The 124,213-nt window shown below is 27.1% G+C and overlaps 1 protein-coding gene across 8 annotated transcripts; it reads right to left on the bottom strand.

Annotated features, from left to right (window-relative positions):
- Positions 1 to 3,448: 3,448 nt before the first annotated feature.
- Positions 3,449 to 107,903, bottom strand: LOC107441522 (calcium-activated potassium channel slowpoke). Of its 8 annotated transcripts, XM_016054814.3 has the most exons (30): positions 106,094 to 107,724; positions 82,569 to 82,630; positions 75,045 to 75,065; positions 71,529 to 71,625; positions 67,647 to 67,758; positions 66,041 to 66,192; positions 63,834 to 64,001; positions 58,843 to 58,934; positions 50,163 to 50,273; positions 49,054 to 49,159; positions 48,268 to 48,420; positions 46,924 to 47,079; positions 45,458 to 45,570; positions 43,958 to 44,116; positions 43,068 to 43,144; positions 41,576 to 41,596; positions 39,919 to 39,969; positions 34,406 to 34,471; positions 32,238 to 32,309; positions 30,506 to 30,529; positions 24,213 to 24,444; positions 20,975 to 21,058; positions 16,134 to 16,308; positions 14,782 to 15,006; positions 13,028 to 13,211; positions 10,942 to 11,043; positions 9,768 to 9,898; positions 8,905 to 9,099; positions 6,535 to 6,702; positions 3,449 to 4,191 (listed from the first exon to the last, which is right to left on the bottom strand). In XM_016054814.3, the coding sequence occupies exons 1-30, from the start codon at positions 106,457 to 106,459 to the stop codon at positions 4,111 to 4,113; spliced, it is 3,756 nt and encodes a 1,251-aa protein (XP_015910300.1). In that variant the 5' UTR covers positions 106,460 to 107,724; the 3' UTR covers positions 3,449 to 4,110. The 8 variants fall into 8 exon arrangements, with proteins under 8 accessions (XP_015910300.1, XP_071033717.1, XP_071033718.1 ...); XM_071177616.1 differs by lacking the exons at positions 41,576 to 41,596; positions 58,843 to 58,934 and adding an exon at positions 62,906 to 62,997 and having other exon boundaries at positions 106,094 to 107,903; XM_071177617.1 differs by lacking the exon at positions 20,975 to 21,058.
- Positions 107,904 to 124,213: the final 16,310 nt, after the last annotated feature.

The following is a 124,213-nucleotide window of genomic DNA, read 5'->3' as shown; positions in this document are numbered from 1 at the left end:
TATATATATATATATGTTGGTTGTGGAACATCGTGAATACAAAAAATAAAATTATTTAGATGACTAAATATATTTAATGCAGTCAAACTATAATGATTCAATTTAAAAATCAGAAGTTAAATAATAAGCAACAGTAAAGCTTGACAAAATTTATTTATTGACTTGTAATCATTTCCAGTATTACTTTTTGAAAAACGATGCTATTCTTGTATAATCAAATCACAGTCATAAATATGAAATCATAAGTTACATTTGTTATACAATGCCTCTCGATTGTCTAGAGTTTGCTTATGCACAGAAATTAATGTTACGATAGACGTAAAACATCACAAAGTAGTCTTGGATTAAATATGTTTAGCTAGTTAGGAGAAGTAATTAGAAATGTCAAAACTATAAACCTACTTTCATACACATACTTCTCAAAGAATGTAGTTAATAAATTTAGTTTTTTAAAATTAAATTGTATTTTACCGCCTGAATTCAGGTTTACATGCTCAAATACTCGTTCTAAAATATTTAGTTTAGAATATCATGTTAAAACTAATTAAGTTATGGATAGTCGCCTAAGTAACCTTCATGTATATTAATTTTATTTAAACAACTAGAATTTGATTAGTTACAAACTTTAGAATTTATAGATTGTTCTTGACTATTAAAAATTTATCAATATTTTTCATACGGTTAAATATGGTTAATTATATAATTATTTTACATTTTTCATCTAAAAGTATTTTATCAATAAATTCCTTATGAAAATAAAAAAAAATTAATGAGCATTTATGTTATTAAAAATTATAATTGTCTTGGTATATTTCTGCAACAAATTTTAAAAAAAAGTTAATTTGGGGTAAGTTAATATTTATTGTACAAACTATGTGAGTATTAAATCTTTATCAGCACTTGTGATTGAAGAGTTCTGATGCAGCATTGCATTCTTTTTATTAATGCATTAAAATCAAAAAATGAAATATAAGACCGGAAAATATTAATTATACCAACTATATTCTTTTTGAATTGTTAATAATTGTACCGTAAAAATCAATAAAAATAACTACAGTTTTTTTACATTAAGCGACAGAAATGAAAGTTGATAAATTTGCACCAAGAGAGCTTATTATGCATAAATTATAACACGCATTTAGATGCATGGATGAAATTGTTTAAATTTTATTCTTTTTTTTACTTTGTGATGTTACACGAATCAATAAAGTTTTATAGTTGTAATATAATTGTAAATTTATTGTTCCGCAATTACTTTTTCTAGTAAAACGTAAAAAACAAGTGCTCAGTGCTGAATTGTCATTCTCAAACGCCACCGAAGAATACCATTTCAATCTAACAAGGGTTTCTAGCAATTATGTACCATAGACGATATTTAACCCGCGGTTTCGGATGGAAATAATTCCTTTTCTTATTTCGAACTTGTACCTGCAACAGCTGATGTAATTATGAACCTTTAATGGGTGTTGCTATAAAAATATTTGAGAAGTAAGTATCCATTAAAAGAAGTTTTCTCTTTTAAGTGCTCTGTTAATCACTTTCTTCCTATTTTTAAATCTTTAGAGTACTTTTCTTTAAAAATTTTATTATATTTTATTATATTTACGACTACATTTTCTTGTAGAATAAGTTAAATACATTACCTATAGGCACTTATGTTTTTTACTTATACCAAATTATTTCATTTCATATCACTACAGGAATTTTAAAATTAAATATAACTGTTTTCTTTGTATGATTTTTTTTGTGTTATCCTTTTTTCAATATGGTTAATTTTTTTATTGTTTTATTTTATTTTCACCGTTCGAATTAAAAAGTTTCTTTATGTTTATATAACCTTTTAGAAACCAAGATGTTTTTAAAAAAAACTAATCTATTTTGAAACTATAAAAGACAGTTTCATCACATTCTTCATGCTCTAATTCCTCTCAAGTAAATAAAAGTTTTATTGTAGATAGTTTTATTATTTTTATGGTTTTATTTTATTAATTGGTGATTCCCCCAAATATTTTTAATGCCATAGAACTTTCTGGATAACTGCTTTAAAGGGTATAATTTTTGGAAGCGTTTCCTTCCGAAACCGGGGTTCGTTGTCGTCCACGTTAGTTTTTGCTTTCCTTGCTTACTCATCGATTCAAGTTCTTTTCTTCAGTGGCTATAATAGTTGTATAACATTTATACTAAAAAGGTTTCTAAAGCAGTTATCCAAAAACTTGCATAGCCGATTAAAGGTTCATATCCCGTTTTATCTCTAATATGTAACTCATTTTGGCATCTAGTTTCTGACATAATGGTCATAAATAATAGAAGAAATTCTGGTTTAGTTTCAACTTTTGAGTTATTAGAAGAAAACTTGTTAAATAAATTATATATTTAGGAGAATTTTGTTACAAGTACGAAAAAAATATTTAAATAAATTGGAAGAATATTGTAACTAAAAACATTTACATTTCCTACAAACTCATAGATATTAGCTAGAATGCAACAAGCGGAATATATAATATCAGTCTGTATTTTACATCAACTGCTGCTGTTATACAATCTTAATTGAGCTAAATCTAATTAATGAAACACTAATTGATTAAATTTGTAATTCGAATGCAGTGAAAAGGAATTCTAAATACTTCTAGAAAATGCAAACGCGCACTGAGCACTTTTCTCATTCCATAACATTCAAGCATTTTTTTTAAAACATTTAATTTCAAGTATATAATTAATTTAAAAAATTTATATAGCTGAATAGATTAACAGTTAATAGTTACTCTGATTAGATTAGTTACAGTCGTATATTTACATTATTTAAGATTTTAATGATCTACTCTACGAGCATTTAGATATTATAATATGAATATTGTTTTAAGAAGAAGAGTTAACCTTGACTCTAATATTGATTGCATTTGAAACATATACTTAGATTAAACATATAACAATGGTTGCCAACTGCTTGCCAACCATAAATAAGGACTAAGGAATAATTTATACAAACGCACATAGACATTTATCCATACCACTCCAATGGCATAGTTTAATTCATTTCAAATCTTCAAGAAAACTTTTTTTAAAACAAAGAATATTTATAACTCTATTCAGACTATTGTTCCAAAATAATTTGGAGTTTTAATTATTGCTGATACTTAAAATCGCTGTCCTTTTTTTGAAAAAATTTCTATAATTATCACAAAATAAGAATACAAAACTAAATTCGTTGGAGCCATGCCATTGGATGGTTGTAATAAGAAAAGCTGAGTTACATTTATTGGCCAATATTACTAATGTCCATTGGCACAGTCTTTAGTAGTAAATATATCCCACTACTTTCATGGCACTAAGATTCAAAAATTTGAATTGTTGTTGGTGTCTTGTATATCCAACTTGCACCAGCATTGAAAAGAAGGAATCACCACTCTTCATCATGCAAAAGTACGCAAGTATTTTAAATATTTATATATTTTGTACATATATGTAAATATATTTCTTGAATCATCGCCGCTCATCTTGGACAGCTGCAACGGAATACACCAGACAGCGTCACACGAGTAACTGCGACTTTAACCTCTGTACGTTAGACGAATCCATCTACTCGAATTTCATTCTAAAACAAAGGTTTCTTTTTTAGTTCCTAGATACAGTTCACGTCAGTTTCGATTCTTCATACTGATATCACTGTAGCGTCCTTGACGATAAGCCTTGGCTCTAGTTTTAGGCAGTAACTTTTTAGATGTAATTATTTCAGAATAATTTTTTTACAAAAATGAACGATTTGAAACTAATTTCAAAAGTTAACTAAATTAAAAGATATGAGATATTACTTTTCTAATAAGAATCAGGTTTTTGAAAACAAGTATTCTAATTAGTGAGAATTAAAATTTAAGTTGGAATAAACATTTGTTTTGGCCATAGCTCAGACACATCTCACGTCCACCACACCTTGCAGTGATTCAATGAATCTCATATTAATTTGTGAGCCATTTGGCAGACGTTTTAATGGAACTGCAAGTGCTTCTCTCTGGGTGGATCACAGCTGAGGAGAGTCAATCCTAAAACTGAGATGATCGTTTAATTTCATATGAAGGAGTAAGGCCCGTCAGTCAAGGCGCTACAGTGCAGGAGTCAGGAGTTGTCCTCCTTCGGTTCTTCCCCTCGGTTCGGTTTGTATTCAAGGCCAGGATCGAATTGCATCAGCACAAAGACCTACACAATGCAAATTTGAAATTAGTACATTTTCTTTGTTGATAAAAAAATTAACATTAACAATTACATGCATAGTCGTAAAATCAGTCTATCGCAAATAATGTGCAAAATATGTCACTGATTTTTAATTTCCGTATTTGATTTTAGCAAAATTTGAGAAACAAATCTCACGTTAGTGAAATAACTGCTAAACAAGGAAGAAAATGAGTTAAGCACTTCTTTAAAAGATAATTAATGGATTTGTTAAGCCGTTTGATTATTAGATTAGTTAAGCAATAATTATTATTCAGCAGTTCTTTAAAAGATAATTATAAGATTATAAATAGGAAAAGTACATAGACTTTTGAAGGTAAGCACATTTGAACTAGTTAATTTTAATATTTGTATCTTTTAATATTCACCAGATTTGATTGTATTACAGAAAAATTTTCGCGGTAAAAGAAGGAGTATTAATATATTGAAAGATAATACATAATTTAAAATATACCAGTCTATCGCAAATAATGTGCAAAATATGTCACTGATTTTTAATTTCCGTATTTGGTTTTAACAAAATTTGAGAAACAAATCTCACGTTAGTGAAATAACTGCTAAACAAGGAAGAAAATGAGTTAAGCACTTCTTTAAAAGATAATTAATAGATTAGTTAAGCCGTTTGATTATTAGATTAGTTAAGCAATAATTATTAGTGAAGCAGTTCTTTAAAAGATAATTATAAGATTATAAATAGGAAAAGTACATAGACTTTTGAAGGTACATACATTTGAACTAGTTAATTTTAATATTTGTATTTAATAATGTTCACCAGATTTAATTGTATTACAGAAAAGAAATTTTCAACCGTAAATGAATGAGTATTAATATATTGAAAGATAATACATAATTTAAAATATACATTGAATATAATTTGGGTTTTGAGGGTAAATGAGAAGAAATCAGTTGATTTGAGGTATGCATATTTAGCTTTACTTTTTCTTTTTCTTAACATTTGGTGAGTATGAAAACTCCGTATATTACGTCGTTAGAATTCCATGGGGAACTTTTAAACCATTATTAAGATTCCGAGTGTGTAACTCTTTGGAAAAGATACTTACTAAGAGATTAAAATGAATTTTTAAATGTAGATGGAACAGTGAAAAAACTGTTTCTGATTTGAAACATGCAGGCCATAAAAAGCTTTGTGACAAAATAAAATTTAAATTATCAAATAAATGTATACTTTAGGAAACAGCCAATATAAATGAATAACTCATGAAATGTGGGCAAATGTAATAATCGATTAGTTTAGGAGTAAAGGGACTTGTTTAATTCAATATCACCGAGAGCTCACTATGCTGCTCATTCATTCTTGAAGATGGATTCGTGTATTGTTGCAATTAAATGTTTAATTTTGTTACTCTCCTCAACTTGACTGATTGACTTCAAGTACGCTCTAGACTGTATCACGAAAAATGCTTTTTCGAATTCAGAATCACGAGTTTATTGCTTAGTGTCATTATAACAACATATTTACCATAGTACTTTTAATCAATTTCAAAAATAGTTTAATTTTCTGGAATGGGCCTAAAGTTCCATTTTTAGGGTGAAAAAACGTAAATTTTATTTTTTAAAGCAAATACTCGTATATTGAAAAAATTTTAGATTTCAAGTTTAATTTATAAATTAACAGTAAAAATAACTATGTATGAAAATATAGCATTTAGTTTACTGAAATCTACATAAAATTTTTAATGTAATCCGAATTAATATAAATAACTGAAAGATTGGGTTAAAAATTGAAAATATGCGTATATGTTAAGAAAAGTTAAGATTTTCCTGTAGATTCTGGTCTTAAATGCTATATTTCATAATAATTTTGATGTTACTTTATCTTCGAAAGTTTACATTTTTGAACTTGAAAGATAAAACTACTTTTGTATTTATGCTTTAAAGAAAATTTGAAATTTACATTTTTGATACCAAATGAAAACTTTCCCGAAAACCTAATTATTTTATAATTTGGCTAGAAAAGAATTTGATAAATATGTGATTACAGTGACCGATTTCTATCTGTTTGAAATCCTAAACTTTCAAAAACAAATTTTTTTTTCCACTCACGTTGTTGATAGAAAAAATTAGGCTGTATTTATTCCAGTTAAAACAAGAAACTACTTTTACCTTTTTTTATTTTCAGTTTCTTGCAATGCAGAATTTCCACATATTCAAAATTGAGAAAAAAAATTTATCGATAAATAAAATTGCTCGGTAAAGCTTATTTTTTCTATCCAATATTTTCCCTCAACGCTCTCGTAGGTATAAACACGTACTTTTATATTTTGGAAGACAATTGATAAAAAGACTTACCATATCTGTGGGAAGGAGTAGAAAATCTGCAGGAGGGTTCGTGATAACAAAGCGTTTTGAAGACGCTTCACAGGATGAGCTGGTATCCCTGAACCGGTAGAGCCCTATACAAAGCATGCCGTAGCTGCGGAGGGCCGATACGAACAAATCGCAGTATTTACCTCCCTCCTAAAACGAAGAATATTTTTACCCATAAATCTTCAAGTGTATAAAGCAAGAAATCATGCTGTTAATTTATAGGTCCTTTTAAATGTTAAGGAGCAATAAGTTTTCTGTATATAATTTGAAAACGAATAAATATAGAAACAATAAACGTGGAAAACACGTGCACTAAACAGTTCTTTCATTAGTGCTCCAAGAAAATTGACATAAATTCAACGCAATCTCGACAGAAAAATTTCTTCTTAAATAAAATATTACGCCGCATTTTTACGTTAAACGTTGTCTACGTAACAGAAAAAAAGGGTTCTAGTAAGGGATGTGTTATGCATTAGCGGTATTGACTTTTTATGTTACCAAATAAGTTGGAGGCTGAATAGGTGGTGCTTCAGCTATTGTATTAACCGTGAAAGAAGATTTAAAGCAGGAGCTTATCTGGCAAGAAAATACCAAACATTCTATATCAGATTTGGGTCAGGGGATTTGGATGACAAATTCCTCCGGTGAATATCTTCGCATTCCAAAGAATCACTTGGCATGATAAGACCTGTCATCCATTAAAATAGAGTCAGAACAAATCAATTTATAAGCACATTTTTGTATTCAAACTGTGCCTCTTTCAAAGACACAAAGAATTAAGTGGCCATCGAGCATAATGTCTCCTTAGACAGACAAATTTTGCTTCCATAGTTGCCGTTTTTTTCAGACAGTAGGAGGTAGGTAAAGTATCCATAGCTCTCTCTCCATGCCAAAGTATCAACCAGGAACTGCTGCCTGCCCTCCGATGTTCGAGAAATCGACTATTATGGAAGCTAGCGTTTGATGGTCTGAAAAATATGTTAAATCATAGCATGACCCTCCATTTTTTTAAAAAGAGGCACTATTACTGCTTTAGCCAGCAATATCTATAAACCTAAATCTGATCTGGAATGTTGGGGATTACCTTGGAAGACCAGTTGCTGGTTTGAACCCTTATGGCCATTACATGAGCTGTAACAAGAATTATGTCATGTTATGTTTTTGTTCTCCATTTTGCTCCCGATTAATCCCGATAGATTTACTTCGATTAATTAGAAATTGGGAAGTCATAACTACAATGAATTTCAGTTACATTCCTGACTAGAACACATTTTTGTAACATTTCAAAAACCATATTCCACATAACACTGTGGTGCACTGCTTGCTCTTATTAGACAGAACTATCTGTTAAGCTTGCTTTTTTGCTGTTTATTATGGCTGTTTGAATTTATGTAAAGTTTTGTGTGACAATTGAAGAACTATTAAGTGCAATTTTTCCTCCAGAGATCTTGCTTTTGTGTTCAATTGTTTCCGAATTCGGCACAAAAAACATGTTATACCTTAACTTTCATAACTTATCAATGTATTTATTGGACAATTTGCGAGTTTTTAATTCCGATTTTAGAAATAAATGCAAAACTGAAATTACAGGAGATGTAAGATAATCTTCAGTTAAAAACTCCTTTCTTATTGTAAAGGTTTCTTATTGTAAAGATAAATGATAATAAATTATGCATTAACTAAATTTTAAAATTACATGAATACGCGGAAGACGAAACCGAAGTTTAATCATAACTAAATTCATTCAAATAAAGCAACAAATAAGCAAAGATACGGCAACAATAATTTACTTAAAAAATTAATAGGAAAATGCATACATATGCATAGATTAGTCACAACTTTAAGATATTTACCTTGTATGTCCTCTTTATCTGATCATGTACGACACATGTTTACCTAATTTATCAAAATGAGCAATCAGAGTTTTCCACTGAACTGAAGATGTCAGCTGTTGACTAATTACAACTCACTCTCTCTTGATGATAACACATGAAGATGTGAGTTCGATAAAATGTCAGCCATAAGGTGCGCAATAAATCTGTTGTGTGCAATAATGGGTCATTCATAATACTTTCCGATGCGTATACTTAGTTAGTCTTCGTTTTTTACGAAGATTCTAAATTAGACATTAAAGGCGGAAAATATAAGACATTTTGTATATGTAGCAACAAGAAAAGTTTTTCTCAATTTTAAAAGAAAATTTGCTGATGATAGCCAGGACTTGACAATAGATTGTATTATCTGTGGTAAGTTATAATATGTTTTAAGAAATATATTTCTGGAAGAAATCTTTTTTTTTTGAATGCGTGAACTTGAGTTAAAATTGAGGGATTTAGATTAAGGTATGCTTACCCCAAACTGAGCGAGGGGTCCATCATATAAGGAAATCTGGCCCACGCGACAACGGTCTCTGTTAGCCAGTGACTCTGGAGTGCTATAGCCACCACGGAGTCCTGCGCCCTCTGCCAGGATCAGTTCCAGCTCCGGTGTTGCTCCCCCGGTAACCAATGATCGGATCAGGGTGAGGGCGTTCGCATTAAAATACGTCTATAAAAAAGAAAAACAAATTGGCGGGTAAAAATATGTTTTATCAATATCACATAAATTCATGCATATTGTCACAAAAGTTTTAATTTTTTTCCTAAGAAATTACTTGTTAATTATTGACACAAAATAATTTTTGAATTTTAGTAATTTTCCCATGTTTATATTTATTTCAATGGATCTTTTCTACAAATTCAGTTACCGAAAAATAGCAAAAAATTAAATAAAATAAAAAAGAAATCCAAAATCTGTTAATCTATTTCAGCTTTGTTTATTATGAATGAGATTCGATATATTTCTATAACAGGCGCGTTATTCCATTTTGAGATTAGAAGATATTTTTTGCAGTATTGGGATCTATTTTTTTTGCTAACATAGTGGATAAATATTGTTGAGTTGGACAAAAAAGTGTATATTTCTTTTAAAAAAAACCTTATGGGATAAATGCAACATACTAAGACTACGAAATACTAAACATATTTTTAATCTAATGAAACATGAAAATGAATATTAAAATAGTCGAATGATTTTAAATTTTAGAGACACGAAAAACCAAGTAACTCATAACGTAAAAATCTTGATTTAATACATTTAACTGGTAAACTTACAATTACCTAAAAATACACTTTATTTGAAATTGTGGAGTGAGAAATATTTTTTTTTATACGTACTGTGCTCATCAAAGAATCCAGGACACTGACAGCAAAGGCAGTGCCACAGGCAAAAGGCTGGGTCAAATAGAGCTCAGTATCAGGATCATCATCATCGTCTTGATCTAAGAACTGTACGTTTGTATCATTCACTGAAAGCAATAAAATCATTTCCCTTAGTTACTTATGTGAATAAACTTGCTCAATTTTTATATTACATGATTAAAAAATATCCATTACGAAATACGATGGTTCTTTTACATATGTAAAATGCTAATGAGAAACACTATTTTCATTTCACACCCGGTGAAGTACGATTAAAATTACAAATCTGTTTCCAAGAAAGTATAAAACTGTCCTCTTTGTAACATTTAAGGCTCTTAATTATTCATTGAAGATTTTGCCTTTTTTTTTTAAAAAAAAATTTAGATTCATCGGAAAAAATCCTTAGTTTCTTCCGAAAAAATATAAGAAATATTAAACGAGAGTAGTTAACAGAAAAAGTCGAAGAAAAAAATAAGAAAAAGAACGTTTCGTTAAGTTTATCGCAGTACGAAATTATACGTAATTAAGCTAAACATATAATTTTAGGAAAGCTTCCTTATCCGGAAACATTTTCTTTTTAAAAAAAGAGCTTTACGAGATATTAAGTCCAATTTTTTAAATACCTGCATCTAAAGACATGGGCATCTATGTTAATTGAAACTCTATAATTTTATGATTAATTTTTTTCCAACGACAAAGAAATTTGTCAAGTGACACCGCTTTTCAACACAGTTTAAAAATATTTTTTGATGAAATTGGCAATAAATTAACACCGTCATAATATTAAAAAAAATTCTTCACTTTAAGTATATAGATCTAAGTGTATTAAAGATGTTCTGTAATGATTGTCTTTAATATCCTATATGTCTATAAAGAATTTTTATAAAGAATTAAATCAAAAAGACAATCCTTTAAAAAGTTAAAAATTGCTTTCATCGACATCCAATGTAATAGATAATTATCAATCAAATTACAAATAATTAACAATAATTATCAATCCAAAGTAAGCATAGTTTTTTTTAATATAATTTTGATAAGGATTTTTAAAATATAAGATGTTTATTGCCAGACACTCACTATTCTTAGCATCTAGAACTAAAAATACAGTAAATTGTTTTCCCCAAAGTTTAAAATTTGTAAATAAAATTACCTAATTCTGTTATTAAAGGAACATTAGTCCCATAAACGGATCCTCGTCTTTGCATAACTATGGGACTACCGAGGGGAGATAAGGCATCTGGGCCTCCTGGATCTATATTTATAAAATAAAGACATTTTAGCATTTTTATTTAATGGTAAGTAATAATAATAGTTCAATAACAAAGTGTAACAAAAGCAAGATAAATTTGTTCTCATTATAAATAGTTGAATCAATGTACAGTGCGTACAGTTTATAAGATTTCATTAGATTGTACAGTTTATGAGATTTCATAATAAGGAGATTTGTTCATTAGCAGCTCTAATCAATCAAAAATTAATTTAATCACACATTCTTACGAATTATCTTTGGTTACCTTTGTCCGGTTATCACAAACAAAATCAACATTAACGATATAGATAAAATAACATAATGTTACAACGTATTGTGATTTTTCTTTTGTGACACATATTGTCTTTAGTGTAATTGTGTTCCTGCTCACAGCCTGCTAGTCCTGATCACCTTTTTTGCCTTGGCACTTCTTATAAGCAGCTGCTGGTTGATCGGGACTTTCTGCAGATATATGGGAAACTGACGCGACGGGGTCTTCTGGACCTGGTGTAGGCTTTCCTTCTCCAGGGGGATGTGTAACAACAACAACAGTGTAATTGTTTTGAAAATATAAATGTTTAAAATTCTATCATTCGTTTGAGCTTTTTGATTTATATTTTCAAAACAATTACGCATTAGTGTAATTGTTTTGAAAATAAATATTTAAAATCCAATCATTCATTTGAGCTAATCCTGTGTAATATACAAATAAATAATCTTATCAATAATACAAAATGTAATATTTCTATTTATGAAATTTAGGTGTCTAAAAAAGTAGATAGATTTTTGAACTTTAAGATACAGGTGTAACGAGATAAAGAAAAACATATCTAAAATTTTCGAAACTGGTTTTTCTTCAAAAATACTGTTCCGGTAGGTAAAGCAGACTTGACCAAAAATGTGAACGATTAAATTTTTTTGATTACAGTAATCAATTACTTGTAACCATGATTACAAGATAACATAATTTTAATTACAGCTGTAATTGTGATTACAACAATCAATTACAGTAATCAATTACTTGTAATCGTGATTACAACTTTCAATGTTTTTGATTACAACTGTAATCATGATTCTAAGTCATTGCGATTGAAAGTGACAACGAAAACAATTGCGAGTAATTATGATTATAAGTGATCAAATTATACGACTACATGCAATCATGATTACAAGTAATCGTTATTACAAGTAATTGTGATTACTTGTAATCAAACTATACGATTTCAAGTAATTACGATTGCATACTATATGTAAATACATTAGCTAAGTATGTAGGGGGATACCTAGTTTTATGTACAAAGAATGTAAACACATATACATACAATTCGTGATTCCTATTTATACATATACAATGTATTTACAAACCATGTTTGTACGTACAATACACATAATTATATTGTAATACACATAAGGCAATGCGTATATGCTTAGTACACATAATTATGTATATATACGATACATGTGCGCATGTATATTAGTTTGTATACAAATGCATTGTGTTGCATGTTCGTATACGTAGAAAATATATGTATAAATGAATGTGAAAATGATGTAGATACGTATGCATGCATTTATGTATGTAAGTGCATAATTGTATCAATGTAAGATAATAGCATGTATGTGCAGTGTACGAGTGTACTATTTGTGAATTTATAATGTACGATTTGCGAAATACATTTATCCATATTTTACTATAAATATTATACTTTACATTTTCTATTAAAATCGAAAAAAGAAAGTATGAAATATTACAGTTATGTTTATTAGTTTTTGAAATTTTTGTATCATTTCATCAGCATTTCCTTTTTAAAACCATGCTAAGTTTTTAAGGCAAAATCAGCCTTTTATGGAGACTTCTAAAACGATTTTTGTCAGATCAGATTAGTATTCTGTAGCATTTCTGTTTTCTACAATGATGCATTTTATTTAAAAATGAGGAAAGAGAAAATATTTAAGAATAAAAATTGAAAGGAATGAGAATTATTACTGTGTGTTAGCACTCCTATGGTATCATCAAAGGTCATAGCCTTTATGTTCAATGAAGCTAAAATGGCTTCCTTATCTGCAAGCGTAGGATCATCACTACTCGGTATCTTGGCTGACAATATAACACACATATCACATAGATTGATGTTCACTGCTCTCAAATCAGCTCGGCTCAGAGGTGAGCCCTGAAATGATTCAAACAAACAAATCATTGAAAGTCTGTTACAGTAATCTTTCAGAAAGTCTGTAAAATTTAATAAACGCTGCTTTTAGATACATAATGATTGCGAATAGGTTTTTCTTGTACAACTTAATAATTAGTCAGCCATCGAAGTGGTAGACATTAAAATTACGAACAAAACGAATTAATTTTTCTTTAACTCCATCTTCATCTTATATTCAGAGATACAATTTAATAAGTTATATTTAGTGACTAAAACCAATAGTTATACATTTTACAAAACGTTATAGTAATCATATGTACCGAGTTATAAACAAACAATATCAATAAGTAACTGATTTAAATTCACGGTCTTCACGTTTTTATCTATTTTTTTAGTAATCAATCTTAAAATTCAAATCTTAATCAAATTAAATCTTTATTTAAATAAAATTGTAGTCATTATTAACTTATAATGTAATTTTCAAGCATTCGCACTGTTTTTAAAATTCGATTAGACAGTGAAATATCATTTTTCAATCTTTCACCCAAGTAAACGAACTACTGACAAATGAGCCTTAATAGCTTTTAAATGTGTCAGAAACTTGAACTTTTGCTTAAAAACAAAATGAATGGCAAAAGAGTTGTAAGGGAAAAACCACAACCAAATCCTCAAATTTACGGTAGTAAAAATGATTTCATTTAATCTTATAGGAATTATTTGAGCAAATGTTTAAAAAGTTATTATACTCTGTTGCTAGTTAAGAAAAATCCATTTTCCCTATAGAGAGAGCCTGTTTGCATTTGCCAACTGGATGCCGAGGTCCCAGCGCGAACGTATATCAACATCGCCAACTTTTAAAACGACGTTGCACAGCCTTCTTCTTGCTTGCTTTCTTAAGTCATGTTAAATGAGGAAAACAAAACTTATTGAATAATCAATTAACAAGCAATATGAGTTGATAAAAATGATATCTAACAATCGTAACAAATATGCGTTTAACAAAAAAAATTGCATTTAACAAAAAAAAAAAAAAAAATATATGAAAGAATGATAAATATTGTTTTTCGCATATGATTTTATTCTACAGTGAATCAAATTTAAGAATCTCTTCTCTCGCGTTTGATTTGTTAAAAGCATATCAGCATAAGACTCGCCATTTTTTGTGGTCCAATCAAATCCCAAATGCTCCTACAAAGTCATATAGTTGTTTCTTTTTCAAGAACGAATGTTCTTATTTATTGAAATATGTCATCAAGTTTAGGAATCCAATAAGATTTCGAAACTAGAATCTTTTTTTCTTATTATTAATTCTGTGGTAGTTATCGTAAAAGATAGCACGAATTAAATTTCTGTTTGACGTGTTTAAGTTCTTAAAGCTTTTAATTTGTTTTAAAAGCATTTTTGCATAATTTGATGATGAAATAAAACAGAATTATAAGCAGTCAGGGATAATTACTTAAATCCAATATACCGCAATGGTCTTTTCTTAACTTGCAACGGAGTATAGAGTTATTTATCGGTGAAGTTGATATTAAAGAATATTTAAGGAGAAGGTAATTTTTTTTAAAGTATCGTATAAAAATCAACTTACGTTAAGTACAGAGATTTTCGGTAGATTCTGTAGCATCTTCCATTCACGGCGAAGATAGTCAACGTTACCAACAATTACAACATGTTTGAGTTCGTGGTAATGAAAGTTGCTCGCACGCAGTGGCATTACAAGGTTTCGAAGACCAATCAGTGGTGAGTCTGGATCAGCAAACAGGCAGACTACGACATGGCCATTAAGAACTGTCATAGCAGCTTGGTTTCGGTCCTAATAAAACAAAACATATAACTTCTACAATACTTCAAAAATACCAGGATAATAAAGACAAGAAAAAGATTCATTTTATAGAAATAGTTTGCTTGATTATTGATGGCCATAAGCTCAAAAAAAAATGTTGCTAAGGGGCAAAATTTGTAGTTTTTCGGATCTTAATTGCACGCAACGAAACAACATTAAGTTGCTCTATACTCTTAAAACAATAGTGAATTAACTCATAATAAATCTAACCAGCTTTGCCTTATTTATAGCACAGGTGGTAAAAATTAAAAATTAAAAATAAATAAATGTAAGAATAAGTTTTAATGAAATTCACGCACTAAGGAGCAATCTTTTTGTATAAAGGGCTTCTATTAAAATGCTAATTAATTCCTGCAGACGATAATTTAATTACGAATTCAAGCACAAAAACGTGTTTTCTGTAGCAAACATTCCCTTTTTTTACGGAATTATATTTTTGATTTTTAAAATATGAAAGAAGCTGCAATTTGACTGTGAAGGATCCAATATTTTAGACTAGTGTTTACCAAACTTACTCAGCTTCTAAGCTTCCGCATCACTCTTAAATCTCACTGTGATCTACCAACTAGTTACCAACTTTTTTATTTAATAAAAATCTTACATTTAGTTTACCTAGCCAGTGGCGGAATCGAGATTAGTGAATGCAACTTTTTAATATAATTCAACCGAACTTGAGATTATGTCCTTTATTAAGAGTATATAAAAAATTTTATACCCTACAATTCAAAAATTGATTCTCCATTATTAAATAAGGAAAAATTTCAACGACTTACTTTTCTAAAAAGAAAAATGAATTATTTTGATAAGAGAATATGCTATACATTTTTATCAATAGTTCATCAAGCTTTATACTATTCTTTTTTTATCTCGGTAAATATGCCATTAATTAATGAAACGCTTTTAAATGTCGTCTGAAAACGAAATCAAAGGGATACTTCGTTTCCCTATCGAATAACATGTCAGATAGTAATTCGAAATTCAATTTCTTCTCGATTACTACTATAATAGAGTAAATGTAACATAATTTTACAGGAAAGAGAAGAAAAAAAACTATCGTCAGTATACTATGAACGACATAAGCATCACGAGCAACTAACCAATATGCAATCTTCTAGAGATTTTGCCGGACACCAGTGGAACATTCCAGTTGAATCGTATTTCATTTCTGTTTTTTCAAAGTCAAAATCCTTTGCTTGATCATCAGCAAGACCAACTGCCAAAGGCCCTTCTTGTTTGTTTGATCCGTTCGTGCCACCCGCCCTACTAGTGGGCCTGCAGTGGAAATTAATAAAGGAAATTGCATTATAAGAGAATATATCATACAATTATTAATAAAAATGGAAGCACACACAAAAAAGGAATTTATTATTGAAATGCATAAATGGCGTATTTTTCTAAAAGGAATAATTAACTTGCATGGAGTTGAAGCAAGTCAAACATAAACAAGTTAACTTAAACATTGCTAATTTTTAAGAAATACGTGCCAAATACTTTAGTTTCGAGCTGCAATATATTTCGAAAATAACTATCGAGCTTCAAATATTTTTATTAAAAAACTGAGATCTAACTTTTGACGTTGCATGGGAAATGATAGAAATTAATTATAAACTTTTCTCAACAAAACCTATGTTTTCAGCACTTAATTGCTAGCATGAGGGTCATTCTTTGAAATAGTGCCTTATATAATAGATTTTAAAGTATAACAGTTTAGGAAAAACGGTCAAAAACGAAGTTTTGTCTTTTTAACAGTATTTAAAGTTTTTACATTAAAATGGACATTTTAGGAATTAATTTCAAGCTTTTCTCCACTAAATCTTTATTTTTAGAAATAACTAATATGTAAGTCATTCACTGAACTCGTGCTTTGAATTTGAAGCTGTACCTGTATAATTTTATAATATTTTTTTATACTTGCATTTATACTTGCATTTTAAATTGCTTTACAAGTGTTATTCTAGAAATCATTTTACAGATTTGCTCCACGAAATCCATGATTTTGGGACATAGTTCCTACCTGTATCGTTCTTTTGGTGCTATGCACTTTGAAGTTGTTATTTTGCAGAAAAATCAGACATGGAGTTATTTTTAAACGCATCTTGTAATTTATAAGTCATTGTCAATCTTTAATCAGTCTTTGCTTAATTTACGATATTAACTTTTAAAAAATGAATTTAGAGTTCTGTTGTACTACTGTCTTTACTTTAAAACTTAATTCAATAAGTATTATAGAAAAATTGTACTACTTTCTTTAAAAAATTAGTTGGAAAAAAAGAACATTAACAACTTTTTAAGTGGGAAAATGGATTTCTTCAAGTACCCAGCAATAAAACCCTTACTTATTTTACAGCGTATAAAATATATCTTTCTAAAACTTTATGTGCTTCCCGATCTTAAATGTTCAATTTTGTGGAAATTTAACTCACAAATGTTTGAGCTTGTCAATTTGCCTGAATTCTCATTCAGGCAAATGAAACTACTGTAGTTAACTGGGAAAGGGCAAAAGGAATGTCATTTAGCTTGAGCAAATAAAGATAGGTAACGCAGTGTCATGGTGTCATAGCAGCAGTGCTAGGATCACTTCATTTGTCTCGAAATTGGGGAGTCATAGATCCATGACCATTAAAAACCCAGCTTATAGCCAGTGAGAAATCCTCATATTTTGCTACTTCATTTCTAAAGCATGATTAATGCTGTATGAATAACATACCGTTTGTTCCTTGTTATGTAGTTTAAGTGTATCACGTACTTTTTTTTTAGTTTCTTTTGTTAAATGCTTGAGTCCTGCTTTGTCTTATGATCAACAATAGTAAAAACCACAGTCTCTTTCCAGTTACTCATGTGCTTTCAATTTGTGTTGTCATCAATAACAAATATTTTGATGAATTGTTCATGAGGAGACTGTTTTTGTGATTTCAAATGAAAGATGACTTGTCTTTATATACGATTATACAGGCAACTGCTACGCACGATAACGAATACTATGAAGTTCTTACAAAAATATTTTTTTTATTATTCAACAATGTCCTATAATCATTGCGTTTTTATTCTTCGATTAATATTTTCCATTTCAGTTTGTTTTGAAAATAAATTTAATAAAACTTTGCAAAAAAATACTATATTTCATGAAAAGAAAAATTTTATTCAGTTTTAAGTGACGACAAATAATTATTTAGTATCATGCTTATTCATTTCGCCTTCGCCAGAGAATTGTTGAAATTTAACAGACTTGTTTTCATGATTTTTTAACGTAAAGAACAAAATCGTTTAGCCTACGTAAATCACGCAAATGATGAGGTGAAGATCTGTAAATCATGAGTTCAATCCACCAGATGACTTAACCGACGAAAAATAACGAGGTGCACGTTAAATATGTCTAGGCTAAAAGTCCTTTTCTTGGTGTGATGTGGAATTTTGGAGATAAAAGTACCAGCTCAGAGACTATTGCGTGGTATTCTTACCATGGTCATCATTAGAAAGGGATGGTATGTATTTCGTATGTAGGCGAATAAGTAGTATTTTAAAACTTCATATTTGAGCTTCATAATGTGAATGCGCTTAGTATTAAAATTTGAAATAATTCAATTAAAGGTATTTAAATGGGGCATTATAATTATTTATATATATTTTTAAGCTATCAGAGATACTTGCTTTTAACTAGTAAAAAGTCTATTCCATCGTCAAGTACATGTTCAATGTATATGCACTTAATGTGCTATTTGAACCTGTTATTGTAAACAATATCGTCATTTTTTTTTACTTTCAAAAATTTGATTTCTGTCATGGCGATATTACTCGACTTCGCTTTTGTTATTTCGAAAAGCTTTGCTAGCTCTCTATTTCTTTTATAATTGCAGTCGAAATCTAAACATAGTTTAATCAAAAAGATAGTCAAACATTTAAAGTTTTATTTCCTTAAAAACTAAACAATATTAAAAAGTAAAAGAGATAAATAAACGTCAATAGTTGAGAAAATGGTTAAAAAGTTTAAATAATTACGTTTTATTTTGTAGAGATAAAATTTTAATAAAAAATAATAGTAGAAAGGAAAATAATGCAAGTGCTTTGATTTGTGAAGAGTTAAACTAGTTAAAAATATTTTGTTTAGTTTAAAAGTGGAAGGAGATTCATTCAACTAGAAATAAAATTGTTAAAATTTTTAAAGGGATAAAAAAACAAGCACAGGCATAAGGTTGATAAAAAAAACTAACCTGCAAATAATATTTGTATTTTTATAAAAAGAGTATGAAATAAATCAGAGAGTAAAAATGGAATTCCAAAATTATTAATAAAAATTTTGTACTAATTTTAAAACATTCTATAAATATGCCGCTACAAGCTGATTTTACATGAAAGGTGTTTATTTTTCTTCAACATCTACAAATGAAAATTGGTCTGATTTGGGTAATCGAGGAAAGAAATGAGGAACATTTTAAAAAATATATATATACTGGAATACATTTAATAGGTTAACTTGTGATACATTTTTATTTTTATGAAATTAAATAAGTATACACATCGATATAAAGTATTTGTATTAGATAGTATGAAATGTGAGGGTTTGTTGAATTATTTGAAAAGATATTTTTAAAAATTCTGAACATTTTTAAATGTCGTCTGAATTATTGAAATTTTTTTTAAAATTCTGTATTTTTTTCAATGGATTTCATTAGTAGCTTTATAAAAGCTTTGAAAAGTTCAAGATTATTTTAAAACTATTTAAAAAGTATGTGTACATTTACCAAAAAGTAATCAATAACTTTCACATTTATTCCATTTACAGCATCTATAATGTAAGAATTTTGAATGTTTCTTACAAAAAATATTAAGATAATATTCCAGATATGAACTGAGCTATGGAATGAGCAATAAACATTTAGCATAACTGTGTTTCTGTGATGCAGCTGTTTCACTTGCAGTTCTGTTTGATCTATTGTGTATAAAAGTAATGAAAACACAATGCTTGCAGTTCTTTTTCAATATATTTGTGCAATTTCGAATCAAATAAACTTAGATTAAATAATGTATGATTTTTCGTTTAAAATTTATGAGCTAAAGACATAGGGTAAGCAAACCATTTTTTGCGTTTAAAACAGAAAACTTAAATTTGGTTTTATTTAACCTACTAAGGAATAATTTTTCCATAATTTATTTAATTAATTATCATGTATTATTCGAGTACTACATACAAAAAAGATAATTAAAATAGAAAGAAATCATTTCTTTCCTTCATGGGAATTGTATGTGATAGTGCATAATAAATATAGCATGAACATCAATGCATACGCAGGGATATAGCAATGCATACTTCATGCATAGCAAGTGCAATTTAAAAAACATGCAATGCAAAAAGTTCTAGATGCATAATTCAAGACAAAATAAACATGTGTATAGTGACAAAACATGCATTTTTTTCAATACATGCACAATATATAGTGGTCTTGGATAAAGTCCTCTTAAACTTTACGTTACCTTCATCTTCTTGTACACAAAAATAAATGTCTACATTCGAAAAACTCGTTAAATTTTTTGTACAGATATCAAATTAACTAAGCTTTGCAAGAGCTTCACATTTTTTATTTTTGCTTTTCTAAGTTCTTGCTGTAATTTTTTTTAATGAAAATAAACTTCATAGTAAAAGGATTTGGGAGGAAGTAGTGATATTAAAAGTAAGGAGTGTAAAAGCTAAATTAAGGAATTTAAAAAAAAAAAAAAACTATTGATGAAGGGTAAAAATACTAAGTCTATTGAAGTTTTAAAGAGGATGTCACACTAAGTGCAAGCCTCAATATATATTCTACACTATGTGGTTACCTCTGATTCTTACGAGAGAGGATGGTATAAGAGGGCTACTATCCAAACATACCAAATAAGGAATAAAAGGCAGACAATAGCCAGAGCATGAAAAATGAAGAAGTAGAAGTAGAAAGTAGAGGCATACATGAGTTTTTTCACTTCATAGGCTAGGTGTAAGCCAGCAAATGTGTCGTCGGTCCGGGCGCCGTGCGTTGTGTTAGCCAGCGGGCTGGAAAAGAAACAGGAGAAAGGGGCCAGAAGTGATAACAGGATGTGCAAAACAACCACACGCGAAACACACTAGAACGCGCAGTTCAACGTGGAAGATAGTGAGGTGCCAGCACGAAACACAAGAACAAGCAAAGCGAACAATATTTCACAATACGTAGAGAAAAAAGTGAATTTTCACAGGGAAACAGTTGTTTCTTTTTAAGAGTGCCTCATTACACTTAAATTAGATAAAAATATAAAAATTAGATAAAAATATAAAAATAAAGTGTGATGACACGACTTTTTGTTATGATTTGCCTTAATTAAAAGATTAAACGCTACTTATTATTCTAACAAGCAACAGGTACTGTTGCAATAATAGATATTTAGCTACTAAAATTAGCGTAGATATTCAGATTTTATGCGCTCTTTAAAAAAATGGACAAATTAATCATTTAAAGAACTTTCAGTGTTAGCTGCACTGTTTTAAGTAATATGGCTGTTACTTTAATAAATTATTATAGTAATTTTAGTAATTATTACTATTATTATATAAAATATTCAGTTTCTATATAAAATATTTAGTTCTTATATAAAATATTTTGTTTCTAAATATTAGAGTTAGGCAGAAAAATTTATTTCAGCCAAAAACGCAATCATTCAAAAAATTACTTTTTTCTTGTCATCTTTAATTTTTTCATTCGTTAATGATGATAATTTCGAAACATATAATTTTTTTTTTTGTAAAATGATAGCGTGTACAATAGTTTTTGTGAAATTCTCGATCCAAACAGATCTTTACGAATTAAAAATCTTATATCATTGAATCTATGCCGAAACGACCATAAATTATTTTTCAAACAGTCGAATTTTATGTGAGTATACAATACTTTTGAATTGCTGCAGTATTTGTTAAATAAATTTGAAGCCAGTGAATTCGCAGTGTCAAAAGAAATAGACGATGTTTTTTTTTTAATATAAAGTATGTGAAATTATTTTTTTTACAAAAATTGTCTTATGGGTGAGAGCATTTAATATATAATAATTCATTTGATTGGCGAGGAGCACATGCGGTGCTTTTCTTGTAAAACATATTTAAGTCTCGGAATTGCGTAACTAAAAATATTTTGATTAAATAATGAGCTAAAAACTATTTAAAGATTACTTTTTATTTACTTTTTGCTTACAAGTTCACAGACCTATTGAGATTACAGGGCTGAATGCATCAGAATTTATCAATACAGATTATGCATTATTGAATTATTTTAAAAAAATAGTTCTCAACCGTATTCCCTGTGAATATTCACATTTATCTTATTTTTTTAAACAATACTGTTATATTAGTGCCATTTTCTGTCATTAAATAACTTAAAGATTTATTTTGCCTAAAAATAAACACATAAAAAAGCTTTTTCTTAATCTTAAGATTTATGATAGATGATCTTTACTGTTTTAAGTGGAATAATTATTATATTTACAAAATATTAAGAATAAAACCAAAACTATTATTTGCTGGCACGCTAAATAAAACTATTTTTAAATTTAAGAAACTTAAAAATACACTAATTTTCCAACTTATTTAAAAAATAAAATAAAAAACGATGATGGATAAATAATAATAATAATAGAATCTATTACATATAAAGTCTTTTGTAATAAAATATAAAGTAAAAATTTGAAGTATTTTTTACAGTATTTTAAACCCTGTTACTAAAATACATGAACTTGCATTGTTAAGAGAAATATGGTAATTAGAAGTTTCAACATTTTTTAAGCTATTCCAACCAGATCTTTTCATTATCATTAGACCTACACTGTTAGAATTTTCATTCTAAAATCATGGTGAAATAACTGGCAACAGTCTGTCCATCCAATTAAGCGTAAAGTTTACGGTTAGGAACGTTTCTCACTTTTACAGTTTTGCAATCGTTAAAGCTGGCGTGTTAAAAAAAGAAAAAAAACTAATTTAGGCAGACATAGGAGTTAGATTACGCTAGAATTTTCATTAGATAATGGACATTGGAGTTAAGTTGCGGTTAAGTAGTGTTTTTCTAAGTGAACCGCACAATGTGGCTCAATTAGTTTTTCTGATGGTGCTATCTATCGTGAGAATTAGAAAATACTAGACTTTTTGTGTAAAGCAACTCAGTTGTGCTACTATCTATGCGTCAGCTTTTATGAAAAGCCTAGGGTCACCAATTAAGGAGAGCTGGAAACTGTTCATTTGTTGAAGGAACAAAAGTTGCGTCAGCTCTGGGATTCGAACCCTCGTTTAGTCTGTTAGTCTGTCATGAGATAGACAGATTAGCTCTCTCGGCTACAGTAAGTAGCTTGCCGCAAAGAACTAAACGGCTTTATATTGTGGGCCTCTTGGCGCGAATAAAATTCTGATTGTGTAACCGTATTAGGTGAAAACAGTAAGAAAAAAAACTATTTTTCTCTCAGTTAATTGTTTGAATGACATTTTTTTTATAGTTATTTGACTTTTTTAGTTGAATATGATAAAATAACATATAAATTGGCATTTAACCATTTTTTCCAAGAAAGTTCTAACAGTGTAGTACTCTTTCATGTTCATACATTGTTTGAAAGTCTAGATCATTTTGAGTAATTAAATTGTTACGTTCTATTTTAATGTAGGATTCTTTTAATGAATAAGACTGGTGGAGAAATACTAGAATACAAAGATGATTAATTTATTTATGAGGAAAAACACAAATGAAAAAGATACAATGTAATATGCACTTTTTCAAGCACAGTTACTCTCACCAACATCTTTAGAATTTTTTTTGCTAAGTTCTATTCTCATTTAAAATTTTGAAACTAAAGAATTTTATAGGCTACTTGTTCTTCGAGAAAAATATCATTTAATAATGATATTTATTTTGATCTGACGTAATATTTCTGATTGTTTTGTTAAATCATTTATTAACAATGCAAGCTATTCCTGTGTAATGAAGTAATTTAAAATTTTCTTATTTTATTTTTTGATAATTTGAAAGTCAATAGAATATTTTTTCACAAAATATTTTTAATTTTCATTATTATCAAACACAATAAATACGAATACCACAAACACAAATGAATGAGATTATACAGAATTCATAACAGTTGTTACTTCACAATTCATGCAAAAACAGCAAAAAAATTTTTTTTGATAGACTTTTACTAACCTTGGAAATAATCCAGGATTTGTCCCTGCTGGTCCTGTTACTCCAGTACCATTATTAACGGCAGGAGACGTCAGTAGCGGTGTTGCAGGATTTGCGCCTGGTACTCTTGGGGGCTTGAGTCCAGATGAGGAATTTCTTTGTCGGAGATTTGTACCATGAGATGTTGCGGTACTAGGTGTTCCGTGGTGCGTGGCGTTGTGCCGCCCGCCCACTTGTCCTGCGATGTTACTGACTAAAAACAAATATTTGCAAATAAAGTAATGTGCCTTTATTTTCCTGATTCTATCTATATAAGGACTAGTCACACCAATCTTAGAATGATGCCATCCTATATTTAAGGTTTCAACCAAAAAGAAGGCTAGTTTGTAATTCTACGAACGTTAAGTTTGTTTATAGAATAAAAAATTTGTGCATGTACACCAAGTACACTTTCAAGTTAAAGGGAATGGAGGCTATAGTGATGATTCATCTTTAGATTGCATTTTAACATTAAACTGTTCTATAATATTGTTTACAGATATGCGCTTTACAATTTTTTTGCAATTTCTCTTTGTTAACAGCAGTTCTTCCATAAAAACGCTCTAAAAATATGGCTTATCATAGTGAAATGTGAGTTATCATAGTTGGAAATTTTACTTATCATAAAATTGCCCTAAATTTTTAAATTCCAAAGCCTTAAGATTTAAGCGCTTTTTTTTTAAATTATAAAGTTTATTAATCAATTGAAAATAACATAACAATTACTTAACAATAAATAGCAATTATTCATGTAATTTTAAGGAAGTCGTATTTTTGGCTATTACAGGGTTTTATTTCTAATTTCTAGTGAAAGTTTTTGAAAATTGCTATGTACTTCTTTTATTTTTAGTTTTGTTGAAGAGTGTTTCATGCTAGCTCACACAAAACGCCTAGTTCTTAAAATTTCTTATTGAGTAAGGTTTCCAATGTGGTCATCCATTTATATGGAAGAAAAAGGTTCCAAATTTCCAAGAACATTTCTAAAAGTTTGAAAAATAAATAATAACAAATAAATTTTCTCTTGTATGAAATAGCTCAAAATTTTTCTAAAAGTTTTTCAAGAATTAAATAAATTTCTAAAATCTTAATACTCAGTAATAAATAAAATATACATTGTTTTTCGAGGTAGTGTTTAAATGCTAGAAGATCAAGTGTTTAAATTTTTTTTCTTTTCGAATTAGAATAGTTTTATTCCATTAAACTTACATGAATGATCCACGCTTTGAAAACAAGCCTCATTTAAAAAACACGCGCTTTCTATTTCCTTACGTGCAAAAATATGAATTACCGTGAATAAATTTTGATCTAATGATTGGATCATCACGCTCTAGGACTCAATCTTAATGGTTCGACAGAGTTATCTCAAATAAGCTAATTAATTAGTGCAGACAGTACTTTAAGTAACGAAATCAGACAGAAAAACGTACCGTCTCTGAATAAATACACCTTTTTTTTCGACGAATTCGGATTTCTGACCCCCGAAATATAGGGGGTAGCCGCAATCTGGAAAATATGAACCCAATAATCGTTCGATGATCCAAAGTTTGGCCCCCTTAATGTTAATTTTACTTTCTGCGTATTTCGCCATATCTCGAGAAATTTTTAAGCGAATTGAAAAATTTTTGAGCCCAATTATATAATTCGTTTATCCAAAGATGATTTTACGCAAAAAATAACTTTTGGTAAATATTTATTACTTTTTTTATAATTTTATTTAATAAAGGTAAAAAAAAATGATTTGTGAGGTATACAGTTTTTGCATCATTTTAAAGAACATAATTTAATACGATAAAATACAAAATTTGAACAAAATCGGTTGAATAGTTCCTGAGAAATTTAATTTCAAAAAAGTCAAATATTTAAAATTCGACTTCTCAGGAACTATTCTACCGACTTTGCTCAAATTTTGCATTTTGCCTTAAAAAATTACGTTTTTTAAAATGTTGCAAAAAATTCTATACCTGACAATTCAATTTTTTTCCATTATTAATTACAATAATAAAAAATAAATATTTACTATAGGTTATTTATCTTTGGATAAGCGAAGTTTACAATTTTGTGCAAAAATTTTTCAATTAGCGTAAAAAAAAAGTATCAAGATATGGTTAAACACGTAAAAAGTAAAATTAATATTAATAGGTTTAAACTTTAGAGCATTTTTCTGACCTAACTATTGAGATCATATTTCACTGATAGCTGCTACCCCCTATATTTTGGGTAGCAGAAGTCTGAATCAGTCAGAAAAACGGTATGTTTATTCAGAGAAAGTTCGTCTTTGTGTCTGATTTTGTAACTTAAATTACTCGTCTGAACTCATTATATAGCATATTTGAAGTAACTCGCTCGAGCCATTAAGATTGAGTCCTAGATAAAGATCCAATCATTAGATCAAATTTTATTTAAAGTGGTCTGTTTTTTTTTGCGCATTGCACATGAAAAGAAAATTTTATCTGCTTATTAATAACTCGATAATATTTGCATCGAAGTGTGTTGGCTGCTTTTCTCCACAGTTTTGGAATATTCTGGGCATAATTTCATAAATATCACCATTTTATGATGCTCAATTTGATTTTCATACGAAAAACACTATAAAAATTGTTGTAATTGTAATGCTTCCGAACAAACGGCTAATAATAACTTTTGAATGGCTGCATCAACTGGGGAGAAATGTTTCTTCTACAATTTGGATTCATTATTGCATTTTAATTTTATTTATTTATTTTTATATAACTCAACTGAATTTCTCACCTTTGCACGTTACAAACTTTTTTCGCAATATTCGAAGAACATTTTTCTTTATAGAGCCTATCTACCAAAACAGCACTAAGCATTTATTATATATTTTTTAATTTTTAAGGAATAAAAATCGGCCGAGTCCCGTGTGTATAAGTGAAGAATTTAAAAAAAAACATTTAAATAATTAATGCCTCGCTTTCCAGCGTAAATCAGCTTTTTTAAGAGCTTTGTCATTATTTTAATTTAATGAAAACTAACTACGAAAGAGAAAAAGAAAGAAGTACATACAAGTATGAACTATCATTGAAAATACGTAGAATGAATGCCTTTTATTAATATTTGCTTTCCCTTCTGTTTTACGAGTTATTTTCTACATAAGCAATTTAACATGTAAATCGCAAAACGTTCTTCCCCTAATAGGTCATACACTCTTAGTAAATTGGTGAGATGAGAAGTTGTAAGTTAGAATCCATTTTTGCCTTTGGCTATGGATATTTTTACACTATGGACATCTCGTAAAATCCAAACATAAATAATGACATAATATTTACATAAATATAGAGTTACTGCTATTTAACTTCGTGAGAAAGTTACGACATACAAGTAACATTATCTGATTGGTCGAGAGTCAAAATTTAACGAAATAAAATGCAACATGCCTTTTCTCGTAGAGTTAACATGGGATTATTTAACGTAGTGTAGTTCGTAGAGTTAGCATGGATAATTTTTTTTATTTTGCCGAGTCTCATAATTTCAGGTACACTTCTTTTTCCTTTGATTTCAAAATAAATCTTAACTGTTCAAGATATCTATCATGCACAAATATGCTGTTTAAAAATCATTTATTTTGCGAAATAATTAGGTTTTAAATATTGTGACAGCTCTACTCTTCACTTTTATCAAGTTATTCATGTTATTGCATGCCAAATAAATTGAAAATTTTTGATTAAAAGTTAGCTTTCTTGCGGAAAATTTTGTAAACAAACTAAAAATAAGTTATAGTTTTATTCTTAAAGAGCTTAATTTGTACATGAACAATTTGCTGTTCTTTAGCGTAGTTTCTTGTCTCTAGTCCGGAAAAGAAAACGAATCGTAACGTAACTAAATATTGATACCTTAGCAACAAGTACAATTCTGAAATGTCTGCTGTTTATTCATTTTCCTATTATAATTAATCATGGTGATTTGTCATTGTGTTTGTTTATAGTTTTTATTTATCAATCTCTGGTTACTTTCTGGAAATTTAGATTTTTTTATTGTTGAAATATTAACTTTCACTGGTTATTGTGTATTTTTATAGAAATGTAAGTTGGTGTTTTAATGATTATATACAATACCTAATTTTAATATTCATTCATTTTTATATTTCAAAACAACTATGTCGCTGTTTTATATTTTACTCCTGCACAACTGATAAGAAAATTGCTTTAGGTTAATTCGAGTTTATATTAAAGACAGATAACTAGATTTATTAAGTATATCCTTATAAAGATAGAGATCTTTTAAAACACTTTGAATTTTTCTGAGTGTTCTTTTTGGAATTTCTTGCATAGTGTATTCATAGTATATGAAAAATCATATCACTCTGTATTTTAATGAGTGCTATTTTTAGATTTTCTTCCAAAGTGTATAATTTTTTTATTTTTCATTATTTTTATGCGAAGAAAAATGTTATTAGCATTCAAATATTCTTTATTAAATTTTATTTTCTGGATTTAATGACACAATTATTTAATTAAAAGATTTAATAAGTACAAAAAAATTTTCAATTTCTATCAAAGTTGGTCACAATTTAAAATAAAAATCGTGATATAATGACTAGTTATAACAAAATAAAATGAAAGTTCCAAGTGGATAAAAAAAAGCGAAAATAATTTGAGTTTTGGCAAACCAGAAAGGAAAGAGGTAGGGATCATCACTTTCAAAACAGGAAAAGGAGAATTTTGGTTGGGATAGAAGTTTATTACTAAAACTATTCTCTTTGCGTTTTTGGTATGGCAAAAATTGAATTACTTTGTAATTTTATCATGCACTTGAAAAACGTAGTTTTCAAAGTATTTACTTTATTTTATTCTTTTCTACCTTTTAGTTTTGTGCATATTAGATAAAGTCGAAATTTATAAAAAAATTCTTCATTTGTTAATAAATTTATCTTGAACTATTTAAAAAATGACTGCTTACTGCTATTAGATACATAGCTCCTGTTTAAATTTAAGCACTTTAGCTAGTCGGAAAGAGGTCAAAATTGAAATTGCTGATATGTTTTACTTGACGTTCTAAATTATGCTTATATTGGTCAAGAAATAATTGAAACTACCATTTCCATCTGACAGTGTTTAGTTCATTTAAGAGCACTTTAAATAGTTGGAAAGTAGTCGAAACTCAGATTGAAGGGAAATTCCTTTGGACGGCATGATTCTAAAATCTGCATGTAGTAATCAGGAAATGATAAAAACTTGAGACGTCATCCAGTACGTATTTCCATTTAAAATGTAGGCCCTCTAGCAAATCGGACAGTAGTTGAAATCTCGATTGACTATAAATTTACTTGTAGAAATAATATGGCTATAAATTTTGCTTGTGACAAAGTTACCAGGAAATAATAATTATTGAATTTGACACCAAGCTCGGATCTCTAGATGATGTTCAAACAATCTAGTTTTCGGAAAGTAGACAAACTTTTTAACAGCAATCAGTCAACTTTGCAGTAATACGCTAATTCTGATTATTTTGGAAAGGACAGAAGAGCGGAGGGGCTCTCGTAACTTGAACACTCCAGTTAATCAGAAAATTGCCGGAAATTTGACTGACAATAAGTTTCTTTTCGAACAATTTCGTGATAAATTTTTCTGGCAATGGTTGGGAAATGATTTAAAATAGTATTATAATTCAGCATAGAGCTTAAATTTGAGTGCTCTAGCCATTCTTAAAGTGATCGGAAAATTTTGATTGATGTAAAATTCTCTTTGACAGTATTAACGTAATAAGTTATACTGGTAGCTTCCAAAATTTGATTGAATATTGTATTGACATCGGCTACGGAACTTTAGTACTGTTTCAAGTGCTCTTGGTAGACGAAAAGTGATTTTAATTTTGACCAAGATTCCATCGATCATCTTTTGCAAAGATATCAAGATTCTATTAAGCTAACAATTAAGCTGTAAGAAATAAAATAAAAAGGTTTTTTATATCAAGTTGAAAATATTTATTTATGTTATAAAAGAATTGTCAATAAAAGTAATAAATGGAAGATTTAGCAATCTAAATTTTTTGTAAAGTTATCAATAATGGGATATCTGCAAGCGACGTAGTGTGGGTATCTCAATCCTGATTGGTTGTTGAAACGAAGCAATTAATTTCTTTCATTTGAAGTCACTGTAGTAACTCTCTAATTTAAAGTTAGATACCAGGAACTGTACATAAATCAAATGCTTTATGTAAAACACACCGATAATTATTTAATTGAAATGTAACTTTTAAGGATAAAATTTCAGAGCACGAATAAGCTTAAAACTTTATGTAACGCAAAATTTACTTACAGTCGTTAGGATTTTTTGGTGCGTCTGAAAAAAAAAAGAAAATTAATGGTAATTAATACAGGCAATAATTAGCACATATTTAAATAAAATATTTTTCTGATGTAAAAATTTTATACTATTGTTTAATAATTAGATTCTTACCTATGTGAAAATGGGTTTAGAGAAAGTTGGAACTTTGATCCTCTTAAACGTTATTTTTTATTTGTTTCTTTATTATTTTTATTGTATGAAAAGAATTTTTTTATAATTTCCTTCATTTCAATTTGTTATGCTTTTTATGCAGTGTTTTTCATTGATAATTGTTATTTTTAAACAACGTAATAGCTATGTAGTTAGTATTTTCAAGAATTATTTTCAATACAATCAAAACTATTTTCAATTTTTCAAAATTCGCATTTGTATTTTCAAAACTTGATTGCAATGCAACATTTATTTTCAGTATTTCAAAAACTAATTCAATGATAGCTTTTTTCGAGAGAACGTGCCAAATGTTGACCTATAAATTCAGTCCTTAGCATTACAACAAATTTCTTCCGATTTGATTCTTAATAAAGAAAAAAAATTGCATTTTCAATATTTTCTACGTTTTTTGATTTTTACCTTTAGCAAACTGAATTCATAACAAGGAAGTTTTTTTTAAAAAAAATAACGGTATAGTGTATCATAATATAATATTGTCACGATATTGTACATCTAAAATAAAAATGTTTAATATGCATGTAACTAATGGATATTAAATATACGTACACGCACATACGTAAATATACGTATGCTGTCATTTATACAAGTTGCACTATAATCGTATATTAATATTAGATATAGCTTTTTAAATTCCTTGCCAAAAAATAGGGTCCTAAAAACATAAACAAATTAGCAAATGAATATTAGTCTCTAATAAATATTTAAGTGAGAGAGGGAACACAAAATGTATAAAACTTTCAAACTTAATTAATCATTTTTGGAATTAATCAGAACTAAAGAGGAATTAAAATATCAAATAACTAGTTTTTTGTCAGTTGGAACTATAAAGATATTTTTTCCCCTTCAGAAACTTTTGTGACAATATGAATTGATTTTTGATTACTATAATTCATACTTCATTGAGATTCTCAGCTATCAAGACTTTAAATAATAAAAGAAGAATGAAGCAATTTTGATGACAGAGAAAATGGTTCAAGTGATCTTGAAGAATTTTCATAGAAAATCATATCTCATTTTCTCTATCATCATAATTGCTTCATTCTTCTTTTATTATTTAACAATATAATTAAATAAATTAACCATATAATTAAAAGCATGCCATTCAAAAATAACAAATCTAAAATAAAAAGATTATTAATTAAAAAATCGTTTATTGAAAAATGTTTAAAGTGACCTTAAAAAATGAGCGGTTAGTTTTGTAAAGAGGGAGTCAGCTAAAAAAAGGTTGGGAACCTAAGTCCTATAGTAAATCAGTTAGTCCTACCTAATAGTTTGTCAGATTCGACGAATTTCCCTCATTCAAAGTTTTAAATCATGGTCAGTATTGTGTACTTTTGGGACTTTTTTTTTAAATTTTTAACAAAAAATTCAAAACTAAAAATTTAAAAATAGGAGTGCGGAGAGAAATATCTCATGCACATATGTAGCAAATGAAATATTACTCTTGTTAATTGTTAAATTGCTTAGCTGATTAACTTTCAATTTTAAAATAAATTTTCATATAGAGTTTAAAAAATGCACTTGTATTTACCTCTTAGTTTCACCCTCTTGGGTATTTCTGGAGGTGTGAATGTTGGGAACGTAGAGTTGTGAACACTCTCATCTGAAAGAAATAGTTAGAAGTAGAACACTTAAAAAATTAATAAACTTATTTTTCCTTAAGACACCAATTAAATCAAACACCCAGATATTTCATGTGGAAAAACATTGAACACAGGATACAACAAAGAACATTCCTTATGGAAGAAAATAAAATCATAGCACACCAAAAGCAGGATAATTGCCAGCCGTGCAAGCACATTTAGCGAACAGTTTTTCTAGGTAGAAGCAAGAGTAAGGTTATAGTATAAATTAAAGAAAATATCATAAATAATATAAATTTTTTATAATGGAAAATCAATAGCTATAATTCAAAAGAAAACATCTTGAATAAATTCATAAATTTGTAAGAGGAAAATAATAAAATTCCATAAAAAACTATATTATTTGATATTGCAATATATGTAAGGCATACCATTTGACAGAAATTAAAAAAAATACCTTAGCAATGAAAGATCGACTCTCATTTCAGTCAAAAATCAAGTATGTCAATACAAAATTAAAATACAAATTTTTAGTTACCATATTGTTTTTACCCGCCTATCCACATAAGCTAAAAAAATACTAGCAACATGCATTCGATATCTTGAACAGTGACATCTTTTTTCCAACTAGCAACCCTAGAGCAAAATTGTTCTTTGCACACAATAATTTTTCATAATTTTTTAAGTAAAAAAATTTAGTTTAGGTAATATTAAGGGGACAATATTATTTAAAATATTCTAAAAACTTTTAGGTAAAAATGGCAATAAGAGTTAAAATTTAGCTTTTAATTTTCAGACAAAATGAATGAGATGCATTAACTAGTCTTATTTAAAATAAAAATCACACGTAGTTTCCTTATTTAGTTCATTCTTTTGGCATTCTCTTTCTATCAAATATTCTTTTGAATTTAAAATTTTCTTTTCAAAGAAAAGTTGTTTTATTAAGTTATTACTTGTGAAATGAACTTTGAAATACATTTTGACTACTTTTCATCAAAATATACTCTGTCTAAATAAATGCTTGCCTGCTCTTGAATACAAATTATTCTTCTGATAGTTATCAGAACTGATCCTTTTCGTTTAAAATCAATGAATTAAGAAGAATAAAACGCTAAATTTACATTTGTACTTGAAAATATTTGCATTTTAACGTTATTCTCCAAAATTTAAAAAATAAAAATTGTAAACGTAAGTCCGAAAAATATGACGTATGAATCTGAGAATCTCGGACTTCTTGAGATTTTAATGTGATTTTAGAAAACCGAGGTTTTTTTTTCTTATCATGGCGAAAATAACATATTCTGAAGATATGGTAATAATGATCTGGATGCACAGTCTACGTTCGGATGCAATGTTTAAGATAAAATATTTCACCTTTTCCTGCGTATATTAAGTGAAAAGTTCATTTCACATGGTGCAACGCGTATCTATTTAATTAAAGGTATATTCTACACTTTTATTGACTTTAACTTTTTTATCTTTATTGCATGCTATCTTATAGGAGACATCATTGCTTATTTTGATTTTCAGTAAGGATGTGATAAATTTATTTTAAACATTTTAGCAATTCCTAAGAAAATGCTAATATTTATATCGAATTCAATCGAAAATGGTGTTACAAATTGAGGTATGAAAATTGTCACGATTGTGACAAACTATTATTTAACTGTTTTTTAATGGCTAATATGTTTCAACAATTAATTTTTATTAATATTGGGGTTCATTCAATCATCATGTATTTTTACATTTGACATTTTGTTTAAAGAAAGTCTATGTATACAAGCCTGATAATAATTTAAAACACATTTACTCGTATGTTTAATTCAACACTTTCCATTATTATCCATAAACTATAAACACTTAAAAGTAGAAAGGAAGAAAAAAACTGAATTTATTAGCAAACACTTTTTTTAAATAAAGCATAGCATTTTAATTCAGGCTCTGAAGGAAACTTTTTAATAAAAATAGTAGGTTTAATATTTAGAGAATAGTAAGTAGTACGTAATGCGATACCGCATATAACATTAGAAATGGCTGCTTACGGAAATGTGCAAAGATAACACATAGACTGGCGTGCACACGGAAAGCAAATTTAAGCGATTTCGAAATAACCTACTATTATCTGATTCAGATATATCAGCATCAATATCAACTGCACTTCCAGTTCTTGAGATAATATATTCTGTGGAGATTTACAAATAAATCGATTTACGCTTTGTTTAGTATTACTTACACAATATACAAATTCCAACAAATATCTAAGCAGCTTTTAAGATGAGTATTAGGGAAAAAAATATTTGTGAGCTAAATAATAAAAGACACATACTTGAAACATTTGTTATTTATTCGTAGAAAATCAGGCAAAATGATACTAATAACAGCTAAATAATATTAATATATTAAACAGATGAGGATGGATAAAAAAAGGGGATGAATGTATCCAATAATAAAAATCGTTTCACTTTTATAAAAAAAAAACTGATTAAATTAAAAAGCAACCTGCCTCATCTTGAAATCAAAAATATGATTTATTTTTAAAATATTTATTGTACTCTTCTAACATGTTTTTATATATATATTTTATGTATTGCAGTTATTATATATTCTTGCTTTGAACTGTATTTTTGCATCCTTATATTTACGTTCTTTCTGTAAGAGAAAGAAGAATAGTCTGATTTTTTAAATATATTTTTATTAGAGCATGTTTTTATACGTCATAATATAAATACTTTTTAAATATCCTTAGATTTATTAACCGTATTTTATCTATTTATTTATTTAAACCCGTAACAAATTTTCTTAAGTAAAAAGAATCCACGCTCATGTAATTTACAAAAACAGAAAACATAAGTGTATCACAAACTAATTGAATTGAAATACAAAAAGCGTTTGAAATGTAAAATATTGGATTTTTTTTGTGCAAGAAAACATGTTTTTACTTGATTCAATGTAGGATAATTAACACTTCTCAAGTCTTTAACACTCTCAAAATGCAAAAAAGCAGTTCTGCATTTTTATTATTCCTTAATTGTTAGTAATATTAAAAGATTGACTGCCCTCACTCCTCATTCAGAGCAGATAATTTTGTCAAATGAGACTTGAAAACGAAATGACGAAAGCCATCGTGATTGATTTGGCTTCAATGAAGTGTTTGATCGTCGCAACCTGATCAATGATCAAAGATTGAGAGGAAATACCAATCTTTAACACTGGAAAGACTGAAATTTAGTATGTACTTTTATTGCCCAAAAGCAGTCAAAATGACTGAATTGTAAAAGTATAAATAATGTATAACGAAATTTGTATAAGATTAATTTTTAATATTTTTTATATTATTTGCAGTTATATAAAAGTTATTAGTAAATATTAACAATAAAAAAATTATATGTTGTACAAAATTCTAAAAAATTGTGTTATTATATACACCATTGTTTTTCTAATTGAAATTAAAAGAAGTCAAAATGACTTCCTTAGGCAATCTAGTGTTAAGCTGACGATATCTATATGCATCAGAAGTTTACATTTTGCATGCAATTTTTCTGCACATAGCCGTGCCAGAATTTAAACTCTAGCAAATAAATTAACAAAGAAATTTAATTAATTATAACTCAATCACTTTAATAACTCAATTAATTAACAAAGAAAGTTTTCAGTATTTTTTTTCTGGCTGTCTTAGAACGCTATCTGGTACATAATCAATTTGAACATTTAATTATATGCATGTTTTGTTTTGTGATCAGGCAATTATGTTTGAATATAGCATTTAAAACTTTGTAGTTACAGTAAATTTAATTTAATTTGCATGTATTATTATGTTGCAATCTCTAGGAACAAAAATCTAGCATTAACGTGTGATAATATAAAAATGTTAGCAACATAATATAACTTCATGGCATTTTTTTAATATAAATGTTTTTTTATGGCAACTAACTACAAATTATAAAAATAGAATCACACATAAACAACAATATTATAAATAATAACTTATTTAATTTATGACTTCGAATTAGCGTATTATTATAGTAATTGTAATTATTAGTTTTTGAAGCACCCCTTTTTAAAACCATTATAAATGTGAACTACAGATAAAAGTATACTCATTAACATTACTTATCTAAGACATTCAACTAGCAATGAGACGTTAAATATTTTTGTCAAATATTATGTGTGGCTTTCATAAATTTGAGCCATAACATAAAATTTAATTAAATAAATAGAAGCCAAATATTATAGGTTTTAGATCGAAATTATTTTCAAAAAATAAATATAAGAGAAAATATTTTTATTTTCTTTAAACTGATATCCGGAACCATTTTCTTATAAAAAAAAATTAAAAAAAACAATTTTAAATTACTGCTGTTTATTTCAGTTAGTATAATTGATAAATTCTACATACACGAAATGTTTGGTGCGTTTTGACTACTGATGTGCTGTTGAGTATTAAATTTATGGTTTAAAAGTGATCATTTGAGTTTTAAAAAAGTAATAATAGATGATTAATAAATTATATCATGTATGCTATTATATATTCGGCATACATGAATATTATATATTCATGTATGCCATCCGCATTTGTGTTTAAAAGTATTATTAAAAAATAAGTAACCAAATATTTTATACATATGAAATAAATTGAATTGCACTTGTAAATGTAGTGCTTTTGAAATTACATTTGTTAGTTGCAAATAACCATTTATATTATAATGTAAATAACTTTATAATTTTTATTACAAATTTATCAAAAATTAGGAAGTTATGACTAATTAAACGATAAATTCTCTCCATTTCGAATGTATTTTTCTCATGTACAGATCGTAAAGTGAAAAAAATGGAAAAACCTGAATACTTTTGATCTAATGATCGGATCTTCACGTTCTAGGTCTCAATCTTAAAAGTTTGAAGAGGAGACTTTTAAATATGCTAATTAAGTGCTGACGATATTTCAAGTTACAAAATTGAACACAAAAACGTGCTTTTTCTAACTAAACATATCTTTTATTAAACGGATTCAGATGAATACCTTAGGATAAAACGATGAGTTTATTTCTATAAACATAAAAATTTGCATGTTTAAGAAACGTTATGAACTTTTCGTTTTACCAAATTTAATAAGATTATTAAAATTTTTCAAATAATCTAATGCCAATAACAACTGCATTTACTGGATCTTACGCCCTATAATAAACTGTTTATAAAAAACGTCTCTCTGTTTGTTATTTAGTTTCGTCTCTGAATTCTGAAAATAAATTTATAATTTCATTTAAAAGAGTATTTAAGCTTCTTAAAAATTTCTTCAACTCTCAAATCGTGGATAGTTTCTTGTTCTTAATTGCATTTTTATTCAAATGTTACTTTTTTGAAAAAAACTGTACATAAATTTTTACTTAATATTTGGCAAGCATATTTGTTTTCCGCTACATTACTAGTGAATGATAATTATTTAATACAGCATGCATAATGGTGTGATTATGAAAATGAGTTATGTGCTGGGACTAAATAGCAAAAGGGGGCTTTAGAACTCTTACACTTCGGCACAACATTCACACTGAATAACATTTAATCCATCATGCATTAAACTAATGATGAATGATAATTTTTAGTGAAAAGGTTTGTTTATAAAAGTGTTTTAAATTTATATAGACTTAATATAATTGTTAAAACATCGATACGATTACCAAAGCCAAGCACATCAACTAACTACCTAAAACATTTCATATTGGTTAGAAGCATGCGACATCAACGGGGGTGTCGCAGTGGTGGCCTTTCTTGTTTAGTTTGTATTAGATAAAAATAAACTTTAAATAACTCACGAAAGAAAAAATAATATAAGCAAAAAATATTTATCAAATTTAATATAAGGTAGGTTGTTTTCATATTTAAAATATAAAATTTCTTAAGAAAACGTTTTATAAATGTGTTGGTTATTAATACTTTAGTTACTTTAGTATAAATACGTGTGTTCAGCTTAAATTGTAAAAATAATATGTTAGGTTAGCAAAATTTAATAAATAAATAATAATCTACTATTTAATTAAATTTTGAAATGGGTAGAACTTGTTTTATACTTAGTTAGATTTAGTGTTCTATTTTTGCGTTTATTGTACTAAATTTTAACAAATAAGCATAATGAATTCAAGATTTCAATAAATAGCAAAAGCCATGGGAAAATATTTTTGCTATACAAATATGAAATAGTATTTAGTTTTTTAAATAAAAATATAAAACGTGCACTCACTTCCGCTTGAAAAACTTCAAAATAGGGCCAAAATCCCAAATTATAATACTTCTCTGTAAGTGCATTATAAGTTGTTACATTTATTTTTAGAATTAAATCGCCGTGTATTATTTTCTGTTAAATATTAAACATTAAGAGTAATATTGTGTACCGCCATGATGCAGACGTAGCCAGGGTCAAAGACCCCTATAATAATTTAGTTTCTTACATTTGTTTCCAAAAGAATACCAAAAAATCGCTAGTTTTTGAAATACTTTTTTGTTGAATTAAATATTAAGTTTATAAGAATTCCATAAATAATCTTAAAACGTTACAAATAAACATCAAAAGAAATTTTTTTAAACAGATTTGAATCCCAAGGCAGAGACAGAGAATAGTTAAGCTGTTTGCTGGAAAATAGTGTTGGTATTAATGACTCAGACTGCTTATTTTTATTTTATGTATTTAACTATTACTAGAATATTAAGGATTCTCCATCATAATTTAGAATTTAGTAAATGTCCAACAATTTCTTAAATGGTTTATGATCATGTATCAGTTTAAATATATCCAGAAAGGTTTAAGAAAATTATTTCCAACTTCTTATGTGTCTTATTCTTTTAATTTAATTCGACTCTTCAAGAACAACAATCTAACTCTGTGACATTTAAGTCTTTTGTTTATTAATGCTGAGGAATTCTTCAATTTTGTACTGATAGTATATAGAAAAAATTCCGGTGAAATTACCGTTCTATACATATGACATTTCTGATAAAAGAAACTGTAATTCTGATCAACAAAGCCAAATTAACAGAATTTAAACCATTCATTTGGTAGTGTTTGGTAGTTATATGGTAACGGTTAACCAGAAAATTTTGCTTTTCAAAAATTTTAATTCTTATTATCTCATGTTTAGTAAAATATACAAAACTGCAAGGTAAATTTTACCGAATAAATGGTTTTTATGGCATGCTCTAAAGTATCTAAATAAAATTACCAAGTTTTATCGCATATTATAAAACTATATTCAATTCTTAATTTTACCGAAATCTACCAAACCGCTTTGGTAAAAATTATCGAGCTTTTTGGTATTTCCTTAGAGGTAAATTTCACCATATTCTGGGAATTTTGAATATACTTTTTTTTAGTGTATTTTTTGTAGTTTTAAGTTTAGAATAATTTCAGCAATAACTGAGAAAATAGTGTTTAGTTGTTAACAAACAATAAATGAGTTTTTTTGTGAGAAAAATACAACATTTTATTATAATTTGAATAATTGTAGATAAGGCGCATCTAAAAAAAATTAATTAAAATCAGCCACCACTGTGTATTTAATATTCCATGTTTAAATAGGGACAAACAAACAACACCAAAAAACAGCTGAAACTGCCACCAAAGAATATATAGGAACGTACTTGCCCGTCCAACAACTTGGACAGCTCTGACACCTTTCTTAAACAGCGCCACTGCAGCGAAAATAACATAGTAACAGTAACTATTAGAATAAGTACAATGTTTCAAAAGTGTTACCATTGTTATTCTGTTTTAAATACAAATTATGGAAGGATCTCAAAAGTTTCATCGATAAAAATTTCACTGCTTTGCTGATTGACTTAAAAGAATCTATTTTGTGTTCAAAAAAGTGTCGACTACTTTCAGCGTTATAATTTCCAACAGGTTATTGACTCACATAGAAAAATTACATTTGGTTTGCAAATGAAAAGTGTTTCGACAATATATTAAATTTATAGAAATGTAGCTTTTTTTTAATTAAAAAAAAAGATTTGAATATTGCTTTTTTAACTTCCTAATCGTGAAGTATGGTTTGATATACAGAGCGTTTCATAATTGAGCTTGTATATATAATTATATAACTATAATACATATAGACAATATGTATCATAGATAACGTAATTTCATATCTATAATTTAGATTCCTTTCTAAATTAAAACAAGTTAAAAAAATTATTCAGCTTAGTGGCCATCAATAAATTCTTATTAATAGCAATTAATAATAATAAATTATTTATAATAATTTGAAAAACTTTTTTGCCTTTTCCTCGCTTTAATTTACGATCTTTTATATACATACCTTTTTTGATTTAAATAATATATATATTGGGTTTTCCTAACAAAACACTCTGTTCACTTGATTGAAAATTTAAATTATTTCTCATAAATAAGTAGATTTGTAATACGGAAAATTTAATGCAAGCATATATAAGTAATACTTTTCACTGCATATTTAAAAACGTCTGTCACCTTATCCCGGTATTGTTGACATTCAGTATTTATAATTGGTCAACATTAAAATAATTTTAAATGCAATGCATTACTCTAATTCCCTCACACGTGTCAAAAAAATGCAGATTCAAAGCCAAATAATTCCTCTTCATATAACTCAGTGGGTAACTGCTGAAATGCTTCCATGATTTGTTATTTAAAAATTAAATAAACTTTCAAATGCTCCCTTATGATAATATGAAATGAAAAATAATTTAAAATGGAGCTAAAAGTTCATCATACACTCTCACTGGCAACTCACACAAACACAAGAGGGAAATGTAATAAATAAACAATTTATATATTGAGTTTTCAACATTTGAATAGTAAGGGAATTTATGCATTTAAGAATAAGGGCATTCTACTGATAGATTGAAACTAATGGATCACATCAGAAATGATAACTAATACAAAACGTACAGTTCAAGTCAACAGAAAAATGATATTACTTTCTAGAGGAAATTAAATAATATATTTCTAGCCCAGACTCAAGATTTTCATTATGCACTGCATCTACGTTGGTAAATCTAACTAAAATTCGATTTTCCATTATGGTATCGAAAACATTACCAAATCAGCTTTAGTGAAGACCTTTTAGGACGAGAAAAAGAATAGGAAAAATATGAAGAAGCACTACTTCTAATCTAGGGATAATGTACTTCATCACCTGAGGGTAATAGGCATTATTTTATAAGAGCACCTAAATTAATCAGCCAAAGCATAGATTTAAAAAAAAGCGTCCAGCATAATGGTACCATAACATTAAAGGCTGAAAAGAAACTATGTTACCTTTCTGTTTCGTATCTTTGGCTGCATGTGAATATGACAGAATATTATTTAGTTAAGGAAACAGTTAAATACATACAAGGAACCACCACGTGAACTGCACAAAACAAAAAATATCTGAAAGAAATCTGCACCATAATTAAACGCTATTTCAATGGTAACACATTTGCTTACAAGAAAATTATCGATAATTGGTTCACATCATGAGAGAAAAAGAGCATTTATTGACATATATACTATACATTTTGTTAAATATATTTTTAGAACATCAACGAGGTAACAAAACATAGATTATAAAATCAACAAGATCTTTTTATGTTACCCTTGATCATTCAAACATCAAATTATATGTAAATTAGATAAAATATAAAATTTCGATATGAATTTTATGAAAAAAATAATACATTTTCAAACCGAAATTTAAAACATTAATGTTAAACATCTAGAATATTTTTAAAAGCTAAATACAAACCTTTTATTACTGCTGCTTTGAAAAATATTCCCGATAAATTTAAAAAAAAGCTAATTATAAAAATAGTTTGACTCTGAGAAAGTTATTATTACATTTAAAAGTATATACTTTTTCTGCTTTTTCAAATTTACTCTAATTTTAAGAAGCTCTTATATACAAAACAAAGAAATAAAAAACAACATTATTTATCAAATTTAAGTGGGATCTAACAAATGGGACCTTTTAGTTAAGCAAGAAAAATACAAATTTGAAATTAAAACAAAAGTCTCAAAATATTGTGTTAAACAAAAATTCATAATATGTATGCTTTGGAACGAGAAATAGAAAAATAAATTCTGAAAATTAAACAAAAGAGAAGTTTTATCAGCCAATATTAGTAAGAATTCTTTATTATACAATAAGTGTTCAAATGATATGAAAAAAATTATTCGATATATTAAAAGAAAAATATTCTCCTGTTGTTAAATACGTAAAAATTTAAAAAAGATGAAGAAAATTCAAATTTATCCATTCGAGTAACTTACATGAAATTACTCGATTAAAAGAAAGTCTTTAATGCAGAATTATTTCATAGTATATTGTAACAGCATAATAACTTACCTTTTAGAGTCCCATACGTTTTCTGCTCAGTATAATAATTATTTCTTGTTTTTACAAATAAACATTAATATTGATATAATTTTTTGAACCTAAAAACATCATGGATCAATTTCTATAAGCTTTTTATAACAGATCTTGATTACATATTTTTAAAAGGTTTATGATTTTCCTTGCATTTTTGCAATACTTGTTTCTCCATTTATTTTACTTAGCTTACAGAACAATGATCGAATAAATTATGAATAATTTGCTTACAAATAATCTAGTCAATGAACAGAATTACTATAAAATTATTTTTATTATCGAATATTGTACATTTAATTGAATTCAATCGAAGACAAAAAAATTTTTTTAACTTTTTGCACTCTATTATATGTTTTACTAAATATAAAGTCACTATCAAAATAAATGCAGAATACTCACGGTTTTTACACTTGCACTTTTTTATTAACTTCTCATCTTTAACATCATCATGGCAGTTTTTACAATAATACCATGCCCTAAAAATATATTCGCTATTATTAAATATTTACTTAAAAAAAATTAATAAATTTGATTGCTGAATTGAGGAATAAAGAATAGCAAGAGCAATATTTCAAAAAAAAATTTAAACTGAAATTATGAAATTTAAGATCAATAATTATTCTAGCTCTCTCAAGTAATATTTTTACAATAGTATTTTAAATCCATATTGAATGTCGGGAAACAAACTAAAAAATTACATTCTGCGTAAAACTGGGTTTATTTATTAGAAAAAATTGTGAAGTCCCTTTAAGAGCGCAATACAAAATGTCAAAAAATATCTCAATTTAAAATTACACCTCATTTTTTAAGATTTATTTATTTAGGAAATAAAATTCTTCCAAAGTAACCTTAATGTTAACATTTTAAAACAATTTGTAATCTAAAGTAAGATAATTTGCATTCTAAATTGCATATTCTAAAGTAAAAAATAATTGAACAAATGGATATCTTTTTCAAAATTGTTTAAAATTGTTTGGACCCTAGCTTAATAGGGGGAAAACACTATACTATCATTTGGATGCTTGATACCTACAGCTCATTTAAATGAAATGAATATTCAAAAATGATTTACATATATGTATGGTAAAACATTATTTCCCGGAATTTACAATACGATTTTAAAACTGATTCTAAAAAGGAATGCTAAGCATTAATCAGTAAAAAACTGAAAGTTTTTTAAAGCGATATGTAAAAATTTACCTCACAACATAAATATTTGAAATAATTACTGAGAGTATTTACATGATATGATTGAATAATTTAGGATACAATTTATGGAGAATGAATACCTTTTTACTTCATCCGCAGATTGAGCCATGAAGAAACCTTGAGCGTTAGAACCAATTTTAACCTTCTTCTTTGGATTGATGGTAATTTTGGTGTCAGAGCTGTCTTCGTTAGGGATCTCAATGGCCAACAAGAGAAGTTTAAGTTTCACGAAGCAGAGCCTTAAAATAAATTCAAATAACATTTAATAGAAATATGACAAGAAGTTTGAGTACATTTTAAGTTTTTAAAAAAATAAACTTTAGAGTGATAAAATAAAAGCCACAATAGTGAAAACTCAGGAAGCAATTTTACCGAATTTAGTATTGTGTGTTTGATGCTTATTATATTTAACCATAATACTTAAGTCCTTAGACCAACAAGATATAAGATAAAATATTTTTTAATTAGTTTCAAAATACTACGTAACCAATATATCATATTCATTTACCACATACTAATAAATTAATTGTTAAATATAGTGTTCATATAATCTATTTAATGCAATATAATTTGTTTAATATAAGTATTCTACCACTAGAATTTATGGGTAAATATTTTGTATAAAAAGTTCACTATTTTATATTCTAAAAATATTTTAATTTAAAATTCAGTTGAGTTCAAAGTAAGTCATTAAGCAAAAGCTTGATTCTTCAAAGTTTATATTTATTCTTGTAGTTAATTTATAGTCTTGAGTTAAGTATCGATATAAATTTGACTACGTTTGGAACTTTTTTGAGGAAAAGTAAATTGCATGTGGTAACAAATGATCTTGTTTGTAAATATAGAAAATGTGTTTTGAGAAAACACTGCTAAAATTTTACAAAATCTGATTTCATCCATACACGCTTCAAAGCAGAAAATGTACATATTTGTCATTTTTCTAAGCTTTAACTTAATTTTATGACTTGCATTTAGGAAAATATCTCAAATTATGTAAAATTAAGATTTTAAAAAAATTCTTTCATTTTCAGGGGAGGAGAGTTTACAAATTTAGTATCTCCTTTTAAACATTATCTAACACGACGAAGTATTTTTTTTTTTAAAATTTGAAATGGGACGACTGTCACAGACTCTTATTAATGAAAAAAAAGGCTTTTTCTTAGAAAAAAGATGTGAATCAATAGATTGTTTTTCTGATTTCTTTCCCTTAGAGAAATCTCAAAAATGGAATTTTGATGCCTAATGCGTGTGCATCAAACTTTCACATGAACTAAGTATCATGCGAAATTTATTATTAGAATATTATAAGTTACTTTATAAATCTATTATTAAAATTTAGCATTAAAATTATCATTAAGAAATTAGATCGTGTAAGTAAATTAATGTGTAAAGTCTGATATTTTTAAATCTCTTATAGATTTTGCAATATCTAAAATAGGTTTTAAAAAAATACACCTTTCTAATTAGAGTTAAAAAATGTTACGCTAGTAAGCTGTACTATAATACTAACATCAAAGCAAATATTTATTTATTCTAACATGAAAATCACCATGCAGTTTATATATTTTCCAAAAACTTACTCCGCTGCCTGAGGGAAGGTCATCCCACCAAATGAAGGCGACAAATTCTCCGTGTACATTTCCATCCCTGTTCCGCACAAATAATCGTTCTGCCATTCTGGCATATCAGGTGACTGAAAGAAAATATTAATTATTTTTCAAATCAAGTGAAATATGAATGATTTAGGCAATAGTTGATTTTTTTTTTGTTCTGTTAAATGTGTTTTTTTATGTTTAAAATATGAACCATTTGTTATAACATTAGATGTTGATGTGCTTTAAAATTTATTTTAATTCCAGCAATTTTAAACTTTTTTGTTGAGCATTTTTGTTCTAATTCGGTGTCAAATATTAGTAAATAAAATGTCTTCAAGGAAATTCTTTTATAAAAAAAGAACTGAATTTATTGTAGTTTTTGGTGCTTAGGGTTCTTGTTTTCCAGTGACGCCATCTCTACCCTAGAATTCGACTACTGCTACACCCATACGTCATATCCGTTTATAGGGTGGACCCATTCATACATCCATTCATTCATCCACAGATCGTAATTTTGATCTGCACCAGAGAACGAGCAATCTCCAATTCAGTACCTCAAGAGGTATAATTTGTTATGGGAGCATGGAGGACCTTTTGATCCGACAGATTCAGCGTACACCAGTCACCATTTTCTACACGAGGAGCCTTCGGTTGACTGGATTCAAACTCCCGTTATCACGAACGTGAGTCTAGTGCCCTGTGAACCAGGTTATTCCTGTCTCACTAAACTTATTTAAAATTTTTAGTATCAAATAACGTATTTTGAGGAGTCAAATGTCCTTAACAAAATGAATATAAAAAATATCAGTTTATATTACTCGCTTCCTAACAATAAATTTTCAAATCTGCACTTATTCGTAGTTATTTAGAGAAATAGTTATCCATCATTGAAATTTCTTTAATTTAATAAATCAATCACTGATAATTGTTTGAATATGAATGAAAAAAGAAATTTCAAAATACTTTTTTGGATATTATATTTTATTACAAATATAATTCACGATAATCTAACGGATTTCTTTTGTAAATAATAGGCTATTTTTTATAACTGAAAGGTACCAAAATATATTTTTGATTCTTATAAGAGCGTCAGAAATATATATATATATATATATATATATATATAACAATTGTGTGGGATTGCATAGGGATAGTAAGAATGTATAAAGAACGGCTTTTGAGATTTTCTGCACTATTTAAGCATTTATTCCATTAAAAGGCCCAAAATTTTATGTCATAAGTGTTAAAACAATATTTGCAAGTGCACATTTGTTATAAAACNTATATATATAAGAAACTGTGTTAAAAAATTAAATCCATCTGTGCTAAAAAATTTAATTAGCTTGAATGGAACAAAAGGGTTTAATATAACAACTTATTCCAGTTGATAAAAATGTGCGCAGTATTAATAAAAAATATCGATATTATAGTGAGAATGTAGAAATACATACTGTTTTATATGACCTCATGGCGAACAAGTTGGCCATCATAGTCGAGAAGCCAGGTGCGAGACAGCTTTGAGCTATAAAGCCCAATTTCAATTCAGATACACAGATGACATCATCGCCACGTTTCCAGTTCCAGCTTGGGATATTTAAAAGATAGGCCTGCCATGATATAAAATATTCTTCAACACTATTCATGTATTACTAACTAAAACTTATCTTTAATTTCCATTTGCAATTTAATTATTTAATGTCATTATTTCATAATATGTGAAATATAATACTGTCACAATTTAATATAACAGATTTAACTTATTCTATTTTTAGCAGTCAGTGTGATTTAGTTTGTATTGCAGCAATGAAATTATTTTACAGGCTTTGTTTACATTCGCAATATCTACTATCGACAGTTGTTAAATAATACGTATTCCTGAATCAATATAATGTTAAAGATACATGAAACCAAATGATGGATATCTAATTTATGCATTCTCTAAAAATCGAAATGCCTTCCTGTAAGTGGAGATGCTTATTTTTTGATAACCTAATTGTAAAAATAATGTTTTTTTAAATTGCTTTTTAATCTAAAGGCGTTAAAGATAAAATTTAATAAGGAAAAAAATTAGAAAAAATCAGGACTGAAAAAGAGGGAGCAAGATCTTAGAAAGATTTAAATTCATTGACTGAAACTAAGATGGCTCATATGGTCTGCAGTGCAATATTTTGTAACGAAATCTACAGATAAGCCATTTATTTGGATTATTTCAAAACGTTATTTATTGCTATTTTATAGTTCAAAGCACTCTTAAAAGCGTAGGTTTTATCTGAATTCGGTCTAATCAATATTATTTGATGAAAAACAGTGATTATACGGAATTATTTATTGCAAACAACATAAAATCAATGATATATAAATTAAATTGCTCATTTTAAAAAAATGTACTAAAAAAGTAAATATTTTACCGAAGTAAAAGTTCTTTTAACACCCGCTTTTTTCTCAAAGAAAAAGCTCTAATACGAAATAAATTGCTAAAACAAATAATAATTCGTCTATTGTTGTCATTTAAAGGGAAAAAACAATTAAAAATTGCACTTCTCAGAGAGAATTTTTGAAATAATTTTTTTAAACAATAATTGATAAATAGAATACTGAAATATTTCAAAGTTTTCAACTTATTTTACAACACTAAATTAAAAAAAGGCTTTGAAAACCGAAAAAATTCATCAAAATTAAATCTTAAAATTATACTAAACAGCACTTTTGAAAAAGTGTTTCTCTAAAGTCTCAAAATAAATTTTTCGCTTATTTTCAATTTCCATATATAACTGATACAACAAGGAATGCAATACTTTATTATGATATTGCATGAGCTGGATGATGACCCTGATTTCATCTGAATAGTTTTTAATGGAGATGACCCTCATAATGTTGGCAGCATCTTCTGCATCGGGATCTTGACAGTATTTGTTGGCTAGCACCAGGCAAGCATCTGCTTCGTGTACCTGTGTGATTTAAGAACGACATTATTCGTACTGAAAAATGTGGTTGAACATTTGCACTTTAATTACTTCTCTCGGGTAAATATTAAAAATGAAGAATTGTGCTCCTACTCTTTCAAGGCTATTAAGCTGGACACTGAAATGGACTAATTTATTTATTACAGCGGAATTTGAGCAGATTTACAAACACGAAATTGTAAATGTTACAGACACAAAATTTTTATAATTGTGTTTTCTAATTTGTAATTTAATTTTTTAATAATAATAAAAAAAGTTGTGTCTTATTTATTATAAGTATAAAACTTATAAATAAGGAACTTATAACTTATTTATAAGCAAAAAATTGCTCAGAACTACGCTTTCTAAAGTAAATTTTTGCCACCTAACTACTCGACGCAGATTTTTTTAAAGCTAAAAATAGGTTTCTTCTTTAAAACACTTGATGCCATACTTTATTGAAAGACATTCAGTTAAAGGATATTGATTGATTTAGATAAATAATGATTCTCAGAGTGTGTTTCTATAACCATATTAAACGCATTCTTTATGCATACTTCATTCATATTGTTTTAAATATATACATATTTTATCTTTAAACTTAAATGTAATATTTTGGGTTGGAAAAAAATGATTTACCTTCACTCGCTGGAGGTCTATGGTGTTCATGACGCTGCCTTGGAAAAACTCCACAGTTGTGAAGTGCCTTTTTATCAAACCCTCCAGCTCCAAATCCGGTGGTTTTCTGGTGATGCGAAAATTAATGTATTAATAACTAATTTTAATTCATATGAATTATTTAATACACTATTTCGCGTAATTGCTAACATTTACCAATTTTTTTATTAGAAGTTTTGCATAAATTAGTGAGTTAGTAAAGGTTTGGAAATAGTAACTTATTTAAGTGATAGGTCGTTTATTAATGAGTGAGTGCACATCATTTGTCATATATTTTATCATTACATCAATTTTAGCAAGGTGACTTTCGTTGAAATCGAAGTGTAATACAAAACAATACACAAAAATTTAATTAGTATTAATGTATAAAAAAAACATTCGAAAATATAATGCCAATTTTGCATATCAGGTACGCAAGATATTTACCCGAAGCCTGATTTTTCAAAATAGTTCAATATTTAATTAAGAACTAGGAAACACAAAAGGATAAAAATTTAATATTTATTGATATGGTAGAAATATAAGAAAAAATAAGTAAATGATATTTTGTTACATTTAATAATATAAAAATACTTGACTTTGTACGAGTACTAATTAGAGCCGTTTGGTTTTAATACTTTATCAACAGAGTATTCACATATATACCTTTAACTTAATCAAACACTTATTAATTATTTAGACAGCATTAAATCACCGCACTTAATAAATATTTTTTTTTTAAAATTCTTTTAAAAAATTGTAAAATAATATACACAATAGGGTTTTCAAATCAATATTTAGGCCCGGTAAAAAAAGGAAAAAATCTATATAACGAATATATGACGAGAAAGGTGAAATTAAGAATAATGTAACATATTTGTCAGACGAAACTGAGAATTTAGGTGAAAGGGGACAATTAGAAAGGCGTTTAATTCTACAAAGGTAATCACACTGGTTTTTATTTATTTAATTTCATAAGCCGATTTGTCAAATTTTAAGAACGTTTTTTATTCCTCACTTAAACAGTTTATAACTTTCAATCTCCATTAACGACCTCAAAAGGTCTTATTTACTTCTCTTTCCAAGTTTACCTGTGTAAGAACACAACTTCTACATCAACATCTTCACGGTCCTCATGAAGGAAATCCTTAAGAAAGTGAGACACAGACTCATAAGTAATATGCCCACAAACTACGATATGCCTGGAAATAATATCAGAAATTCTTACTATATGATTAGACAAATTGTACAAAAAAAAGTTATAAATATAAAGTAATGAAATAGTGTTGATTTCAGTATTATGCGCAGTTATTTATAATATTACGTGAAATACAGTAACAGATATTTAAATGTTTATAAATACAGATTAACTTCTATTTCTGTATTAATAGATACATAGTTAGGATGAGTATTAGTTTATAACAATCTCTATTGACAAATATTTAAATGTCTGTATTTACAGATTAGTTGAATTCTGTATTAACAAATATTTAGTCAGATACACATTAAGGATACTATTTTGCCTGTAACAACAGATATTTAGTCAGATTGATATTATAGATATTAGTTGGACTGTCTGTATTAACAGATATTTAAATATCTGTATTGATATGTCTTTTCACATTAAAACATTTATATTTTATCACATTAATGATTTTTCTATTATTTCATAATTTTATGAATATATATTCAATGGAATGTTTTATAAGTTAAAAAATTTTCCAGTTTAGTGTAGATCAAAAAAATTTTTGGCGAAATATTAACAAAAAAATTGCTTAGTAATTGATAAATTTGTTTAATTTACTTCTACCTAAAAATGCAGCTTCTATGACAGAAGTAATTAATCATTCATAGGAAACAAATACATCCTGATTCTCTGAAATAACAATTTATTTCAGTTGAAATATTTTTTTATTGCTCATAATTTAAAAAAATCTTAAACTATTTTCAAGCAATCTTAAGCTAAGTATTACAATTACTTCTTCAAGTACTTTTTTAAACTGGATTTCAATGTCTAAATAAAGCTGTCTTTTTTTTTCTCAAGGATTCACATTAAAAAGTAAAGAAGTTGATAAAGTTTTCGAAGATTTAAAATTTATTAGATTACTAAATCAATTGATAAAGAAATCTGCATTTTATGAATGTAATTGTGAGAAAATAATAAGTTAACGAAAGCTTAATTAACCTTAAATAAGAATTAGTTTACTAGAATTAAACTTACATTATCGATTTCGTGAATCAAAAGTATTTAATAATTGTTATTTTTGGTTGCTTTTAATTTTAGTTTTAACAGAATAAATATTTTAACAAGAACCCGCAAATTTCTGCAAATTTATTTCTGAAACATAAATTTCTATTTGTAGTATTTTAAACAGAATTAATTCATTACGAAATCTTAATACTTGAGGAAAAAGATTTAGAAGCAAATTAATTATTTTAGTTTTGAACATTCTTCTTTTTAAAGTTATTTAAAATTAAAAAAAGTCTGAAAGATAAGAAATCAGTAATAGCTTTTCTGTTCTATTTAAAATTACTTCTCGAATAATCAAATTTAATTAAAACTCAAAGTTTTGAAAGAAAAGATACAATGCTTGAAAATTCTCTAAATACGTTAGTTATATATATAATTTATTGATTATGTTGTAGTTGTGAATGATATTCAATTATACTTATATTTTCAGTAAACAGTTTTAAAAAAAAGATGAGAATATTTACAAAGATTGCAAATATTACCCACAAAAGTTTTAAAAAAATTTAAATTGCTATTATTATTATTTAAATTACCAGGATTTTTTTTCTGAAAGAGAAAGCTATGGTTATTTCACAATAAACTATACTATCTAACATTTTATACAATCACAAAGCATGCAGTAGCAATATCAATCTTAATACATGCACTCGAGAGCAAAGCAAGGCAAGTAGCGTCCCATGCAAAAAGAGATAAAGCTAAAGATGTCATTGTTTAATTTCCTTTAGTGATTATTTGAGCATTTTATTATTCAACTAAACATTGTAAAAGATCTTATTTGTTCAATTACTAAAATTTTTTCAAGTTCTGTTCCTTAAGGACTATTTGATAAAATGGATTTTACCCCATTTACCTCATCCAAAAAAATTAAATATTATGTTTATATCTATTTGCATAATTTGTTGTAAATAGCTAATTTATAATAAATTTTTTATTACTGAATTTTTATTGATAACCTCATTATGCTTAAGAAAAAGTTTTGCACAATTAATTGTATGAATTTAGTTTTTTTCAACTAATGAAATTCAGTTAAAGTTTTTCATTTTTAACGATAATTTATTTTCATTAATTCTTTAATATCTAATATTTATATCTTTTTCTAATATTGCATATTTTTAAATCTATTTATCTTTCCTTAGTTTAGTATTAATATTAAATTTATTAAATACAAAAAAAATATACTATTAAATGTGTTTGTGTATTTTTATTTAACAAACAAGTATTTTATTTGGGTTTTTTTTCGTTATGAAAAGTAGAGAGATGCTAGATTAAAATAATAATTTTGATTTGATAAATATATATTTTAAGATATAAAACCAAATAGATTTCTTTGCATTTTTTATGGGCTCTTTCATCCTTTAAAAAGCATTAGTAGAAGTAAAAATAATATTATTTAAGGAAAATGTAATAATAAAAGTTTTCTTTAACGTGCTAAATTGAAGTGGAATTTTAGAAATGATATCTAAACTCATTGTTATGTGTGTGATACAAATTACATGCTTTCTAATGTCACTTTCGAGACAAATTATTTTTGTAACTCTGCGTTCTAAATTTTAGACATTCTAGTAGTTTATATTTATATTCATTACTTTTATCCATACTACTTCTTCATACTACTTTGACTACTTCTTCAGACATATTTAAAAAGATTTTTCATTAAGCAGACTACTGATTTACCTTTCCTTATAAAATCTATTGCAGAAGTTGAATGAAGTGCAGGCAAAACTATGTGTGATTAGATTTTAGTGTTAGTATATTAGTACTTGAGAAAGATAAGAAATCGTGCAAGTAAAGGGATAGAAACCCGTGGAAGATGGAACTTCACTTTATAATTATTAATAAAACAAACCTGTATTGGTATGTGGTCCGTTTCTAAATTTAAGAGAAACAATAGCTATGAAATCGTTATTAGAATTGGAAATCAGAGTTAATTTAGTTTTTAATGTTATAAATTTATAAAAGTTCAGGCTGCTTTAAGTTTTAGCATATACACGGGAATGTAAGGTATAAAAAAATTTATCTCATTTCAAATTATGCAATTTTAAATGACAAAATAAAAAAACTCGAGCAAAATCCCTCGAACTGAGTAATGAAATTTCAATTAGAAATCGTGGTTTTTAAATTTCACTTTTTAAAGCTTAGTACTTTTTGATAGATGAACTCCGGTTGAGTTGACTTAGGTGCTTTTGCGAGCTCTTACTTAGATAACGTGAATGCAATACATACGGCAAATACATACGGTAGCAAGAGTGTACTTTTGCGACAAATTTAATTGGCAGAAACTATAACCAAACCGGGGTTGTTATAGTTTATATGAAGTGCACAATATGCAAAATGGAAAATGGAACACTTTAATATCTTTTAATCGAATGATCTATTTTCTCGTATTTAGATGCAATCGTAAAAATTTGAGGATCTTACTTTGGAAACGTTAATTGTTTATGTATATTTATAATTATAACGATATTTTAAGTTACGAAATTAAACACGGGAATGTAAGGTATAAAAAAATTTATCTCATTTCAAATTATGCAATTTTAAATGACAAAATAAAAAAACTCGAGCAAAATCCTTCGAACTGAGTAATGAAATTTCAATTAGAAATCGTGGTTTTTAAATTTCACTTTTTAAAGCTTAGTACTTTTTGATAGATGAACTCCGGTTGAGTTGACTTAGGTGCTTTTGCGAGCTCTTACTTAGATAACGTGAATGCAATACATACGGCAAATACATACGGTAGCAAGAGTGTACTTTTGTAACAAATTTAATTGGCAGAAACTATGACCAAACCGGGGTTGTTATGTTGATATGAAGTGTACAATATGCAAATTGGAAAATGAAACGCTTTATATTTTAATCGAATGATCTATTTTCTCGTATTCAGATGCAATCGTAAAAATTCGAAGGTCTTACTTTAAAGCGTTAATAATTTATATATATTTATAATTATAACGATATTTCAAGTTACGAAATCAAACACGGGAATATAAGGTATAAAAAATTTTATCTCACTTCAAGTTATGCAATTCTAAATGACAAAATTAAAAACTCGAGCAAAATCCTTCTAGCTGAGCAATGAAATTTCATTAAAAAATCGTGTTTCTTAAATTTTACTTTTTAAAGCTTAGTACTTTTTGATAGATGAACTCCGGTTGAGTTGACTTATAGGTGCTTTTGCGATAACGTGAATGCAGGACAGTATCACAAAGCTCGAAAACGTATTTGCTCTAATCCTCATTAAAATAAAACCATCAAAATCGGTTTTTGTTCAAAATTAAAAGACTATTAAGTTCAATATTTTAAACCATACTCCCACTAAGCATTCCGTGCATCGCTGGTTATTATAATTTTTACAGATTTTGAACAGGAAAAAACTTGCCTTACACTTATCTGGGTGTCTTAAAAGAGTATGAAAATAGTTAAAAATATCTTGAGAGAAAAATCTAAAAATATGTTCAAAAATGTTATCAATGATATCAAATGCATCCATTTTGTTGTCCCCCCTAGCGATGAGTATGCGTAACTCCAAAGAACGGACCGAGTTTGATGTCATTATATAGTTTTCCAAAATATAAAACATGAATGTTTTAATTTTTTCGTTATTTTGGAAATATATTCTCAGTATATCTCCATTTTAATAAATTATTACTTTGATCAATTTGTATTTCTATTTCTATTTTGCGATTAAAATCAAAATTTAAAAGCCTGTGTACTAAGTTGGGATTTTCGTTCCTAGTAAAGCCAAATTTACACTAAAATGGTTATAAAAATTCAAATTGTATCTCTTGGGGCTAGAATGAGAGCAACTTTCAGTCTATTGACGTTTTAACTGTTATTAATTGTCTCTTACATTTGACAGATTTTGCAGGGCGTATATTGGTATATAATTTTATATTCGGGTATATATTTTTAATCAACAAATGATAATATTTCTATCTCAAACAGCGATTAAGTTTTTTATGAATATGGATCTTTATAAAGGCTGATGGTTAAAAATGACATTGTTGTAGTGCTATTTTTGCAATCTTGTTTCTTTTTTCTTTTTTTTTTTTTAAATTCTTGTACTTTATTTTTTATGCACATGCACGGTAATGCATTTTTGAACTGAATGTTATCTCTATTTGATCTACGATTACTTTTAAAAAAATTGCAATTATTCTTTCTGTCAATCTTATTTAATTATTTCAAATTTACCAGAAATGTTTAGTTGCTAGTATGCCACTAACGTAATTTTTAAATTTGCATCTAAATATTTTTACATACCAAATTTGTGTGAAGTATAATTTTAAGCAAATTTTTAAGAAAATCTTGAATTACCAGGAAAAAATTATGCCACTTTTGTAAAATAATAGTTTTAAAGATTATTGTTTTTAATAAGTAGTCGCAATTTCACGACGGTTAACTTTTGGATACCATTTAGTCAAAAAAAATTTCAAATTTGAATTATTTTTACATTTTAATTATATTCATTAATTCATAATATAATTGACAATAAAGAAATACGAGTATATAACTACTTTAACATGAAATTGTTTTTGATTTTTTTTAAAAAATCATATTCAAAATTTTTAAGTTTTCAAAGAAGAAGAATTGGTGCAAAACGTGAAAAATAACATAATAGATATTGAAGTTTAAGTCTCTGGAATTAAAAAGTCTATTTTTGTAGAATTTGTTTTTAAATCGCATAATTTTAAACCTTTACATTTAAAACCATTGTACCTTGTTTATTTTGGCTAGTTAAGTATTTAATGCAATGTCTTAATTGTAATTTATTATCCTTAAACAAATCTCACATGATATCGTGCCTTTCAGCTCGATAAAGATTGTTGAGACTTTTTTCTGACTTTCGTCTTTTTTAAAATCAATAAAAAATCAATATCTTGTTTAGCAGGCTGCAAACTGCGGTTATCCCTGCAGTGCTCTAATTTGAAAACTATTGGAATTTCAGGTTGTAAATCATCAGATCTGTTTTTAATTTTTTTAAAAGAACGTCAATAATTTAAAATCATATTAGCTATTTGGATTGCATCAAGCAAATCTAAAAGATTTGCAGGTTTGCGATTGCTGTAAGCGATTGTCGAGTGAAAAGTATAAAACCTTTAAGTATAATTTTTATATGTTATTTGTTGAATTTGTTTTGAAAAAAAAAAGAGATGTTTGATGCACGTAAATTTTTGAATTTGGAAGAATAAAAAAAAAATTGAAAACTGTTCACAATTATTTAAAAACAATTAAGATAAATCACTATATAGCCATTTAAAAGATATTTCACCAAATATATAGAGGAAAAATTTATAGATAAAATATATAGAGGATCTGGGGAAAAGACTTTCATAGATGTATCAGATAAGGGCCCTGAGTTTCCATTAAAAAATTGTGTATACATTTTTGAATTCCATTTACATTAATTTCATCGCACGAATTCACTAAAAACTTTTTTCCAATTCTGTGTTACTAAGAAAATTAAGAGTAATCAAGAAAACACTTTCTTTAGCGAATAGCAGCGCAAACCAAATAAGGAAATCGTTAAAAAAAGTTTGCATGGATGAAACAAAAAATTTTACTATCAGCATTAACCACCTAAAAAGAGAGTATGTGTTGCATTACCTCTGAATACACTGTTAGAAATTTCTCGAGAAAAATTGTTAAATAACAATTTATTTTATTGTTATTTTACCATATTCAAACAAAACAGTCAATTAACTTTAAATAAGATGATTTTCAAACTGTTAACTGTGAGTATAACCGTTTATACAGCTTTAACCTATTACGGTTGAGCAACCGGAATTTCATCGCACCAACAAGGGGCACCTAATTAAACCACTTTATTTCTTGCATCCGCGGGCATGTTTCAGCCGAGAGGGCTTAACTGTCAATCTCATGGCCGACAGAACTGGGTTTCGAATTCAAGCGTTGACACCACAATGTTTCCTCCATTCCCTTCAACACGCAAAGAATTTGCAATGTCCTGCACTCCCCAATTTGTGACCATGGACTGTTCGAAAACGATACTCTCATTTTCGCATAGATGGCTGCACCATAAAGCTGCTTAACACAAAAAAAAATATAATCTAGTACTTGTCATTTCTTACGATAGGTGAAACAGGTGATAAATTAATTAAACTAAATTCCACGATTCATTTGGAAAAAAAATACAACTCAACCACAACCTAATGCACATTACCAAAAAAAATCCTTGCTCCAATGCCCATTTGCTTTTTTTTACGGTTTTGAAGCCTTGTTTGTTGTAAATGGTTAAAAAAAATTCGTTGCTTTGTATTCGGGGTTTTTTAATCATGCTAATTGTAAATGGTTTCAAAACCGTGAGGGTAAAAAATGTTCCTTACCGAAAAATTTACAGTTAATTAAATGGACAAATTGCTGCTTGTTATTTTTTTTGCAATTTTGGAATGGAAATTCTAACAGTGTACCATTCAAGAAATGACCTAACAGCGAGAATGCAGTTCGTATTTTAGGAAAGCAACGAGCTGATAACGGCGATGAATGGTTGTAGCCCAGAACTAGTATTGAATTATCTCTGAGAACATAAAAATAGGTTCAACAACTAAAATCTAAAACAGCATCAAAAGTTTACATGAAAAAAGTTTTCTGCCTACCCCGTTTTCACATTGAAAAAAAAAATTATCTCAGAAAAGCAATAAAGCAGGAAAGATTTTAGTCAATCACTCAGAAGACTTTTCGAGTTTCCTTACACTAAGTGCCTGTTTTTATAAATCCTGGTCTACTTTACTTTTTTTAAAATTTAGCTCCTTGGAAACACCCAGTGTTATTGCTCTTACACGGAAAATGCAACGAGTACTTGCGAATAAATGTTAATCTATTAAATTCAGCTTCTGAAGTAATATAGTTTTAAAACTCATCAGAGCGATTATAATGTATTAAGATGAAAATTTACGGCAAAATTTATGGCTTTATTTTGCATCTCTTTAATTACATAATAGCTGTTTTTTTTTTTTTTTTTTTTTTTTTTTTNTTTTTTTTTTTTTTTTTTTTTTTTTTTTTTTTTTTTTTTTTTTTTTTTTTTTTTTTTTGCAGCTATGGTTTAAACAGTCAAATAATGCTCAACTCTAAGAACTTGACAAATTCATATTTATAATTTTTTTTTTTACATAAATCTCTAGTTCCTAATATGTTTTTTTAATTTTTTTTATTAAGTTTTAAAATTGTGGCATTATTAGTTTATTAACAAAATTCTTTAAAAAAATGTAACTTAGCCATTCTGATAATGTACAATATGAATAAATCTTTATGTTTGTTTCTCTTATTCGTTTTTTATGTACATGACACTCATTTTTATGATTTAAAAAAAAAAAAATTATTGATTTTAGCATGTATTGAGGGTAAAACTTTGAGATTCCATCTTCCTGAGAGAAGGGATAAAATCGGTGATAAGAAATAGGAAATATAAACTTTGAAAAATGTAAATATCTAATATCGATTAGGTTTTTAAATGTGAACTACTTTGGGTGTAACTACAATTTTTTATTAACGATTTTGTTTACCTTCGACCTCGTTCGGACTTGAAGGTTCCCCCGTATTTCGGCCGGGAACCAATCAGATCAATGATCTCCGGAATGCAGCTAGCAAACACCGCCTACCATTGGTCGGGAGAAGACACATGACGTGCAAGACGAGGAAGCGATGATGACGAGGTGCACACGTGCAGACAGAGAGGAAAGAATACAAGGAAAGAAAGAAAATAGTTCTGGTTTTTTTTCTCATAACTTCAAAGACTATCAACATCAACACAATCCACAAAATACTTAGCAAAATTTTTTTCTTGCGTTGCATTTTAATTGGAATGGCAAAAAATGAATAATGATTGCTCTGCGAAAAATTGACTCTGAGTTCTTACCCACATAAAAACTAATTGCAACTTATGGTTCTATTATTGTTTTTAACAGAAAACGATTTAACTTTCTAAGCTGTATGAGAGAGAGAGAGAGAGAGTAATTTTTTCAGCTATGAGAAAAGCCGATAAAAACTCTCAGAGCTTTAGATTAAGCAAATGCAAAAGGGGGGGAAATTAATTATATTGTAAAAATGTTTTTTTTTTAAATTTATTTATAAATTTTATTTCTTATTGAAAACCATATTTGGTCTGTGCTACATATATATAGATTCTAGGTTATTTACAGACCAACATTGGTAGTGAACATGGTGCGATGTAACAATATTGGTAAAAATGTTTATAACTGATGAGGGAAAAAACATTACGTGTGAAAAATTAACAGTTAAAGTTCTTTAAACGTAATCTGTATAAATTATTGGGACACTTTGAAACAGATATTATTTTATGCTTACTAATCATCAAATAATTTAATTTCTTATGTTACAAAATTTTAATCTTGAATACTTGCATACATTATAATTTGATGTTTGGTTTAACTTTAACGAAAACGTAGGTTCATGTCATACCAAGACATGCATAACATATTTCTTATGATTTAAAAAATAAATTTCATGAAAACTATTCCCTCCTTATAATAAATTTTGTGAAGGAAAATTTTGTATTCGGTGGAGAAAGTTGGAATTAAATTATTTATCCTGTAATTGCTGATTATCATTTATTGAAGAGGAATTGGTTGCTGATGTGAAACGGATAGCGCTTGAAGAAATATGCTGATGAAGTTAAGTAATCTTAGAAGAAAATTATTATCCACTTCTCCATATTTCCCTTTCACAATTATGAAAAAAAAATGTTCATATAGCTAAACAAATTTAATGGAGTCATATAAAATTAATAACAAAATAATATGATGCATTTTTGATGATCAGGAGTTCTAGTGATTCTTTGCAAAAATGAACATCTAAACTATAAAATTATTAATTTTGAAAATAGCCAGAAAGGTGTGAGTTAAGCGGTAAGACCCACAAAACAACTCGTCCATCAAGAAATCAAAATGCAAATGCTATGTAGTTGTTAGAACGTTACTCGATAAGGAAAGTTAACGAATATACGTATTAGCTATTAATTGCTTTAACTTATTGTCAAGGCTCTTTTTCTTAGCCTTAAGCATTTAAATATGTTGGTGGCAAGGAAAGTGTGAAAAATAATAACGAATTTTAATAAAATCAAAACATTTAGCAACCATGTAATGGTTTTAAAATTCTACGCCACTGTGTTAGACATACGTATATAGAGAGAATCTAATAAAAAATAGATTTTACTCTGCACTCAAGTCAATGTTATAGAAAAAAGATTACCTTATGTTAATGCTTTTTATTTTTTAAGAAAAGAATTGAATGAATGTTACATTTCAGTAATGTTAATTTTATGAAATTTGGTTTTTAAATTCTAGAAAATGTGTTACGCAAATTCTTGCATGACCTATACACCCGCTCAACATGTAAAAAAATGGAAGTACTTTTTTAGATTAATTATAAAAAATTAATAAGTTTCTATTTTTGATTTTCAGGAGTTCTGGTGATTCTTTGCAAAAATGAATATTTAAACAGTAAAATTATTAATTTAGAAGATAGCCCGGAGGATATAATTCTAGGACAAGCCCGACAATACACCTCCGCCTATTAAGAAATCTAAATTGAAAGTGTAATATGTAGATGTTAGAATATTATTCGCCAAAGAAAGGTAATAAATCCATGTATTTGGCTATTAATTGTTTTAATTTGTTGTCAGGAATCCTTTAGGCTTTACGCATTCAAATGCGTTGGCGATGACGAAACTGTGAGAAATAATAACGAATTTTAATAAAATAAAAATATTTAGCAACCATGTAACGGTTTTCGAATTCTATACTAATGCGTTAGGCAGATAAAGAGAATCTCTTAAAATAGATTTTATTCAGCACTCAAGTTAAGGTTATTGAATAAAAGGATTACTGCTTATAATGTTTCTTATTTTGAGAAAAGGATTATATAAATGTTACTTTTTCTTAACGTTAGTTTTAAGAAATTTTGCTTTTAAATTATAAGAAATATGTTAAGCACATCTACTGTTTACTTTTACAAAATGCAGTAAAGTTGAAATATAGTATATTCCGAAAAAAAGTAAAATAGTTTAAAAGGAATATTGACACGAAGAATACAAGTATTAATGTTTTATATCTATGGATTAACGTATAGTTACGTAAAGTTTTGTTAACATACTTCGCTCAAACATTTTGCAAATTTAACTCGATTTAAAAGAAGAGTACAAAATGTTGACTTAGAAGAATGTATTCATTACTATTTTTCAGTTAATTGAAGTAAGTAGAAGAAAAATGAAGACACTACTGTGGAAAGTGCCCGTCTCCAGTATCTTTCTTCTAAGGTTTTTTATACGAATCTGTTTATTTATTATGTGCCCACTTCTAAATTTATTTTTCTTACTTGGTTTCAGAGCAATCACTTTCATTAAAACCTACTATGAAATAAACACTTATATGCACATAGCAAGAATCAGCCAAGGGAAAGTTTCAAGCGTAGCATCGCGTTGATTCTGATAATAAACATTTTCTTTCTTATAATTTTTTTAATGTGCTTAATTCTTCTTGAGTTTAAGATTATCATAACAAATATGCTTATAATTGATAACTTTAAAGTTATAAAAAGAACTTACGAATTGTCTTGAAGTAAAATGAATAATAGCCATCCACACAGCACAAAAATTTTATTTTTTTAAAAAATATGTTTTTGAAATTGCAGACAGAAACCGCCTCAAAAATTCCAGTAATATTTTTAGTTATTTTTAAATATCGTTATTTAATTTTAAAAAATGATTTATATATAAAATTTTGTTGAGTAAAGTTTGTTTTGTTGATATAAAGTTTTGCTAGATATATTCAAAGACTAAACTGAACTGAAGGAAAAAACCTACTTAACATGTTTGTTTTGTTCAACTGTGTTTATAATTTAATTTATTTGTAAAAAGAAATCATGCTGCTTACGAATGTTAGCCTTCACTTATTATGTCATTACTATGCCACAAGATGCAAACTCAGACCATTGTCATGCTCTTTAATACTTATTATAATAAAATACTGATACTTTCATGTGAATATTTAATTATTGCAATTGCAAGTGTTATCTTATCAAACATTACTAATAGATAACACCAATAATAATGGCACTAATAAAATTGCGTCGTTGATCCCAAATAGATTAGAATCCCTCTCTTATTAGGTTGCAGCATATTATGAAATTGGAAACTAATTTGCAATGCGCTAACAATGATTACAATTTCTTTTAAAAATGTAAACAAAAAGTGTTAATATTGCTTGTTGATGAAACCGGCATTCTTATATTTTTAAAGAGTAATACATGCTACTTTCTAGAAAGTTTTGATCTATACACGCGTTTTATTTAAAATTAACATGTAATTTAATTATCGCATTAAATAATAATAATGACTATTATTTTCATAATAATTATCATTTTGAGCTGTGTGGGAAATTAGCTTGATAAATATTACACGCTAAAACCTTCCTTTGGGAAAGCCCATCAATCATAGCAGACAAAGAAAGAAGAAGAGGTAGAATAAAGAAGGAACACAGCGAGCAACAACTTTACAGGCGATGACACCATTTTTTTTTTCTTTCAGCTCATAAATATACACGGTTATACCTTTTTCCGTGCTCACGTCTGAATTCACCGCCATATTTAGGTCTAGTTCCCACTAACTCTAGGATCTCTGGGATGCAACTGGCAAAGACGGCCTGAAAAGTGTGCATATGTTACAAATAATTACCGATTGATTATACACGCACGAATCGTATTGCAACCCCGTTCTCGTTATATAAAGAAGTAGAATGCTTTTACTCATAAATTTTGTGAACCTTGATAAATTTATGAGTAACTGCATGCTAATGGATCGATAACTAAAAAAAGGTTAACTTTGCTGGAATAAAATCATTATAATTATTATTGAGAAACGTGACAAAAGTAATGTTTTGAATGTTTGCGTAATATCTAGCAAAGCAATCTCGTATCAGCTTAGACTTCATGTAAGGTATAAATAAAACCATTCCATTTCTTCTTATATTATCATAAGATGTAAAATCATCATTATTGCCCCCGATATTAAATATTTTAATAGTTTTCTTTCTAATAAAATTATTAATTTCTTTTGAAACATTTTTAAAAAGTGATGCATTATTAAATGTGGGAATAATCATCAAAAAATCAGTCCCTTCTAAAAGTTCCTTTTTATAACGCAGAATATGTCCAAATATTTTCGAGGTTTTCAACGAAATTTAAAATATGTCTGATATAAATCAATGGCTTGTCCTCAAATGAAAAACATTATAAATCTAATTACATGAGTTTAGCCCAGAACCATGTGTCTATTAAGCAAAATGATTACAAGAAAAAAATTTTTTTGAAGATTCTTATTGCAAAAACCTTATGAAGTAAAATATAAATCGTATTGTAGTAAATTAGCATCAAAATTTATATTAATGTAATTATAAAATATCGAATGTTATAGTTTGGTTTTTGTATTAGATTGCAATACATAAATAAATTAGTTAATTAAATTTGGTGAGGTACTTACCAAACCGACGAGAATAAAAAACACGATGAAGGCCCGCCCCAAGGACGTTTGACAGTAGATATCTCCGTAACCGACCGTAGACATGGTGACAATCAGGAAGTAGACGCACTCCCAATAGGTCAGGCTTTGAGGATTTACGAAATCCAAAGGATCTCCGGAGTTTTCTAACTGTAAATTAAAGGATTGTGAATAAGTTAATGGTAAATAATAGTTTTAAGAGTTTTCTAACTGTAAATTAATGGATTGTGAATAAGTTAATGGTAAATAATAGTTTTAGGAGTTTCCTAACTGTAAATTAATGGATTGTGAATAAGTTAATGGTAAATAATAGTTTTAAGAGTTTTCTAACCGCAAATTAATGGATTATGAATAAGTTAATGGTAAATAACAGTTTTAAGAGTTTTCTAACTGTAAATTAATGGATTGTGAATAAGTTAATGGTAAATAATAGTTTAAATATCATATAGATACTTACTATTTAGAAGATGATGATATTTGCCGAACATAAAAAACGCATGATTCTTATTATATAAATTATAAAAAAATTCATACTTTTCAATGCGTAATCCTTTCTTTAAAAAATTTAGTATCGAATTACTTACAATTTGTATTCATAAATCATATTTTAGCAGATAATGTTAATTTTAAAATTGAGTTATTAAAAAATGAACTAAAATGTGCAAATAAGTTATGTCTCATGTTTAACTAAGTATTATAAACAAACTTGAAATAATTTTCAAATACTTCCGCTAAATACTAATAATCTCAATTTATTCCCATGCAGCATAAAATATTCCATTCGTGTTCAAAATCAATTTTAACTAAAACGAATAATAATTGCTATGCGTTTATAGGAGGTTATCTTGAAAATATAATTTTTCGATATTTGAATGGTTTTTTAGATATATTTTTTTTTTCGAAATACTTCACTTTAGGTAGAAGTTTAATATTATTAAGATTTTCCGAAAGGTGAGATAAAGTAATCATAACAGAAAATTGTTCATTAAAATCTCAGTTTGAGTAGCGAAGAAAAAAAATATATGATTTTCTACATAGTCTTGTCTAGTACATTCTACATAGATTGTCTACATAGATTTTCTACATAGATTGTCTACATAGTCTTGTCTACTAGAGGAATATGTCGTATCGAATAAATGATATTGCTCTTGAAAGTAATCAAAAGAATTTTTCAATGTTTATAAGACGATTAAAAGAGTAAATAAAAAGTTTTTATTTTGGTTACAGAAAATAGAACATTTCTATGCTTGAGGAGAAAGTAAATGCGTTTTGCAGATTTTCTAAAAAGTTTCTGTACAATATAATTATGAGTCAGATGTGTTTTTGAAATTCTTTGTGCTATGTGATTTTCAAACATCTTTATCTTTAAATTAGAAAGTAAATTGTTTTCCCCAGTAGAAATTAAACTAGATTTTCATGGTTAACAAATAAGAAAGTTTTTTTTTTATGAAAATACATTACTATTCATTGTTCAAATCACCACGATTCTTATTCTCTCAAATTAGTAAACATTTTAGTTATTGCTTTACACCAGCTTTTGTGTATATTAGCTTTAATCAAATTATTCACAATTATACTTATACACAGGTAATTAAATATTTTGTAATGAAAATACTATGATTACGTTAACATTTTTTTCGTTTTTGCATAAATAAATTATATTATTTTACGAATTTGAAGCACAGTTTTTCTACTCTGATTAATTTATTTTAATAATTCTGGGGGAATTTAATTAGCTTTAAGACAAATAGTTATACAGTTTTTAAATTTATTAACGCTTTTAAATAAGTCCCCAATTTAAAAAAAAATAGATTTGGATTGATATCAAATAAGATGCCCCTTTGAAAAAAAGAAGAATTAAATTTAGTTTTAGTGTATGATATACAGAATTATTGATAATTGCAAACAAAATTTTTAAACCACTACCTAAAGGATTACTATGATATTTAAACGATATAAATTAATGTAACAATATGTGAAACAAAGATTTCACTATTTTCTAATGAAGAAATATTGTTCAATTCACAGTATCTACTTTGATAAATAAATTTTTAAGTAGAACTCGCCCCAAAATAACTCTTAATATTTTACCTTTGATTTGATAAATTTTAGCCATAAATCATGAAAAATATATAACTATCTTTGAAAGCTATTTAAATTAGAATAACAAAATTGTTTAGTAAACTTACTAGGTGTATAACACCTGCTGCTGTCAACCATACGCTGATGACAATAGACACCAGCTGAGCAAGGCGGATCGAACTGCTGGTCTTGAGAACATTCAAGTATTGTAGGATGTCGGGAACAGACATAAGACGAAGGGCACGCAAAAAGCGAAGGCCTAAAAGAATTTGAAAAAATTGGTTAAAGTCTAAAAATACTCCAAAATAATTAACAATTTAATACATTTGCTTTATATATATTTGTTTTAAATATTTGAACACTGGAAGCTATCACCTTTTAATATAACATTTAATTCTTATACCTTTGCTAATTTCAAATTAATTTTCAAACTTTAAAATACATAAGAAAAAAGATACGTTAGAAAAGATGCAAAATGGCATCTTTTCATAGTTATTAGATTGCATAGAAACATCAAGAAGTTGTAAAAAAACATTAGCTCAATGCAGTACACAAAGACTTAAAAGATAATTAATTTTTTTACTGTCCTTTTCCTACCGTACTTTTAAAATTCTATTATACTGCGCAAAAAATGTCGCTGGCCTTTTTCACAAAAAGGTCTCGCAATAAAAGAGTTTGAAGCTCCATTGTAATTTGTGTTTTTAGTATATTTTTTTTAAAGAAATAGAAATAATGATTTTTTTTTCGCAAATCAAATAAACTATTAAAGATATTTTGAAACTAATTACAAAATTGATGGGGGAAAATCTACTGTTATTCATTTACTGTAGTCAATTTTTGAGAAATATATTACTGCTTGGATAAATCAAGATTTATGAAAGGTAATTTATGAAAAATAATTCATTAAAGCTAAGTAAATTTGCGACTTAATTTAATGTTGTTTTATTTACCAATCAATGTTATATTGCGTACTTATCAATGAATTAATATTAAATTTGTGAAGCAGTGTTAGTAATTTAAATTTGAACGTAAATACGATTACATTTGAGCTTTTTAGTTAAATACAATTAAGTTTATCTCCAATTTTAATTATTCTCTGTTAAATTTACAATATTGCTAATTAAATGTTTTATATACTGATTGTAAAAAATATCTATCTTAAAACTTGAGGGAAATTACTTCGTTTAAAAGTAACATTAATTTGTATATTGAAAATATAAACTTCAAAATATGAAAGATATTTGGGAGACGTAAGATAATGGGACAAATTTTGCTGAAATCGAGAAACAGACTGATGTTTGACAAACTGATGTTTGTAAATGGGAATACAGTTTCATATTATATTACGGAGCGTTAAAAGAGAAGTAATCTTTGGTATAGAAAGAGAAAAAAAATTTATGCAATTATGTAAAAATAATTTAATTTAGAGCATTTCTTTGTTTTATAAATTATTTTTATTGATTCATAGACAAATAGTATATGAAATTAAATCTTTGTCAAGAAATAAGGCTTCAACTGTGCATAACCCTATTTTTCAGAATCTTTTTCTTCCAAGATTTTAAATGCTAAAACGTAATTTTATTAATTTTTTAGAAAAAATGATCGACAATCATTCATCCATATTATAAAAATGATGCATTATAAAGTAACGATTCCTTCAAAATATATTTTTTATTATCGTAAGTAGTTAGTGTAAATACAATAAATTTATACCAATCCATGTTCTTCCCAGGTAAATTGAAACGAAAGACGGTGGAATAGTGAAGTAATCAACAAAGGAATATAACTCCAGCATGAACCACAACTTGTCACTCGCAGCTATAAACTGAAAGAAGGAAACAAAAAAGAAATTATTTCATTCAAATTTTTTGTCAAAGGTACTAAATGTGAGTAATGAGAGATTTGTTTTACAATAATATTCTATTTGTGTAAATTTAAAATTTTGACAAAATTTGAAATTTGAAATTTTTAGTTTGAAATTTTTAATAAAAGTGCAACTTTGCATTAAGTGTAATATACCATACCTACATCCTGCAATTATCCATTATTTTTACGATATTTCTGTATTTTAACTATACACGTGTTAAAATTTATGGTGTAAATAAAACAATATTTATACACGATTTCCATTTTAAAGACATAAAATCATATGATTTATATTTATCTTTTCCTAAAAAATTATTTCGGATCATGCTATTGTAAATATGTATTCGAGTTGACTCATAAAGCATAAATTCTAAAAGATCTTGAATCTATAAATTTTGAAATTATTCTTCTATTGATGTTTGGTATTTAAAAAATGTAGTGTATAAATATAAGACCTAAAGTTCACTGTTTTTAAAATAAATAATTCATAAAAAGAAGCATTTTTGTAAATGCCAATCGAGAAAAACTAAATACTGTTTTTATTTCTTTTTCTAATTTAAAATTACTTACATATTTGCTTATGCTATTTCAAAATATTTTATACAGTATTACATAGCATATATAATTAAAAAAATATTTAATAAATAAGTAATTGGGCCTAAACATATTTTTCAGTCATATATTCAAAATTATTAAAATACTCATTGTAAATATATGATCCCAATTGTTTTAAGAATAGTCTAATGCTAAATGAAAAAAAGCTTCTTTTTCAAGAAATATGCAAATGAAAAAATGAGTTAGATATAGTTTATCTTAATTAATTATAGCATGAGATAATGCTTTATGAGAAGGTGGTTCATTTCATGCTTTTTTATTGTGTAAATATATGTAGGTTAAAACAATCGCCGTTGGTTAATTGGACGGTAGGGCCACCAATCACTCATATATAATATACTATTTTTAAATAATAAATTATTACTGAAGTCATTTTAATAATTGTGTTTTCTGAACCTCAAAGTATCGTGATCAGACCGAGAGATTCGTTTTAATAGAAGAAAAACCGGTTAACGACCGATTTGGTTTAGTTTAAAATCATATTTACCAAGACTTCTGTGATGCCACAATTGGCATTACATATGTATTTCCTATCTTTTTAATATATCCTTCATTACTTAAGCTTATTTTTATTAATAGAATTACATTTAAAATAAATCAAAAACTTAAATCTTTTTAAATGAACATAAAATATTTATTTCTTCTCTTCTAGATTAATGTGACGGATACTTTTTTTTATTTCATTACTAATGCAGTCTTATATATTCACTGTCGCCTTTAATCGAAAACAAAAATCTATTTATAACATTTTATTCTAATTTTCCAACGGCTAAATGTTTCGGTTGCATGGTTGTAATAATTCACATAAATTTGTTGGCGACTCGTGATCGCCAAGGTGTTCTTTTACATCCATGTTGATATGCTAGTTGGCTTTGTATTGGCTATTAGGAAAAATCGCCAAATTATGGATCTCCTACCCATACTTTCTCTGTCCGTTGAGAATAAATATATTCACTTTGAATTTCAAATTTGTGGAGGCTGGGAGCCCTTTGGGGGCCTCTCAGTCTCAATTTTCTAACCGTCAGAAATGTTGTTCTGGCTTTATGATCTCTCAATAGAGAGTATTATTATTTCATCCCTTTAAGGGATTTCTTATTTAGGATGAAGATGTGGCCACTGTCGAAATCTTAAATTATGATTAATAAAACCTAAATTTACATTCAACGATTTGTACATTATTTCCTGGAAACTTAATTGTTTTATTCATTCAATATTGGCCTAAATGAACATTCATATATTACACTATGCAACTATACGGCTAATGACGGAGAAGCAAAGCTTCCCTCACAACTTCTTAATCACTTTCCACCCGGGATCCTTTTAAAACAAGAAAAATGGTCCCACTGTCCCTTCTATATAAATGTTATATAGCATATAACATTATAATAAATACAGTTAGGATTTTACTTTGGAAAAGTTTACATGAATACCATTTATTAATTTAATTAATAAATGGTATATTAGTACCCTTAAAATGACTGCTTATTTATTCCTTCGTTTCTTTAGTTTTTAAATGGAATGTTGGCTTTATTAATTATTAACCGGAATGATCACGATTTCATAAAACCATAGCAAATATATTCTGAATTTTGATACTTCATCAGTCACAGAATTTAGTTGGAAAGTCTAATTGAACTTAATTTGTGAATAAATTAATAAATTTGTGAAAAAATTCCTGTTATGTACCTACAGTTTTTCCAGAAAAGTTAATTCAGTAAAATTACTGAAGTTTGTTGAATAGAACAATTATAACAATAATTTTGTCGAAGAGAATAAAAAAATTCTAACTTTTTTTTCCCTACACATATATAATCAATATCTGTAATCAATATCTGAAAATTAAACTAAAAAAACCTCTGAGATCATGATTAGCAATTTGAGAAACTTTGATAAACACCAAATATAGTAAATATTTAAACGTTTTATGTTTTGTGATGCTGTCACTTAGTTTATTACTCAATTCAAGTTAATAATATTACTAAGCTGCAAATTTACACCTGTAACAGACATTTTTCAGTTTTTTCACTATACATTACGAAAAATATGTCATATCTAAACCGAATAGAAGATCTACGCATTTAACATTAATTAAATCGAATCAATTTTATCAACGCAACACCTGTTGAGATCACAATAAAAAAAAAATTAAAAAAGCTCTGATATACATAACAAATATTTAAATTAAATAAATAATCAATCCCAAGAAACTGAAGAGTAAGATATTATTTAATAAAAAATTTTATTTACAATATTATTATTTAATAAAAATAAAAATATTAAAAATATTATTATTTAATAAAAAATATTATTTTATTAAAATATATAAATTGGAAATAACAGTTGACATGTTTCAACACTCAAACTCAAAAACTATCAACCGTTTTGAATTTTAATTCATTTTTTAAGCCTATAATTAAAATTAAATTTACGTCTCTTAGATATCCTATTAGTTTTGATAATAGTTGGAGCATTTACCACATTCCTTTTCCGTGTAACCTTGGCTACATCAAATAAACTAAATGTGCGTTATAGTTTAGACTTAAGGAAAACGATAGATACGTCCATTATCAAGAATACGAGAAATCATCAATTACTGCACAGTGCTGGAATCTTGGACATAAATTCAATTACGGAAATGCCATAATTATTTCCTCTCCAAGCACATCAGCTCACCTTGAGGCCCTAGAGTCTTGTTTTATACATATGAATGTTGATTCCCTTGTTACCGACATTAGTTCCTCATCTCCCCATAGCGCGCGGAATTGCATTTTACCCAGGCCAGTGTGGTTTCTCTTCTTCTATATTTCATCTTTTTCTCTCTCGGCTTTTTTCTAGTTTTTTTTTCCTCACTTTTATTTTTCCTTTTTCCATTAACAACTTTAAGTTTTATATTTCAATTTACTTTTGTTTCTTCTTATTCAAATCTGACAAGTCTTGAAAATTGAGAGCTAGAAACATGTCAACTCTTATTTCTAATTTGAGTATTTTTAAAGTGCAAGATATTTTTAATTAAGTAAATATTGAAGATATTTAGATTTTGTGACGCTATCTCTGAATTAGTTTAATTGTTAATTTTTCCTATCTGTTAAATCTTCATATTTTGTTCATACTTACACGTATAAAAAAGTAGACCATAAAAAATATATTTAGCGCTAAGTCTATCTGTTGGGTGGTGTTGGTTGCCCAAGATTGGCACATCTCCACTCCATCTCTAAAATGAGTAAATCACAATTATTAAATTTAAAATTTCACTGTTATGAAATAGTAGAGAAAACTTTAAAACACGCTTTGCTGTTCTTTAATTAAAACCACCAACCATATTGGTAGTATAAAAGTTATTACCTTTATTTGGCGTGTCTTAAAGCTTTCCAGTGGAAAAAAAAGAACAATCAAAAATAGATAGAAGTTACAAAAAGCACATCGATGAATGTTGGCTTTTAAGGATAAAAGAGGGACCAACACTGCTGTACAGAACATATAGAACATGCAGCAATATTCTACACTCTCACGACATCAAACAGCCGACAAAAGCGAAAATTAGTCGAGCTAACATGCTTCTGAAGATTAACTATGAAATAAGCTGTAAAATACGCTATTTGATTGAAAATTAAGTAAACTAGTAAGTTCTAGCATATGAAGCTTTCTCTAGCGTTCCTACGCTATACTAAAACATTCTACTAAAACGTAAAGCTTTGGCAAAATAGTTATTTTTATAATGATAAAGTACTATTTTTAAGATAGAAATTATGCGTCATTTTATTTATTTGGCTATTTTGAAAGAAAACGCATACTTTTGTAGTTAAAAGCAAATGATTTTAATTATTAAAATTAACACATTGTTTTTAAACAATATAAAATTAGATTTATGTTTGAAAACTACAGAATTTCTGATACTCACACATTTTCTGAATATTCTAAGAATTAATGCTTATAGTTAAAATCAATTCAAATAAGAACTCTTACTGATTGAAGTTAATGTAAATAATTTTGATATTCCTAACATGAATTATAGGTATGAAAAATTAAGTTATGATTAAGTATTTTAAGATTCAAGTACTTATAAAAATCATGAAATATTTTCATAGAACTTTATAAATTTATAATAAAACGATATTTGGTATGACTTTTGGATAAGAATTAGTAGTAATATATAACAATATATACATGTGTAAAACATCAAAATTTATCGTACTGTTTGCAAAATGTGTATTTTGGCACTTAGACTTTTAACAATGGAATTAAGTTATGAATATAACGTATACACTGAAAGCTACAACATCAATTAGATACATTTATCTTTGTGTGGGATACATATATATATCATGCTAATCGCCAAATAAGCAACACTAATACTAACAACTAACATGCATGACACAATAATAGCGGGAAATGTTACCTCTTTCTTTTTCTGGTGAACTTGCTATACAAAATTGGTTCTCATTCATATTAGAAAATGTTTTTGTGTATATAAGGGAAATTTTTATTTGAAGTTTGAATATTTTACAACGACGTACGAAGCAACACTGCTGCATTTGAAAATAAAACATTATAACACGGAAGAATAAATAACAATTTAGGCTTATTATATATTTACATATCTACGTAAAGATACTAAATTGCAAGTTGCGAAATTTTTATTGTATGTTTTTTTAATGAAATATGTAGCAATGTTTAATGAAATATAAAAGCAATTACATTCATTGTACTTTCTAAAAGTGTTAGTTATTCATTATTTCTGTTTTGGATTTTTAAAAAAATATTTCTATGCAATATTTATTTAATAAAAAGGAAATTATTTAGAAGAACTAAATTGAAATTTTTAAGAGACAAAAAAATAACTATCATTATAGAATATCATCTACTGTATACAAGCATGTATTAATATATCATTACAAAATCATTAAGAAGAGCTTTAAAAATATAAATGGTAAAGCTTGCGGAAGAAAAGATCATTTCTGTATGTACTTAACTGATTATAAATGCAAAATTTTTTTTTAACTTGATTTGGATACCACTTTATTCACGTTGAAAAAATTATTTGGTAAATTTTTTCATTCTATTTGTTGTTAGACACAAACCATTGCAGTTTTTTGTTCTATTGCAGAACTCAAAATTTAGAAGGTACAACAACAAAAGTTTAAAGAATTCATTTGGCAGATTTGAGTAATTTTAACTTCAAAAAAAATGTTCTTTGAAATGTATTAAATCAAGGCGAGGAACTGAATGAATTATTTCCAGTGCTAAATTCACTTATAAATTAACTAGTTTATTTCAAGTAATCTTTTTTAATATCATGTGAATGATTTTTTACACTTTATTTAAGTTTGTTTGGAAATATAATGCAATGCTGAAATATTTGTTTCCTTCATATTATTATGCAAGTTTCTACTCTCAGTAAATGTAATTTGGTTTTACGTAATTGTCTAATATTGATATTAACATTGTTATATAAATATGAAAATAACGCCTTCAATGAAAAACATATTTTCTATCACAACCTCATAAAAATTTACATTCGTGAAATCATAAATACTTTTATTGGTTTATTTATTTATAAGTTTCAAAAATAGCTAAAATCTAATTATAATATTATGAAACAATTTCTACATAAAATAAATTTATTAAAAACGGTATGTTTTTACAGTTATTAACAGTATAATATAAGCTGGTTTATGAGGTGGACAGATTTTATTGTAACACTACTGAAGGATATCAGAATTGTTATATTTTACAAGAGAAAAATGCATACATTTTAAATATTTCATTTTCTTAAAATCTAATTAGCTTTAAATAATAACGTTAAGGAAATGAGATCGTAAATACAATGTTATCAGATTATGACGAAACAAAATATGTTTTTCATTGTAGCAAAGATTTACATACATGCACGCAAATCATGAATAAAATTTTCATTTGCGTTTGGTATTTCTTATAAACATTTAAAAATTCATATTAGTCGATTTGTTATAAATTCTAACTTTAATTTAACCGTAAAAATAATCTAATGTTGCGAATACATTTAAATGAGTCACTAAAATGAAAGTAATGAGTCGGAAAAACTAGAAACGCTGAATTTCAAATTTATTTAGAATGAATACAAATTTATTTAGAATGAACATAACACTTGTCTCCTTCTTCAAAAATCACAATCTACTATGTATGTTTATTTATAATTTAAGAACTTTAGAAAATAATTTAAATAATAAAAAAAAATATTGCAATTAATAAAAAAATTTTATGTCATTGTCAATATGCAATTATACAATAAGAAAAAGCATGGTCAAAACTACCAGAATACAGTGATATTTACAGTGTTTTTGGCTCTACGGTACCAAAAAGCTCGGTAATTTTTACCGAACCACTTTAATAATCATTTTGATAAAATTAATTACAAAATATAATATTATAATGTATGATAAAACTTTACAAAAGTTGTAAAATTTTTAATTTTATCATTATATCTTAGAGCATTGAATAAAAATCATTTATTTGATCATTTGTTTATTTTTTCATTTGAAATCAGTCACCAGATAGAAAGAGTGGGTCAGTTAGGGAAGGAATAGGAATCATCAGGTGAAAAAAGGTGTGCAGGTGCTTAGGAAAGAGTAAGGTATTGATATTTCTACTCACCCTTTTGTGGAGTGTCCAGTGCTGGGGGAAAAACAAAAGGATAAGGTTCAAAATGAAAGGACATTTTTTTTCTTTTTTTTTGTTACAACTACAATAACTGGGATTAATAGCGTTTCTAAAGCAAATAATTTTTGTAAAATTTTAAAAGGAAATGTCTATGATGTTTTGTGTAAATATCTACGACGTGTTGCGCACATAAAAATTCCATATTTTGAAATTTTCTAAACACCTATTATTTGAAGAAAAGTATTCATGAGAAAAAAAAAACGTGCCTAGTAAAGGAAATAAATTGCTTTTAAAGTGAAGGAAATATATTTTGAAAATTGTTTTAACTTACATAAAAAATTAAAAAGTGATTTATAGACTTTGAGTGCATAAAAATGTTTTTATTTTCATGCGATATTGCATTAAAAAATGAAAAAGGGAAAAATCAATTATCTCTTAAATTTTCTTTTGTGGTTTTAACAAACTCTCCTGACTGTATTTTCTATAACCATACCATAAAAGATATCGTAACTATTTTTATTGCTATTATTATAGATAGTTTTTCGTAACACTTTTATCCTGGAACATTGTGATTGTTATTATTATTTCGAAACAGTGTATACAAACTTCTCATTATTTAACATTTATTATCAATAAGTTTTTGCTGTTTACATTTATTTAACACTATACATTTATGAGCAATATTTATTACCAAAGATTAGTAAATATCATTAAATAGTTTATTTGATTTTAGTTTAATGTATGTATGCTGTTATTTTTCGAAGAATCAATGTTCTGATCGAGTATAGTTTATAAACCGAGTTTTTTCTTCTGACTTTTTTATTTCAATCTGTTGATCACTCTCAATTAATCATGTAGTTCTATAATAAATTTAATTTACAGTTTAATTAAAAAAAACTGTTTTTAAACTTATTGCAATTTATATCTTTTGTATATTGTTAAATAGTATCAAAAATTTAACATAATTTATAGATATTTTATTCCATCCATAGTTTAAAAAATAGATCCATTAATTTAAGTATTAAACTATTATTTTAAAAAAGTTTTAATAAATAACAAATACGTATATTAGATATAAAGTAAAAGAAATGTAAATTATGTAGCATATTAATGTAACAAGTAGTCAATAATGATTTTATGTCTGGTTTGTGTACAGCTTAGATCAATAATCGATACAAATTTATCTTCCATTTTTATAATTAAATTCGATAAGATTTTGAAACTTTTTTCTAAAGACGAAATCAACAGGCAGTGTAATCTTTTTATACGGAAAATTTATCAACATTTTCAGATAAAATGATTATACACTAAACTTGTTAACTTGTAATCTTTTTTATCAAGTAATTTCATTTTTCCATGCCATTTATTCATTATTGCTCTTTTCAAACCTTTACCTATTCTTTTAACTAAATCAGTAATGAGTTAAGTCAAAGACAGAAATTATACCTCTAAAATTATCTAGAAAATTTTAAATACTTAACAGAGAAATATGAAAAATTGCAGAACTTAATTATTATTTTGTTATAAAAACCAATGCGTGAAAAAGTGGATTACAATAAAGTTACTATTCACTACACCATAAATGTCAGATAAAATGGGCTATAGAAGTAAAATAAAGTATAAACTTTTGCGAATTCGTTCTAAAGATCACAATATGTTCATTATTTGTTAAAAGAAATATTATCTTTTTCTTTTAGTCATTCCTAGTTTGATTTATATTTAGAATAAAGTTTCATTACACCATTAAACTTCATTTCATCGTTTAATTCAATTGAAATTTCAATTTTCTAAAAAAATTTCAATAAATAATTTCACATTAGGAAATAAAATCATCTTAATTTAGAAAAAAAATTAAAATTTTATTACCAATTCAACTTGTTTATTTGTTAATAGCTTCATTATGAAAAGTTTTTAACTGACGAGAACCATCAAAACTGTTAAACTCTAGAAAAATCTTGTTTTTGCTAAGTAAAATAGTTAAAGAAAAGTTTTGTAATTTAATTATGATTGTTTTACAAGTACTGTACATACTTTCACACAATTGTAAACTGGAAAAAAAGGAATGATTAAGTGAAGCGATATTTATTTTAAAAAAATTAAATTTCTACAATGTACTTTACAAATAGTGTACTTTCATAAAATTGTTCAGAACAAAACAAATCTAAGAACAATTAGACTAAACTGCAAGTGAGCTACAAACCTTATAATATAATTTATGAGCACTGGGCTTTACCTGAATTGTGAAGTATAAGAAGCTGAAAGAATTTAAACAGAACGGCAATTCTTACAATATACTTTAAAATATAGCGTCTAACGGATGAAAGATTGAAATAATGGCAATTATAAGAGGAGGACATGTCTTGGGAAATTCACTTCGTAATGCTGCTCAGAGTATTTTGTTATACACATATGGGGTGTTTAACCTTTAAACTAATAATGTGCCGTCCAAAGTTAATTTGTATTGAAAAATATCCTTGAAAAACTTTGAAATTTAAGTACAATTTATATATAAGCAACGTTTCAAGCTGACTAATGGTGCAACAGCTTACAGGGTAACGTAATTTACTTGTCGTTTGGGGAAACTATATTTGTTACGGATATTTTATTTAAAAAAAAGCTCTAATAAATTTACTTTTTACAAACATTATTTTTTGTAAATTAATAATTTAATAATTTCTTTTCATATTACTAATTTTTTATTCCTACTTCTGGATACGTAAATTACAATTATAATTTTATTTTCAAGTGTAATAATAATGTTTTAAGTAAATAATAAGTTTGTGAATTTCTCCATTTACAAACATAATTAAAAGTGCTAAAGTATCCCACTAATTCTTTCTATTCTTTTATTTTAATTATTCCTTTTCATTATTGTAAGCACTATTTACATTTGTTTTTAAAATCGCAATTCAAAAATGTATACTGGAATTATTACTGAAATTTAAATGCAAGGCATTATTTAATAATTAAAAAGAATAAGAAATAATACGAAATTGTGAGTGTTAATTTTGTAACATTTGGTAGAATTAAATGAGTAAAATTGTAACGTTTAATTTAAAAATTAAATTGGTAAAATAAAGTGAGAATCAGCGATAATCTAAATCTGAGTGTCTGCGAGGCAATCAAGTACCTATAATACTGCTAAATTTTTTGCGTTTTTGGACATTGTAGAAAGTATTTATGTAAACTTTTCTTAAATTTTCAAAGGATTTTTCTTGAAATTGACAGGTTGATAAGCCGTTTTATTTTAAGGAGAGAGCGTACATATGATATACCTACTAGTACATCAAATCTCAATTTGAAGTGAATTTCTCAAGTCTTGTTAGACAAACAAAAATTTTTCGTTGAAATTCAGTACTATTAGGTATCTTAAATGAGAAATTAGTAAGAATCATAAAAATATTGATAGTACTTTTATACATTAATTAGAAAGTTTTCTTTCGTATGCATACAATTTTTTTATGTATACAATGATTTCTTAGACACAATAGCAAAATAATGAACTACACGCAATATTTATTAAAAAAGCAGCTGAAATCTCTTAAAAAATTCTTAAAAGAGTTACAAGTTGTAAACAGATTTCAAAACTATAGATAGGAAGCCCCAATAATTTGTTATAACATTTAATCTCTTAAACCTATATATAAAAATCTTGATATAATATAAATCTTAAGCTTTATAATTTCCTAGATTTGTATATTTCTCAAACTTTAAGATGCTTACTTAAAAAAATTTTATAAAAGTATTGAAGAGACTATTGATTTCCTTTGTTTATTGTTATAAAAATAATAGTTTTTATAATTTAATTTTTTTTGCTAGTAAATATTAAAAATAAGTACAGTCAGATTTTAAACATTTGTTACAAATGTTATTTGAAGATATTATTCATTGTTATAAAAAATAATATTTTTTATAATTTAATTTTTTTATAATAAATACAAAAAATAAGAGCAATGAGGAATTAAACATTTATTGTAAACATTCTTTGAAGATTTTAAAGCAGTTCATGAATTGTTGCCAAATGTATAAGCATAGAACAAAATTTAAAGTTATATTTTCAATAAAAAATGCAGCTTTTAATTTTCATGCAATTTAAAATAAATGATACTTTAAAAAATAATCTTGATGCAGTTGTTTAAAAAAACAATTAGAAATGAGAACAAAATATGTTTTTGAAAAACAAATTTTGAACACTCTTTACTGAATAAATCCTTAGAAAGTTTTTTGTTGAGAAGCTAAGGATTACATTCTTATGAAGAAAATCCATCATATGCAAAATTGTCTATTGCTATTTACCTCATTTTTTTAAAAAAAAATTGTGTATTAGAAAGTTCGTTTAAATTATCAAATACAGAGAAAAAATAAATGTAATAATATTTTTAAAAAAAGCATGTAACTGTAATTTGCATAAATAATCGAGAATGTAATCAATTGATTTAACAAAACAATAAGTCCGAAAACCACTGTATAGGAAATATTATTTTTTTCCCAAGAATATTTCAAGAAGAAATAAGATTTTGAGACTTCACACCAATTATTAAATTAAACTCTTAACTTTTAAGCATGTGGTAATTTGAGAATTCCTAAATTTTCCAAAGTAAAGGAAAACTACACTGTTTAAGTTTTTAGAGCTTTATTTTGAGAACAAAGGACCATATTACCATTATTAAGTTTGATTACCAGATATTATAATCCAAAATAAATGGAGACATTAGTAAACTGAGCAATTTAATAGACTTTCAGCAAATTTGCCATATATTGGTTCAAGGAACCAGTTTTATGGTTTGAATTCTAACGTTTTTTTCTCTCCCTTTTTTGAGAGTGTAGAGTTTCAAGAGCAAAGAGTGAGATTATTAAAAACATTATGGTAAGTATAGATTTGAAAGGAGATATTTTTTTACCACATATAACAGCTTCTTTGCGCAAAGTAAATAAAACGGGACACATCAATATCTTTTGAACATATGATCACATTTTCACGTAATACGGTGTAGAGGCATAAACACCCGATGGATTAAGATTTTTTTATGCTATAAACATTAAGAATAGCTGCAGCAGTTTGAAGAAAAAGGCCCCCAGTTTAGAAATCTTAATTAAATTTCATTTATTTGAGCATTTCACCATATTTCTCGAACTAATCAAAGAATTCTAGCATACAGTAATAAAACTCGCTTTTCAAAGACTTTAAAAATTATTTTTAAAAGTTTATTATTTATAAAAGTTTATTACTTATAAGCAATTTGGTCAATTTCGTGCGACTTTTGTATTTTTTCAATCAATTTAGATGATAAAAGACGTGAAAATTTGTATATTCTACAATTTAAGAAGTTTTTTTAAACTAGTAACAAATTAAAAATAAATTAAATAATAAAAAAATTAAACTAAATTATTAAATTTAATAATTATACATTAAAAAAGTATGTTTTATGCAAAATATTTTTTAGGAAAATTAATTCTATAATTTTGTATAAAATAGTTTTTCATTCTCTTAAATAGTTTCAAATGCATATGTTAAAAGTAAACGTAACTTTAAGAAGATCAAACTTCCGACTGATTACCTAACTTTTATATCTTATAGTTCAAAAAAAAGTTTTCGACCATTATTAAATTAAATTTTAAAAAATTTAAAACCTATGGTTTGCTTGAAATATTTTTAAGATAAGTAAGTTTTTTAATTTTCTATAAAAAGTTTGATTCTCTTAAACAGTTCTAAATGTGTGATGAAATTAAATAAAAGTAAACTTAACTTTAAGAAATTCAAACTTCCAACTGCTTGCCTACCTAAATTATTGGACAATAATTCACCGATTGTGTCAACTCCCTCCTATTTTACCAATTAAGATTTCAGATATTTATTAAAAAAATCATATTTATTTAGAGAAAAATTATTTTTGCGTTTAATTTCGTAACTTAAAGGACGTAAGTCTTTAATTACAATAACTATTAATAACTACAAAAGCTACTTAGCATATTTAAGGTTATACCCTAAAACTGTTAAAACTGCATCTTAGTATGTGAAAATGCAATCACTAAATCAAAAGATTTTAAAGTGTTCATTTATTTCATTTTGCTCTCTCTGTACAATAAAAAATTTTGCATTTTCATGGCTATTTACAACAATATTTTTGCATTTGAAAGAAAAAGGCAAAAAATATATCTATAACTACGATTACGAACGCTTGTTTAAAAAATAGTAATGCTAGTAATAGTAACAGTAAGTGAAGAAAGTTATAATCTGAAAATTGCGGAAATTTAAGGGAATAATTTTTATCTTGTACTCGTATCATAGCTGAAGTACTCTTGTTAAAATTTAGAAGTTGGTAAAACAAAAATCATCTGAGATACTACAGAAAAAATTAACTAAGCCCTAGTAAAATGTGTTTAAAATGCCATTATATTCCTAAATAGATTAATTGTGCGATCAACTCTTCCCAATGACTTATGATTAGAAGTGAATAATTGCTTGCTATAAACATCATACATACTTATACTTCATTGATGTTACTAATTCAACTAAAGTAAAAAAAAAAAATAAACTGTAATTGTTTCTGATCTGTTTTAAAATTGGTCATTTTAAAGGGTCTAAAAAGAAAAAAAAAGTATTTGTTATCAGATCCTTGGAGTGACCAAGATAGATAAATGCATACAAAATATGCGAATTTATGAAATACTATAAATGAAACAAGGTATCAAAAACCATTAGTTCCTAGGACAAAGAAAAACTAGTACTTATATTAATGGAATGTTAGTAAATTTAGTTTTTAATTATAATAATTCAATCAAAAATTAATATGTTTAAAAGCACATACACTTTAAATAGAATGTTCATATTCTTAATATTTAGTAATACTATGAATTAACGATTTCCAAAATAAGTAAATACATAAAAATTCACAAAAATGTAGAATATCATCTTTTATTATTCTATTTAAGAGGTACTTTTCTCCTTCTATAAAATTATTCAAATTTTTCTCTTATTTTACTTTAGAAAGAAAAATTGACGATAAATTTGGAAAACTTTCTTTCTTTTTCACACTCTTTTTCATACATTAAAAATATTAAAAATTATTAATTTTTAAAAAAAATATACAAGAGTACTGATTAATGTAGTTGATAAAGCATTGATATAACAAAACTATAATTTTAATTTTCAGAATCTAATTTAATTAAAAAGAACTCTGGAACGTACTATGCATTTCACTTTCAGAATCATTATAATCTAATTGAATGAAAAACATACAATTTTATTAACATACCTATTAAATGACTCAGATAAAAAATTTCATTTCTTACACAGTTAATAGTTATACACTAGAAGCAAATAAATCTGCCACTTATATTTGTGTGGTCTCAATATTTGCGTGGTAATATATTGGAACTTATAAGGTTAAAAAATTTTCTTTTTATGAAACAAAGTTAAAAGCAATGAGCATTATACTAAGCACATTAAAGTGTGCTTGATAATTGAATTTTATGCAAAAAAAGCAGATGATTTTGAAATGTGAGAAAGCAACATACCGAGAGGCATCGATGAAGTAGATGATTAATGACGCTATACTAAGTAGGAACACCAGCACCACCTGAAAATATTTTAAACACTTTTATAAACCATATTAAAAGTATTAATAGAAGAATATTTATTTTAAAGTTCTTTTAAAGTTAACATTAAGTATTTTGTACTATTCATTACATTAGAATTTTTAGATATTCTCTGTTAAAATAACTAAATAAATAAAAACCACTTCTTCATAAAAAGTGTCAGTAGTTTTAAATCAGTTTTAAAATATTCAGTTTTTAAAAAGAATATTGGAAGTACTTTTAAGTGGATGAAAGAAAAGTTCTACTTTACAATAATGCTGAATATAATTTATAATTATTTATTCCTTTTTTCAGTTCATCTGAATTGAATTTCATTGTTTTAGATCTCCATCAACGAAAACAAATGAAAAACAGAATTATTTACTTTAGACAAAACTTTATAAGAGAAAAAACTATAACTAGTTTAAAATTTTATATCATCAGAAAATTAGAATTGTGAACTAAATTTTAAAAAAGCATTGCACCGTCAATATTGAAATCGATAAAAATTAAATTAGAGCTTACAAAAATTGCGTGAATTTTCATTTCTTTTTTCTTTCTAATTTCAGATTCATAAATTGCAATTCCATAAAAAATTTGGATTTTTGTTTTTTTGCAAATACCTATGAATCTATGACAAATTGATACTTGATACATTTTCATTTGCACAATTTGGGTTTAATTAAACTTTTAAGACTACTAGAGTTAGAATAAAAACAAGAGTGTTATAAACAAAATGGCCACAGCTTTAATTATTTGAGAAATTCTTCCCAACTTATGATATACCATTATTGCTATTTATTCACTTACTTATTTAGTCTATTTTCTAATATGCACTATAATTTGCTCTTTATTTTTAATTGCTTCGATCAAAAATTTATTTTTATACATATCATAACAAATAAAATGTATTAATAGACATATTTATGTATTAAGGTAAAACATTTAGATTTCATTATTTATTTATCCCAATTTTTTATAACAAATACAACAATTCTTGAAATTTGCTAAATTATACTTACCAAATTCTTTATAAGAAGAAAAGAAGCTTTTTAAATGCATTAATTTTAATAATGTTTTGAATACTAAGGAATCAAACGACAAATATAGAACACACTATTTGCGTGAAAATCAACTAAACTATCAGTTTTATAATCGTTTGCTCATATTTTTTCAGTTTATACGATTTATTTTTTATTTATGAAAGTCAAAAAATAAAATTCTAAAAAATATGAAGTTTTTTAAACATAATTCAAAAGATTATTTTATTAATTCAACTAAACAAAACTATTGAACGACTTTGAAAAAAAAATTTTTTTGCTTAAAGATAGATGCAAATATGCATCAGAAGTCAGACTTTGTATCGCTTTCACTTTTTCTTTTTATAGCAAGCGATTTATTTTTTATTATAAGCATAAAAATATCAAAAACAAACAATGAGATTCATTGATAAAATATATTGATATTTTTAGGATAAATGTTATTTTCAAAGGCGATGAATCTTTTCTTTATAAATGAGATCCATGATTTTATATTATTGATAAATAAAACATTTTCCTGAAAAATCAAATTGTCTTCTACGTGAATTGATATTTCTAACTACTGAAAATTTTATTAAGTGTTAAATGTAATTTTTGTTTCGATATATTCAATTTTTCATAACTTTTGCCAAATATTTCTTTTCCTTTGTATAAAGTGAGACTTTTAACGCTTCCTAAATCGAATGATATCAAATAAAATAATCGGCATATAATATCGAATAAAGGGAATAAAATATTCATAGAGTTATTGTTTTGTTTGCGAGTTCTTGTTATCGTTAAAAATGGGAATCAAGTATTGAAAAAATGAGAGTCTAAGAATTTGGTAAAAGTTTTTGTTAATAGCGATTTTGTTAATTAATTGTGAGAAAAAAAATTTCAACAAATTTTAATCAGACACTCAATTATTTGGATTTGATTTATGACTATCAACCATTAAACAATTTTTACCAGCGACGTCATTGTTATTACTATTTTGGTAAAGTATAGAAAAAAGTTCATTAATTTGTATATATCCTTGGTAGGGGGGATATTTTTATCTTGTTTTTATCTAGTTGAATATATATTCAACATTTAATGAAACACAAGAGATATAAGCTATATTAATTGCATATTATAGCATCTTTACTCCAAAGTATTACAATTAGGTTTTTTTTAAAAATGAGCACTGAAACTTAAAATGAAAAAAGTTAATTATTAAAAATTTATTTTAAAGTCACCTTTTTAAAAATGTGTTTATTAAAAGCATTTTTATTAATAAATGCGTTATTAACTGTGTTAATTTAGGTTCTACACTTTATTTATTTACTTGTTTAGGCTTTTTGAAAATAAAACTTCACTTTGAAGATCAAAATTAAATTTCATATGGTGTCCGATAGTTAGGTGTCTTCCTAAAATTTTTGATAAAATAATAAGTTTTTTGTCCAACTCAAATTGCATATTCTTCGAAATTTCTCTTATAATATTTTCAAATGCGAAACAAACTTTTAATTCAATATAATAATTGAAAGTTTCAGTGAAATAATTTAATCTTGAATTTTATCACTTTGTTTAATTAGTTAAAACAGCCACTTTTCCTTTTCTTCAACATGACTTAAAAACGAAAAAATAACTATATTAACAAAATGGTTGATACCTACTTCCAAAAATAAAATTTTAGAAAAGAATAATAAGAGCATAAAAGCAATTTTTTGTCGAAAAATAATCCCTGCGAAATATTATTTTCTCAAAATTAAAATTAGAAAGGTCATGAATTAACAGACTAATGTAAGTAATAATAATATCGTTCATTTTAAAATATCTAAAGATTATCTCCGTTTATTAAAAAAGTGTATCAAAATAACGAGTGAAAATAGGAATTTAAGAACATGCCTTCTATTTATTTATTTTGTTACAAATTTTATTAATGCTTATAAAAGCAGAAATTTTAATATTAATAACTATTATTATGTGGTTTTATAAAATCCACTTGGGAAAAATGCAGGCGATTTATTATACAACAAGAAGAAAATGCAAATTCCCTTATCGATTTCAAGTATCTTACATTTCATGAAAGTAAAACATATTACAATCAAACCTGTCAATGCATTGATTTTTGGTTGTCATAGTAACAGATTCATCAAACATAAGCAAGAACATGTTCATTTAGAAACAATTTACTGAACAGACAATATCATTAAACGTGTAATATTAATCGTTAAAAAACAGTTTAAAGTTTAAATACTTATTTTATTACATTTTAAAGATAATTCTATTCTTACAAAAATTTTAATAATTGTAATTTTAATGATTTGGGGATTAAATCTAGAATAACTTAATTATAATTTCAAAAAAATAATTAAAAATTCATTAGTACTTATTACTAAGTTACAAACTTAATAATAAAATAAATAATCCAAATTTTCTCTTAATAATATAATTATTGTTTCACGAATTAAAATTCTTGACCTTCAAAGTATGCAAAAGAGGCTGGGGGATCTTTGCAATCAGAAAAATATGCTCAAAATAAATTTTTTTGATGATAATTGTACATGATAATTATACATGACATTTAAACTTCGTGCCTCCTTAGATATTAACAAAATTAATTGCAAAAATCTATTATTCCTTTCACAGAATTAAAAGCTTTTTTTTACTCAAACATGATTTTGCTTACTAGCAATAGATTTTATTACAACTATTTATTGTTAGATTACTTAATTTAAAGATAATTAAAACATTTAAATAAATAAGATTTTTTTATTATAAATCGATTGAATAGTAATCGAGAAAAAATTTATAATTGTATATTTGTAAAAAAACTATAAATTGAAAGCTGATAGAATAAATTCATGAAAATAAAAATCTGAAAAACTTGTACAATAAATTATAGATAATTAAACAATTTTTTTTTTGCCTCTCAAAATCAAAAAAGAAATCAGAGAAAAAATCTGATCGATCTTCGAACCATGAGTGAAGATTTGTATATAATGTATTTTATAAAACTTTTCACTGTTATTGTTTTAACAACTCTAAAATTTCAAACTTAAGAAAATTAATTCAAACGAACAGACTAACACTGCAATGACATTCTACTGCACTGCTAATATCAATATGAATAATAAACTTAAAAGTGTTATATTTCTCCAAAACTACTAAAAAGAAAAAAAATAGCGTGCCTCCGTTGGAAGGAAGCAAATTATCTGGCAGCATTGATCATTGATCAGAAAGGATATATATATAATTGGATTTTGGTACTTATGTTGGGTTTTGGATAGATACGTATTTTTGCAAAACAACTTGATTGTACATCATCAGTGCATGATTCAGCTAAATCAAAACTTGTGCGAGATTCAAAACTTACAGGAAAATTATGAAAACAAATATTGGTGAGTTGAGTTCAGTAACATAGAGTCAATGGAGTAGATTCAAAATTTAAACGGTTGAAATCGTTGCCATACTTAAAAAAAAAACTGCGAGATTCAAAAAATTGTAATTGTGAAAGAAGAGAGTGACAATATTTTTTTCTTCACAGATGATTTAGCTCCAAATAAAATATTTTAATAACAAATTTTTCATTATAATTGAAATATTATTTTGAAATATCTCCCATTCCAACTCCTACATTGAGTTGAAAATTCCTATAAAATATGCCTTGAGAAACTAAGAATGTGATTGATACAATTTAGAAAAATCTGCAGAACTTAATAATATTTCTTATATGTAGCTTACACTGTAAAAAACTCTTACAGTAAAAAGTACTTGCACCCTGGTTGCATCATCCGTAAAATCAATTACACCTTAAACTTCATTTTTAGAGTAAAATTTTATACCGTATATTTTATAGTAATAATTATTTAAATGCAATAGTTCAGTGACTTTACAATAAATGTTACAGTAAAAATTATGGTATATCAGGTTTTTTTAAAAAAAAATTTTCGGTAATAAGCATCGGCACCCTGGCTGTCGGTGCATTTTAACTATAATTTGTTTCGAAATTTTTTACAGTGCATATCGATCATGAAACGAAATGTTAAAATCATTCCTTTATAATAAATTTTGAAAGTGAATTGTAAATAATTACTCAGCAAAGCAGTTGAAAAATAAAAGATAGAAAAGTTGACAAATTTGATGCAGCCAGATAACTATGTTTTCATACTTTTTTATAACTAACTAATTTCAATATTTTGAAGAAAATATTACAGAGAAATAAAGGGTCACGTAAAAATATCTTTTTTTGCTTTATAAATTATGCTTCAAGGTGAGAATATAATTTTTTGAATAAGCGTGTGCATAAAGGATGCATTTAAATTGCTTTCTAATTTGCATTTTTAAACTTGATTATAAAATTTAAAATATGCTTCAAAATAAGACAAAACTTTATTGAACAAACGATTTTACAAGTAATTTATTATTTTTAATCATTCTCTTATTTTTAATTTGACTTTTTTGTTTTCCGAAGTCATATTTTTAGTCATTCCGAAGTCATTAATTAATAAGTCATATTTTTTTGAGAAACACATTTCTCCTCAGCAATTATTCGCTATTTTTTGCAAAAGTTGAAAGCCAGTTTTAATATATTTATATTGAGACTATGAGTTTATTCTAAACTTTAACCATAGACTACAGAATTAAATCTCCTCTCACGATATAATTCACTGCCAACTATTCACCTGTCACAGGTAATTTTTATCTATGTTTTATAACTTTATATCACGTATTTTGTGCTTTTCTTTCAGTTTATAATAAAAGTAACTATCAAGTTTCAAAGAATATTTTCAATATCATTTGCTGTATAAAATTCTATCTTATTCTTGACATAGAAAAGAAAAACACTCAAAACTATAAAAGCAGTAAACGTGAGATTTTAGCCCACATACAGTACAATAAAATCTCTGAAGATTTCAAAAACGAAAGAACGTTTCCTTTTTCGGTTACAAAAAAAAAAAAAACTTTAAGAACTTATTCTTTGTAATTTTTCTTCCAGGAGCGTGACTAGGATCTCTTATCTTCGCTTATCGCACTTTGAGGTAACATTAAAAACTTCTGTTAGGACAAAGTTTTTCACCTTCTCCCTTTAAGTGAGGAAAAAAAAATCTCTTTAAAATCCTTAGGATGAATCCTACATTCATTTAATGGAGCTTTACACCTATATCAAGTGATCTCGATCTTTTGTTCCGTTACTTTTGAGTTAAGAAATTGAATCTTACATTTTTTATTAAAAAAATTTTTTAAGTAATTCATTTGATGAGAAAATGTATATCTAGATAGATACGAATTTAAATATTATATAGTTTTTTCCATATGAATTTCACCTTCAGTTACACTGATCTTGATTTTTGTAAATAATGTTTCTTTCACTGATTTGCAGTTAAATCTTTTATCGTCGAATATCGCACTTTGAATTCAGATTAAAAAATTCTGTTACGACAAAGTTTTTCACCTTTTCTCGTTAAGTGAGAAAAAATCTCTTTAAAATCCTTAGGATGAATTCTACATTTATTTAATCGAGCTTTACATCTCTATCAAGTGATCTCGATCTTTTGTTTCGTTACTGTTGAGTTGAGAAATTGAATCTTATATTTAAAAAAAAATTATTAAAGTAATTTATTTGATGATAAAATATTTCTTTAGATAGAGTGAATTTCTTAAGGTGCATTTTTACATTCAAAACACTGTTTTATGTAGAAACATTATATGATTTGCTTTTCATTTGTAAGTTGCACCATTTTTCAATGTAAGCAGTTTGAAAGTGAGAAGCTGGCAAACGTATTCTTTTCACTTTCTTTCCTCAAGGCTGAAAAAAAAATATTTTTAAAATTCTTAGAATGATATAATTTTTTCATTTTTTTTTTAGTTAAGAGATTAAATTTTACGTCTATAAAAGGGAATATTTCTTAAAAGAATTTCTCTTGGCATAGAATAATATACCTAGAGAAGTAGTTTCAATCCAGAGAAGAATTTCGCTAGAATAGAAATATTTCTCCAGATATATTGAATTAGAATATTGTTTTTTTTTCATTAACAAATCTACGTTTGTTTACAAATTTATAGTTTTATACATATATTGTGTGTTTTTGGATTTTTGTTTCCTTTCGCTCAGATTAAAAAATTGATTTTTCCTTTTTCTTCAAAAAATTATAAATAAACAAAAACAATTTTAGTCTTATGATAAAAGATTCTTCTAGATATAGGGAATTCAAATAAGATTATTTTTTCTACGCTTCATTGGAATTTCTACTTTTATTACATATTGTTTTAGAATTTTATCATGTAACAGTGATTATTGCTATTTTTTACTTAAATTTAAAAAAATTAATTTTCCTTTCCAAATATTAAATTTCATGTTTATTAATTTGATAATAAAATATTTCTTTATATACATGTACTTTCCAGAATACTATTTTTTTATAGAACGTTATTTATTTATTTTTACTACATTTTTCTGTGGAAACTTTATTTATTATATTGCAAAGTATTCATATTAATTTGCAACAACAAATGCAACCATATTTATAAAAAAAATATGTGAATACAATCAAAATCTCCTTCTAATGTTGAAATTTTGTATATAGATTGCTTTTACTAATTTTTTTTCTTTGTTTTTTTTGTTTTTGGAATTAACAAAACAAACTGACACTTTAAGTATTTCTCTTTCTAGTGATTGATAGCAAGTAGCTTAAAACAATACATAAGTATTCTCTTTCTAAGAATATTACAATCATCATTTCGTCATTACATTATGCATTTTCAAAATTTAATTTTGCTAAATTTGGTAATTTTTTTTATTTTAGAAGCATATCGAAATGCAAAAAGGAAAAGAAATTTTAAATTATACATTTTTTAAAACTGAAAAAGTCCGAGTTTAACTTTATATGTTTTTGAGTGATAACCCATGATTGCAAACAATTGTTTTTTAATTCTATATCAATGTTTACGTAGTTTCAGATTTTTGATCTAACTTAATTTCAAAATAAAGTTTAGATTCTAATATTTCTCCCACAGTTTAAAGTTTCTGTTCTTATTTTGACTGCTAATGCAGCATACTGAGAAAATAGTTCCGGTAAATTACCGTGCTGTTTGGTAATAACATTTCAGTTAAGAAAACATAATTCTGATAGTAAAACCAAAATAAATGGTATTTCTAAATAAGTCATTTGATATTTTTTCTATTCATATGGTAACGGCTATGTGGAAGTTCTGGTTTTCAAAATAGTATTTCTTAATACCAAATATTTAATGAAAAATACAAAACTTAAAACTAAATTTTACCGAATAAATGGTTTCTATGACATGCTCTAGGGTATCTTAACAAAACTGCAATATCTTATCATAAGTTATAAAACCATATTTTATTGTTCATTTTACCAAAATCATTACTTAAGCTCTTTGGTAAAAATTACCGAACCTTCTAAAATGTTCCCATGGAACCAGAAACTTAGTAAATTTTATCAAATTCTGGAAGTTTTGCCCATGCTTTTTTCTTGGTGCTTTTTTTGCGGCTTTCTCTCAAAACTGAAAATTTAAACACAAAAAGACCAATTGCACCAAACATTTTGTTCAATTAATCCTGAGTTTTAGTAACAGGATAATGCATATGTCTTATATTATTTTGATTAACTTAAGGATAAATATTGTAATGTTTCTTGGTGTTTTTCAGAAACCTTTTCAGTAACAAATACTTTCTTTAAAAAAAATTCTAAACAAAGTTTTATAAAAAAACTCCAGCTATATTCATCAAAAAGGAAAAAAAAATATTTTGCTAGAAAAAATATCATGGTTGGATGTATTGTCAGTTTTTCTTAATTTTCCCTCAAAAATAACGCTTTTTAATATAGCAGAGATTGAGCTGCCTGAAGTGACCATTTCATACTGAAACTAAAATTTTATGGAAAGAGTTCTCTTACGTTAGTAAAAAACTGCAATATTAAACTGCAACAACAAATGCAAAAAATAAACATTTAAAAATATTTCATCAGTCATGTAGCGTGCATCAGGATATTAAACGTATAATAGAATATTGGTAAACATTTTGTATTAACCTGATACTAATTGAAATGCGGGTGCATTTTAATTAAGAGATTATCAGACGAGGAAAAATTATTTGCTACTGACAACATAAGCGTGAGGATTAGTTTCATGACAAAATATAATAATTTTTACTCTAATTAATTAAGTTCATTTTAAAAAAATTCACCGCACTCTCAACTTCGATATTTCTATGTACATGCAATATTTTTTTCCTAGTTTTTTTATGTATTTGAATAAAACAAAATTATGTTTCTTTGCACGTTCAACAGAGTTGAGACATGAGGAAAATTAATTTAATATTCTTTTATCTATAAACATAAAAATTAAAATGAGGTAATGAATATTATGCCGCTATTTAATTAAACAAATAAACTGGTTGTCCTCGCGTTTGAAATTTAAAATATTTAATAAGAATTATGATCAAATATTCATCTAAAAATAACTAAGAGTATCCAAATCCCTGGCACCATCCCAGCAGGCAAATATCGAGCTGTGGATCTTTCTCTGATCCTTATTGGTGGGCGGTGATGCCCTCTCGTTGCTATGGAAACGAGCAACCATTAAAGCCTGTTGCTTTTTCCCAGAATGACGTCAACTGTGACGTCACACAACAATCTGATGTTGGGAAGAGATGAAGAAATTGGGAGAATTTTTCTCTTTTCCCCTATTTTTTATTATTAAAGTAGGAGCATTTTATTTTTTTACCTGTTCTAACTCATTTTTATGAGTCTGTTTATACGCTGCTAGAATTCTGCCTCCTTTAAAATAACTTCTCAGAGTCACAAAAAGAAGTCGTTAAAAGTGGGTGAAAATAATGAAATTCATAAGGGAATCAAGCAACTATTCAAAAGAAATAATTCATTTTAAGCTTCCCAGAAATATTAGTTTTGCATCATTGATTTTCGAAATTAGTTTTTTGTTATTCTTTTAAAAATATGTTAATTACATATAATGCTTTTATATAAAATGAAAATTATGCAATTTTTCTTATTCTAAAAAGTAAAAAAAAGTCAGTTTTGAAAAAAAATTAGAGTCACTTTTTTCAGTAAAATAATTTCAGATCTTATATGTGAAAAGTATTTTAAGCTAAATGCTTTCAGTCACTTTAAAACACAAATGATAGTTTAAATAATAATTTGCAGTGCATCAAATTCATTTATAGTAAAAAAGGTTGAACTGAAATTTTTACTTACCTACTTTATATTTAAACATTTTTTAATATCTTTTAAAGTTCTCAAAATAGAAAATACCTTTAAAGGTAATCATTCTACAACGACTTAAAAAAAAAACGCATTTAAGTTCTGTTTCTGCATGAAGTAAACAAATCCTTTAAATTACTCCATTTGAATGTACTACTGAGATAAAAGTGGTTTAAGTTTTTCTACACGTTTTATGGATATTTTTATGGTATTTTATATAATAGGGAACATTAATACATTTGCATAAGGATTTGCTTGAAAAACCAGAGCAGCTACAAAATAATAGAGCAGGAATGCCTGAGCAAGAGATACTGCAGCTAATTCTGCAATGACACAAAATAAACTTAAGTGCACTGCATTTTAGTTGAACTGCAATGTGCTAAATGTGACTAGAATTTAAAAACGCAATTCGCTGATTAAAATAAACCTTTTTATATATTTTTAAGAATGGAAGATACACAAAGCATAATGTGAAAGCTAATTTATTGTGCTTAAAATATAATTTCACAGCTTTTTATAACAATAATAATGCAACTAATGCATTATAATTTCGATTTTATAGAATGAAAAATTCTTTTTATATACATTTGATAAATATTTAAATTGTACTTTTAAAGATTTTACTAATCCACAATCGATCACTTCGAAGTTCACCTTCATATCGACATTAGGGGAAGCTCTAACTTGAATTCACATTCATGAATGACCTTTGACATTTCCACGAAAACATCATTTCGATTCATTATTTCTTTCAAATATAGATAACTCATTATTTTCTGGGAAATGATTTACACATAATTTGTAAGAACATAGTGCATTAATTTAAAAAAAATTAAATGAATTCGTCATCATGTGATAGATTATGATCCCATAAATTAATTTGTCTTTATGCATTTAGCGAATAATTTGTTCCTTAATCCTTTTAAAAACTAAACTAACCTAACTAAACTACCAAATGTTAAATAGTTAACTCGATCAAAAGTTAAATAGTTAACTGTTGATAAACTATGTAATGCCTTATGTATTCTTAATAGCTTTTTTTCTTACGAGCTTAGTTAAAAAAAAAATGTAAAAAATATTTAGTTTTAAAAAGTTCCGTAAAAGTAAAAAATCTCGCATAAATCAAATAAACATAAAACTAGTTTAATATGCTCTTTTTTCAACAACAATTTGCACAGTATAAACTTTGCTGTTATGGTTAGCATAGTTCACATTTTAAACCCGTACAGTTAAAAATAAAAATTGATTTTGTCATATATTTCTACTATAAAATTTTGCTTACAATTTGCCACTTTTATAGCGGCAGCAACTGCTAAACTATGTTACACCTGAAGTTTCTTTGATTGCATTATTTTTAGCCTTAAAAACTACATTTTATAGCTTGTTTAGTTCAAAATTTCTTTTTTAAAAAATGGTTGGGGAATTGCGTTTTATATAGAACTTAAAGGAAATTGTTTAAACTGCACTAAATAAATTTTTATTGTTTTCTGCTTATCCTAATGCGCATTTTTTTAAACTCATGCAGCAAAAATAACAGCTACTTTTTCGATATATTTCTGACATTAAGTTATATTTACAATTCACCAATTTAGAGCCACGGGGTCTCAGGGGATAGAGCTCTCACTTGCCAATAAGAAGACCCGGGTTCGACTATTCGATACTGATTCCGCACTCAGCTCACACCAACCACAGTGCTGACGGAAAATATCCTTAATGGTTAAAATTTAAAAATCTTATGATTTGATATTTTTATTTTAAATGTATAATAAAATTCTACAAAAAAGCGGCAATAATCGATTGCAAAGAGCTCTACTAAAATCTTGGCTAGTCCAAAGAATAATATTTAACCAACCTGTTGATTCGTTTTTGCTTTAAATTGTCACTATTTCGACAGTAGCTATTAATTTTTTGATATTTTTAGGATTTCTGTAGTCGAACGTTGTCTTAGAAAGAAATCAAATTTAAAATGGTAGTTTTGATCTCAAATTAAAACTTAATTTATTTTTCTAAGCTTAATTATTTTTAATACAAATTATTTTAAACAATGCATGTTTTTTACATAAATATCCAAATTATTTATTGATTTACATTCGACAATTGAGTCGACAGAACCGTGGTGGCTCAGGTGATAGAGCATTCGCCTTCCCATGAGATGAGCCGGGTTCGAACCCCAGCAATGGCTGGTAGATACGAATTCCGAATCCCCCCACAGTGCTGACGTAAGCTTTCCTAAGTGGTAGACGTACCATAGGTTAGAGAGCCCTCGCCGTTAAGCTAACTGTGGGAGGTTTCGTGGTTTTTCTCTCTACGTAACGAAAATGTGAACTTCCATCAAGGAGTCCTCCATAAAAGCAAATTTCTTCTGATACTTGATCCAGGAGTTCCCTTGTCTTCTGGATTGGGTATAAAAATTACATGGCTATGGAGTTGGAGTTGAACATTGATAGTCGCAAACTTCAAATTGGGTCGGCCATTCAACGACGGTTATAAAATAAGAATTAAATTCATCACTATTATAGCAAAAGCATTTGCCAATTTCTGCTATACTTCTTTGATTCATTAGATTTATATAGCGTTCTTGTTTGTTTTTTTCCTTACTTAAATAATAATCTGCCACCCTTAATGTATGTATTTTTTTCTCAATTTTCATCATGGATTTTAAAAGTTTATACTAATGGCGGTGGCACCTTTCATTCAGATAATGAAATCACTTTTATTGTAAGCAAAAATATTCAAAAATACATAAAAATGCGGTTTATTTTAAAATAACTTCGAACTTTCTCATAACAGCTATTAATAAAATGACTTACACATTAAATTATGAGAAAAATCATTATTTTAAATAATATAAAGAAATTATTAATTGATGAGACAGCCAACAATTTAAAATGATTAATTCGGAGAGTCATCCTTCATGTCTATATATCGTGCAAGAGGACTTAAATATGTCATGCGAGGCTCCATGATTAGTAATCCTCCAGGTAGTTTTGAGGGATTATTTTTCTTTGAAATTAACCGTTTATGTGCTCACTAGATTATGAAAACCTGAGAGAAAGTACAACCCCTTTCCATTCATGATTGAAGTGGTGAGTAAAAATATAAAATAAAAAAACTAACAAAGATTTTGTGAAACTCGTGTGTAACCGAATGTGACACACAGAAAACGTTAGTGGCTTGGAAAGCTTCCAGCTCACGTATTATGTCGAGGAAAAATTATTTATAAAATGCTAGAATCTCACATTTTTTTTCTTTTAAAAAAAATATTCAAATAGAATAAAATATTGTGAGCAAATGGAAAGAAATACAAATATAAACATGCGTTTCGTTGCATCTATTTATAATATTTTTAGGCTGTTAAAATGCATGCGCCAAGCTCAACTTTTATGAAAAATATGATGTATAGAAATCTAAGACATATTTTAACAAAAATATTTAAAATTCCTTTTTTTTCTGTTTTATTATTCAGTAAGTAGACTGCAACTTCAAAGAGACGCTTAAATTAATTTTTAAAAAATATATATGTTTCTAATTTTTGATGCGACAGAAAATATTATACTTTTAACAATTTAATAATAAAAATTTTCAATTTATTTTTGAAAATTATTGTAGTTTCTGCTATTAGGATTTAATAAATTTTTTAAAGTAATTAACTTGGAATAGCACCTTTTTCGTCCTTTCTTCCATTTTTGGTAATATATATATATATATATATATATATAGTCTTCTTAATCCAAAAAAAAATATCACNTCTATATATATTAATTTTGCTAACCGCAGCTTTTTATAATATTACCTCTTAAATAGCACTCTTTATAATTCATTTGTAGAAAAAGAATTTGACAAATGTTAATTTTCTTCGAAGTTAAATCTAATAACAATAAATAATTTTATTTCACCGTTGCCATAGTGAACATTGTTTGTCGCTATGATAACATAACATCTTCGCAATTGAATTTTATTTCATTTTTAATCTTTCGTTTTTTTTACTTTTTTTAAACGTTTTTTTTTATCAACTCCCAAATTATCTTTGTCATTGATTTAGTTATTTACGTTATGCTTAAATGATTGCATTTGAGCTATCAATGACTGAAATATTTAATGAAGACCATTTCAAGCATAAAAAAACTACTGTAAATGAAGTTTAAATAAAGAATATGTTTAAAAATTAAGAGACACGTAGGTAAATAATTATAAATAATATTAAGTGAAAAAACTAATTAACATTTCTGTGATATTATGTGAAATCGATAGAACATTTAAAAAAATTTAAAGTAAGAAAATTTTTTGTTGCATTAATGTGGATTTGCTGGAAGAAGACAAAAGATACGTCAAAGCCTAACTCATAAGACAAAACCTAAGACAGAAATGAAGACAAATATAGCAGGGGGGGGGAAAGAGTGAAAGTCTTCAATTTAAAATAGTGGTCTTCAACTTTTTGTATCAGATAACTACATCAATAAAGGAAGGAAATCTCTTAAGCTACAAAAACAACAAAATTATAAAAAAATTTTAGAAAGAAATTTAACTGTTGCTAACAGACTTTTGTTTATAAATAAATTTATCATTTTGAAACAATACGCCACTTTGAATTCTTTGTTTTTAAGTATATGAAACTATAGTTTATAAATAAATTTATCATTTTGAAACAGTACACTACTTTGAATTCTTTGTTTTTAAGTATATGAAACTTTTGTTTATAAATAAATTTATCATTTTGAAACAATACACCACTTTGAACTCTTTGTTTTTAAGTATATGAAACTTTTGTTCATAAATAAATTTATTATTTTGAAGCAATGCAATACTTTGAATTCTTTGTTTTTAAGTATATGAAAACTAAAAATCCTAATCTCAAGCATAAATTTTTGGTTGATGAATTAAAATTAAAATATAAAGATCAAATATTAAAAATATAAAATACAAAATAAATGAGAAAAACTATCTTTATAACTTTTATAAAAATATATTTACTTATAAACAAATATATTTACTTGTTTACTTGGCAAGCAAATATAATTTTTTGAATAATTCTTTTGCCCAAAAAAAGTTTTGCATTTCCACATAATTATTATTTATAATATCTGAAGTGAAGCTAAAATTATCGTGCAATTATTAAATTACTAATTTACAATTAATAGGTAAGAATTTCAATGAGTAAATAAGAGTGGAACAAATTTTTTGTTGCATTTTTTCAAATATTAGTTCTTGCCTAGTTCAAATGTAGGGATTTTAAATTAGTTTTGCTTCTAAAGCTACATTTTTTAAATAACATTTTTAAGCTCTTTTTTGTCCAAATGTACAAGTTTAAAAATGTTATATATAACCAAAGAATAACATAAATCTTACGACAAGTTTCCAGGGAAGATAAGGCAAATCATCAGGATTAAAATTGCTAAGAAATCCATGCCCGAAAAGGCTGTCGAAAACTACTAGGAGTGCTTCCCTATCATGAATTGTCCAAATGCACACGAAGACACGGTTTATAAAAGGAAAGTGACCCTAGCCGCGAACAACAGCGTTTCCAGGCATGGGCTTCTATGCAATTACAATATCGATGATGTGTCCCAACTCCCCAAGAAGTTCGTTGCAACATTTACGTGGCTTCCTGTTATATGTTACATGATATATTTAAAACCTATGATATGTTTTTAAACATGTAAATTTTGACGGGGAAGGGGACTGCTGCTTGAAGAGAGAAATCGATTGCAAATTTGAAATCAGCAATACGAAAGTATCTAAAATATGTTAAAGAATTTCATGCAACAGAAAAAAATTGCTACCGAGTGAAATTAGAAGAAAAATTTAAAACCATTTGAACTTTTAATAAATGCTGTTTAACTTGATGCCTAATTATCAATGCGGCATCAATATCTTGCTTCAACATTTTTAAAAAGTCATTGTAGTGAATTAATTTCAGTGAATGAATTTATTTTTATCAAAAACCTTTATATATTTTTTGAAAATCTTTGATTTCAAGAGAGAAAAAAAGTTTATCAGAAAAAGACGTTCATAAAATCAGAAAAAAAACATAAATTGAAAAGCTCTTGATTTAGTTTATTTCGATGTTATAAATGAGCAATGCATTTAACATTCCCATTTTATTGCATACGTTAACTGAAATGATATCTTCAGAAATTTTATTTTAACTACATGTTATCATTTTAATCTATTGATAATAACACTTCTCCCTTCAAGGCACTGCAGCCTGTTACAGGCCAAGGCCGTCCTAAGAAGTATTTGCCATCTAGTCCTATCCGCAGCAAGGTTCTTCCAGTTTTCCTTATTTACTATAAGAAAGTTCTTCTCGCCGGAGTCCAGCCACCTTATTGGTGGTCTTCTTCGTTTTCTGTTTTGAATGGGATTATTAGAAGTGAGCTTTTTTATTTGGTTCGTATTAGATAATAAAACTATCAATTTTAATTTTAATAATATTTATCTTTTAGGAACTTGTTTGTTTTATTGCTTTCTTATCATAAAATCAAGCAATTCCTGAATAAAAGAACACTTATCAGCATTCAGATAATTGTTTTTATAAGCAAATCTAAACAACATCAATCTTAAATTAAAAAGTAAGGGCACAGTTCTGTTTTTAGAGAAGTAAAAATATTTTAGTAAAAGTAGTGTCATTCAGGGACGTTATCAACAATCTACTTAATTGTGAATAAAAAATCATGAGTTTAAATTTTGGATGCAATCCAAATCTTAGTTCTGAAAGCCTTTTTTTTTCATTTTTGCATGATTATGAAGATTCTAAGTTAACGACCACACTAGTTGCTAATAAAAATAAAAAAAGGCAAGCATTTTAAAACTCTGGTTACATTTTAAATTAATGTGCACATGCCTAATTAAAAGTTTTGCAATATATATTTATTTATTCAATACGAATGCCTTTTATAGTAAATGCATTTTTTATGAAAAAGGAAGAAAAAAATTACATGTTAGGGTATGAAATGCACTTTTTTTACATGGAAAAAAGGGAGATGGAAAAATCAAGAGGAAAAAATGAACTTACAAAATGGATGCATAGTTAAAATGTGCGTTCTGCATTGTGGAAATTAATTTTTCTACATCAGTTACTTGATGTCATCAAATGTTAAAATGCATTGTGCAAAAAAAAAAGGAAAACAATCTGAAAATTTAGTGAACAAATTCAGTTACAATGCGCTAACATCGATTTCTGAAATTCTAAATGTAGAGCTTTCATAACTTTCGAAGCTTAATTTACATATTTTGTTACGAATGCTATAGGCTAACTTAAGGAATCCGGCTCTTTACAAATGTCTCCGTCATTTAAGGCTAATTGAAAAAAAGTCTCGAGCATTTTCTATTCAACCTGAAACTTATAGGCTTATTAGAATCCACGTATATGATTTTAGCTAATTAGAAATGTGCGAAATTAATGAGAAATAAATGAGAAAAACTATCTAATAATAAATGAGACTGTGCTAATTAGAAATCTACATCAGTTTGAAATTCCTTAAAACTATTGTTAATAAGTTCTTAAAACTATCCCTAAAACTATTGTTCTCTAGAGTAGCTCTGTGTAGTGAAGTATTGTGAATAAACTCAATATTTATTATATATTATTCACTGAAAATAATAAAACTACAATATATTCATTGTTTTAAAAAGATGTTGCATTTTAAAAATGGTATTTTTGAAATTTCAATGATTTTGATTTGAGTTTTAAGTTGTAATATAAGAAATTAATATACAGTGTGCAAACAAAATACTGGAACACCCTTAATATTTTTTTGATCTAATGCCCGGATTTTCACGTTCTAAGACTCTATCTTAATGGCTCGAGAGTGTGAGCTCAAATATGCTAATTATTAAATACAGATAATATTTTAAGTAGTAAGTAAATAAGATGATATTGAATGTAGTTTTTAATGGCAAAGTACACAATTTGTGCCAAATCGGTCGAATACTTCCTGAGAATTCGAATTTTAGGTATCTGACTTTTTTGAAATTCAATTGCTACTAAAGCCAATTCGCTCAAATTTTGCCATTTAAAGTAACATTCTTTAAAAGATGCAAAAAAATGTATGCATTGCAATTTAAAATTTTTTTGACCACTGTTAAGTAAAATAAAAAATATTTACTTATAATAAATATTTTGCAGGAAATTATCTTTGGATAAACGAATTTTATAATTGTGAGCAAAAATTTTCGATTCGCTTAAAAGTTCTCGAGATATAGCGAAATTCGCAAAAAGTAAAACTAACATTAAGGGGTCCAAACTTTTGAGCACTCTCCTTACCATTTTTCCCAGATTGTGGCTATCCACTATAGTTAAAGGGTCAGAAATCCGAATCCATTGGAAAAAAATATGTTTATTTAGAGAATGTACGTTTTTGTGTCTGATTTCCTTACTTAAAATATCATCTGTACTTATTAATTAGCATATTTAAGGTCACCCCCTCGAGCTATTAATAGTGAGTCCTAGAACGTGAAAATCCGATCATTAAATCGAAAGTTATTCAGGGCTGTCATTTTTTTGCTCCCTGTACGTTAGTCATTAAAAAATTCGATAACATGCAGGCAGCAATTATACATAACATCAGCTTTATTAAAACTTTTAACAGATTTCAAATTAAATCATAAAAAAATAATTATTATTTTTTTAATCGAAATTTTTTTCTCAATAAATTAGTTTTTTAACATTGTTGGATAGTTTCAGATGGGTCAAACTAGTTCCATGTATATATCTGAAATTATGCAAATTAAAAAGAAATGTTACGAATATCGAGATTTCTACTTTCTTCTGATAGGTTTTGATGACTAGAACCTAAGAATTTTCTAAATATTTCTCACCAAACTCGTTTAAAATTCCTGCAAGCGCTGATTTAACTGTTACTTAAAAGTTATTTATCAAGTTAATGATAGAAAATCTTAAGCATAAAGATTCTAACGGAAAAACATAAAGCAGAAGATGTTAGAGATACTGTTCTTTGATAAATGTTCTGTTCCTTGATAAATTTAATATTTGTTTCTTCCTTATGTTCTTTGATAAATGTAATATTTATTAATATAAAAATTTAACTTTTATTAGATAATGGAAGTATTTCAAATGCTCGTTATTGTTGAAACATTTTGTACCTTTTTTATTCACACTATCATTTTCTGCACTTATAATTTCTGGGCACAATCGTTGTTTAATATTTATTTCGTAGGCAAAAATAATTCAAGAGCCCATTTCACTGAAGCTAGCCTTAGCTCTAACTTATTGGCTTTTATTTGAACGCTTTTTATTAAGTCACTAATTCACCCATTTTATTACAAATGGCTGGAAATAATCAGACAAATTGAGCAGTGGATGATGTGTTCTCTAATTGGCCTAAGGATAAGTAGATTCATTGACATAATCCTAAAACCTTTCAGATGGACTAGAAGGCATTGCAGACGATACCAATTAGCTCGTTGCATTGTAAAATGACAATGGCGGCTTGCGATTAGTCGGATTTCCCATTTAGCTTGATAAATCAATTAAATGCACAGCATATTATTTTAAAGTTCAAGGAATTAAAAATTCAAAAATCTAATTATAGTTGATGAAACTGTGTCCATCATTAGACATGTTTTATATTTCACAAGCTTATTTTTAAATTAACTTTTATGATTAAATGTATTGAACTGAATAAGCGTGAATAATATTTTCCTTGCATGTAATATGAATTTTGTAAATTTACAGCTCCCTTACTGAAACTAATTAAATAAATTATTAATTTATTATCTAAACTATGACATAAATGTACTTTTTAATAAACACGCTCTTGAGTTACATAAATTTACAGTAAATTCAGATATCAATAGTAACGTTAATTTCAGGGATAAAATTTCGAAAATCTAAGTTCGTAAAATATGTTCGTAAAAGTGGGCCGGAAAACAAAGCGTAATTAAATAAAATTAACTGTAACAAATATAAAAAATACTGTATTTGACAAACAAAAAAAAACTGTATTAAATAAGAAGTCACTTATGAGTGCACACCAGTTTGAAAATGCTCTAAATTATTTTTCCTGTTTAAATAATTTTCTCTAAAGATGACAAAAATCTTTTTTCATAACATCAATAAAAGTTTGCACACATAAATAAAATATTTCAGGCCAACCACGGATTAACACAAATGCACTTTTTTTGCTTCTTACTTTTTTCTCTTTGAAAATAAAGGTAAAAAGTATTGCATCAGATTCATCAGAATTTTTTATGTTTCTTTCACTATTTTTTTTAAAAACAAATGCTTATTTTTTAATGAAAAATTTTGTGAAATCGCAGATCATATCTAAACTGTCAAAAACTTAAATAATATAAATGTTTTCTAATGTGCCACCGATTTACTTATTTTCTGCCTTCTTTTATCTATTTTCCTATCATGAATTATTCACAGTAGCGATTGCAAAAGCAATGTGCTATTGATAGAAATGTAAAATAAGTACAAATATTCCATAATGTAAACATGTTTCATGCTGTAATGTAAACATGTTTCTATAGTGCACCAAAAAATAGCGGACCACCCTGAATAACTTTTGATCTAATGATTGTATATCCAGGTCCTAAGACTCAATCTTAGTGCCGGGCTTACCTCAAATATGTAAATTAATAAGTGCAGACACAAAAATAATCAGACAAAAAAACGCATTTTCGCTGAATAAATATACCTTTTTTCGACGTGTTACGATTTCTGACTTCCGAAATGTAGGAGGAAGCCCCAATCTAGGAAATATCGTCCCTATAACTTAGTCAGGAGTGCGGTCCAAAGTCTGGGTCTCTTATTGCTTATCTTATTTTTTTCGTATTTTGTCATATCTTTAAAACTTTTTAAGTGGATTAAAAAAATTTTGAACACAATTTTAAAATTCGTTTTACTAAAGATAATTTTATGCGAAATATAACTTTTAATAAATATTTATTATTTTATTTAACAATCATAGAAAAAATTTTATTACATTGCGCACTTTACATATCTACTCACCTGAATTGGTTATCTATGCAAATTAAGTACCGTATTCCGTGAATTAAGCTGAATTGAATAAAAGCAAACACGTACTAATAGTTTAGTAGTTGCAAAAGTTTCTATATAAAAAAAAATAATCATTTTGGACTTAAATTTATTTTCCCTTTTGATATTGCTATCTCGAAGCTGCTTAGACAACTGAGATAATATTTGAGTATTCTTATAAGCAAAATCGAAAGATATCAAAGTACAAAATTCAAAATTTAAAAAAAATCCTTGCAACTTCTGAGCTGTCAGTTTCATCGACTCGTTTGCTTTCGTTGTATTCAGCGCATAAAAATACATACGAAACAATATTTTATTTGTCTAGATAGCAATGTTAAATGCGTGAATAAGTACAAGTCAAACAATGTACTTTTTAAATTAAAGCATTATAACTAAGCTATTAGTCTTATCGTCTCAGATTTGGTCTTATTTGATATATTATAAACCATTTCAAGTTTAAGTTCAAAGTTTAAAAAGTTCTAAGATCACTAGAAACTTAAATAAAAGAGATATTTTTTACTATTTTCACTCAAATTGAAAAAAAAAAAACTTTCTCTGCTTCAGAAGTACTTAGCAAGACAAAACAACTTTTTTAATGATAATTTAATGATTACAATAAAAGGCTAAATTTCTAAAATTATTTATCTTTTGAGTGAAAGGAAAGTTTGAGATAATGAAAAGGAAAATATCATGACTATTAAAATCGTTATCGTAATCGTTAAAGTTTAATTTATGTATGTTGATTCAAAAATATAGGCATACCCTTTTTCTGATTAAAACTTGCTGATGAAGAGAAACCATAATTTGATGTTCTTTAAATTTATTGTCACGCAGAAACGCAAAACTGGCATGATAATTTGATCCTAATAGCTTAGTCGTGTAGCAGAATATTTAGATATTGTGTTAGTTATATAAACTAAGATGTTAAACCATTGTTCAGTTTTCTTAACCCTTTGACGCAGCATTTCTACTAAACATATTTTTCATACTTTTTTCATTATTTTCTATAAATTTGGGTCAAATATGGAAAAATATTGTATTGAGCATTTTAATAATTTATTGCTGGGAGATACAGCATGAGTGTCCTTTTCTGTGTTAATGGTAAAATCTTCCAAACACCGTTTACTTCCAAAGAATAATTTTTCAAATTTGCACATATTCGAAGTTATTTATATCTAACAGAATCATTTATTCATCAATAAAATTTCTTCCTTTTGCAAAATCAGTAACTAATTAATTTTTAAATTTGAAAAAAATAATTGCATCTAATTTTTTTGGATTTTAAATGTTAGTACAAATATAATTTCCATATTCTAACACAGCTTTTCCCATTTTTTTTTTTTTTTTTTGGCTATGGTACCCTGAATAATCAGCCTTCTTTTTGGCGGAATCCCCACTTCAAAAATAAAGTTTAAGATAACTGTGAAACGTTATGACCTATAAAAGATTATATATTTTAAATATTTTGTTAGAAGAATGAAGATTTTTCATAGCTTTATCATTAATTATCTTAAATTAGGTTTTATGTCTGTCAGTTGAATTTGTTGTCCTTCCTTATGCTATATCTAGTCTAGTAATGAATTTGTTTCCGGTGTATATGCATAAGCTAAAAATGATTAAAACAAGCAGAATTTTGGTTTACTCTGAAATGAAAACTTAAAGGAACTGCTATAAACGCTGAAAAGGGTTATTATGAAAATATATTTTTATATAAAAGAATTGAGGTATTCTGCCTTGAAAAACGCAATAGATAATACTAATGGTATAGTTTACAAGTGCTTGTTTTCTTCATAATTTTTTCAATATCTTGTTAATAGAAATATTAATTTTCCTTTAAAAAATTCCCTTTCTATTTCATTGGCATTTTACTTGGAATAATTTCATAAAGGCAACTGTAATATAAAATAAATTATGAGTTATATGTCGGATCTAACTATAATCAAATGCTTCAAAACTCATCACTCTTTATAATAAGTACTAACAAGTGAAACACCATTTGTGAACCTCTGATCTAACAGATTTTTTAGTAACTAAAAGACTTAAAGGCTTGTTTTGATAATTAAATGATTCCGAAATATATTTTTGCTTGTAATTAGATAGTCAGAAAAAAAAACATACAACATGGACACTGGTGTCCAGAGTGCGTCAAAGGGTTAAACAATGTCAGTGTGGAAAATAGTTACAGAATAAGCATATATAAAATAATATTTGACTTACCAAAATCCTTCCTGTAGTCGACTGCCCAGAGATGAGCTCTCCGGCCCAGTCCTTCGCTTCGGTCATAAATCCTATTTCGTTTCCACCGGCCACCGCCCCTCCTTTCGGGTCCGCGGCCGTCACCTTCGCGACTTTCGCCGCCCCAGCGCCGCTCTTTTCCTTGTTCCGGCAGCAGAGGAAAGCAAATGCGCGCCAAATCAGGATGATGAAGAGTCCCGCCATGAATGTGAACACGCTCGACAGAAGGAAACACCACCATTTGCGCTCTTTCATACACTCGTCATGGGGGCTGAGGGTCGCGTTCACCACCGCCTCCTCGCCGCCGTCACCCCCACCGCCCACTGTCACCATGGTCGTTCCCTCCATGGTCACCTGCGCAACTATCTCCTAATCGTCAGAGCGTCGTTTGTTGTCGTCTCGAGTGATTTGTTTGGCAATAGTTCTTGACATCGGGCTGTTCTGTAAGACGTGTTCTTCGATTCGTCTTTCCTCTTCGCCCTTTTAGGCTGCAACATTCGTCCCTTATTTGCCGGATGCCGCCGAAATTAATATTTGTGACCTTTGCACAGATGAACAAATAAACTTTTCCGCTATTAAGCAAAATGGAGTCAAAGAAAGGCTTAAGCAGGCAAAAGATTGCAAAAGTATGCTAGAAAACACCAATTCTTTGCGAATAACATAAGTAATGCGATGCTCATTATGCTTCTGATCAACAAAAAAAATCTTCAAATATATATATTTTACAGTTACTTAACTTCCTTTGCAGATTTTAAATCATAATTTGTTTGCTGCAGTGACACTGTTTTGTTTGGTTCTAATTTATACAAGGTTTAACATAACGTCTAGAGAAACTTCAAATAAAGTCATAGCTTCTTTTGAAGTAATAAATACACCTGAGTTCAACGGACAGTAGAAACAAAATCACGTAGAAAGCCGTTCACTGGATATATGGACAACAAATTGAGTCTTCGAATTTTTTTTTTTGAATAAGAAGGATTACGAAGGCTTTTAAAAGTTCTTATAAGGTTATTTCATATCTTTTTAAACAAGTTCTTGTATGAAGAATATGATTATAGAAAAAGAACATGTACTTAACAGTTCAGTGTTTAATATAATTCTTCAACAAAAAAAAGTTCAAGTACAATTAATCGCAAATTATGTCCTTTTTCTAGACATGTTTTCGATACATTTATTACCTAATTTAAAATACTCGTAATTGCAAAACACACATAGTTCCCTAATAACATTAAAACTCTAGAAACGGTCCCATGGATGAGAAACAACACCAAAAGTACACATATAGCTTAAAAAATATTAAAAAAATATTCGCATCACTTTTTTTACCTAGGAATTCTAAACAGTTACAACACGAATACACCAATAGTATTTTTTTATTTGTAAAGTGAAAAAAAAGTCAATCTTTGTTTTAAAACAGCGAAGAAAAAATCGCTATTTAGTTTTTTAAGAGAAAGATTGGAAACATGAATTCAAATAATTTTTTTTAAGTACTTTGATTTAATTAAATTTAAGGATACATTTTTTTAAAACTTTGTTCAGGCAGGATAATCCTAATCTAATAAGCGATGACAAGTTTGTAATAAAAATTTAACATAATTATTTTTTTCTATTTCAGTCAAGTATTAAGTTTTCCTAATGTCATTTTCTTTTGAATATTAATTCAAATTGTTTTTAAAAAAGTGCTAAAATACCTTTAAGGGGGTTTTTGTGCCGTGTTACAATAAATACTTTTCAATCTCTGATGCTTTTTCGATTTCCTTATAAGATTCATTAGTAGAACGCTTTATATGGAATAAATTCAAACAAGAACGAAATTTATTGTGAAATAAATATCTCTGTAAAAATGATATTTTATTTTCAACACATGCAGCAGCATAAAATACTCCGGTTATCATAGAGAGTAAGTTTCAAAAACACATTAAAATATTAAATAAATTTAAATATTTTTAATTAAAAATCTTTCATTTTTGAAATTTATTATTTAAATAGTTTTAAAACAAATCAAATGTGATATTGTATAACAAAGCTTAACCAATAAACATATATTCATACAGTTTTATATTAAAATAATTTTTTTTTATATAAAATAACTTTAATTACGCTATTTGGAGTATATGTGTTTCAGAGTCAATATCATGTATAATCCGGTTTATTTTAAATGCAAAATTTTTTTTTACCGTCAGAATGTTTCGAAATTAAATCAGTTATTGAACAAAGAAAGCAGACTTACCACTCAATTTTACTTGTAATCAATAGTTTTTTTTTTCTCATTAAAAATTTCCAACCTTTCGAAAGAAATTAAATAGTGCTGGGTGAAATTAGGTAATGAAAAATATCGAAAACATGCCTAGGTCGAGTTTTTTAATCACCTATTGCGGATAAAATGATGGAAATTTTCACATCAGAGAGAAAAATCGAAGAAGATGGAGAAAAATTCGAACTCAAAACTTAAACACTCTTGGGGTTCTTTGTAAGGCTACATAACGACTTATGGCATCATCCTGCGACAACGGTAAATGCGCATGCGCAAATGCACGTCCCAACAAGGTGACGATTTTCAAGATTTCTCTTCACTTCTCTTCTCGTTTAAATATCTTCGATATCTATTCTCTTTTTTTATAGTTTGCTTACTATTCTTCCATTTCTTAATGAGCACCAAATGGTAGTGTTTCCTATCCGATCGATCCGGTCACTTGTAGGTCTTGAGATGGACTTCCTCCTTCGATATCAAAACGATGAGTCCGGTTGTTGTTGACCTGATAGCAGGGGTGCAGATCTGTACCAGTTCCTTTTGGATGAGAAGGAGCTTCAAGAGGAGAAGCTCTCGTTACGCGGAACCCAGCAACGGCGAAGGGTTACTAGAGGGATTAAATTCGTCGCCAAATGAAAACTCTCCTTTGATGAAATCAGGAAAAACAGATTTTCAGGGACTAATTTCTAGAAAAAATATATTTTGACAATTTTTTATTTGTATAATTTTAAATTAATATTTCCAGCAAAAATTGCAAGATATTTTTCTATACCTTAATTAACGCAAAAAATTATTTTAATCATAGAAATAAAACGTAAAGTCTTCTTATTGAAAGGTAATCTCTTTGCTCTAAATGAGTGTAACGTGCACAGAAAAAAACAATTCTAGTGAAATTACAGTAGTGCATAAAAGTGACAATTTTAGTAAGAAAAAAAACATAATTTTGGTTTATAAAATTAGAATATTCGATATTTAAGCCATTCATTTGTTAATTTTTCCTTTCATCGGCTAAGGGCATACCAGAAATTCTGGTTTTCAAATTTATAGTTCTTATTAGCACACTTTTAGGAAAAAATACAAAACTGAAAAGTAAATTTAACCGTATAAATGGTTTTTATGCCATGCTCAAAGGTCCATTTTACCAAATTTTATCGCATATTATAAAACCATATTTTATAGTTAATTTTACCAAAATTATTAACAAAGGGAGTACGGAGTTTACCATTATCGAGTTTTTGGTGTTCCCACGGTGTCAAAAGCCCGGCAAATTTTCCCATATTCTGGTAGTTTTGGTAATTCTTTATTTCGCAGTGTGCCATACAATCTGTAAGTAAAGTTATTTAAATTAAAATATTTTTTAAGTAAATTCACGAATAGTATATTTATACATTTTTCATAGGTGCGGATAAATTTAATTCCTTTTTCTGCAAATGAGAAATGTCAAATTAATTGTTTAGAAGAAGCAGAAATAGAAACTTTATTAAAGGAAGATTCTTATCAAGTAGGATAATATTTGGTCATTGAATTTAAAATGCTACTTGCAACCATAATTATTCATATTCGGGAAATAAAATCAATTCTCATGAATCTATTTCCACTTTTGCTTATTTATTTTGATCTTTTTTCTATTCATCTTTTTCCTAAAATATCTGAAATAGGAAAGAAATTTCTTCATAAATTATGTTTAAACGTAAAGCACTGTCACAACAGCAAATTAATGTATTCAAAATTCGCAAAATACAGTCACAAATTAGCAACATCAAAAATTTGCCTATTTATATCTTCAAAAATTCGTAATTTTACTTCTCAGACACTCTGGCATACATCTGGCATCTGAAGCTGTGTTATGCTTACAATTTCATAAAATGTGCGTTGCTTCGATCAGAAAATATATGAATAAATGTTATTTCAGTTTTTTAACTAATGACTGAAACTTGTTTTAATGAAAATACTTTTTTATTTACTTATTTACTTGAAAAAGGAAGAAACGTTATTAATGATCTAAAAAATACTACACAATGATGCTTGTATATTTCAAAATTAACTTTAATTTTATACGAAAACTTATTAGGTTTTGAAAACTTTTTTTTAGATAATATACTTTATTTACGAATTCTAATACTATTCGAATACATTCTTAATAATAAAGTACAAAAATCTAATTCTATACTTTATTAAGAATACCAAGACTTCCCCGCTGTCAGTTTTTTTTGCAACAAAAAAGAAAAATTTATTATTAAGAAATAAATTACATCATTTTCCGGGATTTGTTTTTGAACTTTATTATAAATACAGATTTCCTTTTAAATACTATTTAAGTAACAAAAAAGAAATTAAAATAAGGGTTTTAAGTATCAATATACTTTGTTTACAATTATTATAAAGCAGCTTCATGTATGAAATATAACACAACATTCTAATTTTAGTAATAAATGGCATAAAATTTTAATCATCGGGGTTTAATAAATATACATATGAATATACTAAGAGGGATGTTAAGATAATATTATTTTTTAGATTATCAAGATAAAATACCATTAATTTATTATTTTCTTATTTCCTGTTATATAAATTATTCTGCAAAGCAATTCATTTATATATTTTTATGATAAACAACTATTATCTGGAGATGTATTGTCAGAACCTTTGAAAATTAATTAAGGTTTCATTTATTAATCTACCGTGAGTAAGGTTTTATTTATTAATTTATCATGATTAAAATTTTATTTATTAATTTTCAGCATATTGGTTTTAAAGTTATAAATAGGATAAATTATCCATTTAACTTGCTCGATGTATTCATATTAAAATTGATTGCTGTAGTAAAGGAGAACAGGACCTCAAAAGAAAGCTTGTTGAAAATTTTGTAAATTTATAAACTCTGCTGAGCTATAAATCTAGTGAATTATAATTCATTACACCATCCACTGTTGTAGAATACCCGATTTCTAAAGGGGAAGATTTGAGCTTTTTTTTGTTGCTCCACTAAAGCATATTACGGATAGGAAGAACTTTTTACCCTGTTATATGATGCATGATTTTTTTTTCCATGACGATTAAATTTTACAAACATTTCACACGTGTGCCTGGTATATACATTTGCCCAAATGTTTTCAATTTTATGTGAATCCTATGTTTTCTAAGAATTTGTGTCAAAGATTTAATAAAAACAGACTCAGAAATAGCTGTTTATGTTTCGGCGAATGAATTGAGAGTTAAATTAGTTGCCAAATCATTAAATCGCTGTTTGATATCAAAATTTTACGTTAAACTTGGTGGAATTTCCTTATAAGACATAAGTTTCGTTTCGCTCTGACAAAGTGAAACTATACAGAAATAATAAGCAATATAGTGAAACTCATAAAAGTGAAACCACAAGAGTCAAGTACGTTTAAAGCATGCCAATTAAGCATTTGAAAACATCAATCAAAACTCTCTTCTCTCTATTATAACAGAAAGATATTTTAGATTAACTAAAATACTTAACACTTATTTAACTGTTATCAACAAAGGAGCATAATTTTAAATAAACTGTATCAGAAAATATAATAAACAGATTACAATTATCTATCACCATTATCTATCACATACACTTGAAGTTTTAAAATTACAAGATAAGTATTAAAATGAATGATACTTTCTGAAAATCTAGTAAATTTATCACAAATTTTTAGAGTTTGAAATAAAAATCTTTTTTTTCCTGTAAAAATTGCTTTTCATTCTTGTATTTTTACTTATGTGTGAATAAGAAAAATTATAATTTTGAAAAACAGAATTATCTAATAAATGACTTAAATTCTGCAAATTTTTGTGTTTAATAACAAAATTCCCCTCAATTGAAAAAAATTCTTAAATAATTTTTCCATACAAATGGGATTTTTGCAAAAATTATTTCCTCGAAGTGCTTCAAATGACAATTAAAAAAATTATCAGTAAAGAAGAAACGCATAGTTATCTTTCAGAAATTTGAAACGAATTCTAAAATTCCAAGATTCAATACAAAAAATTACAAGAAATAATAATAATAATAGAAATAAAATTTTTGGGTTCTTCATTTGTTCGTTTAATCTTACGAAGCATGACTATGTTTGTCACAGTATTTTTTTTTCCTCTTATAATTTTTATTAAAATGCTAATTTTTTTAAAAAAATCTTCCAATTAATCTATATTTTTTCGTAAATTTTATTTCATACTCTGTTGCAATTAATAGATAGGATATTAAAATTTTATTATTTATCTGTATTTATTTATTAATTTTTTCTTCAGATATTTTTTTCAAAATTAAATATTTTTAAATTTTTACCCTTTTAATGCTTTAATTCTTACTATTGCGAAGAACACAGCAAATGAAGCTATTAACAATTATTTATCACCCACCTTTATGGAGCATTATCTAAGTAATTACCCATCTTTTAAAATTATTTTATATTTACTTTTCGTTAAAATAATTTATGAAAACTTTTTCAGAAAGCCCTAAATATCAAAAAAGCATCTAATTTTTCACCCCAATGTCTTAAAAATTCGAATCGTAGTATCTAAAGTGATAACACAGCAACAACTGTGTCAACCAATGTGAGCATCTAATACCTTTTCAAAACGTTGTTGCTGTTGTTATTTTTATCCAAAATAGTTGAATCACTTCAGTCACAGCAATAGGCTATGATGTAACAGATGTTTCCATGAATTTTGTCAATGTAATATCATTATAAATAAGTATTTTTTGTATTATTATTATTAAGGAAGATTAAAGTTAAGGTAATAAAATAGGAAATAAAAAATTACACCAGAACTGGAACTAAAAAAAATGAAGAAACCGGTATGGAATTTATATATAACAAATAAATGATTAAAGAAAATAAAAATTAGTTTAAAAAGTAGCTTTGAAATTTATCTTACGTTTTGAAAATCAAGAGAACACTGCAAAAAATTCCAAATCAAATTACGATATAAAATACCGGCACTTTGGGTGCATCATCTGCAAAATCCATCTTACCGTAAAATATTATACCGTAATTTTTATTTAATTAGAGGAATTCAGTAATTTTATTGTAATTCAGTAATTGTACTGTATCACGCTGCAAAAAAAGTTCGGATCAAATTATTATGTAAATCATTTAGGGAGCATAAACAGTATCCATTTTTAACATAAAATATTATACTGTAATTTTCAAACTAATATTTATTTAATTAGAGTGATTCAGTGATTTTACGGTAATTATTACTGTAAAAATTACGGTACATCAGATTTTTTTGCTCCATAGCATGCTCCTATTTTTCGGTAAAAAGTACCGGCTCTCTGAGTGTCGGTACTTTTTACCGGAATTTGAACCAGAATTTTTTAAAGTGTACTAATAATTAAATCACTTTTTTTAAAAAAGAAATGTTCAATACAAACGTGTCTAAAAATAAAACAAAGTTAAATAAATTCCGCAAAACAATATTTTGGATATAGATTTATTGAATAATTTTTCCTCCTACAAGTGGGAGTAAAGTAGGAAAACACTTTCGCCAAAGAGTTTCATTTTATCGCAATCCTGAATACCTCGGAAAGAAAAACCGGGATGCCGCCAGTCGATCGATTCCTGGAATTCCAGTGACATCTGGTGTCGAGCAGCAATCAACTGCATAAATATCCAAAATTATGCCCAGATTTTGCTTCACTACCAAATTTACAATGACATTATAATTTATTTGCAAAATCAGAAATGCAAAATTTATAATAAAAATATCTTGAATCAAAAATAATTCGGTTTTGAAAAAAATAAATATAACATTTTTAAACTTATAACAATTTTATCTTGATAAATTTTCATCTTCGATACCTTTTTCTTAGAAAAAAAAACCGAAGTTAACATTACTACATTTTAAGAAATATAATCTCCAAATATTCTTTTTAACTAAATGGTAATTTATATATATTGTTTTACTATTGGCTTACTTTAAGATTTTTTCTTACTCAAACTTTAAATTAAAGTGGCATATACTGTGAAAAATTCTGGATCAAATTACTGCGAAAAGTACTAGCACCCTGAAGTGCCGTAAAATCAGTAAAATTTTAAACAGTATTTTTTACAGCAATATTTATCTAATTACAGTAATTCAGTGATTTTACAGTAAATATTACTGTGAAAGTTGCAGTCTTTCAGATTTTTTTTTCCGTAAAATTTTAAGCTAAGATAAGTTTTTAAGGTAAAAAATACTGGCATCCCGAATTCTGGTACTTTTCACCAGAATTTTCTACAGTGTACTCTTTTCTAAATTTTCAATGAAATCCATACTAAAAGGCCTTTTTATACAATACGCGTAAGATTTAAATTATCAATCATTTATTAGTTAAATAAACAAAAAATCATTACCATAGAATTTCCTTCAGAGTTCCTTACTTTAAAAATAGTATTTAAAATGGTCTAAGCAAGTTTCGTGTTGAATGAACGCATTTTGATTGATTTAAAATTTAGGGTTAAAATCTTAGAGCTCTAAGCTTGCTTTTTATGAAAGGGAGTAACTCATAGAGCTCACCTGGCTTAAGCTCTTTTGGAAAATGAAAAGATCTGCCAATCAACCAGAAGATTTAAAATTTTCAATCTCTTTCCAAAAACCATTTAGGATCAGAACAGTGTTTCTAAGAACAATTGCCACATTAACTTCAAAACTATCTTACTTCTTGTATAAAATAACGTAATGTGTAATTAGTGGGGTCCATACCTTTATAAACCAATCTTTTCTACACGGAGAAAAACATTTTCAATAAAATTACGGAACTGTATGATAATGACATTTCCGGTAAAATAATAATAATAATGACACTTCTAGTAAAATAATAATAATAATAATGATATTTCTGGTAAAATAATAATAATAATAATTCTGATAATAAAAACTAAAGTATGCGGTATTTACGCCATGTAATTTTTCCATTCATATGGCAACGGTTTACAGGAAATTTCGGTTTTCAAAATTATATTCCTTATTACCCCATATTTAGTAAAAAAATACGAAACTGAAAAGTAAACTTAACTGAATAAACGATTTTTAATACATACTCTAAGGTATCATGATAAAATTACCGAATTTTAAAACATTTACCAAATTTTTTCACTTGTCACAAAACCTTATTTTATTGTTCATTTTACCAAAATCCTTACCAAAGTGCTTCAATAAAAATTAATGAACTTGGTTACTAATGTGCCAGATACACGATAAATTTTACCATATTCTGGTAGTTTTGACTACACTTTTTTTCTCACCGTAGTTCACTTCTGTGATCATTGATTCACACTTTCTTACTGAAGTGAGTGTAACGCACGATCATTCTTGCACATTATTGTAGTTTTGTAGTTTGTATTGTAGTTTGTACTACCTATAGCATTGTAGTTTGTACTACCTATAGCATTGTAGTTTGTACTACCTGTTTTATTTGTATTATATCAGCCTATGTTCATACCAAATTTTATTTAAATCCATCCAGTATTTTACGGGATATTTGTCGAAATCTGAAATATTCCTTAATTTTTTGCACCAGTGTGGGTCATTATGATTGCATCAAACTTTAGAGTATAAGTTTAAAAAAATTGGTATTCATCGTCATTACAGTTTTCACTAATTGCAAAACAAAAATTAATTATATTAAAAAATATGAATAAAGCAAAAAACAAAGTAAATACAAAGCAGAATAAAACAAAGTCTTTTCCACCATGTAAAAGCTAATTTGATATTTTTTTTTATTATACTGATATATCATCCTCCCCTAATGTTTCTATATATCTGCTTGATAATTTATTTGATATAAAAAGTTAAATAATACTGTCTGATAACATAATATTTCCTTAACTTGCAACAGAATACAATGGCTGTAAACAATCAATTTATACGTTTTTGACAAAATCCGAAAAGTTATAAAACTGTATTCTCTATAATATTATAGCAAACAATAAGCTATAAAACTATCTCTTAAACTACCGATGTTTTAAAACTATTTATTCGCAAAATTTGAAGAAGCTCTATAATGCCGGATATTGTCTCGTTTCAAAGTATAAAAAGGCACGGATATGCTTCTCGAAAAGACTGCGTCAAGAAAATAAAAAAATAAATAAAATATTTTAAAAAAATCGTTTACCGCGACTAAATGACCTTGGAGTTCCGCTATTCCATCCGTGATGTCTCGCTATTTGGTTTCACTGCAACAAGGCTCGCATCGTAAGGAAGAGACATTTACGTTTAACTTCACTTGGATTTTTACCTTGTATGGTAATGCGACATCATCATTTCGGCGAAGTAATGCTGGTATAGGACATTTTAGTGCTGAAATCAAGCTTTCTTTACGACCTGGGAGGAAAAATGTTTTAAAAAGTTTTATCTGGAATGAGTTTTTTTTAAAGACTTAAATCATCCTAGAAATTGTGACTAAAAAAATGTTTTAGTAATATGCTTCCGCAGATAAAACAGTGCCAACAATGCAATTAAAATATATTTGATTTCATCTTATCAATCATGATTTCAAAAAATTTGTGAAAACTGTGGTGCAATATTTTTTTAAATTTGATGTTGAACAACCCAAACAATTATGTAAAGGACATTTCATTTCAAGTTAAACTCAAATATAGATCCCATACAATTTAAAGGGTGTAGTTAAACTTAAACACCTAAAATGGAAAACGATTACACCATACTCATGAGCTTTCGCACTATAAATGATTTATTTTCACATCTGAAAATACCAACGTTGGCACAGTTTAGATATCACCAAAAGTTTGTTTACATCGATTAAGAATTGGCATGAGAGCGTTCTTTTCTTCCACGTCGCTATACATTATCTACTGAAACAAAAGTTTGCCGTTAAAATATTAAAATATGCTCTTAGTATAAGAATAAATGATTTATTTTCACATCCAAAAATGCCAATGTTGACGCAGTTTAGATATCACTAAAAATTTGCTTACATCGATTAATAATTGGCATGAGAACGTTCTTCTCTTCCACGTCGCTATACATTATCTACTGAAACGAAAGTTTGCCATTCAAAATATTAAAATATGTTCCTAGTTGTATAATAAAGATAAATGATTTATTTTCACATCCAAACATACCAACGTTGGCGCAGTTTAGATATCACCAAAAGTTTGTTTACATCGATTAAGAATAGGCATGAGAGCGTTTTTTTCTTCCACGTCGGTATACATTATCTATTAAAAAGCCGTTAAAATATGTTTTCAGTTGTATAATAAGGATAATTATATTTTAATTTTTAAATATCAGCTACCTGTTTTAAATAATATTTATAATATTTAATTTCTATCCGCTTTGGTTTTGTTAACCCCAGTTTGAATTCATCTTAATATTCGCTCTCTGTTATGTATGTGTTTGATTAGAAAACTATTTTAATTTTAAGAAACAATTTATACATGTATCTCAAATTTATGAAGTTTGCTTCATATTGTATCGTTCAAATATCTCGGAATCTTGTGTGCATCATTTCATATTATAATTACAAATTTTAGTGTAATTGAATAACGAACATGGTGTTGGCTTCTTTACACCAAGTAGTGTAAAAAGAAAATTCTAGCTGTTTCATTACTCTAGAAACTATCCTTATTCTGGGTGAACTGGAACAGTTAGTGGAACCCCCCTTTGGTATAAAGTAGTTACCATCATTTTTTGTGTGAAGATACAGTAAAATTTATAGTGCAGAAATCAAACAAATTTGTTTCTTATTTCTTAAGGTGATAGATACACGAAGCTTATATACGTGATACAAGAAGCTAATAAGTTTTCACTTTATCTTTATCACGTATTATTTCCTGCAAGGTTCTCATTATTTAATATCCAGAAAAGCAAAAGGCTACTATATTTTATTGTATTATTTTATAACAGAATTTCAAACTTATGTTGTTATGATATATATTTTAATCATATATGCATTATTACAGCTTAATTATTGTTATATCTTTACTTTGTATTGAAAATGTAACATTTTGTATTTTGTTTTTATTTTATATTTTTCTGGTCCGTTGAATGTTTTCAACATCTACGTCAGTAAATATATTTGGTTGAGAGTTTAAATTTTTCCTGTTTGTGTATGCTAATTTTAAATCTTTCAAAAAAGTGGATTTATTTTATTTGAAACTAATAAGATTGGTTTCTTTGGTAAAGTACAAACCGCTATGCTTAATTTAATTGTCATCTGCTTCCATTAAGTTAGTCGTCATTTTTTAAATAAGTAATTATGTAAGCTGTCATTAAATCTTGTAAAATTATTTCTAGTTCAGTTTTTATTAATATTTTGAAAAAACTGCAGTAAGGCTAATTTTGCGATTAAATTACAATTTTGATGACATAATCAAAAGCAAATATTGTTATGTTATGCAAAAAAAAAATACATCCACATAAAATATTGTCATTATATAAAATCTTTATTTGAAACAGTTATGGTAAAATTGTTTTTCTTTATGTTAAAAGATGTAATACTACATTTTTCCTTTTTTATTATATTTTTTCTGATACATTTTAATATGACAATGTTTGTTAACCAATAAAGTATTTAATAGAAAAGTTTAATTTTTTTGCCGATAACAAACCCTAATTTTAATCATATAGAAAATAAAATTTGTTTTATTTAAATCAACTAAGAGGAGGTCCTTTATTTAATAAAAGGAAAAACTGTCTCTTAAGCCCAATTGTCATTCACAGCATGATTCATAGCTATGAAGGTAACCACTTTTCATTAAGGTAATTTAGGGTAAGATGTGGTCGTCTTGCAGGTACTCACGCAATGTCTAGTGTTCATTAATTATTGCGCGAATAAGCTGTTGAGAGAATATGCTTCCTAACCCATATGAGCGAAAAGTTAAGTGCTTTTGCTCCATAATTCGTTTTAAAAGCATTTCACTGAGATGGTTGCTCATTGTGTTTAATCAGATAATTTCATCTCTATTTATAAATCTAAGTGACTTCAGTGTCTGCTAAGGAATTACTTGAAAGTTCAGAATGTAAAAATCATTCAATTACCAAAGTCATGATGTTTGAGTTTTAAAAAAATATATAAACGTCACTAAACTGTAAAAAATTCCGGTATAAAGTACCGGAACTTTGGGTAGCATCATCCGCAAAATCCATTTTACCGTAAAATATTATATCGCAGATTTTACATTAATGTCTACTTAATTAGAGTGATTCAGTGACTTTTATGGTAATTATTACTGTAAAAATTACGGCATAATAGATTTTTTTCATCATGAGCGTCATGAGTGAACCTTGTACGAATCCCAGCAATGGCTGATCTACACGAATTCTGCACCTAGCTCAAACCGACCACAGTGCTGGTGTAAAATATCCACAAGGGTAAACGGATCTTGGGTTAGACTCCCCTTGTCGTCAGGTTAACCGTGGGATAATCTCGCGGTTTTCCTCTCTGTGTAACGCAAATGTGGGTTAGTGCCATCAAAAATTTTCCACGAAGGCAAATTTCTCCCAATACTTGATCCAGGAGTTCCCCTGGAGGTTAAAAGTTGCAAGGTAGTAGTCGTAAACCCTAAATTGGATCGGCTGTTCAACGACGATTATAAAATAAAATAAAATAAAATAAAGTAAGAAAACAGGAAGTCGTGGTGGCACAGGGAATAGAACTCTTGCATTAGAATGAGGTGAACCGGGCTGGGTATCAATGAAGGTTCACCTCATTTGAAGTTCAAAGGAGGGTTCAAATGAGGATCGATAAGAATTTCGCACTCGGTTCGCACCGACCGCAGTGCAGACGCAAAATATCCTCAGTGATAGACGAATCATGATCATGGGTTATAGTCCCCTTACCGTTAGGCTAACCGTGCAAGGATTTCGTGATTTTTCCACTCCATATAGCACAAGTATGGGCTAGTTCTATCAAAGAATCCTCCACGAAGGCTTTTTGTATCAATGCTTGATCCAGGGGTTCCCTTATTTTCTTGGTGGGGTTTAAAATTATCGGGGTACGGAGTTGGGCATTGATAATTGTAAGCTCAAGGTTAGGTCGACTGTTCAACGCCAATTATAAAATAAAATTAGAAAAAAGAAGTACCACCTATTTGTATCATAATTTTACACAAGTATTGAAAAAGTAAGAAAATATCACATTAAATTAGTTCATTTAGCTCCCCCCACTGGTTTATAGTTATCACATATCATGTTTACACTGAGCTCAATATATTTTGCTGACTCTTAATAGATCAGACCACTTTCTTTAGTCATTAATGTTTTATTTCATTTCTTATCTGAGTAACAACAGTTTTCTCAGCTGGGTTTCTAACCTGGCGGACTCAAGATAAGCAACTCCTTCAACTCCAGTCGACTCCCCTTAAAATGATCAGCGCATTGATTTCGAATCGATTCAGCCCTAAAGCTTTCGTAATCGATATCAATGACCAGTCTTTACTCAGTCCATGGATCTTCCGTAAGGATTTTTTCCTTTTGATAATAGAATTCGGATCATTTAGTTGGCCCACCATATCCAGCTCCTTCGATGTTTAGATTTTCATTTTTATCATTAACTCTCCTTTTTGCTATTTATTTTTCCCCGTCTGCTGTTTTATGGCCTGATTTTTCTGAAAATGGCTATAGGGGGATGTATAATCTATGGTTTTTCTGTCTTCAGTCTTAAGACATTTCTTTTTTGTTCTTTTTTTAGGAAAAAACTTTGAGATTAATGGATTCGGAGAAATAAAAAAGCTGCATAAGAGTATATGGGCTGACTTTGTGCATGGTTTATCAATCTAGCTATTTAAACATTTAGATGATTATGCTTCAAATTATAGAAAGTAAGATGGTTAAGAAAACTCTTATTAAAATTCCTAGCTATTTATGCCCAGGTTAAATTGTTCAAAAAAAAAATTTTTTTATCAGGAATTTAACTAAAAACAAAAATAAAAGTAAAGAATCATTTATACCCTGTTTGATTTGCTCAGATGTGCATTTTTTTCTAACAAAAATTAAATAAAAGCAAAAACATAGAAGTGGAGTAAAAGAAATTGCATTTGTTTATATTAGACTCTACATGCGGTATAATTATCTAGCAACTTTTAAATATATATATTTTAAAATGATTATGCTTCAAATTCTAGGTGGCAAATTTGGTATAAAAAATTTAATTAAAATTCCTAATTTTTATGCCCTTGCTAAATTGCTTACATATGTACTCTTTTAATCAAAAATTTAATTGAAAACAATTTAAATAAATCATTCAAAATGAAAATCAAATCTATCTCATGTAAGGTAAAACATCCAAATTACGGTCTGGATATGTTTTAAATGTTTGAAAAAAGTGTAATTTGAAAGCGTTTAAAAAAGTCACAGAAACAATTTCTATTAGCCACTGAAAATCAAAATGTCCACTGCAACGAAAGTGTTAATGAAATATTTCGTAAATGTTTCAGATATCCCATAAATAACATCACAGAAATATTTCAAAAATAACATCCCATAAATATTTCTTCGTCAACCAAAATGAAACTTTTGCAAGATTACATTTCTGAGACCTTTCTGGGGCTATAAGATTCAACTCATTTGAAACCTACGATGTTTTGTTCTCTATGAGAGGTGGTGAAGTCAATGTATATACAGAAAATGTAATAATTTAAAGTTTCTTTATAAATTATTTCGTCTATTTTAAACTTAGAGATATGAAAATATTTTTTAACCAAAATTTATTCCATATCTCCCATTTCAAATCCTCAAAAAAAAAAATAATAATAATAAACTCACCAACTTAATGCATAACAAAATTAAAAGTGAAAAAAAGAATTCTAAAAAAATTATCAAACAGTAGCGGTCGCCATAGCAACGCATGCAATGACGACGCATGCGAACTGTTTACTGTTACTCTTCAACACAGTTGAAAAGTTTGATGACTTCCAAATAACGCCATCAAACCCAAAACAACACCCATTTTTCCAATGGGCAATAATAGTTTTTTTATGCGAAAGAGATGTCAGAATATAAACGAAAATTTGAATTACTACGATTTTAAAATATAATCCTTAATAAGTGCAGGCAATAGAGCTCAAAAAGTGACGTTAGCTGGAAAAGTAAGTGGGAGATTTTATTTCTTACATACTTATTGAGGTACTGAATATGAACCCGCATTTTGCGACAAAAAAAAATTTCCGGGGTATATGTCTTTTCCCGCGAAAAATCTGGTTTTTACCAATAACTATTTTTTAATTTAGAATAGAAAAGATTCTGATGACATATTTGAAAACCAGAGATAATTTCTCATAAAATCTATACTTTTACATTTAGCCCGTAGGGTAAAAAATTAAAGAATTACGAGCGCGGAAAAAGTGACTATTCCACTGAAATGGTGTCTCTTCAAAGGAAAACTTGGAGAGAATAACCAATAGAGATTTGAAATTTTATAAAAATTCTTTCGTCAGGTCTTGATATGAAAGGAAGAAAAACATACTTCCTATCACTAAAGAGAAAAAAAATGTAAGATTCTAAAATTTATATGGCTAAAAATTGAAAGAAAAAGACTGAAAATCATATTAATAAGGGCTATTTTAAGCAAATTATGGTTATTAGGAGTGGAAAATAGAGGAATAGAAAAGGGGATAAAGGAGGTAAAGGAAATGAACTGGGGGTAAATTTATGATGGTTAATTTAGAGATTAATTAGTTTTAATAGAGATTGAGTTGTTTCTCCAAAATTTTTCTTTTGAAGTACTGAGAGAGATTCCAGGGCAATAGTCACTTTTTCCGAGAACGTAATTCATAGATTTATTACGTACGGACAAAATGTAAACATAGATTTTGTAAGAAATTTTTTCCAGTTTTCAAATACGTCATCAGAAATTTCCAATCGAAAAAAATTTCCACTTTTTTCAAAGAAAAACACATTTTCCGGAAATAAATTTTGGTCGAAAAGGGCGGGTTCGTGTTCAACACCCCAAAAAATATAAGTACTCATAGTATGAAAACTCCCGTTCATTTTTCCAGGTAAAATCCTCTGTTGTTTGGACAATTATCAGATTTTCTGTACTACGATTTTTAAATGTTCTCATTTTTTAATTTCATTTCTATTTTTTAACTATTTATTTATTATTATTATTTTTTTTTTTTGCATTTTTATATTTTGTGATTGAATTGGGGCCTGTAAACTTTATTAAAAAGAAGGAGGTTTAAGGTTAGTTAATTTCAACTGAGCTTGGTTAAGCCAAGTTAAAAAAGTTACTTCAAGCTAACTCGGCATTTCATAAAGTTATATGTACCTAAAAATAAGCGCAAATCAAAAACTTCAAAACTCGCCATTTTTGCCAATTAAAAAAAAAAAGATGAAAAAAAAAACTGTCATCTGTTAAAAATATAATTTTTAAAGAGAAATAAAGGAAATAAAGTAAACATCAATCAATGAAAGATAAAATATTATACTCAGGAAACAATCCGTTATCGAGGGATTTAAGAGCAAAGTTAAATCTAAATCAAAGGGGGTCTCAAAAATTTACGACTCCACGAGTTTGTGACCAATGGTAATTAGCAATAATGGGTCAGAATTTGGCACCAGTTGCATTCATTTTCCAAATCATCTAGTACACAATTACCGACACTCAAGGTGGCAGTACTGTTTACTCCAAAGTCCATTTTTACCGAAATATATTTAGGAACAAAAATCTTATATACCGCAATTTTTTTATTACAATAATAATTACCATAAAATCACTGAATTACTCAAACTAAATAAATATTTTTATTAAAACTACGGTTATACATTTTATGGTAAAGATGGATTTTAAGGTAAAAGAGATTATTTGGAGCATGCACCCAAAGTACTGGTAATTCATATTGTAAATTGATCCGAAATTTTCTACAGTGCATCCCTCCAAAGTTGAT

Source organism: Parasteatoda tepidariorum, chromosome 2 (genome assembly GCF_043381705.1).
Source record: "Parasteatoda tepidariorum isolate YZ-2023 chromosome 2, CAS_Ptep_4.0, whole genome shotgun sequence".
NCBI classification, from domain to species: Eukaryota; Metazoa; Arthropoda; class Arachnida; order Araneae; family Theridiidae; genus Parasteatoda; species Parasteatoda tepidariorum.
This window is presented reverse-complemented; position numbering and strand designations above follow the sequence as displayed.

Excerpts from the sequence above, each read along its gene's own strand:
- LOC107441522 (XM_016054814.3), bottom strand. The coding sequence starts at position 106,459 with ATGGAGGGAACGACCATGGTGACAGTGGGCGGTGGGGGTGACGGCGGC. Across the intron at positions 48,421-49,053 it reads TAGACCTCCAGCGAGTGAAG|GTACACGAAGCAGATGCTTG; the intron begins GTAAATCATTTT and ends TAAATCACACAG. Across the intron at positions 15,007-16,133 it reads CTCTAGAAGATTGCATATTG|GACCGAAACCAAGCTGCTAT; the intron begins GTTAGTTGCTCG and ends TTGTTTTATTAG.